The following is a 144179-nucleotide window of genomic DNA, read 5'->3' on the forward strand; positions in this document are numbered from 1 at the left end:
TGGATTCCTCTCCGAGGCGACGGCTTTGAAAAATTAGAAAAGGTAATATACATGTAAAATGTTCTTTATTCAAGTCATTAACCATTATTCAAAACGTTTACTCTTTTTTTTTATTCATTTTAATTTTGGTTACACTGTTGAAAAGGTTGTAAAATATTCTTCTATAATAGTCTTTTTTGTGTGTTTTTTCTCCATATTTTTTTAAATTCCTTTGATCTTACTTTGCATTTTTCAAGTTTGTTAATAGGCTCGGTTTGGATTGAGAGATTACAAATTTTTATGTGAAGTGTTTTTTTGTAGTTTTATTTCAACATACTTTATGATGCTTTGTATATTGACATTTTGGGACCTCTTCTTCGAACATTTGATTTCTTTAACCAGTTCTGGTCTTTTTACATGTTTGTTATACATGGAAATTCAGGGAAAATGAATCTTTAAACCAGTTTACATGGAAACGAATTTCTTAAAAAAAAAAACATGGAAACGAATGCCCCGTCCCGTGCATGCGCATTTACTCATAATTACCCAGACCAGAATTTGCCCAAGTTTTCTGGAGTGCTCAGGGGACATGTATTCTTTTTCTCATCAAAATGTAATGGTTTCAATCCTACTATTCTGCTGGCTTTACCATATTAAGTAAAATCTTGTTTGCCATACGATTCTGTGAAAATTATTTCATTTTGAGGAGAAGGCACCTTGTAAGGCTTGGATTCTTGCTCTTCGTCCCTAGAGATAGTGTTTTAAGTCATCAAATTACTTTCCAGAAGTGAGGAATCAATTCTTCTTTTTATTATTTGGCTTGCATTTAACTGCTTAAATTTCACTTGAGTTTTGTTACTGTTGTTTCTATTTCCTGTTTTGGAGTACAATCTACGGGCAGAATGTTCAATACTGCATCAAAATTCTACTGCTTACTGTGTTGTGTGTTTCTGATCATGATTGTATTCAATTTCAACTGCTTGAGTAGATTGGACAGGGAACATATAGCAGTGTTTTCCGAGCACGCAACACGGAAACTGGGAGGATAGTTGCCCTGAAGAAGGTGCGGTTTGATAATTTTGATCCTGAGAGTGTTAGGTTTATGGCACGAGAAATTATGATTCTACGCAGGTTTGACCATCCAAATATCATAAAACTGGAAGGTTTAATTACTTCCCGTGTATCATGTAGCATATACCTTGTATTCGACTACATGGAACATGATATTACAGGACTGTTATCTTGCCCAGACATCAAGTTCAGTGAGTCACAGGTTTGCGCACCTTCTTCCCTAACAATCAAACAGTCAAATAGTTTTATTATGGGGCTGTTTTGATTCGACACTTACATGAGAAGATTTAATGTCTGTAGTCACTAGAATTCCATAATAAGTTTGAATATGTTAGTAAATCTCATTACTAAAATGATGAGTTGAGTTTGTCATAATGTCAACAAAATCAGGTAAACCCATTTTGAAACTTTGCAAAATCATTATGAAACTAATGGTAAAATTTTTATATCCTCTCGTTTCCAAGTAGTGCTGTAGTGGGTTACCTTTATAATCGAGTACTAAAAGAAATGCGGTTGACTTTATTTTGTAGATTAAATGCTACATGAAGCAGTTGTTATTTGGACTTGACCACTGCCACTCAAGGGGAGTAATGCATCGAGATATTAAAGGATCAAATATTTTGATTAATAATAGGGGAATTTTAAAGGTGGCTGATTTTGGATTGGCAAATTTTCATAGTTCTGGGCATAGTCAACCCCTAACCAGTCGTGTTGTCACCTTATGGTACCGTCCTCCTGAACTTCTGCTGGGTTCGACTGAATATGGAGCATCTGTAGATCTCTGGAGTGTTGGCTGTGTATTTGCAGAACTAATACTAGGAAAAGCTATCCTTCAAGGGAGAACAGAGGTAATACCTTAATGAAGCATGACGATTTCCATTTCTAAAATCTTGTCTTTTAAACCTCTGAGTATAGTTTCAGTAGAAACGACTCAGATTACTAGAACCAGAAATGGGAAAACTGATTTCTCCAAGACAAGGTGATCACAAATAGTGCAATCATTAAATAATGGAGAGGAAAACCAGTACAAGGGTGTGAATGGACTGGAGAAAACTTCAAGGGTGAAGTCTTCCAATGATTAGAAAATTGCTGGAACTTGTCCTTTCAAGCATCTTCTTTTTTTTTTTCAACAAACAAAAATAATTGAAACTAACGAATATAATATCAAATCAGGCACTTTATTTAAACTTCAAGGTCATTATTTTTAGACTTTTCCCTCTAATAATGTATCTTTGAGGATGTTTTTTGGGGTTGAAATCATGAGAGTGCCATATTGTACTAAAGTAAACTTAATACCCACCATGACTTTTTCATGTGGGTCCTAGTTTTCTTTTCAAAGGGCCTGCACGGGGCTTCCACCCCTAGGACTGTACAAATCATTTTTCACAACAGAAACTTCCCCTTTGTGTTTTAGTTGTCTAATTTGATTATAGTAGTTATAAACATGCATATTGGGGGGATTTGATGAATGCCACTCTGTTATACCATTCCCACTCATCCACTAGAGTCAAAGCCTATGGGCAATCCGGATACATATGTAGACTGCTACAAGTATGTTGTACATATAAATTGTACAAACTGGTTGTTCACATTTTCTTTTGAAGTATCCTGTTCAAGTTCTTATAGGTTTGCCTTTCCTCTACAGGTTGAGCAATTGCACAAAATTTTCAAGCTTTGTGGATCCCCAGCTGATGAATACTGGAAAAAAACCAAACTTCCTCATGCAACCCTATTCAAACCACAGCAACCTTATAATAGTTGTCTTCAGGAGGCCTTTAAAAATTTACCAAAAACCACCATAAGCCTGCTAGAAACTCTTCTTTCCGTAGAACCCTGCAAGCGAGGGACAGCCTCCTCTGCTCTTGCATCTGAGGTAATTATGCAAAGTCATGTGATTATTTTGTCTCATATGAATTATTGATGTGGTGGTTGGGAAGACAATCGTTGTTGATACCTGATATGGCTTTCAAGTCCATATTACTGGAAATTCTTATTTGAAAAATACTATATGTGATCATTTTAATTATCATTCCCTGATATGGCATCAAATTATTCTCAAATATGCAGAAGATAAGAAACAGTGTTCCAATCAGTTAAGAGGATGATAAATGGCACCTCAGTTCTTATTTATGAATGAGTTTTTTTCTTATTCCATATTTCCTTTTTCTTTGTGAAATCACCACTTGTCCCAAAGCTTAAGCTAATGGGAAAGAGGTAGATTTTTAATTATTTATATTATATTCTTAATACTCTTATCAAGTATTTTATATTTCCCATATTTGTTGCACTTTCGTGCTTCAAAACCAAATAAACACCGCATGCTTCCCATAATTTCATAATCTTTTTTACATTTTAATCATTTAGGATTCTCATTATGACATTCTTTCCATACTATATTCAGTACTTCACAACAAAGCCTCATGCATGTGATCCATCAAGCTTGCCAGTATACCCTCCTTGCAAAGAGATCGACGCAAAAAGTCGTGAGGAGACAAAGAGGTGAGGATTCTCATTTTCATTATGTTGTTGAAAGTTTTGCGTATTTCCTTTGAGAGATAAGAATTAAGAATAACTGGTATTTTGGACATCACGTCATAACAAATTAAAAATTGTTTGAGCTTAGTTGTCAATTATGGCCAGTATATGAAGTGAAGCTATTAAACTGAAGCATGTTAAAAAAAAAAAAAATTGACCTAGAATGACTTGATTAGTGTTTGAAGATAGCTTATGGTATTGAATGCCCAATGTGAATTGGCCGATCCTTGGGGAGAGACTGAGTCCTTTGTTAAGAATGCTCATTTTGGTCTATGACATCATCACCAGGAAAGAAACATGAGTTAAATTATTAAAATCCTAAATTGTGATCAATTAAATATTAAGAACAGAATCATTTAGTTAGCTACTTTTTAAATTTTATGTAAAAACATAGAAGACCTGTTTTATTTTCTTAGGACAATTATTCCCCTATGGATTGGTATGTCTTCTTAGGTTTGGAAAATGTATTGTGATGCTGAGAAATTAATACTTGGTCATCAATATGTTGATTCCTACAACATTCAGCATCACTTGCTGTTGTAGAATTATGTTATATTAGCTGGTAAAAACTAAAATAAAATTTGCTGAAATTTTCAGGAAAAGGATTGGTGGGAGAGTTCGTGGACCTGAAATTACAAGAAAGCCTTCAAGAAAACTCCACGAATTCTGTAAATTGGCACCAGCAGAGGTCTCTCTCTCTCTCTCTCTCTGGTGTAGTCAAAATGGGGTAGTAAGATCTCACTGCTATACTTGTTCTTATCTTACAGGAAATGGCAAAAGCTCAAGATTCTCATAAGATCAATGGTAGCGATGGACATATTCTAAGAGAAGTAAATTCCACTAAAGATAGGGGGGCACAAAAGCCATCAGTTGATAGTCTTGGAGAGGTTTCCGATGTAAAGAACGCATCTCAAGTCGAAAATCCTTTTTCTAGACCCTTACAAGTTTCTGCATCAAGTAACTTTGCATGGGCAAAAAGGAGAAACGATGATGCATCCTTAAGATCACACAGTACGACTATTTCAAGAGGACAAACTTTTAGTGTTGTAGAACCTGCCGCTGCATTGCATGCAAGGAGCAATGTTGACTACAGAAGGCACAAAAATGAGGATGTTATAACTGGGACCCGCTCAAATTGTAGAGGCCATGATTCACATAAGGTTTTGAAGCTTCTCATGCAGAATAATTGGTGCAAGCTTGAGCATCCAGATTCATTTGATGCTTCTGATGAGTACCACTCTCAGGAACTGTCAATGGCTCAGTATGAAAGAGAGGAAATTGTAGCCAAAAGAAGCAATCTGGTAAGCTTGTAACTTTTGGAACCAGATGTGGTCTGTATTGATTTTATTTTCAACAGTCTCCATCTGAACCTATAAAAAAAAAAAAACTCAAAAAGGAATTATCAGTTGTAATGTAAAAGAAGCAATTTGGGAAAAGAGAGGAAAATACAACTAAAAACGGAGCAATCTGGTAAAGTTTGTAACTTCTAGAACTGGATGTGGTAAAAATTGATTTCAGTTTCAAATAGAAGCAATCTGGTAAGGTTATAACTTTTAGAACTTGATGCGGGATGAAACGATTTCAGTTTCAAAACATATTTCTCATTTTTATTTTATTTATTTATTTTATACGCATCAATACAAAGTCTCCATTTTGACTCCTGTTAAGACAAAAATGAGATAAAAGAAACATCATTTGAACGTAGAACTAGATGTCGCTTTTTACATCAAATAGAATAAAGGTATTGACTGCTAAAAATAATTGATCTGTTATCTGGTAATTGTAACGTTTGGAGCCCAATGTGGTATGACTCAATTTTAGTTTGTATCATTGTCTCTGTTTTGGGTTTTTTTTTTTTTATAAATTAAGCTTTATTTATGATCAAAAGAGAGGTGTTTTTGGAGTTTCAAGGCACATTGTCCATTTAAATTTCCAATCAGTTGTAATGTAAAACCGTTTGTATTGATAAGCCCAAAAGTTATATTTTAGATGGTTTGAAATTGAAAGTGATTCAAGATTTGTTTAAAATAGTTGAAGTTTGAAACCGTGATTAGGTGAAAACTCATTTGCCTGCTTTTTAGTAAAGCTTGAAATGTATCAAGAAATTGCAAGAACGATCCCACGCATCAGTTTTCTCAGTTTTTGAAGTTGATATCTTTTGTTGATTAATCTTGGCTCTGTGACAGGGCTACCAGGATGAAGGGGACAAGGTTGAATTTTCAGGACCCTTATTATCTCAATCAAACAGAGTTGATGAACTTTTGGAGAACCATGAACGCCACATCCGCCGGACCGTGCGAAACTCATGGTTCCAAAGAGGTATAATGATAATGGCAATACAGCTTCGGCAATTGTGGTCCAATTCTCTATATTATGATTGTAACCTGTGTTTTTCTTATTTTGATTTTAATCTTTTTTTCTTTTTTTTATTGCTTCTCATTCCAATTATGTCTTCACATGACTTTCTCAATCCCACTCTTAGCACCCATAGTATAGCTACAAACTTAATTCGGCAATTAATTCAAGTCATACTCCCCCTCCAACAAAGAAAAAAGAAAATGAAAATGAAAAGAAAATAAGTGAAAGGAAACAAGGAATGGATAAATTGGGTGAGAACACTTCTTCCAAAACCCCCTTTTTTCCCCTGAATCTCAGTGCTATTTTCCTCGGTTGTGAGAGTATGGATATATACATATATATATATATATATATATTTTTATGTATGTATATATATATTTCCTGCACAACGAGCGAACGAGGGAGGGGGGAGTCAAACTGCAGCTCTCAAGATGAGAACGGGGGCCTTGGTGCCAGTGTAGCCAAAGGCCACTGGTGACAGTATCGATATTTGATCATATGAAAAGAGAGTTTGATATGCAATCAAAAAGTCATTAAGGCCACTGTGTGTGTGTGGTTGTGTGTGTTTGTGTGGCACGCGTGCTTGTGTTTTGTGTTTTTTGGGGGATTGGTGGCTAACAATGTGATTTTTGAACTGCAGGTAAAAAGCATGGGAAGTAAGTTATCAGATATGTTTCGTTTCAATGATCTGGGAAGAGATTCAGCTACCAAAGACAAAATCTGATTATAACAGACTTCCCCTCATGGATGAACATCTATCTGCACACCATGCCCGATGAAACACCTTTTACCTATAGAAGATCAGGCAAGTGAAAAAATGAGGGTTTGGAGTGTCTGGGCTGTTCTCTTCCAGTCAATATATATATATATTTTTTTTAATTATTTCATTGGGATTTAGCATCTCTTTTTTTCTGATGTGATGAAAACCATCAGGCTATGTATGTATAACTGGTGATATGTTTGAGAAGAGTCTTGTACATGATCATGGTTCATAAAGCTCAAGTTAACAGGTTCACCTCTCTTTCTCATCCTTTGGCATTACTTACTTTTCTAATTCCTTTTTAAGCCTTTTAAGTGGATTAAAAAAAAAAAAAAAAAGGTGGAAGTGTCAGCATGGCAAAAGAAAAGGCGTGTCAGCAAATAATTGAATTAAGTAATCTGACTTCCATGTGGAAGGAAGTCTATCTAACAATCCCTCTAGCATCTATATTTTTTAAAAGAGAAATAATATTTGTAATCGTGAAATGTATAAATGCATACAATTTTTTTGAAAGAAGTGAGTAAAGATGAGACATATATAAAAAAAATTAATTTTTTAATAGTAGACTTCATTCTTTCCAAAAGGATTGCGTGGCGCTTGTGTACTCGCGAGTAATACTATATACAGTCGTGGAATGCATAAAAGGCGTGCAGCCGCTTTGAAAAAAAGTAGCGTCTATTATTAAAAAATTAATTTTTTTTCATGTGAGTTTCGTATTTATTCACTTTTTTCAAAGTGATTACACGACGTTTGCACACTCACGACTGTAACAATCATTTCTCATTAAGTAAATATCAATGTGACTATGACATATATAATAGACGAGCAATGTTAGATTTACAAAAAGATCTTACAAAAGTAAGTATACAAACTGATATTATTTAATGTGATACGTCAAATCTATTGTGCACAAAAAGTTGTTTTATAATCTAATGTATCATATCCAATCACATCAAGATGGAAACATTATCTCTTTTTAGATTCCTTTGTTAGATCAAACGTTTTTTATAACAAACTCCCACCTACACCTGCGAATCACATGTTCGTATTTGTAATCATCGGGCAAAGTAGAAAAATATCAGACTTATGTGTACTAGCTATGAGTAATTCTTCTGCTCTGATTCTCTCTAGCCGTTTTATACATAAATAAAATTTCATGTATGATTTAAAAAATGATAAAGGGTATATATGTCTATGGACGGTGCTACGTCCACCCAACTCCCGTTAGGCATAATTGGTTTTTTTTTTTTTACATGTATTTTTTAACCCATGATCATCTAGATTCCTTCTTATAAATCTAGCCAAGTCCTTCCCAGAAATCATAAGTATACTATGAGCTATCATTGGAACAATGAAGTACTTCAATATTCCTTGGTTTCTACATGGAGAAGAGTCCCTTACCGATTGAGGAGACATTTCTCGAACTTCTATTTCTATGGACATGGAATGTAATATTCAAGCTGGGCCTTGGTCCAGCCCAAACCAGAATATACTAACTCCCTGAGAAAACACTATTAACATCATTTTCTACGGTTGCATTTGTGCACATGGAGTACAACCCTGCAAGGTATATATATATCATACGTAATTCTATATACAATTATGAATTGTGTAAACGTCATATAATCGTTTCGAAAAAGAATGAGGTCTACTATTAAAAAATTAATTTTTTTCATGTGTATCCCATATTTTATTCATTTTTTTCAAAGCGATTACACTACGGTTACATAATTCACGGTTGTAAATATCTTTTCTCTACAAGTAATGCTACTCTTTATTCTATATTTTATCATTCTTAATCACACTTAGTTGATATAGCACATTTTAACTACTTGAATAAATATTACTTCGCAAGCGCCACATAACGGTGCAACTACGTTGATAAGATCAAGAATAAAGAACAGTGTTTATATAAATATATATGTATATATATATATATATATATATATATATATATATATGAGTTGTTCTACACAGAAGCCTCACACTCTGAACACCATTTAAAAAATATATGATTTTACTCTTTTTTCCTTATGTTTCATATTTCATATTTCATTAAATACGAGGATAAAAAAAATAAATTCACATAGTTTTAAGTGGTGTGTAAGAGTGTGAGGTTTATGTATAGAATTTTTTATTTATATATATATATATGTAATGATATGCTTTTGGAGACTAGGTAGGTATTAATCATCCATCCTACAACAATCGAAAGGATTTGCACTACAAGAATAATAACTCAAAAGTTGTGAACTTGTTTTGACAATAATTTCCATTGCAATAATTACCATTGGACCAAGCTCCTGGCATTTTCTAGTGAACTTGTAAAATGCTGTACTAAAAGGAAACTGGATTTTCCCCTCGTGCCTGCTTTCTTGTTCTTGGACCATAAGTATTAATTCTCTCTCCAGCTAAGCTTTTATCGACCTTGAATCGAATAATGTTTGAAAGGAAACCTCTACAAACTTTATGGTGTGAAACTTCTACCAAGCAGAAGGTACTTCACATTTGCTGAACTTCTGCAAACTAGCTTAAGGCTACCCTGTTCAGAGTAATCCTCCAATGAATCCAAAATAACCTAAACCTAACAAGGATATATCCACTCGATGCAATATATCTTTGAAGAGTAATGTTACGTACAGTCATAGAGTGCGTAAGCGTCATGCAGTCACTTTGAAAAAGAGTGAGGTCCACTGTTAAAAAATTAATTTCTTTTCGTGTAGGTCCGCACTCACGACTGAACTATCATTTCTCATATTTGAATGAATCTTTCTGCTGCAACATATTTGAGGGTTGTGAAATACTGTTCTTTATCATAGATTTTGTTATCCTGGTCATACCAGCTGAAATGGCATAATTTTTGAGTGCTTGTCCATTTAAACAGTAGACATATGAAGCCACTTAAAACGTGTCACAACAATATTTGTGACTAAAAATTACATAATATATGACGAAGAGTAACATTATTCAAGCGAGTTCACGAGCAAATTAGTCTACACCTTCAGCTTCTTTCAAACTCTCATCATTTAAGCTTAAGCTGTTCTAAAATCATGCTAAATACACATTGAATTATGTATAACTTTTTAATATTAATCCAAAAATGTAACAACAACTTCTTCCATGTGTATATAATAAGATAAGGACCCCAAACCTAAATCTTTCCTCACTATACAGAACATTGATATGAGTAGAGTATCTTCTGCCACTGATGACAATCAATACCTTGACTAAATCTGAAAGCCAAGATAGATTGCAGTAATTTGTCATGGTCTGCATGGAAGAGTGTCATTGTCGTTCATGATGTTTGAAAATTGCTGTTAGATTAAGAGAATTATGAAAGTTATATACAAAGAGTTAAAGCCAAAGTAAAGTACGTACATCCCAATCCAAAGAACACAGCACAGAATCAATCAGCATCAGCAGGTAGCTAGGAAGCATCAAGAGATGAGAACAGGCACAACAGGACTGTCTAAAGGATGGTACATTGGAGTAATCCAACAAAACACAATATCTGTGCAGTGAATGGTGGGCAATAATAGCATGGGTTATTTTGTAATTTAATATCTGGAAAACTGGCTCCCATCATTGTGATGATACAGTGGGAAAAAGCAAGCAATGGGCCATTGTGTCACTACCACTGAAAATGAATGTGCATTTGGCCCTTATCCTTGCATTCCTTGACAATAGTGTGCTTCCCTCTATGAATGTTCTCAGTTTTTTTTTTTTTTGGTATCGGGTGTCCGAGAACAACATTTCAACTAATCTTAGAGATGCACAGACTCTTGACAAAAAGTTTCCCGCAAGTAGATGGTTCAATGAAAAATCCTCTAACCCAATAGCTCCTAAAAATTGTTTACACCCAAGCGATTTGAACCTTAGACACGAGAACATATCCTCAAGTCCAAGATTTTTACCACTTAAATGTTTTCATTTTATTATTATGATTTAGTTTTTTTAAATATGTGATCCCTACAAACCATTATCCGACTTGTGATCACTCCTCAAATTATCATTTTTTACATTCACGCCCTAAACTTTCAAAGAAACATTGCAACTTATTTGATAGTTTGGATAGCAATCGTCTAATTATAATAATTTAAAGGAGTTATCGGTATTTTTTTTTTTTTTTTTTATATATCTTTCTCGAGAGATTTTTTGTTTTTCGGACGCCCAAAAAACAAAATCTTTGAAGGCAAAAGTTCGTCCAAATGCATCGTACTTGATTGGTTCTCAAAATTTAGTTGGTAGATAAAATGGAAGAGTTTTGTTACAAATCAATAATTGTTCACATCACACACCTCACACATGGTGTGGAAATTTTTTTTTTTTATAAGGTATGGGAGTATTTTTTATAAGGTGTAAAAGTGTTTTTCATAGAATGTAGGGTGTGGAGTGATGAATAGTAGTTGATGAGAAGAATTTTTCAAAATGGAAATAGCCTAATTAAACTAATTAGTTACTCATCATCTCCACACATCACACATCACATTTATTTGAGTTTTTCTTTTCTTTATTCTTCTTAAACTAATTGAATTATTGTACTCATCATCCATACACCATATATTTAAAAAGAGAAAAAAAAATTATATGTGATATATGGTGTGTAAGAATAGCGAGTAAATATTTTCTAATGATAATACCATATATAATAGTCTGATATCGACCTATATATGGTTCGGCCTTATTTCAAAGAGCATTCGCAATTCCCAAATGAATGTGGTAATGATATATATAATTGAGAAAGAGAGATGAAAGAAATAAGTTATATAATATTTATTATTGTATATATGAGTTTGTCAAACACCATTAATTATTCAATTAAATTAACCAACAAGAAACATTAGATTTCGAGCAATGCTACACATCCTCCTCAACATCTACATATTATATATTTTTCAAATTTTTAAATTTTTTAATGTTTTTTTAAATTTTTTTTGTGTTTATTTTTTTTAAACTAATTCAATATTTCTATTTATTATTTATATGTTAAATATTTGATAAAAGATTGATAAAAGAAAAAAATAATAAAAATTAAAAAAAATGTAGCGTGTGAAGGTTGTGTATATTTTTTCTTAGATTTCCAATCCAAATTTCATTCCGTAGTCATTTTAGAGCGTTGAGATGAAGCATGCATTGAAAATAAGTAATTATAGTAGACACTAGACATGACATGCATATCACAGATATTATAAGGGATCAATCCATCTTAACCTCTACAGTTTCAAACATCACTCAAATACAAAAATTTTTTAATTTTTCAAATCTTTAACTTTTCATCTAATCATTATAATTTTTCAAACTTTCAAACAAAACACAAAAAATAATTTAACTTTTTTAAATTCTTGAATAAAAATTATATTAAAAAAAATTATATTCTAATAATATTTTAACTTTATAAATTTGTTATTCAATTTTTTTTCATTTTCCAAATTTTCCAACTTATCTTAATTCAAATAAGTTCATTACTATTTACATATTATTTCATTAGTATTTACAGATTTCTCAAATCTAAGTCAGCCTATGAGCCCCACAGTTCGAATAGGTGACAGGAATTGTGGGGTCCCCAATCACCTCTCCTCCAATTAGCTGCAATCTGAACAAGAAATGGCGTAGATATATATATATGTCTACCAAAATATTTTGGATTTCAAATTCGGGATCTAAAAGGTATCTCGAATGATTTTTTGTTTTACTTAATGATTAAGTAAATATTTTTTAATGATGTTGTGAATTTTTTTTATTTTTTTTAAATATTTATAATAATTAAAAAAATAAATAAATAAATAAAATTAATTATTTAATAAACTGCTTCGAACTAATTTTTCGACAGTCCTAAAAGAACTCATGTGTCTATTACATTGCCATAACAAGTATGCTGTATCCAAAGTTATCACTATTAACTAACTATCATACTCTTATAATAATTGTAAACCTGTACGCCATAATTGCTTCAACAAACACACGATTTTGGAATCCCAGACATCTCTCCGATCATCTTTCCCTCTACAACTGATTTCCTAGATTTCAAAACACTGACCACTCTGCACATGGCACGCACCGAGTGGCCTCAATCATTTCCTTGACCTCACTCAACTCGTTAATAATGAGATAAAGATAAAATAATTTTAAATAAAAATTAAAAATTAAATAAAATATTATTTTTTAATAATATTATTATTTTAAAATTAGAAAAAAATAAATTATTTATTATATTTTATATAAAAATTTTAAAATAATTTAATCATAAAATAAAATGAGATAAAATATTTTTTAAATTTAAATTGAACCTTACTTTTGTCTTACGTGTTGATCAGAGAGATCATATCCCGATGCATGTAAGCCACGTGGATTCATGCGTCCTTTCTGGTCTACCACGCATGTGACTCTGATTTCTTCGACTCTTATGTTTAGGTTTATTTGTTTTTTATAGATGAAATAAAATAAATTAAAATTAAAAAATTAAATAAAATATTATTAAAATATATTTTTTAATATTATTTTTATTTTAAAATTTAAAAAAATTAAAATTTTTATTTTATTTTATATTAAAATTTATAAAAATTATAATAATTAAATAAAATAAGATCAGATAAATTGAATTGAGAAGTTTTATCCGATTTGTCTTTTCTTTTTCTCTTTTTTATTTTCTTTTTCGGATTTCCTTGTTTTGCTGGCTTGCTTGTCACCTAGTGCATGACACGTGATGCACGTGATGTGAATTACTGTTTGTTTCGTGTGAATGTACAATGTATTGGTAATATACAATATAGACCACATGATTAGTAATTATTAGTTGTTTGTGACATTAAATTAAAGAAACAACTTTACCATAATCTGTCACCATAATGAATATAATATATACTCTCGATTAATGTTTAATTTTTAAGATGAATGAAAAATAAATATAGTAACATAATGAATGCATATTAATGAGCTTTTCCTATCACCTGAGCATTTTTTATTGATTTTGGTATCGAAGCTATCCCAAAAGTCACCGGAACCCATTCTTCCTCCTTGTTGCAGGTGGTGTGGGCTTGGCTGCCATGACATTGCTCGGACTGTGAAACACGATATCATTATTTAAAGTAAGAAAGAGAAGTGACTAAAAATTGTTAACAGCAAAGGGATTGAGTGATATTCATTTCTGCAAGTATTTTGCATTTTTTTTTCTGAATATAGAAATGCTATGAAATTAAATTATTATTTGGTGGGGAAACTAGAAAGAGGTGGGACAGAACTACAGAAGGTCTCGCAGTGATTGGCGCCCTAAAGAAATTGACCCCACAATCTAAAGCAAAGGGGACACCCCTACATTTGAGGGATCTCAACCAGATATTCTCAACAAGCTACAAGATTTCCAAAACAAAGGAAATCATTCTCCTTTGATTTTGTCAAGCAAAGAGGATTCAAACCATTAAATATTAATTTCTTTTTTTTACCTTTTGAGCTACTTTAAAGACGGTAATGGGATGCTTAGGATTGATTTGATTATATAAAATTAAATTATTTTATCTTATTTTATATAATTATTATAATTATTTTAAATTTTTACATAGAATATAATAAATAATTTAAAATTTTTAAATTTTTAAATAAAAATTATATTATAATTATATTTTATTCAATTTTTAATAAAATATTTCATTTCATCTCATCTGAACTGTGTAAGTAAATGAGATCTTAGTTGAAACACCCTCTTTGAGAGCACTGGAATAACACTGGGATGTTAATTTCTGATGATGTTTAAAAAATTCTCAACAAGTTTGAGTGCTGATCGGTCAAACTAAAAGAATTATGAACGTAAAGGGTGAGAACTGAGATGTATGGTTCAAACAAAATAAAACAGATAGCTAAAATTGAAATGGATCTTTTTCGTTTAAAATATAAAAAAATACCGTTTTTTAAGCTTGTCCTTAATAAATTATATATATTTGTGTATGTATGATGCACTGTACGGTTGATAAGTAACCAAAGCATACAATACGCAAACGACAAACATAAATGATAAAAGAAAGAGTAGAAGATGGCTAGAAGAAGAAGAAGAAGAAGATTGCGGGAAAAAGGTGACGTTGAAAATTGAAATGGTGAGATGTGACGGTGAATAAGGTGGTGTTTGATTGGTACACTACAAACCGAGGAGACATTTCGCTTCCCAACAATTTTGGATCTTTCGAGACTATGATTCGTTTACCTAAAAGAGCATTTTCAATAGTTCATCTATCTTATTATTTAAAATATATTATTAAAATATATTTATTTTATTTGTTATATATTATAACTTATCTATTTTTTTTAGTATATCATTTAAATATTATTTTTTTAATATTTTTTTATTCATTTTAAATATTTCTTCTAACAATCAATGAATTTGTAAAAGATAAAAAAATATTTTAGAGTTATGAATAGTATTCTCTACATCTAGAAGTCTACTATAACAAAATGTAAAATCAAAATCAAAATATAAAATCCATTGAAATGGTCATTTGATCAACTTTCTTTATATTTTACAAAAAAATATATTTTACATGAGCTATTGTGAATGCTCTTATGCATATGAGAGGGAAATGTTAAAAATTAAATAAAATATTATTAAAATATAAAATTTTAAAAAGTTGAATTATTTTTTATATTATATTTGAAAGTTTAAAAAAATTATAATAATTAGATGAGATAGTTTGTAAAAACAAACAAACTCTTACAAAAAAAATAATATATATGAAAAAGTTTATTTTTAAACCAGTGTGTAGAACAAGTTAGTAAAATGTTTATAAAATTGTTCAGTTACGCGATCAAATCCTTGCAACTTATCAAAGTCTCTCTCAATGCATATAAAGTCTCTCTAGTTTTTCTTTTGGAAAATAATACCACGTCGCATAAGTTTGTCTCCTTAATTCTATCGCTCATGTATTTTTTTTTAAATTTTTTTTTACTTAATGGTTAATAAAGTAACTATTAATGTATTGGTTTTTTTTAAAAAAAAAGTTTAAAGATATTTAAAAAAAATTAAAACTTTTAAAAAAGTGCAATTTAAACTAAGGATATACTAAATAGACAAATTTGAGTGGCATAGTTGCACTACACTTTTCTTATATCTAGCATCAATGATAGTTGAGAGGACGGGCCAACCCTTTAAGTTGATACTCGAAAATAGAAATTTTAATTGAGAAATTAGGTAATTGATTTTACATATGTTGTCTGGCAGAACACAAACTTTTTTGTAAGTGAATATGTAATTTTAATATGCGTAAGTTTCGTACAGTTCTTTAAAAATTAATATATCTTCTATAAATAATTTGGTCTTTTCATGTGAATTTTATAAGTGTGCTTCAATATGAGAGACTTGCATATTTCAAAATTATAAATAATAATGAGTTCCGCTTTACACCAATCCGCCTATTGTTGAGACTTTAACAGCCTCCAATATAATTCCACCATGTCAGCAACTTTACACAAATTAGACGAGGAGCATCGTAGTAGATAAAATAGAAATATTTCTGCAGAACCTCGCATTCGCCTTAAGCCAGTCGAACCTCAGCCTCAACCTCGGCATCACAGAAATCAACTCTTGTCGCCATCGCCCACCGCCACACGTCACTAGTTCCATTACCCTCCAATAATTTCGCCGTCGAGCACCCCATCTTCATCACCCACCATCTCCCCTGGATTATCATGCTAGCTATTTTTTTCCTACTCGATCGTGTTGCTTGCTTCTCTAGAAAAAAAATTCTTCTATAGAAAGGATTGGAACAACTAATTTAGTCCATAAAGCTACAAAAGTTCCACCCATATCTCTATTATTTGTATGTTCATGGTGAGAAAATAAACATGGTGCTTTTTTTTTTGCTTTGTTCCTAACTAATAGATCCAAATCTCCTCGTAATCCCATGTTCCTAACCCTCTCGTGCTCGGTGTCTAGTGTGTAGAGATGATGGGTAGCAAAACTTCTATCGTTTATACACCCTACACTTATATAAATTAGTTTTTAGTTTTAATTATTATTCTATTGTAATAAATTAGGGACATAAGAAAAAGGGTACTGCTAATGTGCCGCCCAATTTTGACCGCTGGGCATGCCCACTAGTATAAATTGCACATTTTAATTTTTTTTCTTTTCTTTTTCACATTTTTTAAATATTTTTTTTTTAAAAAATATTCAAATATACTAAAAGTCACTTCCTTAACCATTAAGTAAAAAAAATTTAAAAAAATAAATACATGAGCGATCAAAATGAGGTGACAAACTCATGAGGTATACTATCATTTTTCTTAGAAAAATGGGTCAAAACCACAACAAGGAAAGGAAAAATGGAGAATGAATCTCACAAGAAAAATGCTAACTTGTCCTATAGTTTTGCCTCCATTTTAATCACTTATGTATTTTATTTTTCTAATTAATAATTAAGGAATTGATTATTAGTAAATTGTCCAATAGTTTTGCCTCCATTTTAATCCTCGAGGGCTCCAAAGGAAACCCTATTCTCTCTAGTTTTTCTCTCTACACAGCCGCCTCCTAAAAAAACTAAGATTAGAGAGGGGGGTTGGAGCTTTGGCTCCTCCCACTCTCATCCCTTCCTCCCTCTTCTCTCTAGTTTTTCTTTTATTTTTCTGGTTTTTTTCGTTAACAATAGGGCGAAATGTAGATTTGTTGTTCTCCGGAGCCAGGCGATGACCACGCACTCCATCGCAAGATTTCTAAGATGCCGATCATTCAGACAGACGAAGAATCTCGTCGATCGAAGCGGCACGTGAGCCACACATGTGGCCCAAAGTGCGCGCGTGACATCCACGCACCACCACAAGGGGAACTCTATCGTCGTCACGCGTGCCTTTTCTAGACCAGGGCCATCGGTTTCTTCAGACTTGACATTCTGCAGTACTTCCAGGGTGGCACGTGTCCCTCACGCGCCACCACAGTCTTGGTGTTTGCATTTTTTATTTCCTCTAAAGTTGAAAATGCAAATCTACAGCTTTTCAAACTGTAATTCGCTATTTTCCCATATATATTTTACGTTTTCTATTATATCTTTTGTTTAAGGTTAAAAAAAAACACAGTCTCTTGAATTTTGTCCATAAAGTGTGTCCTTTACTCCATCTTAGACAGAGTGTGGGGTTGTTTTATTTTGTCTTAGGACAGACTGTAGGGTTGTTAAATCTGTATTAGGATATAGTATTGTCTCTCAGACGGTTTGTCTGTAGAGAGTTATAGTAATGGAGTAGACCATGTTAGTTACAAAGAAATTTGTGTATTAGGAAGCCTTAAAAGCAGTAGTTGGCTTGTATTCTGTATGTTTCAGGTCAAAGTTGCAATGTCCTAATATGAATGAATGGAGTTTGTTCTACCTTAAAAAAAAAACTAGACACACACTTGAAGATTTTCCGAAACTCCAAAAAACTATTATTATTATTATTATTATTATTATTATTTTGTTTTTTCCATTTACGCATGTATATAGTTTATCTTCAATACCGACATTATGATGCACATATAGGAGGAGATTCAGCGGAATTGAATTTTTAAGTGTAGTTTAAAAGAACAGTTCAAATATGGTAAATGGTAAAAGGTTATGATCGAATATTTTGACAATTATGAGAAACAATTATTAGGGAAAATTACTACTTATTGATGATCATAAGTCTTAAGTTGGTAAGAAATGATGAACTTAATTATTTCATTTTCAAAAGTTAGGCTCAAAATAATAATAATAAAATCCGACCACTGAATTTGGGACCATCTTACATCATGGATGATGGACCTTCTATAATTATGGTTTATAAATGATCAACTAGATTGAATTTATTTATCCTCCTGTTTTGAAAATTCTTACACCTTACTTCCAAAACTATAAAATTTGGGAAAGAGAAATAATACTTGCAGTCGTGAATGTACAAGCACCGTCCAGTCATTTTAAAAAAAGTAAATAAATATAGGATCCACATGAAAAGAAATTAATTTTTAAAAGTGAATCCCACTATTTTTCAAAGCGACTGCACAGCGTTTACGCATTATACGACTGTATATAGCATTACTCTTTGGGAAATTGCACCCTCCAACTACTGCTTGTTTTCCCTACATAATACCATTACCATTTCTCTAAATCTACTACAATTAAGATCTGATTTAGTTTTACAAACCTTTTAAATCATCTCATATTATATCAATATCCAAATACCATTCAAATACAAATATTTTTTAATTTCAAATTTTTAAATTTTTATTTAATTATTACCTAATAATTACAATTTTCTCGAACTTTCAAACAATACACAAAAAATAACTCAACTTTTTTAAATTCCAAAATAAAAATAGTAAAAAAATTATATTCTAACACTCTTTTAACTTTATAATTTTTTTTATTCAACATTTTCTCTCTTATTTTTTAAAACTCCATAAAAACCTTAACTCGAACAATTTCTTTACTATTCACAAATTATCTCACTAGTATTCACAGATTTATTATTTCATCTCATATCATATGTGTAATCAAACGAAGCATAAAAAAGAATTGGCATGTAACGTGACAAAATCTCGATCAATTGATAATTGATAGTGTCATGTGTTAATTTTTTATATTTAATGTTAAATATTTGTTAGTTTGAGAATGAAAAATGTATTTCCCCTTAAGATTTTCCTTTTTGTTTATAAACCCTTAAAATTTTCTTAGAGTGGGCTGTCATTAATAATATTACATAAATACTTTTTTTTCAAACTTTGGTGGTAAAATGGCCAAAATAACTTTTAATTTTTTTTTCTTTCCAAGTTTTGGGAGGTCTAGGGCCCCTAATGTTACTGTAATTTCGTCCAAGTATTCATTAAAAAGCTTAAACAAGTGGAGATCCTAATTGAGTAGGTCAAGCCATTCGGAATTTTGGGCGGAATTATTTGTAAATAAGAAATTAGATTTCATCTTGTATTTTAATAGTTTGAATAAATTAGTGAGAAAAGTACAATTTGTTTTTATATCGAGCAAACGTATGAATGGATTTAAAATGATCAAGCATAAGATTTAAGAGTTAATTTCAGGCCTGGTTTGATTACACAGATGAAAAGAGATGAAATGAGATGAGATGACATTTGAGAATTAAATATAATATTGTTAGAATATAATTTTTGTTTTAAAATTTAAAAAATTGAATTGTTAATTATATTTTGAGTGAAAATTTAAAAAAGTTATAATTATTATATGAGATATATCTATCAAACCAAACAAGTATATTTGTTTGAGCAAAATCTTCAAACATGTTCTTTATTGTCTAAACTCGTTTGAAATAATTTCTACCATCTATTTTTTTTTTTTCAAAAAAAGAAATCCAATGATTTTTTGTAATTAGACAGATCCAAATATAACCAAAATATCTTGACCCATTTTCAAATATAACTTATTGAGATGTGCTTATCACTTATTTTTTTTCTTTTTTTCCTAATCAAGCTTGCATATATATATATATATATATATAAAGTTTAAATTATAATACTATCATCGGAGGGCCCTTTCAACTATCAATAAAGACAATACTATAAGGTAAAATAGCTATGGGTATGCGACCAATCACTCCATTGGTTGCGGCCCACTGCGCTACAGAATGCACAAATTGATTTTGAGATTGATCTATTTTTTTAAAGCACCATCCTTTGTGAGAAGCCATGATAAGAGCTATGTTTTCAGAGATGGGAGAAATTTGCCAAATTGAAGATGATCCTTGAATACATGTGATTACAAGAAGAGAGTCTCCCTCAATTGTGACATCCGGAAAGTGGCTTTGCCATATTGACAGCAAGTTTAGCTGCATGCGCTTCTACTACTACTTGGATTGTTGTGCCAATTTCCTCTGTCCATATTTCTATTGCATTCCCTTCTGAATCACAACTTACTGCGGAGGCCAAAGAGGATGATGTCCTGACTGCTGCATCAAAAAAAATGCTTACATTGTTGGGATGTGGATTTTGCCACAGGAGTGCTTGCTTTTGTATCTGCTTCATTTCCTAAGCCTTTAGATATTCTTGATAAGAGAAACCCAATTGTTTTGTTGCTTTTCGTAGGGATAAAACAGTTTGATTATGGACTATATCATTTCTTAGTCTCCAAGTAAAATCCAACATCAAAACTGCAAATAGTTGGAATGGATGCACTTCCTGAGAGCTTAATCCCAATTTCAGCTTTGGGTTGAGAATCAAAGATATCCAATCTTGTATTGTTGCAATTGCCAAGGAAGAGAGATTTAGTGGCCACTTGCTTTGGCTCCACAAGATTCTTGAAATAGGGCATTCAAGAAAGAGATGAAGTATGGACTATATCATTTCTTAGTCTCCAAGTAAAATCCAACATCAAAACTGCAAATAGTTGGAATGGATGCACTTCCTGAGAGCTTAATCCCAATTTCAGCTTTGGGTTGAGAATGAAAGATATCCAATCTTGTATTGTTGCAATTGCCAAGGAAGAGAGATTTAGTGGCCACTTGCTTTGGCTCCACAAGATTCTTGAAATAGGGCATTCAAGAAAGAGATGAAGTAGTGTTTGTTCTTGCTCATTACACAAAGGGCAACTAAATGAAGGCATAAATGGTATGAAGCTCTTTAGTCTTCCTTTAGTGGGGATTATATCCCAAAGAATTTTTCATAGAAGGAGCTTATGGTGATCATGGATTTTAAGTTGTCAAATCTTCTCTACTGCAATGTTAGGGAAGCTTACTTGGAGAGCAATGCCGATTTTTGCTACTAGGTGGTAGGTTGTTTTAACAGTGAACTTCCCACTTTGATTTTTGATCCATATGTGGCAATCTTCTCTGAAGCTTGAACAAGGCAATGGGATTTTTAGAATCTCTCTAATGCTTTCATGTTGGATTAGAGTGAGCATCAGTGGGTTGTTTGGTTGATGAAATCTGAAACTTTAAGGGACGGGGGGATAAATCCGTGACATGGCTAAGTGGTGTTGGTTTGAAGCTTTCTATGGAAGGTATCCACGGATCAAACCAGGCTCTCACTAATGTTCCATTAAAGATCTGAAAACAAATACCTTGTTCTAACAGCTTTTGTGTTTGCAGTGTATTTTTTCAGAAAAAGGAGTTCGTGGCTTTTGAAGTTGCTTGCCAGAATGTGTTTGTTACCAGATTTCTTTTGATAGAAGCTTGTGCCACATATTTGTACTTGGTTGACTCATCTCCCATCCCGTCTTGGCTAGTAGAGTAGCATTCATGTTTTCCATCAGCCTTAATCCCAAACCTCCTTCTTTTTTTGGTTGGCAAATCGATTTCTAGGATTTCAGATAGAGCTTGTGCTTTTGATCCTTCTTTGTTCCCCAACAAAGTTTTTAAAGTTAGTGTTCATCAACTTACACAGATTTTGGTAAAGATGTATCGACATTTGGCATGTGGGAATTGTGCTTGCCACTGTGTGAATTAGCATCGTTCTACCTGCCTGTGATAAGAGTTTTGATTTCCATCCTAATAGCTTATGATTAATCTTTTCTAGTAGCTCACTATAGCTTTCCTTCTTGGATCTTCCGAAAGAGGTTTGGAATCCTAGATATTTCATTCTGGATGTAGTTTTTTTGTACTCCAACTTTCCGAGGATGGCTCTCTTTATTGCTTGGTTTGTATTGCCCGTGTTGAAGATTGATGATTTTGCATTATTGATTCTTTGGCCTGACCATGCCTGATATTTTTCCAGATTCACATTTATGGACCTTGCTGCACTTTCTTTAGCTTTCCCAAATATGATAGATCATCTGCAAAAAATAGATGAGAGATTGGCAGGCAATTTATGCTTAGTTTAATTCCTTCAATGTTGCCGATGGCCTCCGATTTGGCGATTAATCTTGATAGAACCTTAGTGCATAATATAAATGGGAAAGGTGAGATGAAATTACCCTGTCTGAGACCTCTCTCTACTTTGAAAAAACCTCTTGGAGAACCATTTATGAGAACCGAAAAGGATGTCGTCGTTATACATGCTCTGATGAGATTGATCCACTGACTGTTATAGCCTAGAGCCTTCATTACCGCAAACAGGAAATCTCATTCTATAAAATCAAAGGCTTTCTCGATACTAGCTTGATCGCCATTTGACCCCTCCTTTTGATTTCTTGAGATGATGAAATAGCTCATGAGCAATAATAGAGTTCTCCTTGATATTGTGACCTGGAACAAAGGCTGTTTGAAAGGGGGAGATTATGCTTGGCAGTTTTTTTTTCAACCTATTTTCCAGGATCTTTGTGATGGTTTTATAGATAACATTGGTCAAGCTAATTTGTAGGTAATTTTTTGGTGAACTTGGGTTTGGCACTTTTGGGATCAGAACAATATTTGTATGGTTCATTTGTTTCAGTATCTTCCCACTTCTAAAGAAATTTTAGACAGCATCAATGACTTCTTTTTTGATAATATTCCAGTAATGCTTATAGAAGAGAGCCATCGTACCATCTGGACTTGGAGCTTTGTGATTTGGGATTTGTTTTAGCGCTCCATAAATTTCTTCTTCTTCTGGTACTGCCATTAAGAAGACATTCTCTTGATCTGATACTTACTTTTGAAATAAATCTTCGAGCTCTGTTGGGATGATTGCTTTTGTGGTGTGTAGATGGCCTTGAAATGATCTGTAAAAGCTAATTCAATGGTATTTTGATCCATGGTCCAGTTACCTAGACTAAACTTGATGGAGTCGAGTCCATTGGTTCTCCTCCGAATTGTTGTTGAGAGATGATAAAACTTTGTGTTTAGATCCGATGTTGTGAGCCAATTGATTCTGGATTTCTGGCGCCATAGTATTTCTTCTTGTTTCAATTGGTCTTGAAGTTTTATTTGCAATAGGTGTTCTTTTTTAAGACTGCTGGGACTCGGTTAGGCACATTGAAGATGAGTGATTTTTGATTCTAATTGTTGAATATTTTCTTGTATTCTCCCAAAGTGCACTTTATTCCAGTGCTTGAGTGCTTCTTTTGTAACTTTAATTTTGCTGCAGAGAATGAAAGAGGGATTACCACTTACTTGCTTGAACCACGCTTCCTGAATGATTATTCTGCTAAGAGGTTCTTTTGTCCAAAATTCTTCAAATTTAAAGGAAGGTGCTCTCTTTTGTATTCTCACAATGTTTAACAATAGGGGATGATGGTCTGATGCCCCTAATGTTAGATGTTGAATAGTGGCATCAGGGAATAACAACCTATATTGTGCACTTGCTATTCCTCTATCAAGTCATTCTCTGATAAGTGCTCTACCATGTCGATTATTAGTCCAAGTGAAAGTGGGTCCTGAGAAACCAATATCAACTAGTCCATGAGTGGTCATCAAATTTTTTAAACCACCTATAGAAGAAGAAGAAGTTACCGGACGCCCCCTGTTTTTTTTTTATTGGTTCATTAGATCATTGAAATCCCCTCTGCATAACCATGGGCCCGGATAAGAGTCGTGGATGGTGTCCAAAGAGGTCCGGAAATGTGCTTTTTATTGCCATCGTGCAGGGGCATAAACATAAGTGGTTAACCAAGGATAATGAGAAGGGTCAGAGTAAATCAAAATAGAAATTGCATTAGTATTTACATGCACCGGTTCTATATCTACACCCGTTCTCCATAACAACAAAAGTCCTCCATTTTTTTTCGAGGCAGGAAAATTCACAAAAAATTGTAAACCTAAGCTATTTACTATACTAAGGGTGCGTACATCAAGCACCATGGTTTCTGAAAACAAAATAAGAGCCGTATTATATTTTCTGACATTAGCCCTAAGACTTTTGATTACTTTGGGACGAGCCAGTCTCCATCAATTCCAAACGAGTGTCTTCATGGAGTCTTTGAGGGCCTAGAAGCCCCCGCCTCGACTACTGTTTTCTTCTTCTCTAATGAAACCAATTTTGATGTTGCTCGAGTATACGACTTATTTTTTATGTGCTCATTTTTCTTTTGGATTTTCCCTGTGGCTTTTGACTGCATTGAAAGGAGCGTGTGCCATGTCTTTGTCCTCCTTACTAATATTGATCTTTGTAGCATGTTCAACCAGATGGTCCTTTGTTAGTTTCAGCATCTTGCTTTTAACATTATGTTCTTTTGCATATGCCATGAGCATGTTCCTTTTCAATGGGCTAGGGTTGTAAGTTCGGCTCATCTGGGTGCCAAGATTGACTGGGATAGGTGATGGTTGCTAAAAATAGGTGAGAGCATTGGGCTTGCTTGAGAGGCTTGTGTGGCTCGGAAGTCTTGAATCCTCGTAAAGTCTGAGCCGGTTTTGGGCCCATAGGAGTTCCACTCGAATGGGCCGAAACATGGGAATTACGGGGCTCAGTCCATTGAGTTTGGTGAGCTTTAAAGCTCATGACGGTTGCATCAATGTGCTTCTAGTTTTCAGACCATGCTTCAGGGTTTAATGCAGAAGGGTAAGAGAAACTTTGTAGCACCAATTCCATCATGTTATTGTAGAGAAGTTGTTGTTCCGTCAGATGAGAGTGGGTATGACTGCTTAGGTTGACTGATGTGAATAGATTTGGTGGGAAGGTATTAACTTCCAGATTAAAGGGGAACGGGTTGGTTGGTGGATCTTCTTTATGATCTACAGTGATATGATGAGGGATGGTGAACAGTGAACTGGTGGAAGAGCCACTAGTGAGTTTCGCTACCCTCTGATTTTTTACGCCGCTAAGAGGTGTTTGATTTTTTTTTTGTTCATTCCAGGTGATATTTCCCCTTTGTGTCATGATTCCTGCAAATTTCCCTTATCTGGAACTGGTTTTATGCCCTAGAATACTTGTATTACCAGATGAACCTTTGTCTGTCAATAGATCTTCAGAGGATGAAACCCTTGTAGGAATCTAATTAGAGGGTGCATTACTGATTGTGATCGAAGGCCTCATTGATTCTTCAATTAAAATCCCTTTTCCTTTCCCAATCTTTGCTATATCTTAGAGGTATTTTGTTTTGTTTGGCTCTGAGTCTTTGTCGAATACCATAACAACTGCTTTGCTAGTATTTATTACATTGACATAGGCCATTGGTCCTTGGAAGACCACAGAGGAGGGGTAAACCTTCGTGCCTTGTATTTCGATGGCATCAAATGGAATGTGAGTTTTCTATGAAGTTTTCTTCTTCTTATAGTTTTTCCAATTGAGTGGACCTAGGGTAGATAGCTTGGCCAAGCTGTGGGGGAAGAAAGATTCCCGAAGCGTGGTACTCTGCTCTCAGCCATGGACCCATATGGTAGTTGATCAGGGATGGCTTTTAAGAAGTTGCAGAAAATCTGGGAGTGCCCCAATCTACCACAGGCATAGCAAAAATCAGAGAGTCTCTCATATTTGAAAGATACCCATGTGTCAATATTGTCATTCCTAGAGAGCCAGAAACCTTCTTTGAGAGGTTGATTTATATCTAGTTCAGTTTTGATCCGAACAAACTTATTGCAAGATATTCCAAAATTAGGATCAACGTCTATGTCCAATAGTGTTCCTAGTGTTTTCCCAATCTTTGTAGCATTTTGGATAATAGTGTGATCAAGCGTAAGACCATGAATTTGAATATGAAAAACTGATGAGTTAAGGTTTATCTCTTGCCAGGTTGATCCAGCTGGCCAGTCTTTGAGAATCAATAACCTTTGAAATTTCAAGGAGCCTGGTTTAGAATCCTTTGTTTGTCTCGAGCTGATTGGAAAGTGAAAAGGAACTTGTTAACATCCAGATCTTCAATGTGGAACTTCTTGAGAAAACTCCATGCTGCTTTAAAAGTGGCATGTAGTGAGATTTTGTTGAGAGGCCTTGTTGCTACAATTTTTCTTATTAACGCCAACTCAGTTGTTTCTTTTGCGGAGTCTTCTACTGGGATGAGTTTGAGGTCCTCCCAAGATAGTGCTTCAGTTTGTTGTATAAGAGAGTCAATTTCCATGATGCGAGCTGGAAGTTAGCTTACTGATCTCTAAAGGAAGAGAAGTCGAAGTTAACGAAGGTCCAGCCAGAGAGAATTCGAAGTTTACTTGGAATTCGACGAGTTTGTGTCTATTTATTAGTAATAAGTGATCTCTAATTGGAGACTGTTAATAGCTCAGTAGCAGAAGATGTGCTTATCACTTGTGCGTGTGCGCATACATACATATATGAGAAATATTACTTATCATCCATACACTACCAACATGTAATTTGTCATTTTTGTTATTCTATTTAAACACACATTCATACATCAATATGAGTGTGTTTAAATAGAAGGAAAAAATAACAAATCACATGTTGATGTGTGGTGTAAGGGATAAAATATAACAAGCCCATGGTATTTCCTAGGCCCAGTCCAATGAGGGAGACTTATCAGGAGGGAAGAAAGAGAGTGGGAATGAGGAGACAAAATGCTGAGGGAGTGCTGAGTGTTATGAGGGAAAATGAGTGATGTGACATAAAGTAAAGGGAAGTGATATAAAACAAAGGGAAGTGACATGAAACAAATGTGGGACTTTTGGCCAGGCTTCTTGGAGACTTCACATTTTTCAACCTCACCACAAAGACTCCAGCGAGATGATGAAAACCAAATAATAGAACTCAGATCTCCATTGTATAGTGAGGATGAGAGACCATAAGAGATTGCAAACAAGCATATTACAATGGATTCTCCCCTCCCTGAACCCCATGGACTTAGGCCAAGTGCCGAACCACGTAAATCTGTGTGTCTTCCTCTATTTATTTTCTCTGTAGTTATCCACTATTCACCGCCATGGATGTACGCACACACACTGTATAGTCGCACTAGCTCACCACTGAGGGCTCCACCCAACACCAATTGAGGCCCAGAACAACCTCAACGGTCACCACTTAGATCGCCGGTGTCGTCTACCTACTCGTGGGTGGTCACCAACCACCTCCCCCCGCCTGCGGTGGTAGTGCTTACGCGGCCTAGTGGGTGCACGTCCCTGTGCACCCAAGACAGCCTCAGACTCACTCTGTGGGCCTGCTAGAGGGAATGGGCAGCCACCATTAGGGCCTCCGAAATTTTTTTCCACAACCGAGAATGGTCGTGCACGGTGGGCAATGGGTGCACGTTGCTCTGTGCACCCCGAAGGGAGCCCACCTCCCGTGCACATGCTGGCGGGCAGTGAATCGCCACCACCAATGCTACTGGAGATTTCTGTCACCAACGACGTAACTCTCGGCAAGGGAGTGCATTGCCCGACCACCTAGTGGCAGGCACCTTTACTTTAGCCATGAAATGTGTTGCCCAGCCACCCAGTGGCAGGCATCTCCTTGGCCACTAAGTGGCGGGGCAACAACTGCCTCCATGGCCCAAGAGCATGCTTGGCCACTTGCTGGCGGACAATTGCTTCCTTAGCCTAAGATCTTGCTCGACCACCCACTGGCAAGCAACCACCTCCTCGCCCAACACAATGAGCCCCCTCCTCAGCCGCACATGTCTTGGCCACCCCAGTGGCGAGACCTGACTTGGCCAGGCCTCCTCGCCCAACACGGCCAGTCCCCCTCAGCCAACGCTGACTCAGCCACCTTCGCCCAACACGACCAGTCCTTCTCAACCTTGGATCCTTGACCAACCATCTCATGAAGCTCCTTGGTCACGAGCTCCTGGCCCCTGGCCTCCTCGGCCAGTGCCTGTCCTTGCCAAACAACTCCTCGGCCACACACTCTCATGGCCAACTCCTCGACCACAAGCGAGCAACCTTCCCAAGCAACTTGCCTGGCGCATGCACACCTCGAGCAGCCACACTTCATGGACTCCCATTCCCAGCCACTGAGCATCTCGGCCATGGGCTTCTCCCCAACCCTCCATGACTCGACCTAGGACAGCATGACTCGGCCTCTCATGCCTATCCCTCCACGACTCAGTCGGTGTTTATGCATGTGTTGTGCATGTGTAACGTGCCATCGTGCACCATGCATGAGCCATGCACGGTACACGTGATGGAGAACAAGGAACCACCTAATGATCAACTCGCCCACAATACACAACCTGAGAGAAAATGAGTAGATCGGAACGACAAACGACTTCCCTAGCAGTAAGCTAACTTAGTTAAAAAAAGGAGAAAAAGATGGAAAGAAGAAAAGAAGGAACGACAAGCATGCATCTCAAAGGCGCACACCTCAAAAAAAAAAAAAAAAGAGAGAGAAAGAGAGAAGGAAAAAAAAGCATGAAAGAGAAGAAAGTGCAACTAACAAACTACCACCGACAGCGGGTAGTTTTAGTCAAGCAAAAGTCAGCTACAACAATTAAAACACCCTAGTTTGTCTCCCTCAAAACTTGTGTGCAGTTTATTTTGTACTAACATAATTGAGTCTTGTAGCGCGAAATCAGCTGAACAACCCCCCTCGGACACCGTTTGGACGTCTCAATGTCTCCATTGGAATAAACTCCTTGGCATTCACATGCAAGCGAACAAGTGCCTCTCTTACTTATCTCCTCGTGGGATCCAAAGGGGTGGGTTACACCTTAAGGGTGTTTTATCCCTCCCGCAGTGGAGAGTGGGATCAGCACCAGCTTGACCTGACACTTACCTTCCCTGTGGCATCAACAGGCGAGAGCAAGTCCAGTTTCAAACTACCTGGTAACTTACCTCCGGGTGAAGGTCCATAGGTGGATCCAGTACCCCCCTCCTAACGGTCCGACCTCCCTAATGGAAGAGAGCGGGTTCAGCCTCTCGGCTGCCCAGCAACTTACCCCGACCTCCACCTTAGCAAAGAGTTGGTCCAGCTCTAGCCTGACCCGACACTTACCTTCCCTGTGATATCAACGGGTGGGAGCGGGTCTAGTCTCAAACTGCCCGATAACCTACCTCTCAATGAGAGTCAACAGGTGGGTACAACCCCCCTTGGAGGTTTGACCTCCCTCACGGAGGAGAGAAGGTCCAACCTCTCGGTTGCCTGACAACTTACCCCGACCCCATCAAGGCAAAGTGCAGACCGACTTCTAAGCTATCTGACACTTACCTCCCTGTGAGATGCCAAAGGGATGAGTTACTTCTAAAGGCTACTTTATTCCTTTTCGCAGTGGAGAGCGGGCTAGCCTTCAGCTGCCCGACACTTACCTTCCTCATGAGCATCAACAGGCGAGAGCAGGTCCAGTCTCAAACTGCCCGGCAACTTACCTCCTCGCAGGACACAAATGAATGAGTCATGCCTTAAGGCCTATCTATCCCTCCTACGATAGAAAGCGGGTTTAGCCTCTTGGCTGCTTAACAACTTACCTTGACCTCCATCATGGCGAAGAGCGATATCTGCACCATCCTACCTAACACTTACCTTCCCTGTGATGTCAACGGGCGGGAGCGGGTCTAGTCTCAAACTACTTGACACTTCCCTCCCTGTGAGAGTCATGGGTCTAGCCCCTAGTGGCCCAAACTCTTTCACAGAAGAGAGTGGGTCTGATCTCTCGGCTGCCCGGCAACTTACCCAGACCCCCCATCACGATGAAGAGCGGACCAGCTCCTCAACTGTCCGGCAACTTACCTACCTTGGGGGACCAAAGAGGTGGGCTTAGCCAGAGGCATCCAGACCTCTCCTCTGGTGGAGAGCGGGTTTAGTTTTTCGAATACCCGACATTACTCCTGTGACTCCATTTCCTGCAACAGAATGCCAAACAGATAATGCTTCAGACCCTCGCCACACTCCGTCTCCATCAAACGAGACGCCAAATGAGTAATGCATCAGACTTTCTCCCCAGCAAGATAGCTCAGGTTTGCGAATTTCGCACCCATGATTGGAGATTATTTACACTAACCGATTTGACTTTTGTAGCATGATCAAACATCTTGTACTTACCTTCCCATTTAGAGTCAACAGATGGGTCCAGTCTTAAGGCAGCTCGACCTACCTCAGAGCAAAGTGCGGGTTCAGTCTTTCGACTACTGACGTGACTCCATGGATCACATCTCCCCCAACAAACGACGAGCCTCTGATCTTCACCGCACTCCAGGATGATGATTCTGGTTTGTGAATTTTGCACTTGTGATTGAAGAACATTTGCATTGACTGTTTTGGCTTTTGCCGCACAGTGAAACATCTCTTACTTACCTTCCCGTTAAAGGTCAACAGGTCGGTACAATCTTAAGGCGGGTTGGACGGCCTCACGGCGAAGTGTGGGTCCAGTCTTTCGGCTGCCAGACATTACTCTTGAGACAACATCTCCTACAAGAAACACAGAGTGTTTACACTCAAGCTATGACCGCCTCTCCTGGGTTATTTTCAACAACGAGCCAACAAACAAGAAGGGCAAAGGGCTGCTCGGCCCCCCTGGTGCCCAACAGGAGGGCAGGTCACTCGACTGCCCGACCCTCGCACCTTACGCGGTGGAGTACATCTCCCGCCATAGCCGAGCTACGCGCTCGCACCTTACATGGTGGAGTACATCTCCTGTGAAAGCCTTGCTACGCACTCGCACTCTATGCGGTCAAGCCTATTCCCACTCACCTCGCCAAGATGAGCTCTGCTCTCGCACCTTACGCGGTATAGTACATTTCCTACCATAGTCGAGCTACGCGCTCGCACCTTACACTATGGGGTACATCTCCCGCCATTGCCGAGCTACGCATTCGCAACTTACGCATTGGAGTGCATCTCCCGCCATAGCCGAGCTACGCCCTCGCACTTTATGCAGTTGAGCACATCTCTCGCCATAGCCGAGCTGTGCGGTCGCAACTTACGTGGTGGAGTACATCTCTCGCCCTAGTCGAGCTACACGCTTGCAATTTAGGCATTGGAGTGCATCTCCTACCATAGTTGAGCTACGCGCTTGCACCTTACACGGTCGAGTACATCTCTCGCCATAGCCGAGCTACGCGCTCACACCTTATACGGTGGAGTACATCTCCCGCCATAGCCGTGCTACGCGCTCGCACCTTACACAATCGAGCACATCTCCCGCCATAGCCGAGCTACGCCCTTGTACCTTACGTAGTAGAGAACATATCTCGCTAAGCCAAGCCCTGCGCTTGCACTCTACGTGGTTAAGCCTATCTCTCGCTTATCTCGCCAAGTCGTGCCCCATGCTCGCACCCTACATGGTCGAGTTCATCTCCCGCTCACCTCTTCAAGATGAGCCCCGTGCTCGCGCTTTATGAGGTCGAACCTATCTCCCGTTCACCTCGTCAAGACGAGCCCTGCGCTCATACTTCACGCGGTCGAGCCCATCTCCCGCCTAATCTCACGCATGGAAATCTTTATTGCTTAACAAAGTAAAATGGATAAACAGGGACCAACTCCCGTAATTTATTTCTCTATGAACTTGGGCGAATCAGTTCGATTGCATATTTTATCTTTGAAGATTCTCAATGTCTTTTTTTTGGAGTAAAATGTCTTTAAGAATCGCGGTCAACTGTAAAGGATAAAATACAACAGACCCATAGTATTTCCTAAGCCTAGTCCAATGGGGGGACTCATCAGGAGGGAAGAAAGAGATGGAATGATGAGATAAAGGGTTGATGGAGTGCAGTGTCAAGAGGGAAAATATGTGATGTGACATAAAACAAAGAGAAGTGATGCAAAGCAAAGAGGGAATTTTTGGCTAGGCTTCTTGGTGATTTCACCTTCTTCAACCTCACTACAGAGACTCCAGGAAGAGGATGAAAATAAGAGGATAGAACTCAAATTTTCATTGTACAGTGAGGACGAGAGATCATGAGAGATTGTAAACAAGTATATTATAGTGGATTCTCCACTTCTCGAACCCCTGTGGATGTAGGCCTAATGCTGAACTACGTAAATCTGTGTGTTTCTCTCTATTTATTTTCTCTGCATTTATCCACTGTTCACCGCCATGGATGTATGCATGAACACCGTACAGTCGCACCGAATTACTGCCAATTTAGTGACATGACACATTTTGAGTATTTTTTTTTATCAACTATGTAAATGAAAACCACTTAAAATATGCCATATGATAAAATGTGACTGATAATGACAATATCTGAAATGAAGAATAGCATTACTCGAAGAACAATAATAAATAAATAATTATGATATAGCTACTACTAGTCTCCTTCCTCAAAGCAAAATCATTGGCTCAAATTGCATGTTTCTTAGGTTGCGTTTGGATGTTTAGGTGAGTTAAGATTAGTTGAATTCTTTATGAATAGTAGTGAGTTGAAATGATGAAGTAAGTTTTGTGGATCTCATTTAAGATGATTTAAGATGTGTTTGGATGTTAAAATGAGTTTAAATATATTTATGAAAATTTGAAAAATGTTGTGGATTCGCATGTAAAGAGGTGTTGAATTAAAAAATGTTGTGAGTCTTACATGTAAAGAGGTTTTAAGTTGAGATGAGTTTAATGATTTGAAAATTGAGTGTTTGGATGTTAGACTCACCTTAAAATTAGACTGAACTAAGTTAATCTCAATAGAGTTCAACAACCAAACAGAGCCTAAAAGCTCATTATGTGCCCTCGACCGTAGTAACTCATGTTTACACATAAAATTCTCATATTAAATAATAAAAACAGAAAAATAGTTCTTAGTTTTATTGGTACATTTTGTTTTTATTTTATTTTATTATTGGGTTAATTACAAAACTAATATCTAGATTTTAACCTGTTTACAAATCACTCACTTGGTCTCAAAATTTTATAATCCACTCTCATTTTTGTAAAGGGAGTGCTACTCTGACCGAGAGTCGGTACCGATTTAGTGTATTATGTTAACTTTTTTTAAAAGTATTTTTGTGTATTTTTTTTTATACAAATATTGAAAAAATACAATACTAATAAATAAATAAACACATGTTAAAAAAAAAAACACACAATTCGGTACAAATGATAGGTACACTTTCATTTTCCTTTTTGCAATTAAACTTTTCCGTCCATCTCATCTTAATTCATCAAACAACGACGTTGCATTATATGTAGTGTTGTATAATGCAACACTATATTTGACTAATTTTTTAGTTTCATCCTTAAAAACATTTTCATTGTCTTCTTTTTTGTATTTGTATTTGTATTTATTTTTATCCTTTTAAGCGTTTTTTTATTTTTATTTTCTTAATTTTAAATTTTTTAAATTTTTAAATTTTTTAATACTTTTTAAATTTTTACTAACTTCTTCAATTCTTTTTAGGCTTTTAATGGTTTTTAAATTTTTTACTGTTCAGGTTGATGTGGCATACTGTGGATTCTTTAAATTTCTAAATGATGATTGTACATATTATGCCACATGTTGTCTTCTAATTGGTGGTGATGTGGCAGTCAATGACCATGTCAGCATTTTTTGTTAGAAGATTGACAGGGGGACAAATTTAAAACTTGATGATAATATAGACTAGGCTTCGTTTGGATGACAAACATCTCTCAACTCATTTCAACTCATCATTATAACTTTTTTAAATCCCAACATAAAATATAATAAACAATTCAATTTTTTCAAATTCTAAAATAATAATAATATTAAAAAATAATATTCTAACAATATTTTATCATCTCAACTCAACTCACTTTAACATCCAAACGCAACCTAAAGCTTGTTCTAAACCTTTTAAACCAAAGGTACCAATTTTAAACAAGTAAAAACCACGTGGATCTAGTAGTTTCCCAAAACTCAAAATCCCACTTAAACTCTGATAAATATGAAAAACTCGCAGATCCCTCAAAAAATTCAAGCATCTAATAAGAATAAAATTAGAGTTTTTTTTTATTAACTCAAAATTTACTAATTAATTTTTTTAACCTAATATTACAAATGACGTTAAAATTAAAATGAAAGTTGAATATTTAAAATGAACTTTAAAAACTCACTACAACAAATTATGATTTTAAATCAACTCAAAAAAGGTTCAAAATGATTTCGAATTGGATAAAAAAAAAAGTTCCAAAAGAAGGTCCAAAAAGATGATCCAAACCTACAAAATATGTTGAACCGGTCCGACCAGTTTTTCCCCTCTTCATCGACCGGTTTTGACCAATTTTGATTATACAAAACAGTCGGTCTATCGGTTTTGGTTTTGGGCCAAAATTGAACTGACTAGATTGCTTTTTATCCCTAAATTTTTGCATAAATCTTTAATAAAAAGTATATCCTTTAATTCAAAAGTTCGACTCAAAAGAAAAAAAAAATTGTAAATTGCAATTCAAGATCTATTGTAATCCAAATATGCATTGTATCTTAAAATATGTTTTATAGAGTTGTTCAACGTATTATTATGAATAAAATATATGTACTATTTACAAAAAAGCTTGTTTTTTGTCTTTAAGGTTTTTTTGATAAAAAACAAATGTGTAAATTGGAATGACTAGGTCACATTTATATTTAGAAATGAGATGAGATGATTTTAGATACAAAATGAAAGTTAAAAAAATATTGTTAGAATATTATTTTTTTAATATTATTATTATTTTGAGATTTGAAAAAATTGAATTGAGATTTGAAAAAGATGAATTGTTAATTATATTTTGTGTGAAAATTTAAAAAAATTGTAATGATGAGATAAAATGAGATAAGATGAAACACTTTTTGAATCCAAACGTAGCTTAAATTAAATTGTATTAACACGTATCATGTCATCAATGTGTGCATTACAAAAGAGTGAACAAAATTGAAGGCCTTTTTTTATTATTATTTTCTTGCCAAATAATAATAATAACAATAATAATAATAATAATAATTATTATTATTATTATTGTTATTAGCTAAGATCTTTAATCATGTGATATTCAAATACTACAAGCTCTGAGTACGATAGCTAACCCATGCATTCTCATCCCTGAACACAAAAGTAACCCCCAATGCCAGAAGTTCACGTTTCATCAAATAAAAACTTGAAAAAAGAAAAGAAAGTGGAAATATTTCTTGCTTAAGTTTTAAACTCTTTTTTTTTTTTTTCTTTTTATGAAGTGGTTTTTAATTTCTTCAATTTTAAAATTTTCATATCCTTAATATTTTGATATGAATATTAAATCTGCATAGATTACTTTATGCATATATATTAGTTTATTGAGACTTTTAAGTAGGGATGACAATATGTGACATAACTCGTGAATCCAACACGAACAAGATATGAACTTAGTGGGTTTGAGTTTGATATTAACGGGTTCAAGTTAAAACGAGTTGACATGTTAAGATATGATTTATAAACGAGTCAATAAAGGATCAACCTGCTTAACTCGAAATCAACTCACTTTGATCGGTTTAGATTTTATTTCAAAATTATAATTTTATTATTGTTAAGTTGTAATATTGGTGTTTAGAGCCGGTTTGGATTGAGAGATGAGTTGAGATGATTCTCATTAATTTCAACTCACTATTCACAAATTTTAATTCACAAATCTCACTACTATTAACAAACCATTTCATCTCATCTCATCTCATCTCGGAATCTAAACAGGGCCTAAGTATGCTTATATTTTTATTATTAATATTGTAATTCTAGACCTATATTCATATTTGTTATTGTAGGGTTTGTAATATTGGTTTATTATATGTTAAAACTTGAAAAATATTGATATTGATGTCGTGTTTCGTGGCCTGGGCAACTTCACGCTCTAGAGGCTTTGCGATGAGTTGCTACTAAAATGAAGAATGGTGGGCTCAGGGTCCGTGGTACCTCTGACGCCCAAGTCAGTTTTAGTGAAGGAGATGAATGGAGAATATCTTAAGGAAAGTTGTAATAAGAATGCATGTAGATCTCAATCTCTTCACTGATCATGGGAGGTGTCTGTTTATACTTGACTGTCTGAGTTTACTTCACTGTCTGAGTTTCATGGTAGTGGGCATGTCGTTCTGTATGAGATCGGATGTTCATGTCGTCCACCTGCCGCGCTATAGGCCACTTAGGTCTGATGGTGACTGCTTTTAACACAAAGCCTCACATTGAGTGTACCCTGAGCCTCAGGATGCATTGAATGCAGAGTGCCTTCCTCTCATAGCTCTCTCCGTCTCATTAATGCGGTATGGCCTCTGCTAGGTATCCATGGTGACTGCCCCTGACACAAGGCCTCACGTCATGCGTATCGAGCCTCGGGCTGCATTGAATGCGGCATGCTTCCCTTCCATAACTCTTTCCGTCTTATTAATGCGGTGTTGCCTCAGCCAGGCATTCCCACATTCTTGTCATGTCTGGGCGCTGATGTTTAGGGTCAGGGAATGTCGGCCAGTGGGATGTTAGACTGTCCCTCCTGCCACACGTTTGTCATTGTTCCTGGTCTAATCATCCCTTCCATTTGGGGCTCTTGGGTATGCTCGGCCCAGCCCACACCTCTTATCTTGGCTCAAATCTAGGCTCTTCTCTTGGTCTGGCCCTAGGAGCAGGGTCCCTTCTCCTGGTCTGGCCCAGGGGATAACACTCCTCACAATTGATATTTTTTATTACTAAGTAGTTTTTTTTTTAAGATATTGTGGTTAGTAATTAATATAGATTTTAACTTTTATGTGAAATTATGTTAATCAGATCAAATGGATTATGCGTGTTAGTTCAATCCATTTTTATGAAACAGATTTAAATGAGTAATGTCATATTGACCTATTTCTAATTAATTATTAAACGAATCAAAACGAGTGACACGACACAACCTATTATCTAAATGTGTCATATTAGGATTTGAAAGTTTCACAGATTTAACTTGATAGGTTGGATTCGAATTGACTTATATAGTCGAATATTCATGACTTGACACGACACGAAAATACAAATTGCCACCCTACTTTTAAGTTCGTATAAATATTTGGAAGAATCTTAATTTGTTACCATGACTCCAAATGTGGTGACTTATTGCATCAACCTAAAACGATCTATTTCTTACGTTATTTTATTCAACATCCCGATTAAAATCTTAGGTTAATTATAACGTCAGTAATCAGTTTATGAGTTTTAACCTGTTTGCAAATTATTCCCTCGTTTTCAAATTTTTGTAATTAACTCCATTAGTATGCAAAATTTTCCCATTAAACCCTTCTGTCTAATATACTAATGATAAGGTTGTCACTTGGCCTTCAAATGTTAATTATTATTATTTTAAAAATAAGTGAAAAATACTTTGAAAAATAAATCAAATTTTTTAAAAATAAATGATAAAAATAGAAAAAAAAATAGAGTGGTGCTAGTGTGCCACTCAATTTTGACCGCTGGGTGTGTCCACTAGTACAAATTTCACATTTTATTTTATTTTATTTTTCATATTTTTTAAACATCTTTCAATATTTTTAAAAAATAAAAGTAACTTCCTTAATCATTAAGAAAAAAAAAATTAAAAAATTTAAAATATAAGAACAGTCAAAATGAGAGACAAATTCAAGGGACGTACTAGCATTTTTCAAAAACATACGGGAGAGGAGGGCTTTCCCTCCCTAGCTGCGCTAGCGGTGGCCAACGAGCCACACCACAGTGGTGGAGGCATGATCTACAGGCCATTTGGTGGAGGGGGAGAGCCTCCTCGTCACACACAAATTGCTCATGAAATCTTTAAGGCCAACTTTGGGGCCTTAGAGGAGATATAAATTTCTCGTATAATTTCATTTCATCTTATATCATCTTATTTTTAAACATAATTCAAATATAAAATTTTTAAACTAATTATTACAATTTTTTTTAATTTTCAAATAAAAAATAAAAAATAATTCCAACTTTTTCAAATTCTCAAATAAAAATAATATTATAAAACTATATTATTACAATATTTTAATTTTATAATTTTTTTTTATTCAACTTTTTTTTTTCAAAACTTAAAAAATACTCAACTCAAACTATCTCACTACTATTTACAAATTATTCTACTACTATTTATAAAATTTTAATCTCAATTCTTATCTCATTTAACTCTCCAAACAAGCTCGATTCAACGATGTTTGATTAGAGTTGAGAATAAATTTATCTTTTTAATGACATTTGTGCACATAGTTTATTTATTTATTTATTTTTTTGAATCAGCATACATAGTTTATTTATTTGTTCATATTTAGCATCTTTTACTTTATTGTTAATACGTTCATCTTCAACTGTCACGATATTTTAAATTTTTGTATGCCTTCAAGATTTCAACAATATTTTTACTTATATCTTTATAGAGATGGATTTTTTTTTCACAAACTTTAATTTGCCCATAAAAAAAAATTTAGTATTTTTTATTCATCTATTTACGAATAATTTAAAAAATATTATTTATCATCTCTATATCACATATTCATACTTAATTTATTATTTTTATGATTCTATTTAAATATAATTTATCACGTAATGATGTGCAGTACGAGGGATGGTAGGTTGAATTTTTCAATTATATAAATCCGGACCACCGCGCCAAGAAGTTTCCGTTAATTGAAAGACGGCTAACGAGGTCAAATGATGAAAATTCACTGCGACCGGTCTTATTACTTCACCCCAAACTTCGTATGTTTTTCCGTTTCTTTATTTCGTTTGTCTCCCTGTCTGCTACTGTCCTATTTCATTTTTTGTGATCTTTGTTTTTGTTGTTCGCAGGACATGAGAGGAGAGGAGAGAGGAGAAAAAAGTTGTCTAAAATACCAATACAGTCTGCTCCTTTTCAGTTCACACTGTCTAGTTCTCTCTCTCTCTCTCTCTCTCTCTCTCTCTCTCTCTCTCACACACACACACACGAGACATTGCTGAATTCCGCTGGATTTTAACACTTTCCTCATCATCTGCTGAAAAAAACCACATTTTCCCACCTACTATCACTCCCCCAATACACTCTTAAGTCCTTTGAATTCGATTTCAATTCCCCATTTCTTTCTATTTGTTTTTTGGTGCCGAGCTTGTTGTTTATTTTTATCTATCCGTGGTGTTGTTGGACTACTATCGGATTCTGCCTGGACTTAGCTTTCCTTTGTCTGAGTTTCGGAATTGGGTTTGATTGGAGGGGCTGAATTTGGTGAAAAGACAAGCTTTTGAGTGTGTTCACCAATTCGGGAAGTTCGAGATCTGGCTGGTTTTCTTTTGGGATCTCTCTGGTTGTTAGATTGGTTTTGATTCGAATTATCGGTTTGGATCCGATCGAGGGAGAAACAGCGCCATCACATGGCGCTGTTCAGAAGGTTCTTCTACCGCAAGCCTCCGGATCGGCTTCTTGAGATCTCCGAAAGGGTCTACGGTAACTTTTTTTAACCGTTTCAATCATTCCCCATTTTTCCTTTTCTTTTTATTGTCGTGTGTCCACCTTCTGAGTGCCCTAGTAATGGTGTAATTCTCGAGCTTTCGGCCATTTCTGTCGTCTTCGTGAAGTTGAGAAAATGCTCAGTTTTGTAATTCCATGTGCAACTTAGGTTCCAATGAGTCCCGCTTTGGGAGTTCCATTGCATTTTAAGATACTGCAGAATGCATTGTGAATATGGTTCAATTGTGGTGTTTTTTTCTTCCTTCTCTTCTCTTTTTGTTTTGGCGCTCTGTTTCTTAAGTAGTTTCCTCATATGAGAGTGTAGTATGTAGCATAACTTTCTTCCCTCGGTGATTAGACAAATGCTGGTGAAGTAGTTTCCTGCTTGTTTATATCGTGTTCTATTGTTCGGATTCATCGGGTGGGAATATAACTGAGGCAGGGACTAGAAAGCACCAGGAATTGGATTGAGCAGATCAAATTCAACTGTATATCTAGCGGATTATTCTTTTAATGTTGCGTATGCATCTACTCGAGCTTAGGGGTAGAGGCACTAACAGTAATTGATACTTGGGAGGGAACAAAATTTATAGAAGTAGGCCCGAAAATGATGAATAGTTGAAGAGGCTCTGGAAAACAAAGCAACCGTTCGGTAAGGAGCATCAATTTGGGGTCTAAGTTTTTGTGGACAATTTGGACCTCTATAGATCTGACAAATGAGGATGGTTTTGCTCGACATTTTGGGAAACAAATATGCCATTGCTTTTTTTTTTTTTTTTTATTTTTTATTAAATCAATTTCAAGACTATGGGTCTTGTTTTATGGCTAGCAAGAGCTGTAATTTATTGCGTAATTTTGCTAAAGCTTATTTTATGGCATGGACTGATGGTTTCTATATGTTTTAGAACTGTTTCTTTTTTACTTTAGCTATTTGTAGCTGCTTTTTCTTCTTAAAAAAAAAAAAAGCTTTTCTGAACACAAATGTTAAGCAGTATTTGTCCCAGTTTCTTCTATTTTACGTGAGGAGTTTTTTTGGGCTATTTCTATTTATATCATTAATAAAATTCTCGTTTATTGGCAAACAAAAAAAAAAAAAAAACTTTGAGGGTCACTATGCACCATGAGTTTAGTCAGAATTCTTAAGTTTCTTCTTAGCTCCTTATTTGATTTTTGAAGACCATATACCGATTATGGTTGTTGATTGTCTTATTTTGGGTCACTATGCACCATGAGTTTAGTCAGAATTCTTAAGTTTCTTCTTAGCTCCTTATTTGATTTTTGAAGACCATATACCAATTATGGTTGTTGATTGTCTTATTTCTCTTTTCTTCTTTTCTAGTGTTTGATTGTTGCTTCTCCACGGATGTCTTGGAAGAAGATGAGTACAGAGTGTACATGGGTGGCATTGTAGCTCAGTTACAGGACCACTTTCCTGATGCTTCTTTCATGGTGTTTAACTTTAGAGAAGGGGAGAGGCGAAGTCAAATTTCAGATATATTGTCTCAATATGACATGACAGTTATGGATTACCCTCAACACTATGAAGGGTGTCCTCTTCTGCCATTGGAGATGATCCACCACTTCCTTCGATCAAGTGAAAGTTGGTTGTCATTGGAAGGGCAACAAAATGTGCTGTTGATGCACTGTGAAAGAGGAGGATGGCCTGTGCTTGCATTCATGCTAGCAGGTCTTCTGTTATACCGAAAACAGTACAGTGGGGAGCAGAAGACTCTTGACATGGTCTACAAGCAAGCTCCAAACGAACTTCTTCATCTTTTGTCTCCTTTAAACCCACAGCCTTCTCAGCTGAGATATCTTCAGTATATATCTAGAAGAAATATAGGTTCTGATTGGCCTCCATCAGATACACCTTTACTTCTGGATTGCCTGATTCTGAGAGTCCTTCCACTATTTGATGGGGGGAAAGGTTGCAGGCCTGTTATACGTGTTTATGGTCAGGACCCTTCAACACCAGCTAATAGAAGTTCTAAGCTTTTGTTTTCAACTTCAAAGACGAAAAAGAATGTGCGCCACTATCTACAGGTAATTCCTAAGTCACAAATCTGAAAGTGGAAATTAGATTTTACCAAATATGTAAGTGGTCTTATGAACTTTAACAGCAGGGAGAGTGTATGCTAGTGAAAATTGATATCCATTGCCGTGTTCAAGGGGATATTGTTCTTGAGTGCATCCATTTGGATGAAGATCTGGTACATGAGGAGATGATCTTCATAGTTATGTTCCACACAGCATTTGTGAGGTCAAACATTCTGATGCTCAACCGCAATGAAATTGATGTTCCATGGGATGCCAAGGACCAATTCCCGAAGGACTTTAGCGCAGAGGTAAGTTGTTGTGACTTTTCTGTTAGTGTCTTTTCCTAAAGCTGTAGGTGTTGAATACATTCTCATATGTGTATCAGGTACTTTTTTCGGATGCTGATGCTGTTGTGCCTGCTCTTACTACAGTCGTAGCCAGTGAAGGAAATGAGGCAGAAATTGCTTCACCTGAGGAATTTTTTGAGGTGGAAGAGATTTTTAGCAATGTAGTTGATGGGCAGGAAGGGAAGGGGGATTTGGATCCTTACGCATTTCAAGACTGTGCATCAGATGATGGAACCCACAAACGGGATGGAAAGTTGGTTTCTAGTATTGATGCAGTGAAGGACATTGGTGTTGATGATGTGAAATATAAGATGGATGAGAAGGTGGGTTCTGATCATTTGGTGAAGGACATTGGTGTTGATGATGGTGATATCAAGCTAGATTTCATACTAGCTGCTGGTGATATGCAGCCAAGTCTGGAAACCAAGGAAGTGGTGGAAGATTTGTGTGGCAAATTGGATGAGATGGGAGACAAGGGTGATGGAGGAAACAGTTTTGCACAGAAGACTTTAGATTCCAGGGTTCCCCAGAAAAAGTTGACTGCTGATGTCCCCAGACAAAAATCAGAGAAAGTTCTTCCTAATGTGCCTAAGAAACAGCCTACAATCAGCACAAAACCAGCTGCAGATTCAGTTGTTGCCAAACAAAAGACTAAACAGCAAGAGTCTCATGCAAAACTGGCAAAGCCAAATGCAGTATCTAGGTGGATCCCTCCTAACAAAGGCTCTTATACTAATTCAATGCATGTATCATATCCACCATCAAGATATAACAGTGCACCAGCTGCTCTTGGTGTTAATGTTCCTTCAAAGGATTCTAACGCAGTTCCCAAATTAAAAGCTTCTTCTGATACCCCCACCACTGTGGTTTCAACTGATGTGACCAATGGTCTGAAAAGTTGTAAGGTGGATCCTGTGAAGCCTTCAGGTTCTACCCAAGAGGCAGTTGCTTCATGCCCACCATCATTGGTACCATCAATTAAAGATTCATATTCATCCCCACAAACTCAAGCACAACATATTAACCTGCAGCAAGTAGTTCCCCCTCCTCCCCCACCACCTCCACCACCACAACATTATAACACCCCTTCGTTTTCAACCTTTCCATCCATGTATCCTTCATCGCCTTCCCAACCTTTGCAGGTGGGTGTCACACCTCCACCTCCACCTCCACCCCCACCTCTACCTCTTAAAAGGCAGAATAGTGCTACCATGTTCCTTTCACCAACTCCTCCGCCGCCTCCGCCTCCGCCTCCACCTCCCCCTTTTCTGAGCACATATACTGCACCAAACCTTGGAGTAGGAGTGTGCACTCCTCCTCCACCTCCACCTCCACCTCCACCTCCACCTCCACCTCCACCCGTACCTCCTTTATATGGAGCTCCACCAAAACTGCCTCCACCATTTGGATCCCCACCACAACCATTACTTGTGGCAAGAGCCCCACCTCCCCTGCCCCCTCCAGCACATGGAGCCCCACCTCCTCCGCCACCACCTCCAGTTCATGGAGCCCCACCTCCTCCACCACCACCTCCACCTCCACCTCCTTTAATGCGTGGAGCACCACCACCACCACCACCTCCAATCCGTGGAGCACCACCTCCTCCGCCACCTCCTATAGGTCAAGGCCCACCTCCCACATCACTTGGTGCACCACCCCCTCCACCTCTGCCTGGAGTTCATGTGCCTGGCCCTCCGGCTCCACCTAGGCCTCCAGGTGGTGTACCTCCACCTCCGCCATTAGGTGCCAAAGGACCAAATGCTACTGCTGATGCAAGAGGCCTGTCTTTAGGGAGAGGGCGTGGGCTTTCACGTCCTTTAGGGATGGGGGCGACTACTACAGCTCCTCGAAGATCCTCATTGAAGCCTTTGCATTGGAGCAAGGTAACCAGGGCTTTGCAAGGAAGTTTATGGGAAGAATTGCAAAGATATGGAGACTCTCAAATGTATTCTAACTCTTCTTGCTGATCAAATCTTTTACTTAAGATCAAGTGCTGATGTGTTTTCCCCCCCATGAATAGTGGTGCTTCAGTTCCAACAGATCATATGTTTTCCTTCTTTTATATATAAAATTCAGGGTTCTTACTTTCATAGTCGGTGAATTTTTTGTTCTTTTATCTTAGTGCCCCAGGATTTGATGTGTCAGAGTTAGAGAGCCTTTTCTCCGCAACAGTTCCAAAACCTGCTGATGCAGGAGGTAAAGCTGGGGCACGGCGCAAATCTGTTGGATCCAAAACTGACAAAGTCCACCTGGTAATCTGATATTTCTATGGTGTCCTTGAAATCCTTTGTTTTTTCCCTTTGACAGTGTCCTCGAAGTTCAGTTGTTTGAGAGTGCTGATTCTACTGTTCATATTCCCATAATCTTAGATAGAATTAAAAATTCTCCTCTACTATGATTTGTGATGGATTCTTGATTTGAGCCAATTTTAAATTTTCAATCACTTGAATAATTTTTTTTATTGGCACCGGGTGTCCGAAAACAAAGTCCTGACTAATACCAAGGGTGCACAAGCCCTCAACAAAGAGTTTCCCGCAAGTGCACCTCGGGTAATTCAAGGGGAAATTCCTCCAATTTGATGGTCCTTAGAAATTGTTTGCACCCAAGAGGATTCGAACCTTAGACTTGGAGGGAGCATACCACCAAGACCAAGGCTCTCACCGCTTGAACCAACCCCTAGGGTTTATCACTTGATTAATGGCATCAATAAGAGCTAAATTTGTGAGGAGATAGTCATATCAGTCTAGTATTTGGCACAAGAAATTTAAGGAATATCATTTTTTGATAGCTTTCAGATTGTTAGAACAGAGCTAGCACTCCATTCCTCTTAGTTAAAATTCTGATCCTTTATGTTGGTAAAGCTAATTTATGTTAGCATTTGTTCCAAAGACCATCAGATTTAATCTTTATATAATTTTTAATAGATGCTAGTCATAAATTCTTCTCTAGAAGTTTGTTTGCATGTATAAATTGGCATTCATGCACATGACTGAGAAAGATGCATGCCATAGCGTCTTTCTATGTGCAAAAATTTAATATTTGTCATCTTTTCTGCTAAAGAAAAGGAAAACATAAAGGTGTATGTAGGGTGTGTATATTTCACTTAATATGTTCTGAAAAAAAGAGAGGTGTACAGTTGATGGTGGAAATAACTATATAATGATTCAAAGATATCTGTAACCCATTTTCTTACTGTACTTATGGTAGATTTTATTTGGTTGAAATTCAGTGGGTTTATATTGGTGATACTTGTTGACTGTCGATGATTAAAGCTGAATTTAACCCCTGGCACTTCTGCAATATGGTATTCTGATATTATTTCTCTTTAAACTTGTTTGATGGATTGTAGATTGACCTGAGGAGAGCCAACAACACTGAAATTATGCTTACAAAAGTTAAGATGCCGCTTTCTGATATGATGGTGAGCTATATGGTCCTCACTTTCATATGAGTTTGATTACTTTCATAATTTGCGGACGAAGCGACAATTTTCTCCCTAAAATGGATACATGGAGTTAATGCAGTGCATTCTTGCTTTTCTGTCGGATTTCATGTCCTGGTAGAAGAATACTCCTTTTATTTTATTTTATTTTATTTCGTAATATTGAAACATGATTATTCTTTCATTAGTACTAAAGGCAAAAAAGGCTGTTGTTCTTAGCTGCAAGGGTTGTTCCAAGCCTGAAGTTTGTGCAATCATTTTAATGCAAATGTGGACTGGACCATGAAAGAACACAATAAAGCTTTGATTGATAGTTATACACCAACTTGTGGCCTTTGAGAAAACATATAGGGTGGCTTTTATTTGACCCTTGCATATCTTACCAATCTAAATTTGAACCTAATGATTCCAGCAAAATTTTGCATTGCTAATATATCTTAGCTCCATAAAAGTGAGTCTTGGGAAAAAAACTAGACAGGTCTTCATCACTTGGGTTATAAAATTTGGTCACTCGATATATGGGATCCTGCAAATGGTTAAAAGAATAATGCAAAGTGTTTTGGGGAACATTTAGGTATTTAGTGAAACTGGCACTAAATTTTATGAGCTGGAAATATATGGTTATGCATGAATCCTAAAATTTAAATTTTTAGGAAAAAAATAGGTCTGAACATGTTAAACCAAGCATATCTTGTATTGACATTTGTTGACCTGACTTTGACTTCAAAGTTCAAACTATCAAAGCAAGAATTGGTTCAAGACAAATGTGGACTCTGTATAGGGGCTATGCCCTTATTTATTTCAGAGAAAAAATTGTTGTATGCCAACTGCCAGCAAGGTTTGGCGCTAGAAGATAGAAGTGTGATAACTTTTGGTTGAAGAATGTATTGAATACTGCTAGGAGGCAGTATGTGATCTCTTCACGTTAAGGTGCCTAGTTGATCTCACTGAAGTTTTGATTTGTGTTTATAGGAAACTGACTGTCCTAGGTAAATTCATTTTTAAAACTATGGCAAGTGCACATGCATCAAGACCTTTTAAGCTTTGCTCTTAGAAAGTTGCTCTTGAGAACACTTTCTGCAGCATGATAAGAGCATTGCTGCAATTTAATGGTTATACTCTTGATTTGGAAAGAAAAAACAGAAACTCAGAAAACTATTTTAATGGTTGCCGAAAAATTGTATTTGGTAATGGTCTATTGGTTGTGTGCACAATCGTGCATGTGCATGCATGTATTTGTTACTGTCATTTTATTTTATTGTATATTTTGGGCTCTGTTATAGAATAATGTTAGTACAAAACTAAATGGACTTCGATGATTTCAATGGCCAAGAGGCATGGTGTTTTACTCTTATGTCCACCTTAATATTATATTGAATACTTGTCGGTGAACTTTCAATTTCTTGGTGCCAGCTGATCAACATGAGAACAAAATTGAGGATGCTAGTAAAATTCATCTTACCCTTTGTTTTTAATCCTGAATCAGTTTGGAATGTGGTAATTGTGAGGATGGAGTCTATCTAAGATAAGGGTGTATGAAGTTTCATTCTATATTGCATTAGTACCCCAGGATAGCAGTACCTCTCTGTGGAGGAGCGAGGCTCCCTTGAGGTGAGCTTCTTTCTTTGGATGGCTGCATTCAACAAGATCTGTACTTGGAATAATCTATGGAAGAGTCGTATTATAGTTGTAGAATGGTGTTGCATGTGCTAGCGGAATGGAAAAAAAGTCTGTTGATCATCTTTTACTTCACTATTACGTTGCTAGCACATTATGGCAAGTTCGGTTTAGCCTTTATAAGTTAAGTTGGGTAATGCCTAGGCAGTCCTCGAACTTCCATTTCAATCTGTCTTTCTCAGCATCCTAGGGAGGAGTGGTTTGGTAGGCACCAAAATGCAACCTTATGGAAAATGATCCTGATTTGTGTATCATGGAGCATATGGAGGGAGAGAAATGAATGAAGCTTTGAGGACTCATAAGGACCACTGAAGAGCCCGTGGCTTTCTTTTTCAGTGCACTTTATCAATGGATGACAGCCAATATATGTCTCTCTAGCATTAGTTTTCAGGACTAGCTCTCTTCTCTGTCTAACTACGTGTTTCCAATGATATTATTCCTTGTGTACTTTGAATTTGTCTTCTTATCTTTTTGTCATGATTAATAGAACTTATTTTATGTATGAAAAATAATATATTTTTGTTATTCTTAATTTTCCATTTCTGGTTTCTATTATTATTCTTTATACAATTATAATTAGTATTATTTTGAATATCCCTTCTCATTGATGGATTTAAGGATGGTAGGATGCTTTGGGGTTAAATTGAAAGTTTGAGGAAAGATTATACCATGGGGTAATGGGGCTTTTGTTTCTTTTTCACTTAGGTAAACCTTGCCACGCTAAATAACCTTTAATGCTGTTCTGTAGTTCCTTTTTTTTTTTTCCTTGGTGCTTTTAAGCTTGCTAATGCATTCCTGCAACTGAGTAGGTTTCTCATGCGTTATAAGCCATTATGGGTAGATGAGAAGTGAGACTCTGAGGTGGTAATGGCTCCTTTGTGATCTTGTCCTTTAAGTGTCATAGTGGTGCAACTAATTAGGTATAAATTAAATTGAAGCTCTGATTTGATTGGGTTTTATGGTTGAGCTGGTAATATTTTCTTTTTCTTTTTCCTGAACAATGTTCCTAACTTCCCACTAGGTATTTGCTAACAATCTATTATAAGCATATTGTCAGGCTGCAGTTCTTGCAATGGATGAATCAGTATTAGATGTTGACCAGGTGGAAAATCTCATAAAATTTTGTCCCACCAAAGAGGAGATGGAACTTCTAAAGGTGATGGTTTCAAATAAATTATAATTCCTTTTTAATAATATCTTGTCAGCAATTTGTCGATGAATTTTTATATTGAAGAGTCTTTGTGTTATATTCTTCTGCTTATGAGTATATAGTTTGGCACTGTTTTTTTTTGTACTTCTATTTGTTCAATTTTGATTTGTTTTATTGTTTATTTAGGGCTACACTGGTGACAAGGAGAACCTCGGAAAGTGCGAACAGGTCTGCCAAAGTTTCTTTTTTGACCACTTCATGTTTTTTTATATGTTTTCTGGTCACAATCTTGAACATGTGAATTTATTCTACTGGATAAATGATATAATTTGGTGATTTATGCATTAGTGTTTTATTCATGTAGCTTTCTGAATTTTGATCTGGTCTTGTCTTCCTTGATCTTAAAGTTGTTTACATAACTCTCTGTGTGTGTGTGTGTGTATTAGAACAAGTTAATGGTGAATATTTATCTCACTGAATCAGTGAGAAAGTTCTCTGGATACTATGCAGTCTTTTTGCCTTTCTGTTTTAGTGGGTTCTCTCTCTCTCACTTGATGTAAAATCTTGTTGTAGTTATTAACAAGAATGACTAGCTGTCTATGTCAATTATTCAGTTTACTGATCTGTTTAAGTGAGAAATTGTTTGAATAGCCGGGAGGAAAGAAAGGGCGGTGGATGATATATCTTTTGTTTTTTCTCATTTTTCACTTGATATAAAACCTCACTTTTCCTTTTTGGTAGCAAGAAAAAAATCCCCGTCGTCCTCATATTTTATTATTCTTGCTTGCTCCATACCAAAATAGAGGGAGAGAGGAAATAAAACTTTTTAAAATGCCTTCTGATTTTGTTTGTTTGTTTGATTGTTTTTTATACGGCGTTCATTGAAATTCTGGAGCATCACTTGTTTATGGCTGTTTTTGGTTGAATACATGGTTTTAACATATATGTAAAGCTTTGTTATTTTACATGTGTGTGTATATATGTATTTCAGTACTTTTTGGAGCTGATGAAAGTACCTCGGGTTGAGTCGAAATTACGAGTATTTTCTTTCAAGATTCAGTTCAGCTCTCAGGTTTGGTGGTTACTGCCATGCTTGATTTTGGTAAATTTTTAAATCTCATGAATAAGTCTTTTTTGACATAGTCATCTCCTTGTTGAACCCCTTTTCAGATCTCAGAATTTAAAAAGAGTTTGAACACTGTAAATTCTGCTTGCGAAGAGGTATGTCACTAGTGGTTGCAAGTCTTTCCAGTTTCTGTGCTTCTCTTTTCAGCTTAGGTAGTGTTTTGTTGGTTAATTAGGTGAGGAAATCAGTCAAACTGAAGGAAGTTATGAAGATTATTCTTTTTATAGGGAATACATTGAACCAAGGAACTGCAAGGGGTAAGGAGTTTAATTATTGCCTAATTCTTACAGTCATTTATTAGTTCAAGAAATATTGGAAGGTTACGTTCTATCTTGACAAAGGAGGCTTATATGCCATTCCGTCATGAATAATTTGCAAAGACTTTTAAAGACATGTTTTTGAATGCCCATGGACTATTACTATTCTAATACTCTTTGGCATTGGCATGGCTGATTTTAGTGCAGACTAATGACTAACAATAGCTATTTATTACCTATATAATTTATGAAGCATCCTCTTTGTATTCTATTGAACCACCTCATCATTTTATTTTATTTTTTTCATTTTACTTTTTCGACCTATCACAACCCTTCACATACTAAAAAGACCTTTCATTGTATTGCCTTTTTTACCATAATAAATCCACCTGATTTATCGACATTAAAATTAAAAGAGGTTTGAGGACGAAAAGTTTCCTACATTTTATGATTACTAATTCAGTCGAGAGGAAAAAATAACTTCTCATTTATAGTGGCTATTGATTTCTCATTACTTGTCGCTTTGGCTTTCCGACCAGGTAACGCTTCTATTATTTGATTATCACTTTTCCAGCAAAGAAAAAGGATTTCATCTTATTGTAGCTATTGACTATTCGTTATTTACCCTGTTAGCTTCCTCACCTTTTAACTATGTTACTTTAATTATTCCTATGCATCGCACTGGTTGACGACTATTGGTTGTAATTTGGAGAGCATCAAGAGTTTTATGTGTGCTTAAACCATAATGAAGTGTTCCTTGGATTCCCTAATTATATCTGTTGGATGCTATTATTTCTGTGTTCCATTTGATGGCTTATTGACTGGATTTTAGTTGACTTATGTTACTGATATAAGATTCAAAGTACTGGCTTTAGAAAGAAGAGTAAGGATTAGTTGAAAATTCTTCCGATCGTTTGTTTGTTCCCTTTCTGCAATTTACACATTGTGAGCTATTGTGAAGAGAAAAACCTTCTTGGAATTTACTGCCACCTACTAATTGTGGAATGAGTTTTTGTATGGCAGTCTTTGTGCAACTTCCATTCTAGAGGCACATTCTTCGTTGTACTGAATGATTGAACAGTTATGAAATTGAAGTTGAAAAGGAAAAGGAAGAAGCTAAACTTGTCTATGGATTATAGTTCCCTTCTTTTCTTAAATCATTGTTGCACAACCTACATAACTTGGACCATATTCTTTAGATCCTCTGCTTTTTAATTGATGTCATATCTTATAAACCTTCAAGATTAGGGAATTTTTCAGACCTTATTCATCTTAATTCTGTATGATCCCAAATCATACAGGCTCTGCAATTGGATTCAAGTTGGACAGTCTTCTAAAGCTCACTGATACACGTGCTTCTAACAATAAGATGACACTCATGCATTATCTTTGCAAGGTATGGATCCTGTATTTTTCTGTCAATTATACATATCAGTATATCTTCTTTGGCTCAGAGAGGAGACGCTGTTCTGAATTTTAGGGTTGCATCAGGGGTCAGGTTGGGCTGGTCCAGTGCATCTCTTAGCTGAGTTAACCTAATTGATTTTGTGGAACATCAGTCTAGAACTGTAGCAAGGGCTAATGAACTGGCCTAAAATGAATTGAGTATTCAATTCTAGTTGTGTCAGTATGAAAAGTTCATGCATCGTGCTTAGGCTGATACTTTTTTGTCTATAATGTGTTGTTTCTCTGTGTCGCATTTTAAAAAATTCCATTTCCAAGAGGTCAAATCCCAAGAAGCCCATAGAAGCCCAGAAGGTATTGTAAAATTACTTCTAAAAAAATGTTACAGCAGCTTAACTCTCAGGAAGGATACATGAGATAGAATTTTTTAGTACTTTGTTGTTAACAATAGAGCAAAAAGCCTAGGAAGTTTTGGTTAGTTTGTTCTAGTGCTCTACCGGTCTTGGTGCAACCTATTCTGCTGGTCAGATGTGTTTTTCTCACCAAGTTTTGCTGCACATAATTTCACTGCTGGATTGGCGATTAGTCTTTTATACTTAATCTCAAATTTGGTTTTCTTGTTGCTCAGCTTTTGGCGAATAATTCACCAGAACTTCTTGATTTTCACTTGGACTTCGTTAGCCTTGAAGGTGCATCTAAGGTAACCATCTATTTTTTGATGGTATGAATATTGTCTTTAGATGATGCTTATATGGTTTTCTTTCTTCCTTGAAGATACAATTGAAGTCTTTAGCAGAAGAAATGCAAGCTATAATCAAGGGACTAGAAAAGGTTAGGCAGGAGCTGACTGCATCTGAAAATGATGGTCCTGTATCTGAAGTTTTCCATAAGGTTTGTAGTTTTTTTTTTTTTGTAATATTACGTATTCTTAAATAATTTAACATTTAGTTTTCTATTGATGTTCAGTTTTTCAGTTGTTTGCGTCCATTGGCTCGACATTTTTTTTTTTAAAAGTTCAGCTACCTGCTTGACTCATGTTCTCTTAATATTATTTACTTGTCTAAAAAAAGATCGAGAATCAATGAATTGTCAATTATTCAAATGGATATATATAATGACACAAATAAAGAACACTTTTTCCCTTAATTAATAAATAGAAAAAAACATGAGCAGGAAAAAGAATAAGAACATTTCAAGTTATACCTTCTAAACCTCTTCCTTATGGTCACTGATAAAAACAAAAGAAAAACAAAACCTTTTCGTTATGGTCCACTTCCAAAGTGTGGAGTTCGAATACAGGAAATTTATTCATGGCATGAAGTTGGGAAATTAAGAGAAATTGTGAACGAATTGAACTTCAGTTGTCATGGCAGGCATGAAGGAGTTATGTAGAGCTTTTGAGTTACTATTATATTTGTTGTACAGCTATTAATCTGGACGAATTGGCATCCTATGTGGTTTTATATTGGTTTTGCTCTTTTAGGAGGATTAGTGAATATCTGTGCTAGTTGACTAGAGTCTATATCTATGCCCCCATTGCATTTTGTGCATTAAGAATTTAGGGAATTACTATTTGGAGAAATTTATTAAGAGAAGAATTACTTGTCGTCGGTGATGGTACATTGACATTCAGGTAGCACGTCTAATTTGTAGTTGAATAATGAGTAAGTAATTGTTACATGCCTCAGAAGCCTCAAAGGCAAAAATATGACGTTCTAGAGATTTTCATTTTTCTTGAATATTTATTTTGCATGATGCTTGGACTTGACCCAATTTACATCTCCTTTTGGGGATGCAGTACCATGTGGTTAAGAACTGAGTCTGTTCTCATTACAAGTTCTCTTCAAAGTTTTACACATTATACGTACAATTTGTACTTGGAGCCCCACTTGAACATATGTAGACTTTCATTTCAGTGTTCACTATCACAGGTCTAATTAGGTCACCCAACGTGTTACATTAATTGTAATATAAGTTGTTATGCTTTGATTTCCTAAGTACACTTCGGATATGTTTTAATTGATATATTTACTATTCATACATGTCGTATTTTTCCTTAAGAAAGACTTGAGACCTGCTGGCTGCTCAATGATGGGTTGTGAACCTATCATGGGTCCCAAGGTTGTCCAATCATGAAGGGCATCCTTCTCCAAGATTGCGGCTTTTCCTTCATGTTTTCTGTGTTTATATTTTTATTTTTTCTGCTAGGGATCGTGTCTGCATTTCTGCCGACTGTTCAGAGGCACTGCATGTCTATTCTGTTTTTGTGTTTGTATTGAAGATATCTGCACTTCTGCTAGGGACGGATATGCTTCTTTTCCAAGGATTTTCTGTCTGCTGCATTTGTTTACAAATAAAAATGTCTCTTAGGTTAATATAGATAGTTATAATTGAATGAATCTGGACTTTGATGCGCAATGAAGATTTGGATATAAATTTTGTTATATGATTTGGGGGTATTGGTCTTTATTATGAACTGTTTGGCCATAAAGTTATTGCCCTTCAGAATGTCCTTCCAAATCATTGCATTCTGTCCAGGAAAAATATTATCTATTGAGTTTTTAGTTGCCTTGGTATATGCACATCTTTTTGTTTTTGGCTGGATCTTCTTGTGTTTCTGTTTTTCCCTGATTGTTTTTGCTATTTTACTATAGACATTGAAAGAATTCGTTGGCATTGCTGAGACAGAGGTGACATCCGTTACAAATCTCTACTCTGTGGTGGTATGTCGATGATATCTACAACTTCTATTTTACATTATCTAATGGAGTGAAGATCATGCCCTTAATCTTTCTTTGGTGGACAGGGTAGAAATGCAGATGCACTTGCACTTTATTTCGGTGAGGATCCTACCCGTTGCCCATTCGAGCAAGGTAAGTCCTACTTTTTAATAAAGCAATAATAAGTCGCAGGCTTTTTTTTTTTCACAGGATCAAAAAGTCCTCTTAAGATCTTTCTTGGTTTTATTAAATAGAGAAAGTGGTCTAATCCATGTTTATCCTTTATGGACTTGATATATGATTTTTGGCTAGATGTGGTTTTCATTTTTGGCTGGATATAGTTTGGATGCTATTTTCAGCGGAATTGAATGATTGCATCATGTCTTGGATATACCTTGGGAATTAACTTCTTTTCTTTGGTTTTTGATTAGTAAAAATACAGTTTCTTAAGTGTAGAGGGGCGTAACCTAATACACAGGATGCCTTCAAGAGAGAACTTCTTGAATGATTAGAAGAACAAAAATCCATAAAATTCTGAAATAGCAGAAAAATAATATATCCCCAAAGCATCTTGCGTTCAGCTCTCTTCATATGCTCTAGATTAAGAAAAATGGGATCACCCCCCAAGCGACTAAAATTGTGACCTCCCAATTGACCCACTCTAACAATCTATAAAGTCTATCACCTTCAGGAAGGCCCCATTCTATTCTGAAAAGGCTTAAAACCAAATTCCACAACGCACTTGCCACTACACAATAGAGAATAAGTAATCGATAGATTGCCCCCTTCTTTTGCACATGCGGCACCATTTTGTCACTATGACATTTCTCTTACTTAGATTATTGAAAGTCAAAATCTCCTGAAGAGCCGCCTTCCACACAAAGAAACTTTTTTAAAAAAATTTGATAGGTAATCAAGAAGTTTTATTCACCATTTGTGCTGAAATGGATGTCTCAAAACCATTGCGGCACTCATTTTGGTTGGGTGTGCCGGGGCTGGAGCAGAGTCATTTTCAAGAGGTTTTTTATGAGTTGATGCCTTTGTTTTGTGTGCATTGTAAAAAACATGGACACTTAAGAGAACAAATGCTAGAAGAGAGATAGATTACTGGCTAAGGATAAGACAGTGGCTAGTGCTCAGGATGGGAATTTAGTAAAGCCTAAACAGATTTGGAAGCAAGTGGGTCCTCGAGATGACGAGAGGCCGTTGCAGAACCAGGATATGGGAGTGGTGAATCAACCAAACTTGTGTAGAGAGGCTATTCTGTGGGAAGTGCGGAAGAGAAGGGAGGAGTTGCAAGTGGAACCTCATACGGTTCTTTTTGTGGCACCTTCTGGAGAGTTGTATGATAAAGTCTTGGCGCCGTCTGAAGAGGTCCAGTCCGCTGATTTAGCGTTACAAGTAGATAATGGTGCATACCCAGAGAATCAGGTTCAACGGAATTGTGGGCAGGAATGGAGTGGAAGTTGGTTTGAGATTACGGAGGATGATATTGATGAGGAGCCGGTTGTTGTTTCTGCAAAACGATCTCCCCGTAGTTTGTTGAAACTGGTTGATGAAGCTCTTGAATTTGAGCTTGGCTGTTTGGCAGAGAGAAGAGTCTTGGGGGTGGAGGATTATGATGATGAGGGGGCTGTTTGTTAATGGTCAAGCAGTTTCAGATGGGGAGCCGGAGGAAGAATTAAATGAGTTAGCGGCCAAATGTTTTGATTCGGATCCGGATATGAATGTCCCGTTAAAAAAGCTGAGGGGAGTCCGTAAAGAAAAAATCCATTGTTGTTTTGGAGCGGCGTACTCATTCCAAAAAATTTATTTGATTTATGATGCACATACTTACGTGGAATATTAGGGGAATTCTTTCGTCGAAGAGTAGGCTTCGGCGTATTTTAAATAAAAGTCGTCCTTCGGTGGTAGCTCTTTTAGAACCTTTTCTGGGTGCAAATAAATGTAGTAGATGGGCAAGATGGTTGAAGTTGCCTAATTTTTTTAATAATGCTGAGGTTGGGGGGAAAATATGGATTTTTTGGGCAGATGGTTTGGATTTTGAAGTGATAGCAGTGTCGGATCAAGCGATTAGTGGCTGGTTTGTTCATGGGAATTGCCGTGTGTTAGCAACTTTTGTTTATGCTAGTTGCTTCCGTATTAAACGGTTGGAGTTGTGTGAGTTTTTGTGTGGACAGAATGCAAATGGTTTTCTGTGGTTTGTAGGGGGGATTTTAATATTTTTCAGAATGACACGGAAAATGTTGGAGGTATTTTGCAGCCATCAAGGGTGAAGGTGGAGTTTAATGATTGTATTCATGAATGTGGCCTTGTTGATCTTCCTTTTGAGGTCCATCGGCTATCTTGGTGTGATGGTAGATTGGGGGGAGACGTATATGGGCTCGATTGGATAGAGTTTTGGTGAACACAAATTTTCTTAATTTATTTGGCGATGTGCAAGTTGAATATTTGCCAAGAACGACGTTGGATCATTGCCCGATGTTGCTGTCTTTATCGCGAGTTAGAGGAACGGTGGCTAGGCCGTTTCATTTTCAACATATGTGGGGTTCTCATGAAGATTCTCTCTCTCTAGTTCAGGATGTGTGGAATGTTAATGTAGAGGGCTGTTTTATGGTTCGGATAAGCTGAAAATTAAAGCTCTCAAAGGGGCTTTGCAGAAGTGGAATATTGAAGTGTTCGGTAGGGTCGAGGTGGAATTAAAAGCACTTGAAGACCGTATAGTTGGACTAGAACAAGCTGTAAGTGACGAGTTCTCTATTCAAGCTGAAAATGAATTATTATTGTGTAAACAGAAGCATTTGCAATGGTTACATCATGAAGAAGTTTTGAGTTGTCAAAAGTCTCATGGAAAATGGTTAGCGGAAGGGGATATCAATTCAGCTTATTTTGATGCGGTATTGAGAATTAAAAAGGCCAATAAGAGGGTAGATAGCATGGCGCTGGAGGATGGTTGGCTCCTAGGGTCTTCAAAGGAGGTTCATGATGGAGCCGTTACTTTCTTTTAGGAATTACTAACAGCGTCCATAGTGGATTTTGATGAGGAAGCTTTTTCTTTGTTGTCTCCTTCGGTTACTGTACAGGAGAATGATGCTTTATGTGCAAGGCCTTCAATGGAAGAAGTAAAAGCGGCACTTTGGTCTATCCTGGCTGACAGTAGCCCGGGTCTGGATGGTTTCTCGGCTAGTTTCTTTATTCAAGCTGTGGAGGTTGTAAAGTTTGATTTATTGGGTATGGCCATTGAATTCTTTGAGGGACAACTGTTAACAACTTTTTTTGGTGCTACAAATTTGGTTTTAATTCCAAAGGTAGATGAACCGGTGGGTTTTGGTCCTTTTCGTCCGATTAGCCTATGCTCTATTGTTTATAATATCACGTTGAAGATTATGGTTTTTCGGTTGGCTTCTATACTTGATCGTCTCATCTCGCCTGAACAGGTGGCTTTCATTTGAAGTCGAAGTATTTTTGATAATATTTCTCTTGTGCAGGAATTAATTCATGGGATTAATAGGAAGGTTAGGGGTGGTAATGTGATGTTAAAAATTGACATGGCAAAGGCTTATGATATGGTGAATTGGCGGTTCCTATTGGAGGTGTTACGTATGTTGAGTTTTTCAGAAAAATGGAGGAATATTATTTTTAACTCTATTTCCTCTCCTTGTTATTCGATCATGTTGAATGGAGGGTCTAGAGGTTTTTTTAAAGCATCTCAGGGACTTTGGCAAGGTGATCCACTCTCACCTTATTTATTTATTTATCCTGTCAGAGGAAGTGTTGTCTAGGATGTTGAACCAAGAATTTCAGTTGGGAAGGATTAAGCCTTTTAATCCAAATGGGGGTTCTATGATTACTCATTTGTTTTATGCGGATGATCTCTTGTTGTTCGCTAATGGTGGCAAGGTGTCTATGCGGCGTTTAATGGAGGTGGTGCACAAGTATGAGAAAATGTCAGGCCAATTGGTAAGTTCGAATAAGTCTTCAATTTTCTTTTCTTCCAATATTTCACTTTGGGCGGCAAAATGCATTGAAGCAAATTTCTGGTTTTCTAAAGGGAGTATGGCCGTGCATGTATTTGGGAATCCCTTTGTACGTGGGGAGAATGAAAATACAGATGTTTGATTTTTTATTGGCCAAAGTTAAAAAAAAAAAATTAGCCGGTTGGAAGAGCAAGCTTCTCTCATTTGGGGATAAGATTATTTTAATAAAGCATGTTTTGAATAGTATGCCAATTCACATGCTTTCAGTTGTAAATTTGCCGAAAGGAATTCTGTCCTCTTTGAATGGGATCTTTTCAAATTTTTTATGGGGTTCTAGCCTCGATAGAAAGAAAAGGAGATGGATTTCATGGAGAAAAATTTGTTTTCCGGTAGAGGAAGGTGGTCTGGGTATTAGGAATCTAAGTGAGGTTCAAAATTCCCTCCTTATGAAGTTTGGTTGGAAATTAATCTCGGGAGTAACAATGTGGTCCAAATTTTTTGCTGCAAAATATGTGAGGGATACGCCTATTGTATCGGTGATGTCTTCGGGGAGAGGATCTCGGTTTTGGAAAGGTGTTATGCGGTTGTTGCCTATTGTTCTTGCAAATTCACGCTGGGTGCTTCGGAGTGGTAACGTAAGTTTTTGGTTTGATAACTGGTTGGGAGTGGGTTCTTTGGTGGAAAGGAGTTCGGTGGTAGGGGATCCAGGTTTAAAAGTTTATGAAGTGATGAATGAGTCGGGTCCAAATTGTGAATTACTAAGAGATATAGTACCAGAAAATGTTGTTGATCAGATTGTTCAGGCGGGGGTGAGGCTGCGTGCAGGACAGGATGTCTGTGTATGGAAGCTTGCAGTAGACAGAAGGTTTTCTACAAAATTGGTGTGGCAAGTGATTCGGAAACAGGGTACTTCATACTCTTGGAGGCGTTGGCTTTGGCAAGAGTTAGTGCCCAAAAATGTCTTTTTTATGCTGGAGAATTGGAAGAAGAGCTGTACCGGTTGATGATGTTATTCAGCAACTTGGGATTCCAATTGCCTCAAAGTGTCACTGCTGTATGAATGCAAAAGTAGAGGCTATTAATCATATTCTTTGTGAAGGAGATGGACCCTGGCAGGTTTGGAATTATTTTGCTCTTATTTGCAGTATTCGGTTGCCTCATATACGAAGTTGGGATGGTATGATGAATTATTGGTGGTCTCGCTCTTCTGCAGCAACTCAGGTAGGGTGGACTCGTGGCATTCTTCCAATTATTATCTCTTGGGAATTATGGAAAGCTCATTGTGCAGCCCGGATGGAAGGAAAAAAAAATTCAGTCGATGGGCGATCATTCGTGTGGTTTAAGGTAACTTTAATGGACATTACTAGTAATATTCGGAAATTCAAAAAAATGGGTGTTTATGATGATGCAATTCTGAAAGAATTACATTGTCAAATTGTGCCGGTTCATGCGAGGATGCCGAGATTTATTTCCTGGTCACCGCCAATAGAGGGGACTTTTAAGTTAAATGTTGACGGTGCGGCTTGTGGTAACCCGGGGATGTTAGGTGGGGGACGGGTTATATGAGATTCACAAGGAGGAGTTATAGCCAGATTTGCGCATTTTTATGGTCACGCCACAAATACAGTTGCGGAATGTAGAGCATTACTGGAAAGTCTGCGGCTGTGTAGTGCACTTGGGTTGAGAGAATTTATGGAGTCTGATTCTAGTGTGGTTGTGGGATGGCTAAGTTCGGGTAAGTGCCACTATTGGTATTTATGGGGTTTTTGGGAGGAAGTTAAGAGTCTTGTTAGTTTGCTTCAAATTTGTTTTCGGCATATTTATAGAGAAGCCACGGTGGCTGATTTTTTTAGCTAAAGAGGGTTTGAAAGGGAGAATAGTTGATTTTGTTGGTGATGAGTTGGTGCAAGGGAGACTCCAAGGATTAGTTCGCATGGATAAATTAGGCTTATCTTTTATTCGACATTGATGTATTGTTTTTTTCCCGAGTTGGTTTTATTGGTTGTTCCTCCACCTCAATGAGGGCTTATTAATAATATGAGGCTTTGACCTCGCTTTTCTTTTAAAAAAAAAAATTAAATGAAGAAGTTTTATTCATAAGAAGAGAAGGCATATCCCAAGTAACATGAAGTATACATGATAAGTACCTAACTAGGGTTTACAACCGAAATAAGAAAATCATGGAAATGTAGTCCATTAAAATCAATGACCCGCCCATAAGAACAAGGTTTTAAAGAAAGAACTATAAGCTCATCCATTGTCCTCTCGTGATCCTCAAAGCTTCTATCATTTCTCCCGAGCCATATGCCCCAACACATACATATAGGAGCCATTTTCCAGATTGCTGCCACTTGTGGATTACCTTAGAGGCCTCTCCAGCTTGCTAGAAAATCCACTAGCCTATGAGGCATGACCCATGATAATCAAACTCCTGCAAAAAAATCATCCCACAAGGTCCTAGCCGCCTCACAATGTAAAAGCATATAATCTACTGATTCCCTATTCTTCTTACACACGCAACACCAGTCCAAGACAATTACTTGACGTTTCGCCAGATTGTTTGTAGTAAGAATCTTGCCCAAGGAGGCTGTCGAAACAAAAAAAGCTGCTTTTAGAGGAGCTTTGGTCTTCCATATATTCCTCCATGGAAAAGTGGTCATACGCCGTGAAAAGCAGCATCTAAAGTTGGGGCCACTTCCTCTAGAATCTCAATTTTGTAAAATTTCCAGTGGTGATAAGTGAAAGGTGGAGGAAAGTCTTTGAAGACAAGAAAAGGATTTAGTAACTAGGATTTAACCGAGTACAAGGGACTATATACTTTGCTCAACATAAACTCAAAGATTAGTCATAATGGAAAATTAAGGAAAGAAGAAATGGAAAACGGATAAGGAGTGGGGATGGAATCAAATTTTATCCTCCAATTATTCTATCTATTTTAGTCTGTGTTTGTACAAACATATGTAGATTTTCTTTTCGATTTATCATTGTTTTTTCCTTCCTTTTTAAAGGGGGACTGGGGAGGATTCTAAGAAAGTTTGGAGCTTTCTAGTACAGATATACAAGATATGTAAAGACATGCAGAAGTACATTGTGTTGAAGTAACACCTGGTGCAAAATACCTAAATAATGGAAAGTCGATTGAGTGGTGTAAAAATTATGGTATAAGTTCATCCTGATCCATCATTCAGGATTGTCAAATTTATTGCGGGCCCTCGTTATTTGTTATTTCTATGTGAGACACTGAGAATGCATTAAACTGAATGCTACATTTATAAATGCAGTGACAGCAACTCTTCTAAACTTTGTAAGGTTGTTTCGGAAAGCACATGAGGAGAATTGCAAACAGGCTGAACTGGAGAAAAAGAAAGCCGAGAAGGATGCCGAAATCGAGAAGGCAAAGGGCATTAACCTTACGAAGAAGATGGTGAGATAGGTGAAGATTAACGTACATACCCCTGCATAGGAAATTGTGTTCCTGCGAACTGCCGAGCTCAGCCTCAGTGTTGGTGACTAAATGATGGTCAAGGACCAGCTTGTTTGGATGGTCAGAATCCTGGCTTGCTTTTGTATTGGTTCAACAGTAAGCCTTGCTTTAAAGGAGGCAGCAGCGCTATGTGGGCCAGAATTTTGACTGTGCAGAAGTCTTATTGCTGGGATAATCTTCCATAAGATGATCATGGTCCACTTATGAAAAAAAAAAAAAGAAGTTGATCATGGTCCACTGAACAATACATTAGAAATCTTGCAGCTTGACCAAATTTTGACAAACATTGGGGCTGCCATCATTGACTGAGTAGAATGGTACTCCATGAAGCACGAATGCTATGGAGGTGAAGGATCCGGCTCCTCGAGCACCATTTTGAAAGCGAATTCCTTAATCTCGGGTCAGAGTTTCATTACTGAATTGGTTTCCATTTGAACCATTCATTTGGCATTTTTTTTTTCGCCAGAGCGGATGCCATTGGGATTGTAAAGCGCACGGTCCAACCATACCACGAAACCTTGTACAAAGCTCAACCCTTACTTTAGAGGTCATTCTTTTTCCTGTAACATAATAGTCAGTTATTTTTCTTTTCCTTCTAGTTGAGATTTTGATAGGAGCCCGTCCCGAAAGATGTTGTATAGGTTTCAGGTTCAGAAAGAGATGTTAGAAGACGGGCTTTCTCTTAGTACAATTGTAACATATCAAAATATAGGCTGCGAGTAGAAGCTGCTTGTTCCTTTTATTTGATTCTTTATCAAAATCCTTATTCATGAAATGTCAAAGGTTCTTGTTTCCTCTGCAATTAGGCTTGTAAATCGAAAGACTACTTGAAAGCCGAACAGGGATAAATTGGTGGCACTGGGAATTGAATGCTTCATTTTCTAACATGAACTTGCCAACATTCAACCAAACAGGGAGAATATCGTATCTTCTACAAATGTAGCTTCAGTCTGTCCAGAAATGGTATGAATACTATTCTCCATTTTAAGTAAAATGAAGAAGAAAACTCTATTCTCTTGGGTTTTCCTCTTCCAAGGACTTATCCTGGAAACTCGAAGGGAAGTTACATTAAGGAGGGTGAATGAAAAAGTATTTGTGGAGAACTTAGTTCAACATCCTTGAAAGTAGATCATGTTTATTAATCTTATCAAACTCGACTTAGAAGATAACGATCACGATCAATTGTTTTGGACACGAGGATAAAGATCAAAACTTCATTCAAATCATTCTTTGCACTTGGAGATGATAATCCTCCATAAACACACACGGAGATCACAAAACTCCATCAAGATAAATTTCAATGTGGCTGTGTGATGATGATCAGAATATCATCCTTGCCTAGACACATGGAAGCCTGCCAGACAATCTAAGTGCAGGGGAAGCGTCGGCATAAATAATCTTGTCTTAGAAGGCCACTCGCTTGATGTCATCACAGCAACCCATAACACACATGGCATCAAACTAGAGACTTTCTCCCAAGATTCACAGGAGTGTCAATTCCACACGATCTCGCAAAATGGGCTGCCTCCAACTTCATGTGTGGAAGCATTCCCATACCCCATCCCACCCTCCATTTTTCAATCATATGCTACTTCATATCCTACTTTTCTTATATTTCATATAATGGAACAGCTCAAAGGACAGAATTGAATTATCATCCTTCTAGAGACAAAGGTGGCTTTACATGGAGACGACTCTTCAAATGGTGGGCATTGAGTAATATGTAATGACTCAAGAAAAACTCAAGTCATATCAAGATCTATACTCTAAAAGTCAGTTAATATTACAATTGGAGTTCTTTGGAATTATTATAAAGAGAAAATATTTCTTTTTCACATGCACTATGGGATTTCATTCACCACCTGTTCTACTCCATCCGAGGTACTAGAGTGCATTAACTTGTCCATCAAATTTGTTGGTCCTAATATACTACTGCCTTCCTCTGTAAACTCAGTCAAGTAAGGTGTTGTGGGTGTGGATATAAAAGGTGAAAGGGCAGGACAAGGGCAATTTTAGTTGTGTGAAATCTAGCAATCTGTCTTCCGCCATTTGCTTTTGCTTCATTCATATCTGTGGCATGGTTATTGCGGTAATGAAGGCTAATTGGCTTCTGGGTTGCCCGTAAACCAGTCTTTAGTCATTTTTGCCCATACAGGCGCGCAACCACAAACACAAAGGAGATAAATTTCCTTGTAGTTGGCACATAATATTAAATTGCTTGAGTTAGAATCAAAGTACTGGAACTTATATTTCTTGCTCTCTTTTTGATGCAGTAAGGGCGTGTTTCTTAATTGAGTAATGATACATCTACAACTATTTTACAACTCATTTCATAATCAACCAATGCAATTATGCCACTTCATCACCATGTACCCAAAAAAGTTGTAAAAAAGATACAAGTTTATCGGTTTTCTTAGATCAATGTACATGGTAAAATGGGATGAAAGAAAAAAGGAGAGAACATAGACAGCTGAATTGAATTTGAAAATATAACAAGGAAATTAAATAACAGGCTGTTTAAATCCCGATCTTCTTTTTTGTACCTCGTTGAAGCCAACTTGCAATTCTGGTCTCCCTGTGTCCTTTATTTTCCCCCTGGTTTCCATTTAGGCAGCCAAAAACCGATTTCGCATATGCACATTATTTGCTTGAAATCATGTGTAGACAGTTTTCAAAGTGTAATTTATGGAAGTTCTTCAATAGTTCTTAAACTGACATCGACATCATTGTCTTCCTCTTCGTATTCAACTGGCCAGTAAGAATACTGCCTACCTTTCTGATCTATCCAAGAATCCGTTTTACAGTTCTTGAAGAACATGCAATTCAAAATGGTATCAAGAACAATGATAACTGAATACAGGTACACGATGAACATCCCCTCCAAAGCAATGAAAGACCCTATCTTTTCAGCAAAATGGTAAGCTCTCACAACCCTGTAATGGAACAAGGCTTCAACAGCTGCCAGGGCCATATTGAGAGGCAATGCCAGGGACAGCGCCGTTGAAGTTCTTCCTCGAATGAAAATGCAAGCCTTGAGAATTGCCATCCAACCCCCACATTGTTCCATCCCGGACACAACCAATGCCAAGTTGCATACAACGAGTGTGTTGGCAAGAACTATGGAATAGAGCACAGCTCCAACGGCTGACAGTAAGAGGAGGCAGTTGGGAGAAGAGAAGCCGAATCCTTCCACACAAATGAAAGCAAAGAAAAGGAGAGCAAAGACAGTTGCATTGGCGGAGAGGATCAAGAATGAGTTGCATAAATGGGTGAGAAGGAGTGGACTGTAAAGGTTTAGTACTGAAGAAAAGGAAGGTGTCAATGCTGGTTTGTTTTGTTTGAGAGCTTGAATTATAGTCGCTTTTGTGATGAGGAGGAAGGTGAGGGTTAAAGGAAGTGCAAAGATGGAGGAAAAGATTGTTTGAGAAAGCTTAATGTTAAGAAGGCTGAAGAATTCTGAAGAGGGAGGAAAGCCTGCAGCATCAAAGAGAGCTCTCAGGCGGTTGTATATGGTTGGTATGAGGGATGAAGACGACGGGGAAAAAGCTTGCGAGAGGAGAACTGAAGCGGAGAAGGGGAAGGCAAGGAGAGAGCAGCGGTTGAGGTGAAGTATTGGTAGCTTTGGAGGAAGGTGTAGACTGATTTTCTGATAATCTTGCTTGTTTCTGCCATAGGAAATGTTGGTGTATGATATTCCATTGAGAAGGATAGGAGGATGATGAATTGGGTGTGTCTGCAATGGGCTGTATATTAGAGGAATTTGCAAGGCATTGGTGCTTCCTCCTCTTTTCCAATCTTTATTTTAATGGGTTTTTGTTCCCTCTCTTTCTCTGTCTCAATGTTAGGTTAGAAGTTAGGGTTGGTACTTTGGATTAATGGATTAGCCAACAACCAAAAACTAACAACAATTGCAGAGATGGAGCTGTTTGGGCATTGTTTTTACCACTGAGTGTTTGGACTCATTGGGAGTTTGTCTTTGTGATCTTCACATTCCTACATATTAGTTGGCTGAAGGTGCATGAAAAAAGGAAACCTATATTTCAGGGAAGGCTTTGGCTTTAAGGCCTCGTTCGGATAGTGAGATGAAATGAGATGATTTTATATGAAAGTTGAATAAAATATTATTAGAATATTATTTTTTAATATTATTATTATTTTGGGATTTGAAAAAGTTGAATTGCTTATTATATTTTGTGTGAAAATTTGAAAAACTTGTAGTGATGAGATGAGATGAAACCATTTTTATATGGGTCTAAGTCTCCATCTTGCTGATGCAAAGTGTATTTCCTATGGATTGCTTCTGACACACATTATTTTTGTAACCATTTTGCGTGAGGTGCCTTCTTTCCAAGTGTTCATGATATATGCTCAATCATGGGAAATTTCATGTGAGTTCTCTCTCGTCCCTTAAGAAAGAAGCATGATTTTAAAAAGATTTTCAATATTTTGTTTGCCTCAACATCAATATAATCAAGACATTTAGAAAATTCATTTTTTTAATCCTGTTTCCTACCACGAATACAAGGAAATAAATGTTGTTTTCTTCTTGAATTTCTAAGAATTTAGTACCTTGTAATTATCATGTATTATTATTGATTTGTTTGGTACTTGATCCTTTGTCAAGCTTGAAAGAGAATTTATAAAGAAAAAAACAAATAAATGGCACAGATCTTAATTAGTAATTATTGAGAACAATATAGACAAATAAGTCAAATACTTTTTTACCAATGGCTAAGAGATAAGACATAATTCAAATTGTAAAAAATATTTAAATTAAAAAATTATCTACATCAATTGAAAAATCCAAACCGTCAATTTAACATCAAAATCACAATCATTCGAAAGGAGGAACTTCTAAAATTAATGTACCTTTCATATAGACTAAGTAATGCCACCATTCATTTTATTATATCTAGTATTAAATGATTAAAAAATATTTATTATATGTCACATATAGACTAATTATTTAATATAATATTAAGGTTTCGTTTGGATATTGAGCTGAGTTGAGTTCTTTATGAATAACAGTGAGTTGAGATGATGAAGTGAGTTTTGTGAGTCACCTAAGATGAATTTAGATGTATTTATGAAAATTTAAAAAAAAGTTATGGATCCTATGTGTAAAGAGGTGTTGAGTTGAAAAAAATTATAGATTCTACATGTAAAGAAGTTTTGAATTAAGAAGAGTTTAATGATTTGAGAATTAGATATTTAAATATTAGATTCAGTTTAAAATTAGACTGAACTGAATTGATCTCAGTTTAATCTAAATTTCAAATGGGATTAAAGAGATGTTAAAAGGGTGATAATTAAAAAGTTAATAAATATAAATTTTTCTTATCACTAGTTCAACCAATAATCTTTGGTGAAGAGCCGAGCCAAGTTGAGCCAAGCCGATTAAAAACCAGAATGGAGTGGGTTGATGATTAGGAGGTACAACAACAAAGATGATGAGGTATAATGCCAGTCGGTACGAAGACTTCAAAACATGGCATCTCCTCCGTTCTTTGTTTTGGATGGAATCTAAATAATAATAATAATAATAATAATAAAGGATACTCTTATCTGCTTCAATAGGTAAAGTGTCACGTTGTACATTTGGTGACCTCCTAACTGAAAATAAAAAATAAAAAAATAAATCCGAATACAGCAGAAAAATTGAAGAAAAAATCTAGATATTTTTCTTAAAAGGAAGTTGGAGTTACATAGGCTTGATTCCCCACATCTTTGTGAGATATGAAAGTAAATATTATAAGAAAAATGATATTTATAGTCATAAAATACGTAAGCGTCATATATTCTTTTTTTAAAAAAGTAAATAATATAGAATTTATATGAAAAAATTAAATTTTTAATAATAAACTTCACTCTCTTTTAAAATGAATGCACAGTACTTACATAACTTAATTGTATTTAACATTACTCTTCTCTTTGTACTTTCTATTCAACATCTGTAGTTTTTGTTGCTGAGTCGCCCCAAGTAGGCTTCTAACAGTTGCATGAAAGGTAATTTGAGCTTTATACATAATTTGGTTAAGAATAATTTTATTTAAAAGCGTTTACACCATATATCATTCACGTGATATAATTTGATTTAAAAGATAAATTTTAAAATTTAAATCTTATAAATAAAATTATGTCATGTAAATAATGTATAAGATAAAGATCTTCAAATATCACTACTCATTAGGTTGTGTTTGGATGTTGAAATGAGTTAAGTTGAGATGATAAAATATTGTTAGAATATTATTTTTTAATATTATTATTATTTTAGAATTTGAAAAAGTTGAATTATTTATTATATTTTGTATTGAAATTTTAAAAAGTTGTAATGATAAGCTAAGATGAGTTTAGGATCCAAACGAAGCTATAAGAATTCTATTTGTTAATTAACTCTTTTCTTTATCAAACTTGAAGGCAAATATAAAAGATAAATGATAATTATAGTCGTGAGTGAATAAGTATCGTATAATTATTTTGAAATAAATAAATAAATATGGAATCTATATAAAAAATAATAAATTTTATTTTTTTTCAAATAACTGCATAATATTATATTCTATAATTACATGTAATATTACTCAATATAAAATAAGATTCCCATCCAACCCCGACATCGTGAAGATAAATAGACAATTAGGCAAAAAGAGGCTGTGAAGGGCCTATCTGCTGAACAGTAAGAGACAGAGATAGATAGACAGATGATGGAAAATAAAAGAGACAACTAAAGAGAATCATTTATTCATTAATAATGATATTGAAGAATAATAAATTTGAGAAAATGCACTTTCTAAAGTAATAACCCAATTTAAACTAATAAATTTAATATATTACATCGATATCCTTTCTTTTTTGTGTAACATCCAGAGTTTCAATTCTCGACTATTAAATGCTGTATGTATAAAAATAAATAGGTACTTTGTAGTGTATTAAATTGAATATCAGAAGCAAATGATTAAAATCTCACATTATTTGAAAGCGGAACTTTTTATAATGTAATATTGATAATTTAATTTTTAGGTCCCATTAGATTTTATTTTTAAATCCAAAAATAAACGTAATTATGTATGTCGGTGTACCATAAGTCCCATTATATATACCCAACAATTATTGGCCGTTGGATTATGTAATGCTGTATGTAACGCCACTCATTTCACATTATTGATGTAACAAACATGCATTAACTGTAAAAAAAAAAAAAAAAGGAAATTACAAAATAAACCCTAACCATCATACATATCTGCCAATATGTGGAAATCATTCTAATTTGAGCAACCGGAACTTTATAAGATCCTCTATGATTTTCTGAAATGCTATATGTTGGGTGGTGATGGGTGTGACGCCTCTAAATTCTGTTTGGGATCGGATGGATATGTGAAGCGTTAGGATATACAACACAAGGTTACTTGCTCCCATTCATGACAATTAAAAATGTAATACACCTAGCATACAACTAAGAATATGTAATATTCATAATGGATAGACAAGCAACACAAGGGTTGATTAATGATGTCATAAAATGAATTTTAGGGATTAATAGCATGTGAAAGTGATTTAATCAAGAGATTAAATACAATGCTAGAAATCAGATCCAATAGGGTTTTGAAATCAAGTTTGGGGTTTGAGATAACTGTTTAGGATTTCAGTTTCATCCAACTTTTTTGGGATTTCAATTGATTCCAAATGTTTATGGTTTCACTAGGGTTGAAACCCTCTTTCGTTAGTCATAAATTAGATGGTTTGATGGAATAGGGTTTTGGTTAGATGGCATGATCTCACACATTGATTTCTTTCATATTTTCATCTCAAGGTTCATCTTGGTGCCAAGTGTCCAATACTATTCGTCAAGTGTGGCTAAGATCTTACCAAGTATCCAAATAAAACTTTTAACCTAATTTGGATATTTCACTCTGTGATTTTGAAACCACTGCACTTGGTGCTACTATCGAGGTTACTATTCACTCCGGGAAAAGTAAAAATAAACTTTACACTGCAAAATCCTAAATATACACACTAACCAAACTGTGCGATTCATTTATCGAAATTCATCTCCGAAGTGTCTCAAAATAAATAAAACGAATTTTGGAATAAGCGTTTCATCCGAAAACTAAAAATGAGTTTATTGCTCCATAAAATCCTAAATAATCAACTGAGTCTAATAACACAAACCATATCACATTCTGAACTTTTAACTATCTCAAATAACTAAAAATCTCGCTTTTGGCACAAATAGTGAGTTGTAACACTAACTATGCTAACATACTAAAACTTACGCGATTGGTCGATTAGTGAAAAATTACGGAGTTTTCATGAGATTCCTAAAGCGTATAGAAATTCTACCATTGAATTGCTAGTGGGCTGTTACAATGGGCCTTTCTCAACCCCAAAAGTTGGCTCAAGAGGCGAGGCTTTCCCCATGAGGATTGTTGGACTGAGTTTTTGGTAAACTTGGGCTCTGATACTAGTGTTGGGTGGTTATGGACTTCTCTCAACTCCAAAAGCTAGTTCGAAAGGGGAGACTTTTCCTCAAACTTGTAAACTGACCACCAGCCCTTTCCATAACCGATGTGAGACAACTCTAACAATCTTCCCCTCACACATCGGGCCTTGAGTTGTAGCAACGACAACCCATTTCTCATACGGACTGTTGGGCAGAGACTGTTGGAAACGTTGGGCTCTGATGCTAGTGTTGAGTGGTCTTGGGCCTTCTCAACCCCAAAAACTAGCCAGGGGTAAGGCTTTCCCTTATACTTATAAACTGACCACCAACCATTTCCACAATCGATGTGAAACAACCCCAACCATACACACATGTTGCCTTTGATTTTAAATACAATAAAAGTCCACATGTAATAAATGTTTTAGATCGTAAAATTGTAGAGAATTTAGGCCTAGTTTGGTTTCACAATCATTTTAAACTATTTCATTTTATCTCATTTTATTTTAACACCTAAATACCATTCAAACACAAATATTTTTTAATTTTTAATTTTTAATTTTCAACTTTTTCATCTAATCATTATTTAATCATTACAACTTTCTCAAACTTCCAAACAAAACACACAAAAATAATTCAACCTTTCAAATCCCAAAACAAAAATTATATTAAAAAATTATATTCTAACCCTTTTTAAACTTTATAATTTTCTTATTCAAAATTTTCTCTATACTTACCCAAAATCTCATAAAAATCTTAACTCAAACCATTTTACTACTATTAACAAATTATTTTACTACCATCTATAGATTTTTCATCTCATCTCCATAACCAAAGGAGACCTTAATCTATATATTTTCCTTCATATTATGATGAATCAGAATCCGAGCTCTCAATCATTAAGCAAGCAAATATATCTGCTCCAAAATCTGCACAAAGCACATTCACTGTTATGCAGCACAAAGGAATGGGCCTGGTTTTGTAAATCACTTGTAAATATCACATCAACTCGGTAAGAAGACTATAAAACCTTTACATCATTATATAAACAATTGATGGCAATTTCCTAAAAGACAACAACAGGAATAAAAGAAAGATCCTCTGGACATCATCTAACAATCTCGACCACGATCAACTCCTCGTTTACACATAATGACTACAGAAATGCACTATACAGAGAAAATGCGAAGAGGGTTAAAGGATAGTTCAGATCTCAATATTCTTGTCATTTCGACCTCAGATTCTTCAAGAACATACTCTCTTGAGATAAAAAACAACAAAAAAGCCATATTTATTTAATGATATATTCTTCTTCATGTGTCTTCAATCTTGCTCACTTGTAATCCAATGAATATTTGAGGGATGCATTTTTGGTGAAAGACTGAAGCACCGCTTCTCATGCATCCCACATAGTAACAGCTAAAGTTGCCTGGAAATTCTCGAAATTTAACAAACTCAAAAGGGGAACTGCTGCATTGCAGGGCACCACACGATTCATCAACATCCTGAAGAATACTTTTTAAGCATGCATTTTGAGAGTAATCCTATCATGCATCCTTCTCTTCATACTCTCCATCATCATCATCAGAATCAGCAGACGTAGGTTGCCCGTTAAGATCCACATTCACACCATTCACCTTCCTTACAAACTGTCCTCTAACACGAGGCCTTCTATCAGCAAGTTGTTTTCGATTGACATACCTAATCGTCTTATCAAACCATCGCTCCTTCCTTTTCTGCCTAAACTTCATCAATGCTGCTTCTCTTCTATCCACATTATTCAATTTTACTTCTACTGAAGATGAACCTTCAACCAATGGCCAGGAATGAGAAGTAGACATTTGACCAGCTTGTAAATACATATTAACAGGGTAATAAGGGAATGATGTCATTCCGTTAACATCGGGACAGCATTGCGTAAGATGATGGTACTGGGACGTCATAGCTTCAGATGCACGACTTTGCAAGTCATGAAGATTCTTTGGATACAGTTGTGCTGTTGATGGCATCATAACTTGGTTTACTACTCCTGAAATGCAAAATGGAAATGCAGCTTGTGCAGATAAAGCAGAAACATCAAGTTGATGTTCATTTCTTGGGTGTGAAAGCACTTGAGAGAACTTTTCATTCTTGAAATCCCTTTGCTGTGTGAGTCCCATTGATACAGGCGGGTACAAGACATCTCCATTGAAACAGAATTCAGGACACTACTACTGTGTGGACCATCATCTCCATGTATATGGGGATCCTTAACCATTCTTTGATCAAATCCTTGATGTTTCTCTCCCATCCTCAAATTTTGAGCAGCATTGTCATTGACCCCTTGAGAGCTATTTTTGACCGTGCTCGATTTGACATAAGTAAAGAAGGCAGAAGAATTGCCAATCTTTAGCTCACTCTTCTTTGGGCTAGAACAAAATAGTCCTGCAAGACATCGCCATAAGAATTTAAAACAAAAGAGAAAAACCAATGACAAAAAAGGAGAAAAAGAAACCTTTTCTAGTTGGAAGGATGAAAACACCAGGAACAAAGAAAATCAAATCCATTTGCTCTTAAATGATGTTTATTTTTCATTACTATCAATTCTATGGACATTGCAATGACAGACAATCAACGATCTGCCAGACCAAATACAAGAAGAAAAAGTGGGGACAGCATTTTGTATCAAGCATATAAATAAACTAGGGGCAAAAATCTTCCAAACAAAATAGCGTCTATAATATTCACTGCTCCTTATTAATCCCAATAATAAGAGTTTGTCTTTTAAATAAAAAATCCAATTTAAAACCTGAGCTTAAAATTTCTCAGCCCAGCCTTGGAGAGAGAGATAGAGAACAATCCCCATCGAATAAAAGAACGCACATTAAAGCTGGGGTTTTAGTGGTGCTGGGGGAGAGAGAGATTGAGAGAGCAGAGGAAGCTGTGACACACTTATTAATGTGGCTTTGCTGATGCCATCCAGTTTGCAAATTACTGAGTTCCCTTTTGAAATGTATGAAACTGCCATGAAGAAAGCTTAAATAATACAAAAGCAGAGTGATGTTATTATTACTTGGTTTTGCTTAGGAAAAAGTGAATCTAAAAAACCATAGAACATATTAGCAACGGAACAGGCAGCCAGCCCAAATGATTCTCAAAGACTCGCACAATGTCAACTAATGGTACAAATGCATGTTATCTTATAAATTCACGCTGAATGACCTGTTTCAGATAAATTACACAAAATCAATGCTGATATTTAAATTGCTACACAGAAGACTAAAAAGCTTTTCATGGTAAGGTGGCCCACACATGATATTGGTAAAGTAGAATAGAAATGACTCACCTGTTCGTCGGTCACTAATTCCTGGCACATCAGGCCGATATTCCATTAAATCATTTTGTAGAGGCCCTACAGCAGCAGACTGAGAAGGGAATTCAATGTTGACACCATCAATTCACAGTCTTTGTATGACATTGCAACTATCAGCAGTGTTTGTATGGAATTACATGGAAATAAAATAATCTTGGCTTATCGCATGAAATTGCAGCCATATCATGGTAAACCTTCACTCCTAATGACTCCCTCAACCAAAACGTTTTGTCGGCCATTAAAAAAAACCGACTTTTATGGGATATCATTTTATGCATTATCTTTCAAATAAAAAGGTATAAGTTTCTAAGACTACTTGTAACGCCCCAAACCCGGGTGGCTTGGAGAATTACTACTTGTCACTCATAATCATGTCTCCCAACACATTCGAAGAATAATCTCCAAAAACTTCATAAATGAAATCAATCTCAAATCTTCTCAATAATCTCATTACAAACTCCACACAATTTTTAATGCAATAATAATAAATCAAAGGGGTCCATAACCTCCGGGTAGTCATAACAACCCAACCAATAATTTCATAAATCTCACTGAAACCCAAGATATTACTAAAACTCAAAGAGATTAAAACTAAGAACACCAGAAGTCCTTCTTCTATCAACATCTCCTCAGCTTAAACACAAACAGCAATATAATCCAGGTCCTCATTTGGACTCTCCACATCATCTGAAAAATATTATAATGATAGGGGGTGAGTTATCAACAACTCAGTAAGCAGAAATCATATGCTAGCATGCAGACATGAGCATTTACAAAGTAGAACATGCCGAACAAAATATTTTCCAGAGTTAACATGCAGAACAGAACCTATTTTCAAAAGTAACAGAGCGATGGTTTTAAGACAAGTAAAACCCTTAGTGCTTTGGCATAACATAAACTGAGTATCATCATCAGATCAAAACAGAGCATCAAACAGAGCAGAGACCATGTTTCACCCCCGTGGTAGGGTTGTGCTAACCCCGGTTGCCAAACCAGGCAGAGACAGAGGTGAAATATTTCCTTTATTCTTCTCGGAGCCCCGAGTGTGCACACAGGAAAGACCACAATAAAACCACTTTGTTTCCAAAGTGGGTGCACTCAGAGACAGAGAAGTTGGTACCAACCCAAACAGAGCAGAGCATAACAGAGCAGAGCAGAGCAAAGCAGAGACGGAGTCAGATACGAAAACCAGTACACCATGCCAAAGGTTTTCAGATGTTATATCAAAATAATACAGAGTACCAAAACAGAATCAGACAGTTTACACACGCTGGACACAAAAGCCAGAACATCTTTCTAAATAAATGCACAACTTTTCATATTCCCAATATCGCTCTTTTTCTAGATTTCAGAAACCACATGACAAAATTTAGCTCATGTCTACACAATGCATGTCAGAACATATTTTTCTCTTTTTCGTACAGATTTCATGAGTATACAAATAAACGACCGAGGTTGGTTTTGTTTTTTCCAAGTTCTCATTTCACCACAAAAATATGCAAAGTTTTTAGAAAATCAACCTCAATCTCAAATAATTCGTGTAAAGCCTAGCATAGGAACCCCGCTTACCTGACTCCTGCAGCGCATTATCTAAAACTTGAATACGGTCTCTATCCATCTCGTCACCTATTCATAAAAATAATATAAACTAAATATTAAAGTCCAACAACACAAAATTGGTCTTAGACAACTTAAGACCCAATTTCTAGACCATAATTCAACAAGTTTAATTCAACTTAAACAACCAAATAACAATCTGGACAGCCCACCCTTCGACCCAAAATATTCTATACCAATCTCAGTATTGTCCAATACAAGCATCAAGACCAATGCCAATTCAAATTCCAATAACTCACACTTATTCCAACAATTCGCAGTCCCAAACAATTACTAACAGTTTAACCAACAATACTACACAAAGCATACTTCTTCCCATTCACAACTCCATAACAGAAAATATAAACTAATACCTCCAAAAATTAAACTGTACTGGACAAAGAAAATTAAATTCTCTTCTAAATAATTTCTCAACTACCAATCCAAATGACCCCCTCTTACCCCTCGGACTCAGTCCGGCACAACCAACAAAAACACAGTAAATATGAATTAGCGCAGAAATACATTTAAATCTCAAAAGTACTTTGGGAAAAATACTTACAATGCTATAATATAATTTTTGAAAGATCACGGAGGTGCTAGAAGTGGCAACGCAGCAACAAAACAGTGCCAAATGCACTGTGGCTGTGGGTCTCAAAAACTCATTTTTGAACGGGTGCAAACGAAGACCCGAGATTGATAGGGTATGGCTTAGGAATGTCGGTGAAGCTAATGGTGGTGGTGGTTGGCCGTGGGTGGCGGCGCAATAGGCGGTTGAAGTGCAAAAACACCCAAAACGGAAATGTTGATGGTGGGGCTTCACCGGTGACAGATCGAAGGTGGGGTTGGGTCCATTGGGTTGCTAGAAGGTCGAGGATGATGTGGTGAGAAGATGGTGGCCGGAGGTGGCGCGACGGCGGCGCAGCGGCGCAAGGAATGCCGCGGCTTCGTGTGGTGCGTGGAGGCTAACGGCGGCGCGGCTGGGGCTGGAAATCGGAGGGAGAGGTCGCCGGTGGGTGGGGGTGCTGGGAAGCCGGGCGGTGTCGACCACCGCAGGCGCACGGCGGCGGGTCGGGGGCAAACGGCGGACGCACGGGAGAGAGAAAGAGAGAGAGGCGCGGGAGGGAGAAGAAAAAAAAAAAAGAAAAAGAAAGAAGAAAAGAAAAAGAAAAGGAAAAGAAAAATAGAGAGAAAAGAAATGAGGTCCAATCCTCATAACTTGGGTTATGAAAATGATCCAACGGAAAAGATTTTAAAACAGCTAGTGAAATAAAATATTTCAAACACAGTGATTAACATGAAAATAATTAATTAAACCCAATAATAAGTTAATTTGATTTGAGAAGAAATTTAAACGCATAAAAATAATTAATTTACAGAAAGCACTTCAAAAATAATTTTTGTAAACTAAAAAAAAATCATAAAAATAACACAACTAAAAAATCCAACAATTTTAAAACAAGAGAATAAATTTTAAATTAATAACAAAAAATCTTTCAATTAAAAATACACTAAAAATACGGGGTGTTACACTACTTGCCCTATAAAGTCAAGCAAACTTATCAAAATACAATGACTGACTTTTCAACAAAGCAGATGACATAGTGGGAAAATTAATACACTTTGCCTACTGACTTGCAGAAAATGAAAAAGTATATATAAATAACATAAGGGGTCAGTGGTTGATTGTGAAGAATTATGATAATAATCAGGGTAATACTCAAGTTTCTCACTTAATTTCAGATCATAAGGAGTTTTTTTTTTCTTTTTTTTTTTTGGTAATCTACTGTCTAGATCTATTTTTTGCGTGAGACTTTGGAATGTTGAATGTCTACCTCAGAGAGAAGTTATATATAAGATCACTCAAGGGAAAGAGAATAAGTCCTAATTAGTTCATAAAGATATAGTTTAAATGCAATTATTAGCAATCCATTCTCAAGTCACCAACTTGGTACCCAACATTGATAGTAGGTTTTATACGCTCTTGGTCAAATTGTCTAGTGTTAGAAATAGAATGGGAAATTTCTCATACATATATATATATACTAGCAGTGAAGTTACGTGCGAGGCACGTTTGCCCTGTATTAGATTATTCTAAAATATAAACATCTAGTGTAGAAGAAGAGAATTTAATGATAAGGTCTATGAAGATAATATAACTAATTTTAATTAGAAATTACAATCAAATAGCAATAAATTTAAACAAACTATACGTTCAAGCAAGTTTGGAAAGTAAAGGTTTATGTTTCGAATTTATATTACAGTTTGTTTCTGAAACGACTGAATATTACATAATTGTTTCTTTCGTTACTAAAAGTAAAGTTTGCGGGTTATGGATTCAAAGTGGTGTGTTCTCCTCATTCACAGTATTTATGGAGAGAACATTGAAGTTTTTGTGACTTTGGTTTTGGAGTTGATCTAAATCTGCACCCAATTGTATGATCCATTTTTTGGTTGAACATAATTTTGCAATATTTTGGATATACGGTAAATGTTCCTGCATGAAATAAATTTGGAATCTAAGCATGGTTATGAAAGATTTAGAAGCATGTTAATATAGAATAAATAAAGTATGGTGAATAAATATAAATGTAGTGTTCACATCTAATAATAATATTGTTAATTTATAAAATGAGCCAGTTTATAATTTGAAAGAGTACTGGCTTATATAAAAGATATTATTATGAGTATAGAATTTTATATTTCTAATTGACTAAATAAATGAAATATCAAAATCAGATGTATTAATATATTAAAATTAACAACTAAACAAGAAAACCATACGATTTCAGATCTGTTTTAAAAATGTTCTAATGGTAATTTGTAATATTTGTTGAATTTAGGGTATAAAAAAGAAAATTTATGTAACTCCCTATTTGAATATCTAAGATCAAATGTTTTAAAAATACAAATCAGAATATGAATAAGTTGGTTACCTCTCCTGTGTGTTCAATTAGGGAAGGGTAGTATAATGGAGAAGCCCATAATTAAATAAAACAGAATTTCCCAAGCAATAAAAATCTCTACTTACCTAAGTGTTTATAAACAGTAAGTTTTAGTATAGATGTTTATAATATTTGGAATGACAGAGAACAAAATTTGGCAATGGTAAGGTTGTAATTAATCCTAATGGACTAATCAAATGGATTTCATTATTTACATTCTAAAAGCTTGAGAATTATTTTCGGAAAATATTATGTTTGGTATTTGAAAAATTGCAGGAAACCTCACCAATTGAAATATGTTCTCTAAAACTTTAAGATAAAGCAACTATATTTGACACATGTTTGGAAACATCTTACAAAATTTATAGTAATTTTGTAAAAAATTTTTATAGTAATCTTGTAAAAAAAATTTTACAAAATTTTTATAGTAATTTTGTAGGAAAATTACATACATACAGAAATAATTTTGTTGATAAAATTTTATCAGCAATTTTATAGCAATTTTGTAAATTTTTTTTTTTGATAAACATGCATACATAACTAATAAGATATAACACATAATCCAAATATAAATAGCAAAAGAAAAAAAAAATTGCTTAGTAGTAAAACAATAGTAAAAGAGGTATAATTACTAAATTATACTTTAAAAATATTTTAATTTTATAATATTTTTTATTCAACTGTTATGTCTCATTTCTTAAAATCCAATAATTACTTAATCCAAAACTATTTCTCTACTATTCACAAACTTTTTTACTACTATTCACAAAATTTTTATTTCATTTTATTTTTCAAGCATCTTTTAGAGTACAACTTTATGCACAATATTATTTTTATTGAGTATGTACTCTATTTTATCAAATTCTTTAATTCAAATTTCAATTTTTAAAATTTTCAACATTTCAATAATTGGTTACGTATAATTATATGGGTAACACTGTAAGTATTGATGTCATTTTTCAAATGGCAAACCTATTATGTTTATTTTGGAATTATAAAAGAAGTAAAATTATAGTGTAAAATCAACTAAGACAGGTGGAACTAATTAAATAAAATATCGTTAGTGAATGTTTTAAGCAATGGTATTTCATTAATTAAAATATAGTATTATTTTTAGATTAATTCGAAATTATAATTTTAGATGTGGTATCACGTGTATATACATGTAGGTTCAATATAAGTTATAACAAATATCATCTTGCATTTATATGATTTATCTTAGCATATGTTTGGATATAAATGTGAGATGAGATGGTTTTTTTTTTTTTTTTTGAGAAGATAAATGTGGTAGATCCTCTTTTAGAATTCATATTTGAATCCTTTATGAGTTAAAAACAACTCGAAGTCCATGCAAAACAATTATTGAGCTAGTATTCAACTATCTACTATCTCTTCAAGTGTTAACATTAAATAATTGATTTAAAAGATCTTAAAATCAGAGAAGCAAATTAGATTATTTAAGACAAGTAAGAAATGTGTATGATCTTCAAGCATCAACCATTAATATTCCAACAATGATAGTTGATAATTTTGAGTTATTAATTCACTGTACGAAACTAAAAAGTTAAATGATCCATACTTTCAACACTCTCATAAGTAGCTAGTCGTTGGGATATTTTGTTTTCACTTTCAACGTCACGGAGCTCAACCTATGCAAAAAATTCAACAATGTAATATTATAGTAAGGACAAAAGCAAAGTTGTAAAAAAAAAAAAAAGGAATTTACTATTATTTAATCTTTTTCAGATGAGAAATTGTAAAATATAGGAACATATATATATATATATATTTAAGTGATTTTATAGTAATTTTGTAGAAAATTTTTTTTTTTCCTAATTTTTCTCTCTCTTCTAAGCGATTCTTCCACACGGCCGGTTCTCCTCCAGCGCAGCCCAGTGCCGCCGAGCCCCAGCCATCATCACCGCCACTACCAACGTCTTCCCCTCACGCCGACGAGCAACCCTGGCACCATCAATGTCCCCCACGCACAGCCGTCGCTCTCCCCCACAGAAATAGAACCGAAATGGGTTTCCCCCATTTATCTCATATTGCGCCGCCGTACGCGGCCACCAAACCTCACGACCACCACCGACGAGTCCCCCTCAAGCCGGCGACCAACCCAGCCACCATCGAAGTCCCCCACGCGCAACCCTCCCTCTCCCCCGCGGAAACCGAACCGAAATGGGTTTGACCCATTTGTGTGCAGTTCCGCGGCCGTAGGCAGCCACCCAGGCCACCGCACCTCCACCAGTTGACACCGAAGACAACCTCTAGCGGACCCAGCCACCACGAAGATCCATTTCCCTCTCCGTCGCACACTGCGATTTGCACCCAGAAACCCATTTCTCACGGCACTTCTCTCCCCCTCTTTGTCTTCGAATAAGAAAAAAATGAAGAAGAAAAAAAACAGAGATGCGAAAATAAATCGAAAAAACAAAACAAAGATTGAAGAATAAATCTGAAACAAAGAAGCAACCGCATAGGGAAAATCGGAAAGGAAGAAGAAATAGATTTACGTTGTTGAGGTGTAGAAAGAAAAAAACCATGCGAGAAACGGAAAAAGAAAAACAAGATGCAGAAACCAGAGGTGAAATCAGAAGAGAATTGCATACCAACGGCGAGAAGAAATCTCAAACAGCACGGAATTTTCTTCCTCCAGTTGAGTCTGAAAGTTGTTCTGCAGATGGTGGAAAAACAAGAGACGTTGCATTCCATCTCTTGTATGAAGAGGCCAGATATTTTAACTGTCGCACCACGAAAATAGATCAATGATAAGATGTTTCTAACTCAACGAAACTCAACGAAGAAGAGTAAAATCCTGACTAAAAAGAAAGAAATTTCATAGAAGGCAACGAGAAATCAAAAAGAGGACGCTGGATGGAGATGACTATTAAGAACTATTCACTACTGTTGATCTTATACATGCTTTTAAGTATTAGGAGGATATATATACACACACACAAATATACATCTATCCAATTTTGAGATCAGATATGTAAGTTTTTCTCTACTACTGATCCCCTTTTCCTCTGAAGAAAGACTATCTATACCTTCAAATTCTGACAACTATCCAAGCAGACCTAGGAACTCCCTTGGGCACCAAAAGGATACTAATTCATCATTTCTAATACCACCAACAACCTTTTTGATGCATTCAAATGGTTAGTTTATGTGCATATTAGTTTTCTGTTCCAACTTATCTGTCTTCACAAGGCTTGGCTCAAAAATCCAGTCAATGTCACCATGAGCATAAAAGCAACTTACCTCTATTACTGAAAGCCTTTGTGGTGGTGACATATTTCTTAACTTTATAGACAATCAACAAGAAGATGGACAAGTCATCTAAAGATCTACATGTAGGGTTCTCTCCATTGATTGGTCTTTCTACACAGTTGTATACATCTTATACTGGATGCATTTAGGATTTTGTTCCGTATAATGTGTGATTTATTTTAAATAAATATTAATCTCAGAGTACGTTATAAACATATACACAAATTATCATATACGTCCCAAGTGGAACATAACAGAAGAAAGAAAATACACTTCAATCATAAATTTTTATCACCAAGTGACTGCAATATCAAATAATAATATTTTTTTTTATGAGTCGATTAATAATATATTTGAAGAAACTACTTGCCCAAAAAAATACATGCAAGAAACTAATAATTGTTTTTTTGGCACAGATAATTTAGGAGCAGATAAAAGCACCCTAATGTATTTCCACAGAGATTTGCATTTTAGCCTATACAGTGCATGGGTAATCTTATAATTTTGAGCAACCAAATTCCAAGCCTATTACACTTGCCTCATCTTCCTGACAGGTTGAAAATCCCATTTCAGAGTTGGTGCTCCTCCAAGATTTTTCATCTGTGTCATCCGAGAACAAAGTACTGCTTGTATTAGCATCACTAGGGTCTGATGCCACTAGATCAAAGGCATAGTTCAAAATGTTCTTCTCTGCCAGTCCAAACTGCCAACATAATTTTTTTTTTCTATAAGTAATAATGATTTTATATATGAAGCTTCCATCATAAACATATAAATGAACTATAAGAAGGTGGGGCCCGGAGTATAGGGCATGCTTGGACACTTGGAATATCTCAGAATTTTGTGAATAGTAGTGAAATGGTTTGAATGAAGATGTTTTATTGGGTTTCGGGAAAGGAGAGATAAAAAGTTGAATAAAAATATTATAAAGTTAAAAAATTGTTCGAATACAATTTTTGTTTTGAAGTTTGTAAAACTTGTATTGGTTTTTATGTTTTGTTTTGAAGTTGGTAAAAGTTGTATGATTTTTTTGTTTAAATAATGATTAGGTAATGAAAAATTTGAAAATTTGAAATTGAAAAGTGTTTTGTGTTTGAGTGATATTTGGGAATGAAATTATGAGAAGTTTTGAGAATTCTGAGAACTCTCATAGTGTCCAAACATGCCCTAAAAGTGACACATATTTAAGAGCAGGCAGCAAAGCATTCTTCTGAGTTACCAGAAAATACATGATAAGAATAAGAGAAGCTCATATAAAGATGCTAGCAATCGTATCAGTCAATCTTGTTTCCTTGCATTTGCTTTGTATGTAAAAATCCCCAACATTTATCACCAGCAATATTCTAAATTTATGTGGGAACATATCTACAAAGAGAGGTGAGGGGCTTGCATGCAGAAAAGGCTTATTCTTGCATCAACAAAATAATTGCATCATGTTTAACAAACCATGTGCCTTCTTCTCCACATGTGGGTCCACAGGTTTAATAGCTCATTAGTGCGTAAAGGCTTTACAAGATAGTCCGCTGCTCCAAGCCTCAAGCACTTGACAACAACAGAGACCTCATCTTGTGCCGACATCACTATGAGAGAGAGAGATTAAAGAAAAATGATAAGGCTGCAAATTACTGAGAAGAGAGCTTTATTATCAAACAGTGATGAAAACAATAAACTTACTGATCACAGGAATCCGCCGTAAATCTTTATCCCTATTGATGTACTTCAACATCTTCATGCCTTTGCCCAATGGAAGGTCAACTTCAGCAAGTATGATATCTATATTAGCTCCCTCTGCATTCAAGGCATCAATCACCTGTCTAGCTGACCTCACTGGAGTCACTGCAAAGAAAATAAATCCGAAGTTGTTAGTTACCAAATTCCTCCATAAAATATAATAAATAGAAACTGAGAAAAGAAAAATTAAGGAAACCCTGTCATTATTCAGGAATATTGTATACTACAAATGTGACGATTCGCATTGAATTGCTTAAAAACAGGAGCCAGACACTTTAGACATGCACTAATTAGAAAGCAAACCATTTGAGTACTATTACAGCTTAAACTTCAAACAAGAATTTATAATCCTTTTTCTTTAATTAGATGAACTTCAACTGAGGCAATCATAATGCTTATCATCAAGTACAGACTTTCAATGGATTCATACCGAGAGGCATTTGACTTTCAACAGAGTAATGGAGAATATAAGGAATGATGAAGTAATACTGATGAAATGAAAATCATACAATCCTCCTTGCTTGTTTCATCGGAGTCACTTTTGAAACACATCTCTTAACCGTTAAAACTTCAAAGAAGCTGAAGCTTCTAAGTCCAAATGTTTTTATTACTATTATTCTTATTATTTATAAGTGTTTCTAAGTCCAAATGTTGCATGTGACTTTTCTCATAGCGCCATGTTCTGCGTCAAATTTTCTAACTTCATTGGGTTTGATAATACTGCTACTTTCCTTTTAATGTGGGCGAAAGAAAATAAAGAGTTATGGATATCCAAGAAGAGAGGTTAAAGGTAACGAGTAAATCGAGAGGGAAAACAAGAGAGCTCAAACTCTTCATACGATTAACAGTTTCATTCCTTATAAACCAGAAAGGCACAAGATTCGACATCAATGAAGTCTCAAAGTTCCTTGACTTGGTTTAATTTCAGTTTATCATACATGGAAGAAACAATCAAAACAGTATTTAGGCTACTTTATCAGGAACTTTGAGACTTCATTCACCAAAATCACATGTATGATAAACTGAAGCAAAATCACCAGTTTTCTGAATTCATATCGACCACAAAAATTATTCACAAAAACCCTGTAATTTAGCAAAGAATCAGCAAAAGCAAAAGCAAAACAAAATGAATAATTAATTGAAGCAATATATACCCTGATAAGAGCATTTCAGAAGAAGAGTCAGAACCTCTTCCAAACTCTTGGCGTCGTTATCGCACAATAAAATCCTCACTTTGCTCCTATCTATGAACCCATCCCCTCCCTTACTATTATTCCCACCGCCACGGTCTGTGTTCAAATTAAGCTCCATAGACTCCATCGTTGCAAACCAGGATACTCTGAGAGCGCCAAATCCAGCCTCCACTCCAAAAGAGAAACTCTCAGATTTAATTATTCTTCGTTTCTTTTCCCTTACATCAAAATTAGAATTTCTATACAAGTTCCATGGAAATCCAACGTCAAAGAACCTCCATTAGAGATGGAATTAGGGTTAGGGCTTCGGATTCTGGGGTTTCGGTCAGTGCCTCCTCCATAGAGAGACAAGGAACCATGTTGGGGCTCCGGCGTGAGGCTGAGAGCACTGACATTTTCAAAATTTGATGATTTTAGCTTGATATTAGATTTACTATATATTTAAATGTTAAATTTAACTACAGTACATTTTCTTTCATCTTTAAATTTGAAGAGCTCCTGTTCATGGCTATCGGCATTATTTTATTAGAAAAATCATCATCTTTCACATGTGAATTCGTTGCTTTATGCCATTTCTCTTATTCTACCTTTCTTCTTCTCCCAACAGCTTGAAATCTCCAAATCCCTATTGTCTTCCTCTACCCTTATTTTCTCTCAATAGCCCGTGAATTCTCAGATTCCCTTTCTGTCTCCCTTTCTTCCTCTTTGTTTCTTCTCTCCGTTTTCTCTCCATTTTTTTCGCCAAACTATCCAGTTGCTTTGCTTTTTCTTGAAAATCATCTTAAAGCTACCTTTTCTTTATGGGTTCTTAAGATCTCGATTGGATTCAAGCTTCTATCTCAGTTTTATCCAAATGAGTCTTTAATTTAGATCGTTATCAAGAATTTTCTCTGGATGTTTAACATTAACTACGCAAAGTGATGGTTCCAGGACACGCTCAAGGAGGCCAAGGCCGGTGATAGCGCTATGTAGGTCCTCGTCGGCCAGATGTACTGCAGTGGCTATGGTGTGTCCAGAGACCCTCAAAAGGTCTACCTCGACTTCTTATCTCTTGTTTTTGTTTGTTAGTTTTTATTAAATTCTTGCAGCTGTTGCTCAATGCAATTTGAATCCTTTGCAACACGCATTTCTCTTGTATTCTCTCTTTTTTGTTCCCTTTTTTATTTTATGTTTCTGGGTTTCTAATCATTGTTATTGCATTCACTTGGTTGGCTTTCTAAATTATTATATTGTGCTTTACTCTCAATTTAGACTCTTTTGTGGTTGTTGTCGAGGAAAGTAAACGAGAAAAAAATTGACATTTTGAATACTATCCAGCATATTTGGTTGTTTTTTCAGAAAAAGGTCTTTAGTTACTTCAAGTTATAAGTGGTTGTGTCAAGCTCATAGGAATTAGTAGTTGTTTGTTATATTGGTTCTTATTTTACTCTTTTTTTTTTTTTTAATCAAACCATGTTTTGGTCCTTGTTTTGATCCTTGTTAGTAAGTTTATTATTCGATCATTGTTTTGGTTAGATAGTGCTTCCTCTCTTGTTAACAACTTGTTAATTCATCTTGGTTTCCTTACTTGGTTTAGTTTGTGTAACACCCCGTATTTTAGTGTATTTTTATTTATTTATTTAAAGATTATCTGTTATTAATTTAAAATTTATTCTCTTATTTTAAAATTGTTAGATTTTTAGTTGTGTTATTTTTATGATTTTAATTTTTGTGAAAATTATTTTTGAAGTGCTTTCTCTAAATTAATTATTTTTATGCGTTTAAATTTTCTTCTCAAATTAAATTAACTTGTTGTGGGGTTTAATTATTTATTTTCATTTTAATCATTACGTTTGAATTATTTTATTTTACTTGCTGTTTTAAAATCGTTTCCGTTGGATTTTTTTTTTGTGACCCAAGATTTAAGGATTGGACCTTATTTCTTTCTCTACATTTTCTCTTTCCTCTTTTCTTTTTCTTCTTTTCTTTTTTTTTTCCTTTCTTTCTTTTTCTTTTTCTCCCCCCTGCTTCCCGCGCGGACGTCTCTCTCTCTCTCTCTCTCTCTCTCTCACGCCGTGCAACCGTTCCTCACCCAACCCGCCGCCGTCGCACCGTCGTGCGACACCGCCCACCCCATCGTGCTCCCCACCGGCCGGCGACCACCCTCTCCGATTTCCAGCCTCAGCCGCGCTACCGTTAGCCTCCACGCACCACACGAAGTCGTGGCATTCCTTGCGCCGCTGCGCCGCCGTCGCGCCACCTCCGGCCACCATCTCTTCACCACATCATCCTCGACCTCCCAGCTACTCAATGGACCCAACCCCGGCTCCGATCCATCACCGGTGAAGCCCGACCATGTCCATTTCCGATTTGTGCATTTTTGGGCCTAAAACACCCCTTGCGCTGCCACCCACGGCAAACCACCACCACCATTGGCTTCACCGACCTCTCTAGGCCCTACCCTATCAATTTTGGGTCTTGGTTTGTCCCCGTTGAAAAGTGGGTTTTTGAGACCCACGGCCACAGTGTATTTTACACTGTTACGTTGCTGAGCCGCCACTTCTTGCAGTTTCGTGATCCTTCGGAAATCATTATATAGCAATGTAAGTATTTTTTTCAAAGAATTCTCGTGAATTTAATGTATTTTTGCACTAGCACATTACACTGTATTTAATTGCTGATTGGTTTTGCCGGACTGAGTCCGAGGAGTAACGGGGTCGGATGGATTTGTGATTGGAGTTGTTGGTTTGATTGGATTGGGTGATGAAGTTGTTAGTATGATTGGTTTAGACTATGAGATTTGTTGGCTGTTCGGGTTTAAATATTGGTGTTTTGTGTATGACGTGGGTTGTGGTGGATGTTGGTGATTTTATGAAGTAATGATATACTTTGGGATTATGAGGATTTTTAAGTTTTGAGAAATTAAGATAGATTATTTTAGAAGCTTAGGCCTAAATATGGAAATCCGTAATTGGTTGAAAACTTACGGAAATTGTGTGATTATTTTTTTTATAGGTGACGATTATTAGTCGACTCAACATTTTTTTGAAGAAATTTCTGAAAAGCTAAGAAGTCCAGGTAAGCGGGGTTCATATACTAGTTTTGCATAAAAGAAATAAAATGAGGTTGACTTTGAGAATAAACGTGTTTGTTTTTGAAAAGAAATGATCTGAAAACAACCTCAGATGTTCTTTTTTCTGCATATGCATAAATTTAATATATGAGAAAGTATTTTCTGTCATGACTGGTGTAGACATGAGCTAGTTTTGTGCACTTTGTTTCTGAACTATGTAAAAGAGCGAATAAGGAATTCTAAAAGTTTTGTTATGAACAAATGAGAATATTTTGTTTATGTTTATCTCGAACATGTGAAATGATCTGAAGCCTTTCAGTGTTTTGTTTTGATATGATGTGTCATCTGAAAACCTTGGCATGAAGTTCTGGTTCTGTATATGATTGTAATCGGATTTTCGATGAAATCCGTTCTGTTTCTGTTAAGGCCCAGCCACGGGTATAATGGTGGTTTATAACCCTACCACGGGGGTGAAACATGGAAAATGGCCCAGCCACGGGTATAATGGTGGTTTATAACCCTACCACGGGGGTGAAACATGGAAAATGGCCCAGCCACGGGTATAATGGTGGTTTATAACCCTACCACGGGGGTGAAACATGGAATATGGCCCAGCCACGGGTATAATGGTGGTTTATAACCCTACCACGGGGGTTAAACATGGTATTGTCCCGATGTGATATTAAATGAAGATAAGATTATAATGTTTCAGTTTAGAAATGTCAACGGATTCTATTTTTGGAATAAGTTTATTTTTCTGAAAATTTCGCTCTAATGTTTTTGTACAAATTTTGTTTCTACATTCTGAAAGTAAATGTTTTGTTCGGCTTATCAAATGTTATAAATGCTCATGTTTACATGCTAGTATATGCTCTCTGCTTACTGAGTTGTTGATAACTCACCCCGTTAATCTTCATAATATTTCAGATGACATCGATGGCTCAGCTGAAGATCAAGTATTAGAGTCTATGGAGAAGATTAGCATTGATTTGTTGTTGGGTATCTCATGATATTAGTGTTGGTGTTGGAGGTTAATTATCTTTCTTAAGTTTGCTTCAATGGATTTAGACGGTTTATGGATACTTATGTTAATGTTATATCATTTCTAGTTATTATTTGAGACATGAAGAAGAGTTGATTTTATTTGGGTTGTTGGATTGAATATTGGATAGATGAGTTTATTTGATTTATTTAATTGAAATATATACGTTCGATTTGAGGTTTGGAAAAATGGATAAATTCTTGAATTTGGAAGTACTCTAGCCTTGTTAGAGTTGATTATCAGGTTTTATGGGTTAACTCTCCGGACCCTCGGGGTCTGGGTGTTACAGATGGTATCAGAGCCAGGTTAGAGATTCTGCATACTATAAACCTTGGAGGTTTAGATATCTGTGGGTTTAAGAAGAAACTTCAGATTTGAGGTGTAGAATTTTAAAGAATAAGAGATGATTATGTGGATATTGGAGGTTTAGATTTTACAGACTTTATGATTGAGTTTCGAGATTTTGAGGTTTAGGGATTTTAGATTCGACAAGCTTACTTGGTGGACTGTAGGAGATAATCTTTATAAGATTAATTTAAGGTTTAGATTTTTGAGGTTAGATTTCTAAAGACGAAAGAGAGTTTAGAGCGATGTCGGATTTACAATATTAGATGGTAGGAATGACTATATGTGCTGATTAATGATATGACTAAGATTGGGTAAAACCATGTGTGCAGTACCAGAAAAGTTTAAAGATTTAATTGGAAATTATTATTTTTATTTAATTTGAATTTATTTGGTTTTGTTTGATTTTATTTTATTTGAATTGAAATTATATTATTATATTTATTAAGTTTATTTTGTTTTGTTCGTTTCGTTCGAAGCTGAAAAGCAGGTTAAGGATTAAGTTATGGCAGGATGATGGTATGACTGAGAACGCTTCTGTTATATTTTTAGCAGAGTAAACTTGAACTTTTATCAACTTGGTGTGCATTTATAATATCAAGGTTTGAAAGGAACGGCATAGTCTGGGTGATCTATTTGGAGAGTAAGATATTTGAGATTTTCGATTTCATGGATGTATGACACGAGGCTTTAGAATAGAAGATTGTAAGTTCAACAAACTTTAAAGATAGGCTTACGGAAATTTCACCAAAAGTTTAAGGTTTTGCAGATTTTAGGAAATGATTGTTATCATTTAATGTTTAGATTTTGAAAGTTTTGGGAGTCAATTGTTTTATTATTAGATATAAGTTCATCGATCTTACAGATTTCGGAAATTGATTCTTATATAATTTAAGATCTTAGAATTGCAATTTGAAGGACTGATTTATAATGAGATTGAAATTTTTAATTCTGCAAGCTTGGAGTGTTAGCTTGATTTATTTTGGAGACTGATTAATCTGTGACCATTAATGAGGTTGATCGAAGTTGAGTTATTAATATAGGAAATTTTAACGGGATTATTTCTTTGAGGATTGAAGGTATTGGTCCAGTTTGGATAATAATTGTTATTAATTCGAGGTTTTAGTGGTAGGTTTTGGAATTAGATCCATATCAGATTTAAGGATAATAGTTGGTGCAGATCCAGGAATTAATTCTTGGTGAGTTTGAGGAAAGTGTGTAATAGTTCATGGTTTTGGAGATAAAGAATTTTCTACCAAGTGTGGTGAGAGTTTTTTTTGGTTAGTAGACGTTGAGCTACCTCGTACTCAATGGTATTATGTTGTGTTATATTTAAGGATTCAAACTTTATGCTGATCTTAAGGAATTAGAGATTAAACTTTTGATGGTGCGGAATTAGGATATAATTCTTGTTAATTTTGAGATAATAGGTCTGGATGATGGAAATGTTTATTGATGGTTAACTTTGGAAGTGGCTAATAGGTTACCAACTTGTGGAATTCAATTAAGGTTTGTGAGTTTTAACATAGGAGTCGATTGAGGTTAGCGCAGATCGTGTTACGAAAATAGTAATAATCATTGGGATTCCTTGGATGTTGTGTAAAGGCTCTTGTGGAAAGATGAGATTTTGGATAGTATTGCCACCCTAAGAATACTGGACGTGTTGTGCCACTGGGGGACTAATACGAGTATGATGGAATTGCCTATGAAAATAGACTTGAGAGAACATTACTCATGCTTGTTGGGAGTTGTTGTTGGTATGGTCTTTTCGAGCGTGTTTTGAGTTGTATCTGGCATCCTGCTTTAGCGTGATGTTTGACCTTACAAATTTCGAGGACGAAATTTTTTTAAGGGGGGAAGGATATAACACCCCGTATTTTAGTGTATTTTTTTTATTTATTTAAAGATTATCTGTTATTAATTTAAAATTTATTCTCTTATTTTAAAATTGTTGGATTTTTAGTTGTGTTATTTTTATGATTTTAATTTTTGTGAAAATTATTTTTGAAGTGCTTTCTCTAAATTAATTATTTTTATGCGTTTAAATTTTCTTCTCAAATTAAATTAACTTGTTGTGGGGTTTAATTATTTATTTTCATTTTAATCATTACGTTTGAATTATTTTATTTTACTTGTTTTAAAATCGTTTCCGTTGGATTTTTTTTTTGTGACCCAAGATTTAAGGATTGGACCTTATTTCTTTCTCTACATTTTCTCTTTCCTCTTTTCTTTTTTTTTTTTTTTCTTTCTTTTTCTTTTTCTCCCCCCTGCTTCCCGCGCGGACGTCTCTCTCTCTCTCTCTCTCTCTCTCTCACGCCGTGCAACCGTTCCTCACCCAACCCGCCGCCGTCGCACCGTCGTGCGACACCGCCCACCCCATCGTGCTCCCCACCGGCCGGCGACCACCCTCTCCGATTTCCAGCCTCAGCCGCGCTACCGTTAGCCTCCACGCACCACACGAAGTCGTGGCATTCCTTGCGCCGCTGCGCCGCCGTCGCGCCACCTCCGGCCACCATCTCTTCACCACATCATCCTCGACCTCCCAGCTACTCAATGGACCCAACCCCGGCTCCGATCCATCACCGGTGAAGCCCGACCATGTCCATTTCCGATTTGTGCATTTTTGGGCCTAAAACACCCCTTGCGCTGCCACCCACGGCAAACCACCACCACCATTGGCTTCACCGACCTCTCTAGGCCCTACCCTATCAATTTTGGGTCTTGGTTTGTCCCCGTTGAAAAGTGGGTTTTTGAGACCCACGGCCACAGTGTATTTTACACTGTTACGTTGCTGAGCCGCCACTTCTTGCAGTTTCGTGATCCTTCGGAAATCATTATATAGCAATGTAAGTATTTTTTTCAAAGAATTCTCGTGAATTTAATGTATTTTTGCACTAGCACATTACACTGTATTTAATTGCTGATTGGTTTTGCCGGACTGAGTCCGAGGAGTAACGGGGTCGATTGGATTGGGTGATGAAGTTGTTAGTATGATTGGTTTAGACTATGAGATTTGTTGGCTGTTCGGGTTTAAATATTGGTGTTTTGTGTATGACGTGGGTTGTGGTGGATGTTGGTGATTTTATGAAGTAATGATATACTTTGGGATTATGAGGATTTTTAAGTTTTGAGAAATTAAGATAGATTATTTTAGAAGCTTAGGCCTAAATATGGAAATCCGTAATTGGTTGAAAACTTACGGAAATTGTGTGATTATTTTTTTTATAGGTGACGATTATTAGTCGACTCAACATTTTTTTGAAGAAATTTCTGAAAAGCTAAGAAGTCCAGGTAAGCGGGGTTCATATACTAGTTTTGCATAAAAGAAATAAAATGAGGTTGACTTTGAGAATAAACGTGTTTGTTTTTGAAAAGAAATGATCTGAAAACAACCTCAGATGTTCTTTTTTCTGCATATGCATAAATTTAATATATGAGAAAGTATTTTCTGTCATGACTGGTGTAGACATGAGCTAGTTTTGTGCACTTTGTTTCTGAACTATGTAAAAGAGCGAATAAGGAATTCTAAAAGTTTTGTTATGAACAAATGAAAATATTTTGTTTATGTTTATCTCGAACATGTGAAATGATCTGAAGCCTTTCAGTGTTTTGTTTTGATATGATGTGTCATCTGAAAACCTTGGCATGAAGTTCTGATTCTGTATATGTTTGTAATCGGATTTTCGATGAAATCCGTTCTGTTTCTGTTAAGGCCCAGCCACGGGTTTAATGGTGGTTTATAACCCTACCATGGGGGTGAAACATGGTATACGGCCCAGCCACGGGTATAATGGTGGTTTATAACCCTACCACGGGGGTGAAACATGGAAAATGGCCCAGCCACGGGTATAATGGTGGTTTATAACCCTACCACGGGGGTGAAACATGGAAAATGGCCCAGCCACGGGTATAATAGTGGTTTATAACCCTACCACGGTGGTGAAACATGGAATATGGCCCAGCCACGGGTATAATGGTGGTTTATAACCCTACCACGGGGGTTAAACATAGTATTGTCCCGATGTGATATTAAATGAAGATAAGATTATAATGTTTCAGTTTAGAAATGTCAACGGATTCTATTTTTGGAATAAGTTTATTTTTCTGAAAATTTCGCTCTAATGTTTTTGTACAAATTTTGTTTCTACATTCTGAAAGTAAATGTTTTGTTCGGCTTATCAAATGTTATAAATGCTCATGTTTACATGCTAGTATATGCTCTCTGCTTGCTGAGTTGTTGATAACTCACCCCGTTAATCTTCATAATATTTCAGATGACATCGATGGCTTAGCTGAAGATCAGTATTAAAATCTATGGAGAAGATTAGCATTGATTTGTTGTTGGGTATCTCATGATATTAGTGTTGGTGTTGGAGGTTATTTATCTTTCTTAAGTTTGCTTCAATGGATTTAGACGGTTTATGGATACTTATGTTAATGTTATATTATTTCTAGTTGTTATTTGAGACATGAAGAAGAGTTGATTTTATTTGGGTTGTTGGATTGAATATTGGATAGATGAGTTTATTTGATTTATTTAATTGAAGTATATACGTTCGATTTGAGGTTTGGAAAAATGGATAAATTCTTGAATTTGGAAGTACTCTAGCTTTGTTAGAGTTGATTATCAGGTTTTATGGGTTAACTCTCCGGACCCTCGGGGTCGGGGTGTTACAGTTTGTCTAGAGATCACGTTTTCTTCTTAGAATTTGCATTTTGAGATCGTGGGCTATAACAGTTGTGGTTATTTTGTTTATTATCTGCAAAGTTCTCACTTATGTGACTAATGAGACTTGTTTCTCAATTGAATTTTCATGTTTGCTTTGGTTGCCATGATTACAAAAGTTTGGCACTTTGCATCTTTTCATTATCCGTGGTGCTGCAAAACTAAGACCGTAGTTCAATAAATGAGAGAATACCTTTGGAATTTGTTTGTCAATTAGAACATGTTCCATGTAGCCCAAGCTAATTTTCTTGTCTAAATATGAAAGATAACCCATTCCTCAACTGCACAAAAAAAGTCAATTATGGCAATGGTACTAGCTGGATCTTTGAATATCTAATATCTTCTTGTTTATTTGTTGATGTCTACTAGAAAAAAGTGATTCACAAGCTCTGCCGTCAGCATAAACACATTCATTATTACTTTTATTGTTCTGCATAAAAAATATTCCTACTAGTTACAACAATATTTTCCAATTGCTTTTTCTTATTCAAATTGGTCTTTCATGGTGGTGTTGAAATAGGATGTTATAAGAGCATAACTATGAGGAATTAAAAGAGGAAGATGACGATGACCCAGTTTTTGTTTGACTAATGAATGGAGGGAGTTATTTGTTTCATTTGTTATCTATGCTGGAGGCAACTGCTGCTCATGAATGAATGAAAATACTGCAAATTTGTATTGATTTACTATTCCAACTTTAGTAACTAATATTTATATATTTGAGCAACTTCTGTGATTGATACACTCAAAAGTAGAATCCAGTTTGCTAGAATCAGTTAGTGACAATGTGTCTGATACTTGCTTCACTAATATTTATTTTGGTTACAATGTTTCTTGCTATATGGTAAATGTTGTCTCAAAAGAAAAAAAAATGAATAGCTTATCCTCTCTTTTGGAGAAAACTTAACATCACAAATGCATGTTTTTCTATACCTGTTAGTAAAATATTATTGTGGTTTGCTTTAGATTTATAAACATACATCTAAAACTTTATGAGACTTATTTATTATGTTCTATACAGTATTCTTGGCTATTACAAGGCATTCTAGAAGGAAGTTGATTATGTGAAGCATTTATGGAAGAACAGGCAAGTGCTGAAGGTTGAAGATGCTGGTATTGCAGCTTTATTTGGGCTGGAATGTCTTGCATGGTTTTGTTCTGGGGAGATTGTGGGAAGGGGAAATTGTTTTTCTTCATTTCATTTTTTTTTCTGCAATTCTCCTATAATCAATTTTTCATCTATCTAGACTTCTATGATTTAATGTTTTGCTTGTTGCAGGATCCGGTAAGTTAGCGAAAAAGGTTGCCCCACCAGTTGAAAACCGGAACCAAGAGTAATTGAATATATTGGTGCTTATGTAGACATAGAAGGTTATCTAGTTTACTGCAACACTCAGGTCTTTTAGATCAAGTGGTTTTCCATCAGCTTTATGTGTCTGACCCTGCCAGCATTACTTCTTTCGCAGTTTTCATCAAAACCCAGTTCGGGAAACTGGATATCTTGGTATATATGATTCAAAACTGATTTCTTTATCTACTTTTTCATTCTTACTGAACATCACCAAATTTGTTATGTATCCTTCATGACAAGGTTGGACAGGTGGTTGAATTTTTTATTTCTTGTAGGAACTCGTTGGCTTCTTTTTCTTAGTTATTATTGTCATTATTATTATTATTTTGCATTTTTCTTCCAGTTTGAACCTTTTTCTTGGGGTGAGATTTTGTATTTTGCACTTGAATGATCTCTGGTTTTTCAATTTGTATTCCAAATGATAAAGCTTGATAACTGACGGCCTAAACAACCAACTTCTAGTAATTTGTTATTACAGGTGAGATTGATATGTACGAAGGGTGTAGGTACAAGGACAATTCTGCTGTTAATGAAATTCATATGATCTTGATACATTAATGGTAGAACTAACAAATGTGGCTAATCAAAATTATTATAATTAAAAGCTAATTATGCATTGCAGATTCTTGATAAAATTAGGTAAATCTTGTAATTAAGTCGGTTATAAATCTTTTAGATAACCAGAGGGATTTAATATATTTTCCTGCTTAAAATATCTAATATGGTCAGTGTAACATGTTAATTAACATATGATTAGTGTATTTATAAAATATGAAAAAAATAAATTAAAAATATTATTATTAAAAAAATAATATTATATTATTATTTTGATAAATCCAATAGCTAATCCAATGTGAGGTTACGGCTATGGAGGTTTTGGACTTATGAAAAATATGTATTTTTCATCAAATTTTGAAGATGGCTTTGATGAAATCAATGCTAATGCTCTGAGAAAAGAAACGAGAAATGAAGAAGGAGTTCACGTAGGTTCTGTCGAAGTGAAGAGTTGAGAAGCTGAAGAAGTTTGAAGAAATTGGAAATGACGTCATGGAGTCAATGTTTGTGTGAAGTCTGAGGCGCACTGTTTTGACTTGGATGTTTACAATTTCATTAAGGTCTACTGTAGGTGCTACGCACCGTTTTAGTTTGTTGAGTCAGTGAGTCTGTAACAAGCAAGGGCGTTAGTCTGTCATGCTTTTCTATTTTACTGTCAGGTCAAGTTAGTTATATCTCAATTATGTTAGAGGCACTGCATTAAGGCAAGGATGGAAAACATTGTAAGGCATCTGGAATCTTATTGAGAAAATTCTGTAAGGAGGTTTGGGAGCCCTCGAAGCACTCCTGTAGCAATATATTTTCTTCTAGCAATTTTAGCAAACAGTTTGTGTGCACTCTGTTCTTCAACTTGCAGCAACCATCTTCCTCCATTCATTCATCTTTCCTTACTACAACAGCACCACAAGCAGGTTTCTAACAAAACCTTCGTTCATACCAAATAAAGAAAGCCGTCATGAATTTATTCTATACATTACAGGGGATAGAAAAAGCCTAGTGGAATTCAAGACTTTAGTGAGTCGATGGTGGAGAGTGGAGACAGAGGCGGGGCCATGGAGAATCGACGGCGAGATTCGGATTATTGGAGACCGGTGAAATTTAGCTAAACGCAGAAGTTAAGGGGACCAAACTCTGTTCGCCTTTTCTTTTTGTCATCCTTTTCTTTTTTCTTTTTTTCTCACTTTGTAATTAAAGATTTTCTTTTTTTTTGAAAGGAAAGATTTCCTTCCTTTATTTACAACCCATTGGGGTGGGCAATTGCGGCCCGCCCAGCCCCCTCATGGTGGGGCGGGCCCACAAGGCGAAACACCAACGGGATGGTATGGCTTCAGTGGGACCTTGCCTCGTTCCCTGCCCCGCATATTTAATTTTTTTATATAAATATATATTTATACATATTCATTATTTTTACTATATATATAAATATAGTAATAATAATATGTATTAAGTAGAATTTTTACTTAATACTTTGTGTAAGTTGTAGTGTAGTAGGGTGATTTTTTTATAGATTGTTTTGTCAATACAAGTCTTACAATTGAGTAATGTGAAACTCTTGTATTGCCTTGGCAGGGATATGCCAAGGGCACCCTTCGTCCAGGTGCAGGTAGCAACCCTAGCTATTACAGCCCAAATTGGCCTAAAACACCATTTTGCACGATTTCAGCATTGTGTTTTGTATGCTCTTAGAAAATGAAAGAAAAAAAGCAAGAATAAGAAGAATAAATCTTGAGCTTTATTGAATCAAGAATGAGGATATATTTGGAAGAAAATGCAAGCCTCCAATGTACAAGTTCTATCGACTTCACAGATGCCTTCCTCATCAACAGCCATCCCTTTTATGCTAACAGAGAAATTACAAGTAAACAAGAATTAAACGCTCTGTTTCAAAACGTTTCAATTATAGTTAAACGCACCGTTTGCTAAACACAATACAAGAGTTAAACGCATAGTTTCATTAATCCTAAATGATGTGCTCTCTTCTTCTTCTTCCTTTACAAAGCTTCCTTCTATTGTTCTTCTGCATCCATAACAATCACTACGGGTGACAATATGTGATACAACTCGTTAACTCAACACGAATACAACACAAAATTAGCGAATTTGGATTTGATGCTAATGGGTTCAGGTCAAAACGGATTGACCCGTTAAGACACGACTTATAAACAGGTCACTAACAAATCAACCCGCTTAACCAGTTAGTGACCCTTTAAGATATTTACTGAAAATTACATTTATATCCCCTTTAAAAACTAAAATATAAAATACCATAACCCTAACTGTAATATTGGATTTTAATTAGGATTTGTGTTTTTATTGTTTGAATTGTAATATTGATTTTATTGTATTTTAAAATCTGAAAATATTGATATTTTTCATTATTAGTTAGTTTTATATTATTGTGAGATATTGAGATTTTAACTTCTATATAAAATTATATTAATCAGGTCAAATGAGTTATTTGAGTCAATTCAACCTATTTACATAAAACAGGTTGAGTTGTGTCGACCCGATTTTAAGTAATTAATAACGGGTCAGAATGGGTCGTGTTGTGTCAACCTGTTATTTTAATGAGTCATGTTAGGATTTGAAAGTCTGACCCGTTTGGCTTAATGGGTCGTGTTTGGGTTGACCCATATAGTATAATATATGACACAACACAAACATGACCCATTAACACAATTTTTCACACCTCACAATCATCTCTGCTTGAAAAAGCCTTGACCACAAGGTTGCATGAAACTCCTTCCATCTCAATAAAAGTCTTGATCACAAGATTGCAAGAAAAGCCCCTCCTCCTCAAAGAACCTTGCCCGCAAGGTGACGGTAAAGGCCACCTAATTTCCACAAAGCTTCCCATGAACTATGCTCTAGAAGTGTACTAGCCCATCTAATAAAAACCTTAGTTACAACTTGATTACCAACCTTCTTGATTTGCTTGTCCAATATGGCTTTAGGTTCTAGTTGTGTGGTTTCATTTCGATCAACTAGCGGTAAGTTTGGAAGTAGTGAAATTTGTTCGTGTGGCGCCCCATTCCTTGGTAAAGGACCTGGCGAGGATCCGTGGTGTTAAGAATGCTAACCATACAGCAACACCCAAGGTTTAAGTTGGGATAAACGTGCAACGTTTGTTAGGAGGAGCACATGTAAGGAAAAGTTAAATGATTAATAGTAGAAAAATAAGTGTTTAGTCTAACGGCTAACTGATATAGTACCAGAAATCTAAAAGAAACAACCATAATAGCATTTTCACAATATCCACAATGTCACATCATTCCTTAAATATTTGCACACATAACCAATTGTTTAATTTGTATCCCTAAAATAGGGCCGTTTGAACACATATTGTCGCCTACCTAGTAGTTACAAATACAATTACCACAACCGACAAATCCTACAATAGGAAACGGACCTACTCGCCTACTACTCAGGTTGGGTTGGGTCTTCGTCCTCGAGTATTATTCTTGGATTGACCTCTGCATCAAAATCTATGATTCCAATACCAAAATCATAGGCATATTAGATAGCTATGACAAGACCACTAATAATAAACAATGCTTGTGAATTTGCAATGAACAATTTTATGCAGTAAAAACAAGGGTGAATGCATGTATTAGTGTGTGGCGAGGAATCACCCTCTCAGACAATAGCGCATGTATTCGAAAACACGATGAGGAATCACCTTCTTGATAAATTATGTTTATATAAGTATGGCGAGAAATCACTCTCTAAGAAATTACCCTATGTGTAAAACTCAATGCAATATATACATAGTTATGCATGTTGCCGAGGCGAGGAAAAACCATCTTCTCAAGCATGTAATTCTTGTAACACCAATCACACAGTAGTTCATAGTCCCACCTGACCAACATGGTGCAAGTCAACTTGCCTATTCCTGACACAGGCCAACTCACACATAGAGATATACATGTTGCACCGGAGAATGTCTACTCGGCAAACCAACTCGAAGACACCAACACATGATACGCCTGAGGGATTCTTCATCCCGTTTATTAGGTGAGGCCGACACGATACCGCCCAAACCCAATCATTCATGAAAACTCTCTCTATCCATATGAAGCTCGTGGTGACGTCTCAAAGGAATGGTTCAGAAAATTCTCTGCCTCGTCCCATGATGATTGACATGGATAGAGATATCACTGAAAACAAATTAATTCAAATCTCAAAAAACACGAAGTAAAGATATTCATAAGCATAATGGAAACATATTTATTATTTTATGATTAGAAAGCGAGAGATTACAGAGTATGGATGAACCAAGATTCCATAACATCCTCACAACAACATTTATCCCTCATTCCTTGGTACTGTCTTAGAAGCTAACCTACCTTTACAATTTTTGAGTTACGGCGGTTTTGTGCTGCTCCTATCTTTTTCTCCTCTGAAGTCACTTGCTCCTTCAAAGAATTTGACTCCAAGGGCTCTCAGGTGCTTACGATTTCAAATGTGAGATTTTTACTTTTGCCTTAAGCCTTTTATAGCATAGGTGCGTCAGGTGCCCTTTTGACGTCCCTTTGACTCCAGACGTGACTGAATAGGAGTCCTTTAGTCTCGATCATTCCACTGTAGGGTGACAGATAGACTGGTAGGGCATAATCTACACATCCTTACGGCCTGCCTTAATGGTGTTAGACCATTCCTTTGGGTCAGGCGATTCAGTCTGCTGAGTCCTAATCCTTTCAACAAACCCACTTTGAATGTGACTCTTCAAATAGTGTGGGCTACCGCGTATGTCTTCGTCACCTTTGAGCATTTCTATGTAGTCCTGGAAAGCTCGTACATGTCAGCAAGGGTCTTTTCCACAGCCATTGGTCGCGTTGTGCTTGTGCTTCGCCCTTGAGGAAATCAAAATCCCAAATTGGTTTCCAAATCCTAAAGTGACCATTTGCAACTAAGTGATTTCTCACTTGGTTAAATCACTTTCACATGATATTAAGCACTCAAGTACACAATTTTACACCCTTACCCACTCTCTTACATCTTGTTAATTGCATTTAACCAAGAAAAAAATGTATTTGAACAAAATCCTAACCAAAACCCTTTGAAACCCCAAATGAAACCCCATTCGGTTAGCCCCACTTTGGCCCAACCGAAACCCCCTTTTGGCCCAAGTTTCTTCAACAAGCATCTACACTCTTACATGCCTTGGCTGCCATGCCACATCATTTACTATCGCAAATAGTGTCATTTATGGCCACTTACACACTCAAAATTTGACTCAACCCCTTGGCAGCATATCAGCAGATTTCTAGCTGCACTTCAACCTTTTTTCCTCCTCCTTTTCACAAGTCAAACTTACATCACTTAGTCATTCATTCACCCACTCAAGTTGGCCTTCATCTATACCCCACACCCGTTGCATTGCTTGCCACACTTGGCAACTTCTCATTTGTTTTCCAGAGAGAGAGAGAGAGAGAGAGAGAGAGAGATCTTGATAGAAATCTAGGCAGTTTTTGTGTTCCTCACTCCAAGCTTTGTAAGTTATTTACTTTAGATAAAATCTAGTGCATTTTGTTAAGTAATAAGTCTAGTTTACTTAGAAGTGTATTGGTTAATTCTTTTTGGTGTCTTGTTGGATTAAAGTTAGCATTGATGGTGGAAAGGTTCGGTTATAATGATTTTTGGATGAACCTTAGGAGGTTTGTGAGATTTTGATGAAATATTAGGTAGATCTTGATTTGATGAAGTGCTAGCTTGATTAGATGTAAGTTTATGGTTTGATTGAAAGTATGTTAGTATTTTTAGAAAATAGTTTTGCATAATTTTATAGTGTTAGAAACCGATTGGTTCAAAATAGATTTTTGTTTGGCTTAGTTTCAAATTTTAGCTCTAGGATCTTGATTTTATGGCTTTAATGTTTATAAATGTTGTTCTTGAGGCTTTGATCTATGGATTTAGAATGAATTTTTGAAGAGTTATGGTTTAGATCTTTATTCGAATGATGATGAACATGCAAGAGTTTGTTTTAAACTTAATCTAGAGACTTCCGAGTTTGATACTTTGTTTTGATGAAAGTTTTGCTATAACATGCTAGTTTTAATGCTTAGATCAAGTTAGAGGTTGAATGTGAGGTATATGGTTATGTTATTTGAAGATTTATTTAATGAAAATCAAGGATCTAGCCACTTTGTTTCAAGTCCATAAGCATGCTTACTCGATTTCTTAGTTTTCATGCCAACCGATTGTGTTAGATTGTGTTTTGTGAATTTTGGTTGATTATTCAAGCACGCTATCACCTAGGTTTGAATGGTGAATATGTTAGGAGAGTTATTTATGGACTTTTGGAGTCATTGGAGTTGATATGAAGGTAACACCCCACCAAAGTCTACCAAGAGGCCCTATGGATAATGACCTTGTTATAGGAATTACTATCTTTAGGGACTTTAGTTAAAGCCCAAAACCCTTTGAGGACTGTGGTTAATGGGCTAAAAGCATAGAGAGATCAAGAAACCAACCTACTTAGGATAAAACATAGAGTAGGCCCAAAGACCAAACAAGAATCCTAAGACATAATGGGCCCAAGACCAAAGTAGGAGGCCCAAAACCTAATGGGCCCACGGCCCAATTAGAAGGCCCAACCCAAATGGGCCAAGGCTCAAACTAGATGGTCCAAATCAAATAGGTCCAAGCCCAATCCTAGCCCAATAACACCAAACTTAGGGCCAAAGTTTGCCCAACTTAGAGACCAAGTTCGGGAAGACTTTCCCACAACTCCAAGCTTAGAAAAGTTTTTAGAAGGTGCCCAAGAAAAGTCCTTGTCTTACTCCAGCAACATCCTAAAAACGCAAAATTTGAAAATTTATGCCAATATCATGAGTCATAAGACAATCGGTCATCAAGACTTCTTTAAGGAACACTCTCAGAATTTAACTTAGACTTCCTACCTTTAGTTAAGTTAAGATAAAATTAATTAAGCCAAATCATAGTCACATGAAGCAAACCATGCCGAAAACATCATGACCCATAGATCCGAATAGTTCGAATTTACACCTCTACGCCCTTTGTCCAAATTAATTTAAAAATATGTGCCCCAAACATGACCCTACCATCTGTTTATTTGGGAACTTGAAATAAGTAAAAGATAATAGAGAGTCACACATGAAGGACACGCTTATCTGACATACACACCACAAGGCTCAGTCGGACCAACACAACAATCGATAGATAAATGAAGACACTTCCCTAAGCTATAGTCTTTGTCCCCAAGCAAATAGAAGGAAGCTTCCAAATATTCAGATTTCCCTTGGCCCCCACAGAGTCATAAATCAAGAATTGAAGATACAAAGACAAAAAGACACCAAGGACTTCATACGGCTAGATTGATACCTTTAACATCAAATTAGATTTTGTCTACCTTTTACTTGTCACCAACGCCTCATCTTCTCGAAATAGACTCTTGACATGTTGCCCTAAGTGTATGAGAAAAGCCAACTCAAGTCAAACCTCCTAGTCTTATGTCAAACAACTTGCACTCCACACAAAGCCTAAATAGTGTAATCAGGTACCCCTAAGATAGAACCAATGATTTGAGTCAAAATTTTGTAAAATGTTTTGAAGCCTCATAGCTCTAATACAGAGCATTGATGGAGGAACCAAATATGCAATAAGGAATCATAGGAAACATCCCTAAGATCCAATCAAGGGAGGAACTATAACATAGCCCTAGCCAATGCATATTGATGAGCTTCCATCCAAACCACTCACTATTCTTACACTATCTACGTGATCCCCAAACATGGATGAATTAACCATGATGTTCTTCCATCCCATGAAACCTATTCTTCATTTTGACTTCATGGAATTGGAGGATTAATGAATTACATAATTTAGTATATTTTATTACTTCTTAACTTTAAACTTTAGTCTAATTTTATTTATTTTTGTCGATGTTAGGCTTCCTTGTCATCATTTAAATTTTATTTCAGATTCGAAGAAAAGGAAGACTAAAATTTTAGAAGCCTATCATATAGGGACTCTCTCTCATTTAAATGAAGATTTATCTGAATATAAGGGTTGGTCATCGAGGTTGTTTTGGAGATAATGATCAAGTTGAATTTTGAAAGGTTGAAGATTTAATAAATTTGAAGAGGATAACAACATAAATTCTAATGGAGAGAAAGGCCGATGTTCAAAATGATTTTCAGGATACTAGATAATGGTAAAATCTGGAGGAACTAAAAAAAATACAGAACTGAAAACTGAAGACGAGTAAAAGAAAAAGAAGCGGAACGAAAAATCCTGAAGATGTGATGGAAGTTGACGCATGAAGGAAATAAAAAAAAAGGGAGAGGCTGAATGGCAAACGAAAAAAAAAAGATGAAAAAGAGGAAACGAAACATGCGGAAGTGGTTGGAAAGGTTGAAATTCAAAATAGGAAAAAGAAAAGAAAAGAAAGGGACGTTGGAGGATTTGAAAAGATGGGAAAGAAGCAAAACGAAAAAATGAAAAAGAAAAGAAGAGGATAAGGCTGAACAATGGAAGGCTAACAAAGAAAAGTTTTGAAGAAAAATTGAAGAGGATGGCTACGAAAAAAAAGTTGATGAGGACAACGCAATGGATTGCGATGAGGATTTTTTAGTGTTGATTTTCTTATATTCCTCTCAGAAAAATTATGGTGAATTCGTTGATGTTGAATTTAATTTTTAGCATGAACTAAATTTTCTTTGTTTTAGGAAAACGATGTAATCTAGTTTCAAATTATGCTTGCTTTTCTATGTTAATTTGAAGTAATTGTCTTCTATGTTTGTCTAATGTATTTAAAACTTATTGTTTCTAATTGATTGGCCATTAATTAGATGATTTTGATCTCGTGATTCGCTTTTGAAAGAGGGAATTATAGGATAGACCTTGAATATTTCAGCATAGGTAAATATAGAAATTGAAAGACTTATTGAACCTAGGTAATATTAAAATTGTTGGCCTTAATGCATTCATGTCCATTAATTTGCATACTCTTGTGTAAAATGACGATCAAGAATAAATTCAACTGACTATCGAAAGAAGCTTTTGGATGACTTTGAAGAATTTGCTAATAAACAGAAAGAATTAATTTCAATTAGTTAGATGAGAAAAACATAGTGAGAGATTATGTGAAATCGATTTCCTAGAAGTTTTTTTTCTCATTGATTCAATCATCAAACAATAGCTTTCCTTCGAATATTTTTTTTGAATTGATTTTATTTCAAATTGTAACTTACAAAAATCTTAGTAGCTTTTCTAAATAAAGTCAAGGTTAGTATAATTTCGGTACTTGTCAAAGTGAGATACCAATCCTTAAGGACAACACAAAAAACTTGACTCACTAAAAAATGAGCAGCACAAAAGCTATCCCAAGTGCAGGAGGATGTCGCGTAATAATTAGGAATAAATTTCTAAATCGTCTCCTCAGGGAAAGTTACTTAAAATCCAACTCGTTTAAAATAATGAAAATATTTACAAAGAGAAAATAAAAATGATGGTATGTGCAATGAATGGAAGAGTGCAACACGAATGAAAATTGCACTAGTCATGGACTAGATTCATATTTTTGAATTTTTGTGTGTTGAAATGAAATGTAAAAAAAAAAAAAACTAACAGATTGAAATTAACAATAAAGAAAATTAACTAAACTAAACAATCTTAATTAATCTAAAAATGAAACAATAAAACAGAAATTATTTAAATCCTAATTAAGCTTTAATCGATCTAATATGCGATGGAACTGAGAGATTAATAAAACTAATCTAAGAATTAAACTAGATTAGAAAATAATTGATAAAATATGAACTGCAAATTGAAAAGTCCCAAAATCAAGATTCTAGGATTCATCCTTGTATTCAAATCACAAATTCTCAAAATTAATCCATAGCAATTGTAATCACTGTTAAATAAAAACTTAAAGAAGCGAGCAAAATAAATAACACGAAATAAATAAGCAGCAAATAAAATGCCCAAAAGTCTAAGCCAAATATCTCAAAAATATTCCATAAACTTTAAACTGAAATTAAATAAAAAGTAAGGAATGAAAAGAACAAGCCAAATAAATGGAGATGGAGGTGGTAGGCAATGGATGAGGCTGCTAGAGCGGCAATTGGACCCTATAATAGTTCTTCAAATGTGCGGTACTGCTTTGCAAAAGTCTCCAATTTCGTGCTAATGATATGCTTAAATAGGGTAGGAAAAAAATCCTAATGTCTTCATACTCCCGCATACAAAATCGCTTAAATGTTAGGATTCAACTTGGCAGCCACGTACGTACTTTAGGCGTTCAAATTTGGAAATTCTTATTAGATACAACTTTGTATCCCTTTAAGATTTCTTTCCAACGCATCAAGAATCGTATCAATCCGATATTTGAGCAGAAAGTTATGATTAAAATACTAAAGTGTGTCCATTCTGTGTCCTAACGCATTTTGAACTTTGATCTGAATTACTCTCAAATCCCATCATTATCCTTATTTGAAGAGTCCTACACTAGTTAAAAGTTTCTAGGTTGTTCCAACATCTTGCCCACTTGAAAGTCCTTTGAATTTGAAATTATAAATAAAATAATAAAAATTAGTAATAAAATAAAATAAGAATAATAGAATATCAAAAATATATTGTGCATGTGAATGAACATAGTCCAATTAAATCACAAGTTATAAAATTAAGTATAAATCATGCTATTAACTAATTTAAATCACAACTCGGATTTATTCATCTTAACTATTTTTTTCATCTAAAACCAATAATAATGTAATGAAATAAATAAAATATATTGGTTCTAAATGTATAAAATATGCAATAATTTAGCTCAATCAACGACACTCTTATCATCAGTTTATTGTAAAACTATGATACTGTGCACTTATAGTTTTGCACCGATCAAGGATTGAGTAGATCATTGATGAAGCCAAGTGGTTCATCTCGGCAAACACCAACTCAACCCTTCCTCTTCCACCTCTTTTATCTTCGAGACAAGTGTCGCTCACCCTCTTCTCTTTTTTACTCCATGGAGAGATTAGTTCTTCATCCTTGGACCCTAGAAACCAAACTAAGTTGAAGAGATGTAGTCGATTACAATCTAACCAAGCCATAGGAAATTGATCTTCTGGAACTTTTCGTGCACCCCACGCCCCAAAAGATAAAAAATCATAGATAGAAGCTTCATGTTAACTTGGCCGAACCCACCATGGTAGCAGCTAAGGTGAGTAGTCGGGTGAACCATGGTAAAGGTTGTCTTTTGAGTAATCATCCACCCCTTAGGAAGCTTATAAATATAGCCCTTCCTCCCTCACTTCACCTCATATCTTTTGCAAGAGAAATTAGTAAGATATAGGGAGAGTTTCAAAGAAAGAGTAAGGAAGATCCCTAGCTGAGTGCTTGTAAGAAAGCTCCAACGTTGGTGAGTAGTCTTCCCTCAGGTTTTGATGAATTCATGAGTAAAGTGTCAAGAATAGAAGTGATTCTTGTCAATATGAAAATTGAGATTCAAAGAATGCATGTTCGGGTATAGGATTCAATAATAGTTATCATGAAATATCAAGGCTTAGTTACAACATGCACTATCTTGGGTCGATCATCATTCATATCTTGAAATTATTTGTGGTTTTAATGCATTGAGTTAAAACGCATGAAGTGGTTAGTATCATGTTCTATGAGGTTTTGATTTAATCATTTATGAGATTCATTCAAAGAGTTGGTTCATACCTAGATTTTAATGTAAGGATGATATCATGAAGGGGTAAGCATGATCAATAGTATTGAATTATTTAAGATTTAATGTGAAGCATATGCCATGGCTAAGCCTAAGAAATATCCTAATTCAAGGTGCTTATCATTAATATAGGCCACAGCCTAAGCTAAGAAATGTGACGCCCCCCAAGTCATCGCTTGGAATGTAACTGAGACTTAGAGTGTCGGGACATGCAATACATGATTACATACCACATTCATGAAAGTTCATGTGCAATAAATCCTAATATGCAACTAACAGTATACAATAATCGCAATGAAAAATAGGGTGACTTGTATAAATTTATGCCAGAATGAACTAAACCTCTCAAATATATTAATGAAGGCAATGGTTCAAACATGAGGATAGAATTTCTTAGTACAAAATACAAAACCCAAGTTTCATAGTTATATCAACTCTCTCATATGCTCTATAGTATGTAGAGTCAATGATATAAACATTAGAATTAAATCTAGTCTTCACTCGAGATCTAACTCCTCTTCAACCATCTGTATCCAATGGTCCATAATGTTTGTTCTCTACCGGTCCTGTCACAACTTCTTCCATTCCTGGGGGAATGGTAGTGGGTCCTCAAGGGTGAGATTTACTTGAAATATGAGTAAGTTAAACAACCAACTTACATAGAGATAAAATATGCATGATTAATAAAAACATGAGATGCATGCTATGCAGATAAGATCTTCGTATTTGTCTCCCATCAAGATTCCTCAACATTGTTTAGAAAAACTTTAATATAAATTTTCTTACATAGAACATTTCTCACATCATCTTTTCAAAACATAACATTTCAATATTATTAGAGCCATTAGAACTAGCATGTCATGGCAACAAATTCATCTAAACAAATCATCATATCCAAGAGCCTCTAGATTGAGTTAAACCAAACTCTTGCATGTTCATCAACACTCCATCAAAGATCTAAACCATAACTCTTTAAAAATAAAATCTTAACACAAAGATAAAATCCTCGAGAACAACAAATACGAAAACCAAGTCCATTGGATCAAGTTTTTAGAACCAAAATCACAACCTAAGCCAAAACATAAACTGTTTTGAGCCATACGGTTTCTGCCACTTTGAAATCATGCAAAACCCTTTTATAAAATTAATAACATGCTTTGAATCCAATCCTAAATTGCACATAAACATCTTAACACTTTACCATACCAATTTCTACCCATCATTTCACCAAAAAGTTCTCAAAACTTTCAAAGTTTCACACAAACACCAAAATTGTCACCTCTAAGACATTTGCATCATCATACTTAACTTTCACCAATCAAAACTCCATGAAAAATTTCTCAACATATATCCAAGTAAACTAGACCCAAAATATAACAAAAGATAAGAATATTGAGGCATATAAAATATACACAAAGGGGATGGAATGGAGAACACAAAAGCTATAAAAAACTTTTCTCTCAACACCCTCTCAGTTTGCTCTTGGGAAAGGAGGAAAATGAGCTAAGTGTGGAGGCAAAAAGGCAAGGAACGTGGGGTATAGATGGAGGCTGACATGGTGGGTGGATGAATGACCAAGTGATGGGAGGTTAACTTGTGAAAGTGGAGGAGAAAGGGGTTGCAAAGTGTAGCTACAAATCTGTTGCAGTCTGGCCGAGTGATGGGGGCTGATGGGGGGTGGTTTTGGCTTGCCATCAAGCCACTATTTGTGGTCAAAAGGGGTGGTTTCAGTGGGACTAAGTGGGGCTAATCGAATGGAGTCTAGTTTAGGGTTTAGTTCAAGTTTCGATCCAAACTTGGTTCAAATCAAACTTTTCTTGGTTAAATATATTACCAAGACGTAAGGGAGTGGTTTAGGGTATATGAGTGTATAATTGCATGAAGAAGTGATTTAAGCAACTTAATCAAGATCGAGTGGTTTAGGGTTTGGAAACCAAATTTAGGATTTCAGCCATCACATGGGATTTAGGGTTTCGGTTGGATTTCAATGGTTTGGAATTTCATTAGGGTTGAAACTCTCTATTGGTTGACCAAATAATGTTTAGTTGGGTGGAATAGTGTTTTGGTGCAAGAGGCATGTCATCACACTTGTCCTCCATTTGACATGTGTCCTAGAGTTTCCAATTGGATGGCTAGGATTGTGCCATTTTTCCAAATAAAAAGTAATCCTAGTGATCCTTAATGAATTTGGACATTCTACATGGCGATTTGATAGTTGTTTCAACCAATTGCCATATGATGCTTTCCTAGGTGTTACTATTCACCCAAAAAATATTCAAAACTTTTTATTGGATCATAAAATCCTAAATACTCATACGAGTCTAATGGTGTAATTTGTTTTGCAAAATTATACTCCTAAGTGCCTTAATTAAATAGAAAGACACTCTTGTCTACTATTCATCTGAGAAATTTGAAACTTTTTATTGCACTGTAAAATTCTAAATATATTCATCTGAATTTAATGGTGCAGTTTGTTTCGCAAACTTATACCTCTAAGTGCCTTAATTAAATAAAAAGGCAACTCTATAATCATAGTGGATCAGTATCTGACTACACTAACACACTAAAACCTAATTGATCGCTTGATTCGTGAAATCCTTTCGGAGTTTCATGATGTTTCTAAGGTCTAAAGAAATTCACCTATTGCATTTCTTTCGGGTCATTATAGTGAATGTGCTTCTAAGATTTGTTGAGTGATGTTTCAGCTATGATTGTTTGTTTATGCCTGATTGGCTCTAAATGCATGTTAGTGATTCAAGGTTGCGATTTTGATCTATATTTTTTTATGAGAAGTGTGAATGTCAAATTCTTGAGGTTAGAGATGAGATTAGCATAGAAGTCTCATAATGTTTGTTAAGTTTCATAAGTTTTGGGATCGGTTTGCAAATATTGGAAGTTAGGAGCCTTTTTGTAATTTCTGATAGTTAAAGGGCCGATTTGTAATTTTTGGAATTTGATGTTTCTTTATGTGACAAGTGAAGTAGTCATAACATTAAGTATTGTTTTTTGTAGCATGACAACTTTACTTTTAGGCAAAAGGTTTGTAAGTTAGCCTCTAACTTACTCTTAGATAATATATTTATGCTTATGTGTAAATGTTTCATGTTCATTGCATATGTTCTAGTTATTTCAAGCTATTCACATGCTGTGCTTATTGTATATGATCCGATTATTTCAATTTCACTCACATGTCATGACATGATTAAATGTCATCATAGCATATCTAACAATGTAATGCATAAATGAAAAGAGAGAGAAAGGAATGTTTGTGAAGAACAATTACGACTTCGAATGGAGTCGCAAGGGTCCCGAAGCAAAACTATGAGCACTCTCACTGGTGGATGTGCTAGAGTACTCACAGTGAAGGACATTTCGTGAAGCCTGAGTGTCTCTTGAGTCAAAGCCATAGGCGGCATCAATCGCTATGTGATGAAGATAAGCAATAGATACACGCGATTTATGGGTGTCGTGAGGTAACTAAATGTATGATTAAAGATGCAAGATATTTCGTGTATGTTATAATGTTATAAAGCTCTACGAATGATGAAAAGAAATTTGGATGAGAGAAAAATAGATTTTATGAAATGCATGTTCATATCCATGTATACATGTTTATGTTTTCCTTAATTATGTTTATGTTATCTTTGTGTATATTTGTAGTATAATTTACTGAAATTTCAAGGAATCTCATTGTGATAGTCTCACTACCATTGTCATCCTGTAATAGTAAAAGTTGTGACAAGACAGGAAGAAAATAGATAGGATGGAGAAGCGCAAACCCACTTGGTCGAAGATAATTGAAGACAAACTCACTTTTGATAACAGAATATAACTAATCACTTTCTACATAGAACTTGTTTTGCTACTAATGGTGGACATTAGGGAAATAATTGACTAATGTTGTTTCTTCTCTTATAATCATTTGAAGTATGATACATTGAAATGGGTTTAGTTATGAATTTCGGATGACGGATTAAGTTGAAACCCGAATGTTATAAATGTATTTTGGAAGACATGTGAAATCTGGAATAATTAGTTTCTTTTGGTACCAATAGTTACTTAGTCATTTTTCATTGCGATTTACTCATATTGTTAGAAACATACCAAGTGCATTGCATGTTATAACTATCATGGACGAGGGTATATAACCTAATTTTGCATGTTCTGACGATTCAATCACTGCCAAATCCCAAGCGGAGGTTAGGGCATCACACATAATGATGCTAAGCCACCACCGCCATGAGAACTGCCTCTCCCTTCATCACTTCTACATAGGCTGAATTTTCATACTTCGCGTTCAGCTTCCACAAACGAGTCGACTTCTAAAACAAGTTTGATAGAAACATGCGAATGAAACCATGGGCTACCAAAACCAGTGACTAAGGGCTAGTTTGGTTACACAAAACTAAATTATCTTATCACATTTCATATAATTATTATAACTTTTTAAAATTCTTACACAAAATATAATAAACAATTCAATTTTTTCAAATCCTAAAATAAAGATTATATTAAAAAATTATATTATAATAATATTTGATTTAATTTTAAATAAAATATTTCATCTCATCTACATTGCGTAATCGAGACCTAAAAGTAATACTAAAAGTAATATCTATCTCTAAAAAAATAGAAAGGAACAACTAGAAAGTAATACTAAAAGTGAGCCATTGATCCACCTGTAGCACAGGTTCTAGCCAAAGCAATGTCAGGAAGGCAGTGTACAAAAACCAAACATATTGTTCGGAGTTTTGCTATGTACAAGCAAATTTGAGTACTAATCTGCGTAATAATGTTGTTGCCTTCATATTCTAAATTCAAATTAGCACTGTTTTTAATAAAATCTACTTTCTTACCAATCATATTGAATGAATGCGCGTATTAGTGTGTAGAATCGCTTACAATTAGATTTTTCTTATTATTTGTAGATGAGATGGAGTTTGAGAGAGGCATACGTACGAGCCATCTGTCCGAAGTTGCTACGGATAAATCAGTTGGATTTTCCACAAAAGAGGTCGTCAGAGCTAGCCGGGAACACGATGTAGGAAGTTGGCAGGGTTAAAAGTTAAACGATACTAATCTTTTCGGGAAATTTTTTATTATTAAGAAAGTATTTTTTTATAATATTATATATATTTTTTATTTTTTAAAAATATTTAAAAGTGTTAAAAATATATATATAAAAAAGAGAAAAAAAAACACATAAAATATACTAATGGGAGTCCGTAAAGGTGACTCTAGTGTTACTCTTAAAATGTTCATTTAGAGAGTGAGATGAGATGGGAATTTTATAAATAATAATAAGATAGTTTTATAAATAATAATGAGATCATTTAAATTGAGTATTTTTTAAGTTTTGAGAAATGAAAGAAAAAAATTGAATAAAAAATATTATAAAATTAAAGTATTATTAGAATATAGTTTTATAATATAATTTTTATTTAATAATTTTAAAAAATTGATTTTTTATTTTATTTTATTTTTTGTTTGAAAATTTAGAAAAATTATAATAATTAATTTTAAAATATTTATATTTAAATTATATTTTAAAAAATAAAATAAGATAAAAATTTTAAAATAAAATCTATTTCCAAACAGCCTCATAATTTTTAAGATGAAAGTCGAGTACAGGTGTCCCGGTCTGTGTTTAACTACAATTTTTATTTTTCATTGTTTTCTTTAAACAGTTCAACATCACAGCCTCGTAATAGGGTATGCTGGTGTATTAAAATAGTGCACTACGTGTATAAATGCTGATCTTGTTATATATCGTTACTATTCAAAATAATGTACTGAACTTTCAAGGCGGCAGAAACCTCACATATGAACAAGGCGCTGTTTGGATTGAAAATTGATAACAACTTATTTTATTTTATCTCATTATTATAATTTTTTTAAATCTTCACACAAAATATAATAAATAATTTAATTTTTTTAAATCATAAATTAATAATAATATTAAAAAATAATATTTTAACAATATTTCATTCAACTCATATCATATCATATTATAATACTATATCTTGGTATAAGTCTGACACATTATTCTACATAAAAAAATATTGATATAACCATTTTACGCCCATAATGAGTCCCAACAATATATAGTATGGTACACAACAAGTAAGTGAAAGAAATAAAAAGAAAAAGAAAATAAAAGAACCTACTACACCCGTGTATCAAATTAAAATTCTAAAAAATATATAGCAATTACATTTCAAAGTCAATTAACAATAGCCCATCCTAACCTTATTCAGTTATTTGCATGAAAATCTCTGTATATGTTAGTGTGCATTAGTGCAATTCTGTTTATATACTCTTGACACTTGATCCTCCTGAAAATATCGGAGATTCTTTTTTTATCCAATCAACTGGAATGAATGATCAATTTCTTGGCGACCAAGCGAATGCCAGCATTTTGCAGATAATCATATGCATCCAAGGAAAAGAATGCATCCACAAAGGTCCCGGAAGTGAACATAGTATCAAGCTCTTCCGCATCAAATTTACTGAACACAAGCCTTTGAACCGCACCGGATGATTCTTTTTGAAACATCTCAGTCCCATAAACGGCAGTATCCCCACATTCAGCAGTTGGTATGCTATTGTTACAAAGGAAATACACACCAATTAAGATGACTCTTCAATTAAAAACTTGACAACACTCTTTTTTTTGGTCAAAAGTAAGAAAATTTTTAAAAAATGCAGAGAATGCACAAACCAAGTACACAAGGTCATAGAAGAGACAAGGAAGTAAAGGGAAGAACTTGACAACACTAAAGTTAATACTTTATGTGCTAGCAAGTTATAAGACAAACACAAGAAAGAGAAATCTGAAAGACAATGACTGCAATTATATAACTCATATGGTTGCAACTGCTAAATTCATTCTTGCCTTCTTGTCTTGAATCATATCTATAAAAATCACTATACTTTGATATATGATTTAGTTTCCTTTTCATCCCCTTAGAGAAACTAAGACAAACTTAACTATAAGCTGACATGTTAAAAATCATGTATGAAAGAGCATGCAGATTTCTTTGGGTAAGTGTTAAATTAACATATGTTGTGTCTTTTACTGTGTGCTTTTTACATGCTAAATAGATATTCACAAGTAAAACGAAATCTAATCTTGATGATACTGATTAATAAGGTTCCTTTGTTTTACCTTCTAAGAGAGAAGAGAGAGAGAGAGAGAGAGGAGTACTTACTGCAATCTCACTGTAGGGTGGTTAACGAAGCCATTTTTCCTGTTCACGACTGGCTTCCATTCAGAGCTGCTACCAGAATCCAAGGAGAGCTTCTGTGCTATTGCATCACATGCATCAAGAACCTTACATAAACTTTGTGATGCATTAACCACAAAGTTCAAACGCGGTCGGCCAGCATGATCAACAAACTTCGTACTTAAACCAAACCGCACTTTCAACCGAGTACAACAAAGTTGCAAAATGGCACCTTCGTGCAGCAATTGTATCTTTTGACTCCCACGATGAAATGGAACAAAACATGCGCCTATAGCAGAAATAGAAACTTCATCAGGCTCTAAAAAGCCCCCTGAGTTGCAGCAAACATTGGAGATGGGAGCTGTGGAAGTAATCTCAGAAGACTCCAGCATTTCTTCCATGGTGGTGTTGGTTTGAAGGGATTCAGATTCAGTCCTTAGCAGGCCCATGTCAAAAGGATCTTGTCGAGACGTATTCGAGATGCTGTCAGTCATAGGTGATAATATCGGACGAGTTTCCACCTTTTGTTGATTTGTTCGAGACAGCATCAGATCATTTTTTAACGTGGAACTTGATGAGGGCATATTCTTGCATAGGCTCACGGCATCTGGAGATGAATTTGCATTTCTGTGACTTCTTGCAGTAGCATTTGGAGAAACCCAACTGTTTGCCGTGAATGTATCTGGCAGGCTTGACTCCTGCATTTTTACAGATTTTTGTCAATTATACCATAAACAACCTTCTAAAACATGCAATGCGACCAGCAACTCTACTTAGTCTCATTCAATGTCACCAGGATGGACATAACGATTGTCCTGCCAAGTAATCACAGATGTGTCATCTGAGCTCACAACATACAGTAAGGAAAACTGGTAAAACTTTGAAAGACAGTCAGACCCATATTAAAGGATAAAAGAATGATTACGTCAAAAGATTGCATTGAAATACAAAATAATAAAAGAAAAATTATTACATTAGACTCCATTGATTCTTCCCAGTGGTGCCTCTGTATTTCAGGTTTTAGGCAATCTGAGTGCAATTTTGAGAAAGAAGATGGATGCCAAAGTAAGCCCATTATATATATATATATATATATATGAGAGATGATATTTGGTAGCGATTAAATGAGAACCAAATCAACCCATGGAACAAATATGTCAGGAGAATAAGCACAAGCAAAGTGGAATCGATTAATTATCTGCTTCTACTGAGCTTTATACAGGATTTTTGCCTACCACCCAATTTTATGGCATGATGTATGATAGCATTGCCAAAAAGTTTTGAGTAATATTGTCAAATTCATGGTGGGCAAACAGAACTGGTGCTATATTTATTTAATTTACAAAATAATCTGTTATGATATCAAGAGTAGTGGCGTGCACTCAAGAATAGGTTCTATAACTTTCAAATTTATAGAATTACCAAGAATAAAACTGTCGCACAATACTTGAGAACTTCAAGATTCATCCGAACGTCATCCAAGCTCCTGAAGAACCATAAATAGTTTTGAGGAAACACAAATTTGGGCAAGTCTAGAAGCATAGTGTGAGTAAAATAGTTCCTTGCAGGTTTGTAGAACACCTGTGTGTTTGCCGTCCAAGCCCAAAATAACTGGCAAGAGTGGCCATCTGAAACAAAAAATACAGTATATCAATACTTCGAAGTTTTACGTCAATTGCACTCAAAATACAACTAGCCTCAAACTTCAACATGACTCGATTTCTCTGACCATGTATAGACAGATATAATAAATATGTTAAGGAAACCATTAATAAATTGATAAAGTTAAGAAAATTCACAGGATTGCTAATACACATGACCGGGTGCAGAGACTCCAAAGATATGAAAAATCTTTTATACAATTTGCTAACTGCAGTCATGTCTAACTAAGTTTTCGTCAATAACCTAACACAGATAGCACAAATCGTATGCTGATGCAGAGATTAAGCAACATAGAATTATGATAATAATATAATACCCAGTATCTAAAAACATAAATAAACAGGTGTAGAGAAGGCTATAGCCTTGTATGCCTCGTACATATAATTGACTTCTGCCACTTTAAAGTGAATAAAATTAGATGACAGAAGATATGAGAATCTTTTCTTTTAAATAATAAATATTCAACTCACAAGGTGATCTCCAAATTGGAAATTTAAACATAATTCTTAGCAGCATAAAAAATAATGTAAGAACCAAGGATGGCCAAGGTACATATGGATTTATATCCCAAAAGGACTAATCATTTTGGAGAATAAGCCCAGATGTGGCTTGAATTTTGCTTGGGTCATTACAGATGGTATCAAAGTCAATCTCAGCCATAAGTATGGGATTTACCCCATACAAATTTAAAATGGGAGAGATTGTGATGCCCAAGATTGTGCTAGGAGGCTAGTAAACGAGATTCCACATTTGCCTGGTAGGGCATCGTTCTTACATCATATAGCTCAAGCCTCGCAAATATATGCATACAGTTCATATAGCTGAAAAGTGCACATCCAAACTGCTTTTAAGCTTGCAATTGAACTTCTTTTGTCATGAATCCAAACTCATCCCAATTGCTCAACTTATCCACAGTTTTTTAATCCTTTTTATGGTAATGGACGTGGCTTCTAGCTCATAAACGACTCCAAGCTTATTTTTAAATCCAAATAAGTAAAAATATTTTCATTTCTTGGGCATAGAATTTTTATTTTACTTTTGTATTGATCTATTCAAAAACTATCTTCTGGGAGTCTGTAACAATTATCATTCAATAAGGTGCTCTGAGTTTCATCAAGAACATAAAGTTTTATACCTTCATGTCACCAGCTCTCCTTCCAAACTTCTGAGTCAACAAAGGCAATGAATCAATTGTGCCCTTTGGCTCTGGTGCTGGCCTACCAATCTCTGCAAATGCCTCCTGTATTCGTCTACAATCAAACTTCAGTATATTGTGACCTGCCCAAATCCGTCCTATACACAAAATAAAAACAAGATTTTCATTTATAAAAAAATATAAGATGTAACCAAAAATAAGACCTAAAACCATAATGTTAATCTGTCTTTCTTATGTGGCAACTTCAAAAATGGGCAAGTCAGAAGAGGAAGATGATAAATGTGATTATGAAAATGTTAACCATTGTCTTTATTTTTCCACTTTTAAAATGTGATAGAATGACAATTAGGATAATAGAAATTTTATATCCATAGAGTTCTCCTCCAACTGGATAAGAGGAAATTCTTCCAGCAAATTTTATTGAACTGTCGTCTTAAAAAGATTAATTGTTAATCCCTGTGTCCCTGCGTCCCTGAGCATGATCGCATAAAATTTAATACAGTGAGTGAGAAGAATTCCTAGTTTGGAGGACCTCTGTCAGTTTTAATTAGTCATAAGCGATAAATGATAGGCATACCAACCACTGAATTTGGAAATAACATGTAGTATTCAAAGAAATGAACTAGACTCAGAATTTAACATCTTAATCCTGGCTGACAGTCCAGGATCACATAGTAAAAGAGAAGACATGCCTCCAACAAGCAAGCGTAATAATAATCGTTGGCCATAACGGAGCTGAGAAAATGCAGAGGGTAAAAACGTTTGCAAGAATAATTTTTTTATTCTTTTTAATTATTTGGTCTGTGGCCGAGAAGAGGTGATTCTCACTTTAACAGACCCTAATTCAAGTGCTTAGCATGGTTAGTGTCTTTCATTTTTCCTAAGATTCGTAGTAACCAAATAGACGGTAAGCTCTAACTTAGTCTAGGAATTTTTTTTTTTTTTGATAAGTAAAGATTAAGGTCTTAATCTAGCAATTGACATAACCGTAGCCTTAAAAGCAAAGTTATTGTTCATTCAACCAGTTTCTCAGCAGCCAAAACGGAGAGTGTGAGTGACTGACCGTGGAGAATGTCGTAGACCCGATCGGCGACCTCTCGGAAGGTCGGGCAGGAAACAACGGCCTCCCGGGTGATGCCGTTGCAGCGTATGGAAAAGGAGGAGATGAGAGAGAGGTCGGAGGGTCGGAGCAAGGTGGAGTAGCTGTGCAGCTCCTCCAGTTTCCTGGGGCATACAAGGATGGCTCCGAACTCCAGGATGGCAAATCCCTGTCCTGGTCGGGTCGGCACAGTCGTCTCCACATCGAAGAAGGCTATTTCGGATCTTTCTTCACTTCTCCGCGTACCCATTTCCATTTTGGCCTAAAGATCGGTCGTCCAACTGCAATTGAAACAATGAAAGATAAAACAGTAAACTCATCTGTACTTAAACGTGTGTGTATATATATATATATATCGAAAATATATATAGAAGCACAGCTGCTTAAGGAGGCAGCAAAGTTAGTTGGGTTTCTTCTCCTGTGGGGGCTTTGAGATCGAACTCCACGTAACGAATATTCTTCTACTGTTGTTCGTGCTAAGCATCCCTTCAAAATCTTTTAATAAAAAAAAATCTTATTTGAAGTTCGGTTTGTAAAGTACATTTTATTTTTATTGATATAATAATAAATACTTGATTTATTAAAAAAATTAAAATTAAAAATAAAATTTTATATAAATTAAATTTTGTCATACCAATAAAATAGGAAAAATGTTACTTACTGTTCATTTCTACCGCTTTTTTCTACTGCTATGATTTTTTATTTTTTATTTTTTTACTTAATGATTAAGAAAATATTTTTTAATAATATTATAATTTTTTTATTTTTTTTAAAATATTTAAAAATGTTAAAAAATACATATAAAAAAAGTAGAAAAAAAAAAAAAAATTTTGTCTAACGTTAATTCCAAGCGGGAGCTGGGAGTGGTGGACGTAGCACGACTCATAAAATAGAGAGTATATTTTGTACGCCACTTTCCAAATAGTAAAACTTAATAAATATGCAAAAAAAAAAAAATATTTTAACAAATAAATATATAAAACATTTATCGAACCGTCTTCTTTCTCATAAGCTCCTACAATAAGGAGATATTATTTCTCCAAAAGAGAGAAATTACACAACTCTAACTGAATATAAAAATTTTATATGTAGTCACTTTTGAATAATTTTTATGTATTTTATTGATGTGATTGGATACGTCACTTTTTTTAATATCAAATAAATATTGAGTTATGCCACATTAATGAAGTGCATAAAAAATATATAAAAATGATTATATATAACAGAATTCAATTTAATAACTTTGACTGAAATTATTAAAAAAAAAAAAAAAAACAGCCAAGAGTGGCTAAGAACTTAAATATTGGTAAAGATAAAATGATAACAAGTCTCATCTCCTTCCAAAGTCTTACTACATATTCGATATGAATAAAAGTGGGTAAGTAGATAAAAAAAGGCCTACGAATTGGAGAAGCTCAGCCAACGTATGACTTGGGAAAGTTCAGCCAAAAAAGTTAAACTACTGGATGAACACTAGCTAGGTATCTAATTCCCTCTCCTTTGTGTACAACCAAAGCTTTGATAAAAGACCAAATTACAAGCAATACCGAAGGTACTGGATGGCCTTGCCCTAATCTCCACGTCTCCTTTTTTTTTTTCACCTCAAATCCAAATGTTTGAATGGATTCCCGATTAAATCATCAACAAGCTAAAGATTACTGTCTTTTGGTGATATTAGACCCCGGTCTTGAGATAATTTCTTCTAGCTTGGATTTGGATAAGGAAAATGTTATTCTTACTGCTGGGAGCTACCGCTCACATTTATTTTTATTTTTTTGTTTTTGTTTTTGTTTTTATTTTTTATTTTGTGATTAAGGAATTATTTTTTTAATAATGTTGTGAATTTAAAAAAAATAATATTTAAAAGTGTTAAAAAAATACATATAAAAAAAAAAGCCAAAACAAAACACACCAAAATAACTAGCGGTAGCTCCCAAGGAGCTACCAGCGGTAGCTGTAGTGCCTTGTTTTTCTGTAATCTTTTAGAGAAAATGGTACTCTCACCATTGGTTTTTACCGTTCGGTGTTATCGTTGGAATTATTTATTTATTTTTTAAAATTTTCTTTTTACTTAGTGATTAAGGAAGTATTTTTTAATCATATTATATTTTTTTATTTTTTTTAAAAAATTGTGCAAGTGTTAAAAAATACATGTAAAAAAAAGACCATTATGCCTAACGGTAGCTCCCAGTGGGAATTGTGAGCGGTGGGCGTAGCATCGTCCTTTGGATAAACGAGTTTGAATTTGGATTTGGATTTTCAATCAAGAGATTTAAAATGTAACCTATTTCTTAGAATGATTTGAAATTTGGATGAATTTGGATTTTCAATCAAGAGACTTGTTTGGATGGATTTTTTAAATAAAAGGATATTCGTTGTAATCTATTTGTTAGAATGATTTAAAATTCATTTTCATTAGATATAATTTGATTCAAATTCAAATCTAATTTTTAGCTTTTATGTTGATACGATCACACAAGAAGCAACTCTACGTAGGAGCATGAGGGCTACCAGACCAAACGTGCAGTTGACCGACTATGTAGCTTGAATTGGCAAGATGCACCTCCAATATTTTATTTCCATGTTGGTGTATATTTTATTTCCTTGTTAGTTGTTTCTTTCCCTTATGCTAGATCATTTTATTTCCTTGCTGGTATTCTTTCTCTATTCAACCATTATTTCCTTTGATGTAAACGGTATATAACAAACCATGGAACTTGTTGAAAGTTTTTATGCAAATTATTATCAATAAAACCTTGGTCTTCTCAATACCGTGAATTGAGAGAGGGTCCCTCTACACCGTGAGTAGAGGATATTGGCACTTGTACCTATCAATTGGTATCCAGAGTCGTACGATTTCACTTCTCGCTGCCCATGGCTAATCCCGCAAAGACAAATAAGGTTTGCTTTGAGCAACTCGAAGGAGCTATTTCGGAATTGCGTCGAGGTATGCAAGCTATGCAGGAGACGAGCGTGACCACCTAAACTCTTCTTCAAGAGTTTGCCTCCCACTCCTCTGTTCGGACTTCAGCTCGTCGCAATAAGGTTTTGAATCGCCACTCACCCAAGGCTAGTCCACCATCATCACCACATTCCACTCGTTCCCGGAGTTCTGCCACGGGCGAGTCTGATGAAGACGAGAGCGATGGCTCCTGTTCCTCGCAAGCATCAGATACGGGAACCGAAGATGGTCGTACCGCAGCTACAGACAAGACTTTGCGCATGCATTCTCGCGTGAAGCTTGATTTTCCTCGTTTTGCAGGTGAAGATCCCACGGTTTGGCTTGACCGTGCTAAGCAATATTTTGCTACTCAGGAAATTCAGGGCAAGAAAAAGGTGATGCTCGCTTCCTACCATCTGGAGGGTGAAGCCAACCAATGGTGGCAATGGTATAACCGTTCTCATGACGGGAAAACCATCTCGTGGCACAAATTTGAGAAGGGCATTTTGCGTCGCTTTGGACCTACGGACTTCGAAGACTATGATGAGGCGCTTAGCAAAATTAAACAGAAGGGCACTTTTCGTGAATATCAACAAGAATTCGAACGACTGGCTAACAGGGTGACTGGCTGGACAAAGAAAGCATTGTTAGGCACTTTTATGGGCGGTTTAAAGGAAGACATCGTAGTTGAGGTTCGTATGTTTCGGCCTAAGGGACTGAAGAGTGCTATCGATCTGGCCAAATGCCAGGATGAGAAACTACAGTTGATCCGCAAATCGTCTGGCAGTGTTCCCTTCAACACTCGTCGTGTGGGCGTTACGGGCCCCACCAACTACACTACTCTATTGCCCACTGCTAAGCCTTTACCTGTTAATGCAGTGAAACGTTTAACATTCGACGAGATGCGAATTCGACGCGAGAAAAATCTCTATTTTAACTGTGATTAGAAATTTATTCCTGGACATCGCTGTCAAGCTCAGTCATGCTTCATCGAGGTTGATAACCCCCTTGTCGTGGAAGAGATTCATGAGGAAGAACCGTCGCCTACTGATACCCCACCAGACCCCCTTATTTCTCTCCATGCATTATCAGGAAGTCTCGGCAATCGTACTATGGTTAACCGACAGGAAATTCATGCATTGATCGACGGAGGATCTAGCCATAACTTTATTAATCAAGCAGTGGTTAATCGTCTAAACCTCGCCGTTACACCGAGTTGCTAGTGGGGAAAAACTAGCCTGTCAAGCCAAGTATGAGAAGGTACCCATTTGCATTCAAGGGTTTTCTTTCGAGACTACGTTATTTGCCTTACCTATTCAGGGTTTGGATCTCGTTCTGGGCTATCAATGGTTGGAAGGTTTGGGATGTGTGGTTCATGATTATGCCTGTTGCTCTATGGAATTTACTATTGGCACTCGCAAATTTGTTATTCAGGCCGAACCAATGGGTCCTTCCTTGGCCGTTGACGTTAATTCTTTGTTGCAGGAATGGAAGCATGGTGCTGAACTATTTTGCTTGGTTGCGATTGAGAGTGATTCCGCACCCCACGTGGATTTCCCTCCAAATCTAGCCCCCGAAATTCAAGCTATTTTATTAGAACACCAGCAGGTGTTAATGACTCCACATGAATTACCGCCTTCACGTATGTTTGACCATCGCATTTTACTGAAGAATGAATCCGCTCCTATCAATGTAGCGCCTTATCGCTATGCTCACTTCCAAAAAAATGAAATTGAACGCCAAGTGGAGGAGATGTTGTCTACAGGATTGATCCGCCCCAGTACTAGCCCTTTCTTGTCGCCAATTTTGTTGGTTAAAAAAAAAGATGGTACTTGGCTCTTTTGTACTGATTATTGCGCCTTGAATGAGGCAACTATTAAGGACAATTTTCCAATTCCTACTATCGAGGATATGCTCGATGAATTATTTGGCGCAACGTATTTTTCTAAATTGGATCTCAGGGCGGGCTACCATCAAATTCGGGTTCATCCGGATGATATCCATAAGACGGCATTCCACACGCACCATGGACACTTTGAGTATTTGGTGATGCCCTTTGGGCTATGCAATGCGCCGTCCACATTTCAGGCTGCCATGAATTCAATTTTTAAGATGCCTTTACGTCACTTTATTCTTGTTTTTTTTATGATATTTTGATTTTTAGTAAATCTTGGCCGGATCATCTATTGCATCTTCAGACTACTCTTGGGATATTGGTCGAGCATTCCTTTTACATCAAACTGTCCAAGTGTATTTTTGGCCAATAGGAGGTGGAATACCTCGGCCACATTATTACTCCGACAGGCGTGCATGTGGATTCTCGTACAATTGATGGCTTTGTTGGCCTCAACCCCAAAAATATCACTGCACTACGGGGGTTTCTCGGTCTCACGGGATACTACCGCAAATTCGTGCGAAATTATGGCCTCATTGCACGGCCATTGACCCAGTTATTACGGAAAGGGCAATTCGCGTGGAGTGACGACGCTGAACGAGCTTTTGTTTCCTTGAAGTCCGCAATGACGACTACCCCTGTTTTGGCCCTTCCTGATTTCTCTGAAGACTTTCTGATTGAAACGGATGCTTCCGGTTTAGGTGTGGGTGCAGTGCTCTCCCAAAACGGTCGACCGATTGCTTTCCTTAGCAAAGCTATTGGCCCCGCAAAGAAGTCTTGGTCCACCTATGAGAAGGAGATGCTCGCGGTTTTGGAGGCTGTCAAATCTTGGCGACCATACCTACTGGGAAGAAGATTCAAAATCTACACCGACCAAAAGAGCCTCCGTTTTCTCTTGGAACAATGCATCACCACCCCAGAGCAACAAAAGTGGGTTGCTAAGCTCTTGGGCTTTGATTATGAGATCATCTACAAATCGGGGAGGGAAAATGGCGTGGCCGATGCACTTTCACGTAGCGGCTTAGACCAATAAGTCGTTGCCATCTCTGGACCGATATGGGAGATATGGGATGAATTACGCGAAGCTACGAAAAAGGATGTCGTTTTGGGTCCTCTGGAACGTCAACTGCATGCAGACCCACTATCCGTTGTTGGGTACAGTTTGAAAAATGGGTGCATCATGCGAGAGGGTCGGGTCTTAGTTCCAGAGGTTCCGACCATCAAAATGGCCCTTTTACGTGAATTTCATGATAGTGCCGTTAGTGGGCATTCAGGCGTTCTGCGCACATACAAGCGGCTTTCCTTGCTCTTCCATTGGAGAGGCATGAAAAAAGATGTTCAGCTCCACATCCAGCAGTGCGATTCTTGCCAACGGAACAAATATGACACACGCCAGCCAGCCGGTCTGCTCGAGCCATTGCCGATTCCATCCAGGGTATGGACTGATGTATCCATGGATTTTATCAGTTGCCTCCCTAAATCCGCCGGTAAGAATTCCATTTTCGTGGTCGTTGATCGGCTCACTAAATTTTCCCATTTTATTGCACTGGCCCATCCTTATACGGCTTAAGATGTTGCTGATGCATTCATCCGGAAGGTGGTCAAACTCCATAGTCTTCCATCTTCCATTGTCAGTGACCGTGATCGCATCTTCAATAGTCAATTTTGGCGCGAGCTCTTCTGTTTACAGGGCACAATGATGTGCACTAGCTCCGCCTATCATCCGGAAACGGACGATCAAACAGAAGTTGTAAACCGTTGCTTAGAGCAGTATCTTCGCTGCTTTGTACATGCGACGCTGAAACGGTGGGAAGCTTTTCTAGCATGGGCCTAATTCTCCTATAATACCTCCTTCCATAGTTCTATACTGATGACCCCATTTGAAGCACTGTATGGCCGCCCACCTCCCATTCGGAATGCTTACGTACCAGGTTCCACTGTCGTAGTGGAAGTTGATAGTACTCTAATTGCTCGTGATGGCATTCTCCGTCAACTCAAGACTAATTTGGCTATGGCTCGCAACTGGATGAAACAACAAGCTGATAAAGGCCGTCGGGATGAAGTATTTAAAGTGGGGGATTGGGTCTATTTGAAATTGCAGCCTTACCGTCAACACTCTGTCCTTAAGCGTCCATACCAGAAGCTCGCAAGTTTTTTGGGCCCTATCAAGTTCTGGAGCGTATCGGCACCGTAGCTTACCGCCTCTAATTGCCTCCGGATGCTAAGATCCATTCTGTCTTTCATGATCCCTCTTGAAGCGTCGTCTTGGGGACACCACCATTGTACAACCCACTCTGCCCCCTTACGCTGAGGATGGGTTACCCTTGATACAGCCTGAAGCAGTCTTGGGCTCACGCTGGGTCCAGAGTGCTAGTGGGCGAGTGTAGGAAGTATTGGTTTGCTGGAATAATTTACCAGCCGAGGATGCCACCTGGGAACCGCTCTCGACTGTTAAGGAGCAATTTCCCACATTTAACCTTGAGGACAAGGTTAATCTCACAGGGGGGACAAATGATACGATCACACAAGAAGCAACTCTACGTAGGAGCATGAGGGCTACCAGACCAAACGTGCAGTTGACCGACTATGTAGCTTGAATTGGCAAGATGCACCTCCAATATTTTATTTCCATGTTGGCATATATTTTATTTCCTTGTTAGTTGTTTCTTTCCCTTACGCTAGATCATTTTATTTCCTTGCTGGTATTCCTTTTCTATTCAACCATTATTTCCTTTGATGTAAACGGTATACAACAAACCGTGGAACTTGTTGAAAGTTTTTTATGCAAATTATTATCAATAAAACCTTGGTCTTCTCAATACCGTGAATTGAGAGAGGGTCCCTCTGCACCGTGAGCAGAGGATATTGGCGCTTGTACCTATCATATGTTCCAAACAAAAGATTTGTATTTTAAAGTACTGTTAGGAATCTAATGGAAATTGTAATAGGAAAATTGTAACTAACAAAACCTTCTGAGTTTTCGAGAAAATCAGCACCTCCAATATGGAGTAAGCCTTGTATTTCTTCTCTGTAAATTCTTCTCAGAACATTCTACTGCACTTATAAATGAAAGCAAAACAAATTAAAGTAGAAATTACTATAGTGCCCTTAATAGGATAACGGGCCCATCTAATCACGTAATGCTATCTACTACAATTTCTAAATCAAGTCCAGAGTTTATTACAAAAGCCTAACGCAGAGGCCCTTGACCCGGCCCATTAGACTAACTCTTACTTTTGTCTCTATCTTCAACTCAAAGACACAACCAGTTCCTTCTAGAAGTCTCTAAAGCTACCCCCCTTTTCAGAAGACCTTACCCACAAGGTCGGGGTAGTGTCGTCGTAGCTGCTCCACGGAAACACATGAAGAGTCTTCTTCTAGTGCACCACTCCATTTGACCAAAAGCTCAATCAAGGGGCGGTGCTGAAACCCTCTCATACGCCGGTCCAAGATCCTCTCGAGTTCAACACGAAAAGCTCCATGAGAATCCAGAGGAGGCAAATCTGGTGAAGTCACGATCGTGGAACACCGGATGGACCACCAAACCTGGGGGTAACTCCACCTTGTATGCTATGTTGCTAATCCATTGTACTATCGTGATGGGACCAAAGTAATGGGGGCATAGTTTGGAACGTTGGCATGTAGAGCCGTCTTTGTGGTGTGATTTTAAAAAATGAGGCTAGCTTAACTTTTTTAAAGCTTTTTCTTTTCCTTCTCAAGATATAAAAGATTCTATGTTTAAAATTAAAATCTACTTTACAAATTAAAAGAGAGTTTACAGTGAAAATCATTAAATTAAATTACAAATTCCTTTTACAAAATATTATTTTATACATTACATAAACATTGTATAGACTTCTGTCACATTTCCCTTGAGTCATGTTTGTCTTGACTCTTCATCCTCATTTTGTTCTTGGGAGAGAGAGGGACATCATAAAAATAAAATAAGTCGAATATTCAGTAAGCATTACTTCATACTATAAAAATATATTAACATAGGATTTCATTCGTGCATTTATCATTCATCTACATACTTTACATAAAATATTTATTTCCTTGGAAAATATTTGAAGGTGTGGTTTAAAACATTTTCCACACATTGTACATTCCTTCATAAAGAGTTAAACGATTACACAATATTCAATTTAATTGTTATTACTTTTCATTGGTCGGTACACTGATACTGTTACGCCCCGTGTGTTGGGATTAGTGGTCTTTTGGATCCGGATTCTGCCCGTGGCCACAAGTTGGGAATTCTTTTCAGTCAGGAGCAGCATTGGGTGCACTACTAATACTACTTACCTGGCATTACAATTTGTCCAGTCCATTGGTACCATCATTCATTTCAGTCATGGCCATTACATAGAGCTTCATACATTAAAAGATTCATTCCTTTCCTTTCCTTTCCTTTCAGTCATTTCCTTTTGATTTCTTTCATTCATCAGTCCATTTCATTTTATAAACATCATTTCATAGCACAAACATAAACATCATCAATAAACATCATTTCATAGCATAATTTAAAACCTCATTTCATAGCCTTATCTAAACATCATTTCATAGCCACATTTAGGAGTCATTTGGATTGAGAAACACTCTCAACCCATCTCACCTCATCTCATCTCATCATTACAACTTTTCCAAATTTTCACACAAAATATAATAAACAATTCAATTTTTTCAAATCCCAAAACAATAATAATATTAAAAAATAATATTCTAACAATATTTTATTCAACTCATCTAAAATTATCTTCTCTTATCTCATATCATAGCATCAAGCATAAACCTCAACAATTCACTTCATAAAAAATAAAGACAACAACTACTACATATTGCATCCATTTCACGTGCATACAACTACTCTTGAGGTGTATAAATAGGGGTTGCCAAAGAAGGTCATAACATACATATACCTTAAAACATTATTACTTTAGTGTAACATCCCATTTCTTTACCCCATTAGGGTAACTCTTAGGTTAACCCTAGATTTTATAAGGTTAGCTCATTTACTTAGAGGAATACTGACTTTCGCTAGGCAAATTTAGTTCAACTTCTTTCCTCGAGCTTTGATTCGAATTTTCCTTCTTTGATCATCCATTTCTAGCGTTCATTAGCCATACTAGCATTTTTATTGAGCCTTAGTACATGTCATTTTGTGTGGTGACATGTCAAACCCTAAAACCATTTTGTTTGGCAATGATACTCACCAAATGATGCTTCCAAGTATAAAAGCAGATTTAAAATGCAAAGGGAGCTTCCAAGGTCATTTCCACAGGGACAACTATATCCACATAATCAATCAAGCAAAAGTTCGAATGCAGAGTAACTGAAAAAGAATATGGACAAATAGATTTTCCTTTGTTGAGTGAGTTTGGTGTAATTTACTGAGAAAATAGAATGGACTATGTGAACTGAGTTTATACAAAATGTAGGGTGAATTTGTGATTTGTCATCAGAAGTGAGGGGTCGTAATTACTCTAGAAACATTAATTCCTGTTAACATGAAAAACCTAGATCTGCAACTTTAATTCTCGAAAAGTGGGTTGATAGAAAAGCACGTAACACAAAAACATTTTTAAAGCTTTAGAACCAAGACTGAAATTGGTAAGAAAGTAAACACTAGGGTTATACAGTGTTAGGGTTTCCTCGACCATCGAGTTGTTGGTCACTGGGTGCATCTGCTCGTGTTAAACCAATCAAGACATTAACATGTAAATCCAAATAGACATTCATACTCAGATTAAAGCACCAAAAGAAATAAACCCCTCACGATATTGACATCCTCTTTCATTTCAAGACTCTTAGGCTGATGGATCATTAATTATTTCAAGGTCTTGTTGTGCCGTGAGTCTACAACAGGTCAAGAACAAGAGATCATTTCAAAACCAACAGTGAATAGTGAATGTTAATATAGAAATAGATATAAGCGCATCAACCAACAACATTCAAAAAGAGTGAAGAAAACCCCGTTCCCTGCAACCCTAGTTGCAGAAATTTGCCTTGAATCATCCTATAAAAGGTGATTCCAAGGCCCTATCAAAACCCCAACAAAATAATATTTTTGATGAAAACAGATAACAATGAAAAACCCTAAAACTGATACGAAGTAGATTCCCTTCACCCTTGTGCCTCGACCCCTTTTATTCCCTCTTCCCTTCATCTCTCTATCTCTCTCTTCTAACTATCATATTTCCCTATCTTGATTCTACCATTTGGAAGAACACTCCTCTTTCTCGAAAGTTCCTTTGTAACCCTTCGGCTTCTCCCCTTCGGCTTCTCCCCTTCGGCTTCTCCCCTTCGACATATGCAGCGTAGGTTTAAGCAAGATAGTGGAATGGACTTTCAATAAGGCTTGGCCGAGTGGTTGGTTTGAGCTTCAAGGTAAGGTTGGGCTTAAGTGTAGAGCTGGGCCTTAGTACTTACATGTTAAACAAAACTGTTAGCCATGAAAAGGTAGGTAAATATCAAATATATCTTCTAAACTTATAGTCCATGAGACAAGGCCCATTTCCTCAAAATATAACATTTAATCTCACTTATAAAACTATCCAGCCTCAAATTAACTCACTTTAAACAAGTATTTTAATCAAAATATCTTCACAATCACACCCCCAAGTTACATTTTGCTGGTCTCTTAGCAAATGAAGTGTTTAGTTACAAACCATAATGTCCCCAATTTTCTCAACTAAACCCCTTTCATTCCCTTCCCTTCATAAGTAGGATCCACCAATCAGACAAGGTTTAATGATACACAAGATAAGTTCACTAGACATTTTGTTCCAAAAGGAGGTTTATGCACTAAATTTGTCCAGTAACCAATTTGAGTGAGTATCAACAAAATGAGTGCTGCTGCCTATTGGGTGTTATAACAGTGGGTATAGATTCCAAGGTTGACCACCAGAAGTCATTAATTGTCTCATCCATAGCTAGGGGTGTAAATTAAAACCGAAAAACTGAAAAACCGGACCAGACCGGACCAAACTAGACCAGTTTTACCGGTTTTGAACCGGTCCGGTCCGGAACCGGTTTTTAAAATGTAAAAACCGGCCGGTTCCGATTTCGGGATTTTTTGGACCGGTTGATTAAAAATAATAAAAAATAATATTTTTATATATAAGTTTTATACAAAATATTTTATATATATTAAATATTAATATATATAAGTTTTATATATAATATATAATTATAAATTTTTATGTGAATTTTTATATATAACATATATATTCATATATGAAATAATATGCTTCACTTGAATGACTTGACCCCAAGAATGGCTCCAAGAACGCTCCAAGAATGGCTTTCTCCTTGAAAGTTTTTTTCTTGCTTCGTTTGACGCACGTAATGGCTGCTGCTGCTATCAACGGAGGTCGGCGTCCCTTCGTGGATCTAGTATCGGTGGTTCCTCAACCTCTTCCAGATATGTCTGTGGCTTTTCGTCTGCCGAAGTCTAAGGATGGAGAAATTTTTTTCCAGTTCTCTAAGGAAGAAGTCCAACGTTCTGCCGAACCTTTTCGGTATTCCATCGTATTGAAGTTTCTGAGAAACAGACCATCATTGGATGCCATTCGGGCCTTCATTCATAAGCGATGGAATCTTGATGGAGTTCCAGTCGTCTCCAACATGCGGCATCCTCGGAATGTTTTTATTCGAATGATTTCAGAAGAGGATTGCAATAAGGCTCTGTCTCGTGAAGTCAATGATATCGATGGAATTCCTTACCGTCCATTCCACTGGACTCCAGAATTTAAAGAAGAAGAAGAACCTTCGCTTGTTCCGGTGTGGATTGTACTTCCAGGTTTGCCTCCAAATTACTATCATGAATCTTTCCTTAAAATTCTTACTGCACCTATTGGTAGATTTATTAGAAGTGATAACTCTACTCGTTGTGTTACTCGGACTGATGGTGCTCGCATCTGTGTTGAAATGGATGTTGCTAAGACACCGTTACTTTCTTTTTGGATTGGAATGCCTGGTTTGGGAACTAGCAGAAAGCAAGAAATTGTTTATGAAACGTTGCCAGCGTTCTGTTCTAAATGCCATATACAGGGACATAATTTAAAGACTTGCCGTGCTGGGAAAAAAAATGTAGGAAGTAATGTGTGGGTTCGGCAAAAAGATCCGATCGTGGAGGAGCCGACGGATAAGAATAATATTCCAGTTCTTGAAACTACTAATATTCCAGTTCTTGAACATACAGAGGTTGAGTCAAAAGAACCAGCTGAGGAGGATCGGGTGTTAGTTGTTCAAACGGATAATCTTGATCATTTGGAGTTGGAACCGGAAAAGGATCAAGAGGATAATCTTGAGATTCCGGAAATTGCGGAAGAGATGATTCCAAGAATTATGAACGGACATTTGGCTTGTGCAAACCGTTTGACGGAAACAGAATTAGAAACAGATATGAGGGAGGGAGAAGTTATTCCTAGTTCTGCAGAAAAAGAAGTATATGATGGACCTGCGGAAGAGGTATGTCTGGAAGATGGCTCGATGTCTGATCCGGAGCCTGAGAAATGTGCGGAAGTTTTTTTGCAGGAGAAGGAATATCACTCGGCTGCTGAAGATGAAGTTGTTAAGCGTAAATATCAAAAGAGGCAGTTTGAGAAGATCCGTAGTTCTAGGCGGGTGATCACTAGAACACAAAAGTTTTCTCAATGATTGGATCAATTTTAGTTTGGAATGTAAGAGGTTTAGGTACCTCTAAGAGACGATTACAAAAAATGCTGTCTAAATATAAGCCAAAATTGATAGTGTTGCTGGAACCTTTTCAGAGTGTGGTTAAAATCCATAGTTTCATGCGGTTATTGAAATTTGATGAGGCGATATCAAATGAGACTGATGGTGGTAAAATCTGGGTGTTTTGGAAAAATGAATTGGATGTGCAGGTGGTTCGCATGAGTTCGCAGTTTGTGTCATTATGCATTACCGAAGGAAGTAATCATTTCTTGGGTAATTTTATTTATGCAAAGTGTAATAGGCTTGAACGACAGCTGCTTTGGGAGGAGTTGAATTCGGATAGAATGGGTGGGGAGCCGTGTTTCTTTGCTGGGGATTTCAATGTAATTCGGTCGGATATTGAGAGGTGTGGTGGGCGTCCGAGGAATAGAGTTGCAATTGATGAGTTTAATAAATGGATTCATCAGGGTGGGTTGTTGGAAATGAATTCACAAGGTGGTAAGTTTACATGGTGTAATGGTCAGCAAGGTTTATCTAGAGCTTGGGCAAAGCTGGATAGAGTTTTACTTGATGCAAATTTTCTATCTCTTTTTCCGACTGCTCATTGTTTGTATCTTCCTAGGACTACATCGGACCATTGTCCTATGGTTATAGAATTTTTAAGTGATCCTTTCTCTTATGGTCCAACTCCATTTCGTTTTCAGCAAATGTGGGTTGAGCATCCGGATTTTATGACTCTTGTTCAAAAGGTTTGGTATGAATCGGTTATTGGTTCGGGGCTGTTTAAATTAGCCACTAAACTTAAAAAACTTAAGGTGGCGTTGCGTGTATGGAACAAGAGTGTATTTGGGAGAACTAATACTCAGATTGCTATTCTTGAAGATAAGATTGAGAATCTGGAAAATTTGTTGCAGAGAGGTTGGGATGATGATATTGAAAGGGAATTAGTAAGGACTTCTAATGAGTTGTCTTCTTGGAGGATTAGGGAGGATATTAGATTGGCACAAATGGCTAAAATTAAGTGGAGAATGGGTGGTGATAGGAATACAAAATTTTTTCATGTGTGGTTATCTAATAAAAAGCATAGGAAAATTCATCAGTTAAGAACCTTCGAATGGGTTGGAGTTTAATTCTCCGGAAGCAATTCATCTTGGAGCTGTTGATTATTTTTCTGATTTTCTTCAAAGATCTAATCCGGTTAGGGAGGTGCCTGATTTATCTAGTTTAATTTCATCGGTTATTAATGATGAGGATTGTGTCCGGCTTTGTGGGATCCCTTCGTTGGTTGAAGTGAAAGAGGCTCTATCAACTATTCCTATTAATAGTTCTCCGGGTCCAGATGGTTTTGGCGCGGGTTTTTTTATGAGTTGCTGGGAGGTGGTTAAAGTGGATGTTTTAGAAGCCATTTCAGAATTTTTTCTATCAAAACGCCTTCCGAGATTTTATTCGGCTTCTTATATTGTGCTTATCCCGAAGGTAGATGTGCCGTCGGGGTTTGATAAATTTAGGCCAATTAGCCTTTGTTCAGTTTTCTATAAAATTTGTTCAAAAATTATTGTGAATCGCATGACAGGTTTCCTTCCCAAAATGATTTCTCTTGAACAAGGTGCGTTTATACCTGGGCGAAGTATTTTTGAGAATATCAGTCTTACCCAGGAAATGGTTCACTCTCTGAAGAGGACGTCACATGGTAGTAATATTATGATTAAAGTTGATATGGCTAAAGCATATGATCGGGTGGAGTGGCAATTTTTGCTTGAGGTTTTGAGGTGTTTTGGCTTTCCTTCTTCCTTTTGTGCTCTGATTAGTGCTTGTATTTCGAATGTGTGGTATTCTGTGATGCTTAATGGTACGACGAAAGGTTTCTTTCAAGGGAGGCGGGGTTTGCGCCAAGGGGATCCTCTCTCGCCTTACCTTTTTATTATTCTTCAAGAAGTACTTTCTAGACTTTTGAAACAAAGCTTTGATGGGAACAAGATTGGAAAATTTTCCCAAGCTAGAGGTACTCCTCATATTTCTCATCTTATGTATGCTGATGATATTGTTATTTTTCTGAATGGGGGTAAGAAATCGGTTAAGGAACTTTTGGTGGTTTTTGAAAAATATGAAAAATGGACAGGTCAGCAAATTAGTAAAGAAAAGACGGCTATATTTTATTCTCCTAAAATTTCGTTAGCAAGAAAGAGAGATCTTAAAAGGCTGACAGGATTCTCTGAAGGTTTGTTTCCTTTTAAATACCTTGGGGTTCCGATTGTTTTAGGGCGTCTTAAGCATGAGCATCTAGAGGAGATGATTAACAAAGTCTGGAATAAAATCAGTGGTTGGAAAATGAAATTATTATCTGCGGGTGGGCGCTTAATTTTACTTCGTCATGTGCTGTCTAGTATGGCTTTACATATTTTTGCAGTTTTACAGGTTCCTCATTCTATTATTAAAATTTTAAATCGACTGTTGAGCACATTTTTTTTGGGTGAGATTAATGGTAAAGGAAAAAAAGTGGGTGGCTTGGGAGAATATTTGTAAGCCAATAGAGGAGGGTGGTCTTGGTTTGCGGAATTTGGGAGATATTCAAAGAGCGTTGCATATGAGGTTTGCTTGGAATCTTTTGAAAGGAGAATCTTTGTGGGCTAGTTTCTTTAAAGGAAAATATGTGGGAAATTCGAGTTGGTGTCTTATTGATATGAGAAAAGGTACGAGGTTTTGGAAAATGATTGTCAAAAGTATGCCGAGTGTTTTTAATAATTCTAAATGGAGAGTTCGAGATGGTAATATTTTATTTTGGTATGATAAATGGAGAGATGAGGGTCCTCTAATTGATGAGTTACAGATAGTGGGTAATCCGATGTTGCAAGTTAAAGAGTGTAAGTTGTCCAATAGTTGGGATGTGGAGTTTTTGAGTACGTTAGTTGGTCAGGATAAGGTGGAGAGTATTATTGAGGCTTTGGCTGGGTGTAAGGGAGGATCTGATGTATTGATCTGGATGAAGAATGACAATGGGAATTTTTCGACTAAATCCGCTTGGGATTATATTCGGGTTCAAGGTTCTAGTATGGAGTGGCATCCTTGGGTATGGCATAAATTACTTCCACTTAAAGTTTCGGTTTTAATGTGGAAGGTGTGGTTCATGGCATTAAGTGTTGATGATCGTCTTCGGCGCATTGGGATCCAGATTGTTTCTCGTTGTGATTGTTGTGATGAAGGTAATTATGAAGATCAAGATCATGTGTTACTTACAGGGGAATTTGCATCAGCTATATGGCACTTCTATGGATCTATTTTTGGTATTCCTATTGGTCGTACTTGGAGGGAGACGGTTCAAATTTGGTTTCGAAGGGCATCTTTTAATTCTCAACTGGGATTAATAGTGGGGATTTTACCGTCTATTATTACTTGGCACCTTTGGACTAGACGTTGTGCTGCACGTATGGAGGGAAGGTTCCAGTCTATTTTTTCGGTTCGGCTTTCTATTAGTAGATGGATGGGAGTTGTAGTTCGAGATATGAAAAAGGTTAGTAATTGTTCCAGACATGATTTACAGGTTTTACAGTCATTGAATATTCCTGTTTTGGTTCCTATTAGAAAGCATGTACAACCAGTGGCTTGGCAAAAGCCAGCTCATGGGTGGTTTAAATTGAATACAGATGGGAGTAGTATGGGTAATCCTGGTTGTTCAGGGGTGGGCGGTATCATTAGGAATGATCGTGGTCTTATGGTTTATGCTTTTAATTCTTCTATTGGGATCGGTACAAGTAATAGAGCGGAGTTGTTAGCTGTTCTTCAGGGGCTCAAAGCATGTAAGGAGTTGGGGATTAATTTTGTGGAAATTGAATTAGATTCGCAAGTGGTGATTTCGTGGTGGCATAGGAGAAGGTGTGGTGTGTGGTATTTAGAAGATTTTTGGGAAGATACGTTGTCCCTCATGGATTCTATGGTGTGCGTTGTTCGTCATGTTTATAGAGAGGGAAATAAAGTTGCGGATTGGTTGGCTCGGAATGGTGCATTGGGTCTTAATTCAGAGTGGAGATTTGTTAGGGAGGTGCCTAGGGTGTTTCGTGATTTAATCCGTTTGGATAATTTGGGTTTGCCTTCTTTACGTTATCGTTAGTGTCTTGTTCTTGTGTAATGTTTGTCCGTTTTTAGTAGGTTTGTAATTTTGTTTTGTAATTTTGACATCTGGTAATATTGTTTGTAATACTAGGTGTCGGTCTGTAACCACGGTATTCCTCCGCCACAAGTGAGGGTTATTAATAAAATTTGGGACGGGGTCACTCATGGACAGGTGGCTTCGGCTCTTCTATAAAAAAAAAAAAATATATGAAATAATTTCTTATTATAATTTATAAATTATTACATAAAATGTTAATTCTAAATCACTAAAAGTTTATAACTAATACTAATATATAACTTATAACTATACCAATAGTCTAATATTAATACTATTATATAGTCTAATATATAAATAAAAGTATAAAACAGTTTTTTTTAAATCAAAACTTTTTTTTATAAACAATTTTTAATGACAAATTGTGAAATTTACATTTTAAAAAAATCAGAAAACCAGACCGGACCAGACCAGAAACCGGTAAAACCAGAAGTACCGGTTTAGGAGGGTAACCGGTGCGTAATCGGTTTTGAAAAATACAAAACCGGTACATACCAGTTCGGTCCTAGATTTTATCCAAAACCAAACCGGACCGGACCGGACCGGTTACACCCCTATCCACAGCAACTGTTTAAGTGGGACCCATAGATCTTACTCTAATTCAAAACCATTATAATAGTGGTTTTCACATTACTACTCTTTAAAAGATCCTTTTGTTTGTTCAAGAGATCCTGGAAGCATGAAGCCTTTTCTATGACACTAAGTTTATTATATACTGATTTTTTTTTTTAGATCCTAGGCTTGTCCCTTTTCTCAAGTAGCATCAAATACTCAATTAGCATTCTTCCTAAGCCATTAGGATATGGTACATTAGAGTTTTAAACAACTGCTTAGTCTGATTAGGTTAATGACTAACAAAGTGTTGTTCCAAGTAGTCTAAGAGTAGGTGGTAGTAGTACTCAGCATAACCCCTTAAGTGAAATACAAACTTTTCTTGGTTTAAAAGACATGCTAAAGTAAATAAATCCCTATCTTGACCCAAATTTCTTAAGTGAACAAACTGCAAGCTTCCCAATTTCATCAAGTCTGGTCAGAGCATCCAAACAGGAAAGGAAGGAGCCATTGCTGCTATTTGTATATCAATCATTGACAATGCTTCTAGTGGTTCATTATGGTATGCAACATTAAGATTAACTGCATGTAGACTAATTAAATCCCCACCCCCCAACTTAAAACTAACATTATCCTCAATGATATAGAAGAATTAGGAGAGTCAAAGTAAGAAATAATATCATTAGGAGGGTGTAAAAGGAGTAATACTTGAGTGAAGGTGAAGGACTAAAGAAAAATGCACAGAAAAAAAGAACTACAACCAGAAAACAACAATATTAACAAAAGCAGGTAATGGAGAACACTAATTAACCAAAAGTGCAATGGGGTCAAGAAAATGCAAAGTGGTTTCTTTAGGTGAAAAAGTTAAAAGAAATGGTTTAAGTCTGTGACCATTAACTTTAAAAGTGTTACCATTCTGAGGGTTTAGAAGTTCCACATCTTCATGTGGGAAAACGGATTTTACCAAGTAAGGGTCACTCCATCGAGATTTCAAATTTTCAGGAAACAAATGGAGTTGAGAGTTGTATAACAGAACTTGCTGGTCTGGGTGGAAGGACTTCCTTTGAATGTGATTGTCATGGAAATGTTTCATACGCTCCTTGGACAATTTAGAATTTTCATAAGCATCCCTTCTGAGTTCTTCCAGCTTAGCCATCTACAATTTCCTTGTTAAACCAGCTTAATTAGTATCAAAATTGAACTGCTTAATAGCCTAGTAAGCTCTATGTTCTAAATCAACAGGTAGATGACATGCCCATAATATTTTTTATAAGCAGTCCTATAGGTCCAAAGAGCATCATACAACCTCAAAGACCAATCTTTTTTTATTAGGGTTGACAGTTTTTTTAGGAATATGTTTGATCTCCCTATTAGCTAATTCAACCTGGCCATTTGTCTGGGGGTGATAAGGTGTGGAGACCTTATGCTGAATCCCATATGTTTTCATTAAAACAGAGAAGAGTTTGTTACAAAATGGGTTCTATTACCACTAATTATGGCTTTGGGGGTACCAAACCTTGCAAAAATGTTCTCCTTTAAAAATTTCAAAACAACTTGATGATCATCATTTCTACAAGGAATCGCTTCTACCTATTTAGAGACATAATCAACAACAAGCAAAATGTTTAGGTACCCAAAAGATGAAGGAAATGGTCCCATAAAATCCATTCCCCAGCAATCAAAGATTTCTAGCACTAAAATGGGTTGCATTGGTATAATGTTTCTTCTAGTTATTCCCCCAAGTTTTTGACAAGGTTCACAAGATTTGCAAAAAATATAAGTGGTTTTGAACATGATTGGCCAATAAAACCCACTTTGTAAAATTTTGGCTACAGTTTTATGGGCTGAGAAATATCCCCCACATGCCTCAGAATGGCGAAAAGACAGGATGGCAGAAAACTCATCATTAGGAATACATTTCCTAATTATTTGGTCAAAACAATATTTAAAAAGATAAGGATCATCATAAAAGAGAAACTTAGCCTCAGCTTTCATTTTTCTGATATCTTGGGTTGTCCAGTGGATTGGGGTTTGTCCTGTCACCAAGAAAATAACCAAGTCAGTATACTAAGGTAAAACTTGAACTGAAAATAGTTGTTCATCAGGAAAAGACTCAGAGATTAAAGGAGTTTGAATAGTGGATTCTAGTGTAAGCCGAGATAGGTGGTCTGCGACTACATTCTCTACCCTTTCTTATCCTTTAGTGTGCCGTTGAACTCTTGTAACAAAAGGATCCATCTTATGAGTTTTGGTTTTGCATCTTTTTTGGTCAACAAGAACTTAAGTGCTGCATTGTTAGTGAATATGACAACAGGTGAACCAAGCAGATAAGCCCTAAACTTCTCTAATGCAAATACTAGCTAGTAATTCTTTCTCTGTGGTAGAGTAATTTCTCTGAGCACTATTCAAAGTTTTACTAGCATAGTATATTACATAGGGCAATTTATTTTTTCTCTGGCCAAGTGTAGCACCCATAGCAAAATCACTGGCATCACACAATAGTTCAAAGGGAAGTGTCCAATCTGGGGGTTGGAGTATAGGAGCAGTAGTGAGAAAATATTTTAACTGGTCAAAAGAATTTTGACAGTCCTTAGTCCATTCATAATTAACATCATGCATTAACAGATGGCATAAGGGTTTTGAGGTTGAATTGAAATTTCTAATGAATCTTCTGTAAAACCCAATATGGAATAAAAAAGATCTAACATCTTCACATTCCTAGGCACATGCAGTTTTGAAATAAGTTCCACTAAAGATTTATCGACCTCAATACCTCTCTCAGAGACAATATGACCAAGAACTATTCCTTTTTGTACCATAAAATATCACTTTTCCCAGTTTAATAACAACTGCTTCTCTTCACACCTGGCCAAAACAATTTTCAGATTAGTTAAACAAGGATCAAAAGTTTTCCCAAATACTGAGAAATCATCCATAAAAATTTCAATTATGTCATCAATTAAGTCACTGAAAATGCTCAACATACACCTTTGAAAAGTGGCTGGGGCATTACATAGACTAAAGGGCATTCTTTTCAAAGCAAATGTCCCTAAGGGGCAAGTGAATGTAGTGTTCTCTTGATCCTCAGGGGCAATTTCTATCTGATAGTACACATAATAGCCACCTAAAAAAAAATAATACTCATGTCCAGCCACCTTTTCTAGAATCTGGGCAAGGAAGTGTAAAGGGAAATGGTCTTTCCTAGAAGCTGCATTCAGCTTCCTATAGTCTATACACATCCTCCATCTAGTTGTCATTTTTGTGGGTATTAACTCTCCCTTGTCATTTTTCACAACAGTGATTCCAAATTTCTTTGGTACCACTTGAATGAGACTTACCCATTGACTATCTGCTATAGGGTAAATAATACCTATATCTAACAATTTCAGGACTTCTTTCTTAACTACTCCCTTTAGTGTAGGATTTAATCACCTTTGCATCTCCCTAGAAAGTTTAGCCCATTCCTCTAAATAAATTCTATGAGAACAAGTCAGGGGGTTTATACCTTTCATGTCAGCAATGGTCCACCCAATGGCAGACTTGTGCTGCACTAGCACCTCAGGTAGCTTACCTCCACCCAATGGCAGACTTGTGCTACACTAGCACCTTAGGTAGCTTACCCTCTTGCTCAGCAGTGAGCTGAGATGAAATTATAATTGGAAGAGTTCTCAGGCCCTAGATAAGCATACTTCAACTCTACTGGCAGGGTTTTTAATTCCAGTGTCGGAATTTCTTCACTTGAGGGCCTAGTGGCTCTGAAATGGAGGGGCAGAGATTCAAATTTAGGCCTCCACTAGGTATCACTTGGACTTCCTATAGCAAAAACAATAGATACATCATTAGCATCATTTATCAGAAAATTCTCAAAAGAATCATTATTAAACAAAAAATCTTCAGAAAGAATTGCTTCCAAAGCATTGACTTTCTGCACCTCCTCCAGTTTTTGAGGTTGCCTTCACAAGTTAAAGATGTTCACAGGTAGTACGTAAACCAGTGCAAGTTGTATGGTTAAAACCACCTGTGGGCTGGTGGAAATTGAATGTGGATGGCAGTTGCCGTGGCAACCCAGGGAATTGTGGTGGGGGTGGAGTTTTGCGGGATCATAGGGGTCAGATGAAGGCGGGTTTTTCTGCTCACTATGGGTTCGAAACCAACAATGAGGCTGAATTAAGAGCTTTACTTCAAGGGGTTCGACTATGTAAAGAAATGGATTGTCGAAATATTATTTTGGAGTGCGATTCTAAGGTAGTGGTGGATTGGGTGAAGAAGCGAGGTTGCAATTTATGGTATCTTTGGGATTATTGGGACTCTCTCCTTCAGGAACTAGATGGAGTTCAATTCCAAGTGGTGCATCAATTTAGAGAAGGTAACAAAGCTGCAAATTATTTGGCAAGGAAAGGCGAAGAAGGTTTAAATAGGAATTTTTTTCCTAGTGATTGCATACCGAGGTTATTGAGGGGTATTATTAGATTAGATGCCTTGGGACTTCCATCCATAAGGAAGTAATGGATTCTGAGTTTTCTATAGTTTTGTTTTCCTGGTTTTGGTTTTGGGTTTTTGTTGGATATTTGGTTTTTGGGTTATATTTAGTTTTTTTCCACGGTATTCCTCCGCCATAAGTGAGGTTTTTTTTCAATAAATTTGGGACGGGGCTGCTATGTGGGTGGCTACCGGCTCTTTAAAAAAAAAAGAAAAAAGTTAAAGATGTTCAATTCCAAAGTCATGTTGCCAAAACTCAATTTTAAAACCCCACTCGTACAATTTATAATGGCATTAGAAGTTGCTAAAAAGGCTCTTCCTAAAATCACTGGTGAAGAAGAAACATTAGTTTGAGCAGTCAATTTCATATCCAGTACCCCAAAGTCTACAGGATAGTAAAATCTGTCTAATTGCACTAATACATCCTCTACAACTCCCTTAGGAATTTTTATGGACTTGCTAGCCAACTGCAAAATTATGGAGGTATGTTTTAACTCACCCAATCCTAGCTGTTCATATACATTAAAGGGTAGCAGATGTACCCCTGAACCTAAATCTAGCAAAACCTAACCAATTTTTGAATTTCCTATAGTGCAAGAAATAAGGGGTGAGCCAGGATATTTGTATTTAGGGGCTGTGTGATTTTGAATGATGACACTAACTTGTTTAGTGAGAAAAACGTTTTTTTTTTTAACATTTAGTTTTCTTTTGATAGTGCACAGATCTTTCAAAAACTTTGCATAAGCTGGGATTTGTTTGATGGCATCCAAAAGAGGAATGTTTATTCTAACTTGTTTGAAAATTTTCAAAATCTTAGAACTTTGTCTTTCTTTATGCTAGGAAATCAATTTTTGAGGAAATGGAGCAAGTATAGTACAAACAGGAGTTTCAGGGTTCTTAGCACTTAACTCACCATCTTCTGGTTGTGAGTTAATGTCCTTACCTGAGTTACTAGTGCTAGTGTCAGGTTTATTCAAAATCTTACCACTCCTCAAGATTGTGATGACTTTAACAGCCTTCACATTAGCTCCCTCTACCATGCTTTGAGGCTGCTGTCCTTGAGGGTTAGGTTGTGGTTGGGCTGGAAACTTTCCTTTCTCCTAGGCACTCAAAGAAGTGGTCACTTTGGTGAGTGTCCCTCTTATGTCATTTATGACTTGGGAGTTTTGGCTGTTAATGGTAGCTTGTCCTTGCATGAATTGTTGGAGGTTAAGAGTGAGCTACTACTATATGGATTCCTCCAAGTTCATTTTTTGAATGAAATGGGGTTGGTTGGGGTATTGGGTAGGTCCTTGAGGTGGTGCTGTATAAGGCCTGTAAGGAGTTGGTGCTATATAAGGCCTGTAAGGAGTTGGTGCTGTGGAGGAAGAGGTCTGCTGGTGATTCCTCCAACTGAAGTTAGGGTGGTTTTTCCAACCTACATTGTAAGTGTTAGAAAATGGCCCTGAATAATTCTTAGCAATCATGTTAATAGTATTAGGTTGATCTCGTAATACCTCCTTAAAAGCAGGTATGTGGGGCATGCATTGGTATTATGCCCCTGCTCCTCACAGATTCAACACTTATCAGAGCTATCTTAGCATGCAAATCATCAACTTCCTTAAGTTATATTTCCCACCCCAGTTATGCTCAAATTTTCAGACCTATCCCCAAAATCAGAGACATCCCATGACTGGGCATTCTCAGCTAAATAATCAAAATATTCAAAAGCTTCTTCCAGTTCCTTGTTAAAGAACTCACCATTGCACATGGTTTCAACAAACTGTCTCATTTTGGGTTGCAACCCTTCATAGAAAAAGCTAATAACTCTCCAATGTTCATAACTATGATGAGGACAAGCATTCAACATGTCTTTAAACCTTTTCCAACACTGATAAAATGTTTCACTATCTTTTTGCCCAAAATTCATAATCTACCTTTTCAGGGCTTTTGTTCTATGCATGGGAATTTTTTTTAAGAAAATCAGTCTACCTTTCTTGCCAAGTTCTAATGGACCGAGGCCTTAAAGAATTCAACCATGTTTTAGCTTTATCCTTGAGAGAAAAGGGAAACAGTTTCAACCTTATCACTTCCTCAGTACATGTTCTATCCATAAATGTAGAGCACACCTCTTCAAACTCGTTAATATGCAAATAGGGATATTTAGATTCCATTCCATGAGAATAAGGGATCAAGGGAATCATCATAGGTTTAAAATTAAAGTTGTTTGCATTTAAAGGTTGAGTGATGCAAGAAGGGGCACTTGTCCTAACAGGCTGCAGGTACTCTCTCAATGTCTTGTTTTGATTCAAGATTTCCTGCTGCTCATTTTCCTCCATGTTACTCAAATTCTCAGATGATGACTCAAAAGAAATGGATGCAGTCTCAGTAGATGAAAGTGATTCAGACCTAACTAATCGTGATGCTTGATCTCTAGTCCAAACAGACATGCCTACTTACAGTCTAAGAAGAAGTATACAAGCTGAAAGAAAAGATAACAAGCACTCGGAAGATTAATCAGCAAAGGGTGAGGACTGTTACCTAATCTGTGAAGAGGTTCACAAATTCCTTTGTACAACTTCCATTATTATTATTATTATTTTCTTTCTTTTGCAAGAAAAGAATTATGTTTCACCAGTTGTCCCCGACAACGATGCCAAAGACTTGATACTCACCAAATGATGCTTCCAAGTATAAAAGCAGATTTAAAATGAAAAGGGAGCTTCCAAGGTCATTTCCACAGGGACAACTATATCAACATAATCAATCAAGCAAAAGTTTGAATACAGAGTAAGAGAAAAAGAATATAGACAAATAGATTTTCCTTTGTTGAGTGAGTTTGGTGTAATTTACTAAGAAAAGAGAATGGAATATGTGCATTGAGTTTATACAAAATGTAGGGTGAATTTGTGATTTGTCATCAGAAGTGAGGGGTCGTAATCACTCTAGAAACATTAATTCCTATTAACATGAAAAACCTAGATCTGCAACTTTAATTCTAGAAAAGTGGGTTGATAGAAAAGCAAGTAACACAAAAACAGTTTTAAAGCTTTAGAACCAAGACTGAAATTGTTAAGAAAGTACACACTAGGGGTATAGGGTTAGGGTTTCCTCGACCATCGAGTTGTTGGTCACTGGGTGCATCTGCTCGTGTTAAATCAATCAAGACATTAACACTTAAATCCAAACAGACATTCATACTCAGATTAAAGCACCAAAAGAAATAAACCCCTCACTATATTGACATCCTCTTTCATTTCAAGACTCTTAGGTGGATGGATCCTTAATTATTTCAAGGTCTCGTTGTGCCGTGAGTCTACAACAGGTCAAGAGCAAGAGATCCTTTCAAAACCAATAATGAATAGTGAATGATAATATAGAAATAGATATAAGCTAAGTGTCGTAGCAACCAACAACATTAAAAAAGAGTGAAGAAAACCCCGTTCCGTGCAACCCTAGTTGCAGAATTTAGCCTTGAATCATCCTGTAAAAGGTGATTCCAAGGCCTTATCAAAACCCTAACAGAACATTATTTTTGACGAAAATAGATAACAATGAAAAACCCTAAAACTGATACAAAGCAGATTCCCTTCACCCTTGTGCCTCGACCCCTTTTATTCCCTCTTCCCTTCATCTCTCTTTCTCTCTCTTCAAACCATTGTCTTTCCCTATCTCGATTCTACACTCTAGAAGGACACTCCTCTTTCTTGAAATTTCCTTTGTAAACCCTTCGGGTTCTCCCCTTC

At 36.0% G+C, this 144179-nt stretch overlaps 4 protein-coding genes, 1 long non-coding RNA gene and 1 pseudogene across 10 annotated transcripts in view; 3 read left to right on the forward strand and 3 right to left on the reverse strand.

Annotated features, from left to right (window-relative positions):
• The window catches only part of LOC108997408 (protein IMPAIRED IN BABA-INDUCED STERILITY 1-like), a 7641-nt gene extending 683 nt beyond the window's left edge, over positions 1 to 6958 (forward strand). The window contains exons 1-9 of one of the 2 annotated variants that reach the window (XM_018973680.2): positions 1 to 42; positions 968 to 1042; positions 1581 to 1898; positions 2696 to 2923; positions 3452 to 3549; positions 4183 to 4273; positions 4353 to 4886; positions 5772 to 5904; positions 6584 to 6958. The exon at positions 1 to 42 is cut by the window's left edge and continues 683 nt beyond it. In XM_018973680.2, the coding sequence (XP_018829225.2) occupies positions 1 to 42; positions 968 to 1042; positions 1581 to 1898; positions 2696 to 2923; positions 3452 to 3549; positions 4183 to 4273; positions 4353 to 4886; positions 5772 to 5904; positions 6584 to 6603 (1539 nt within the window). In that variant the 3' untranslated portion in view covers positions 6604 to 6958. Of the gene's footprint in view, positions 43 to 967; positions 1253 to 1580; positions 1899 to 2695; positions 2924 to 3451; positions 3550 to 4182; positions 4274 to 4352; positions 4887 to 5771; positions 5905 to 6583 lie in introns of both variants that reach the window. The other variant, XM_018973671.2, reaches the window with a different exon arrangement.
• Positions 6959 to 38889: 31931 nt separating this feature from the next.
• LOC108997422 (formin-like protein 20) lies at positions 38890 to 62112 on the forward strand. 5 transcript variants are annotated; one of them, XM_018973730.2, is made up of 18 exons: positions 38895 to 38969; positions 39060 to 39690; positions 41033 to 41736; positions 41814 to 42038; positions 42116 to 44022; positions 44200 to 44329; positions 45427 to 45498; positions 48254 to 48352; positions 48533 to 48574; positions 49338 to 49418; positions 49517 to 49567; positions 49648 to 49729; positions 51031 to 51125; positions 51762 to 51833; positions 51908 to 52024; positions 53788 to 53856; positions 53945 to 54006; positions 61112 to 61221. In XM_018973730.2, the coding sequence occupies exons 2-17, from the start codon at positions 39618 to 39620 to the stop codon at positions 53975 to 53977; spliced, it is 3852 nt and encodes a 1283-aa protein (XP_018829275.2). In that variant the 5' UTR covers positions 38895 to 38969; positions 39060 to 39617; the 3' UTR covers positions 53978 to 54006; positions 61112 to 61221. The 5 variants fall into 5 exon arrangements, with proteins under 5 accessions (XP_018829306.2, XP_018829275.2, XP_035549688.1 ...); XM_035693795.1 differs by having other exon boundaries at positions 38900 to 38969; positions 53940 to 54006; positions 61112 to 62112; XM_018973700.2 differs by having other exon boundaries at positions 38900 to 38969; positions 41817 to 42038; positions 53940 to 54006; positions 61112 to 62112.
• Positions 62113 to 63997: 1885 nt separating this feature from the next.
• Positions 63998 to 66212, reverse strand: LOC108997374. Its single transcript, XM_018973607.2, has 2 exons — positions 66184 to 66212; positions 63998 to 64979 (listed from the first exon to the last, which is right to left on the reverse strand). Exons 1-2 carry the CDS (start codon positions 66210 to 66212, stop codon positions 63998 to 64000), a joined length of 1011 nt encoding a protein of 336 aa, XP_018829152.2.
• A 4469-nt stretch (positions 66213 to 70681) lies between these two features.
• On the reverse strand, positions 70682 to 83995 carry LOC108997463 (annotated as a pseudogene).
• Positions 83996 to 84785: 790 nt separating this feature from the next.
• Positions 84786 to 94681, forward strand: LOC118349396. The gene is made up of 2 exons (XR_004802384.1): positions 84786 to 84870; positions 94028 to 94681. It is a non-coding gene; the product is annotated as an uncharacterized LOC118349396 (long non-coding RNA).
• Positions 94682 to 112655: 17974 nt separating this feature from the next.
• Positions 112656 to 118188, reverse strand: LOC108997470 (protein NEN1-like). The gene is made up of 6 exons (XM_018973784.2): positions 117715 to 118188; positions 116631 to 116788; positions 115415 to 115461; positions 115256 to 115319; positions 113819 to 114531; positions 112656 to 113209 (listed from the first exon to the last, which is right to left on the reverse strand). The coding sequence occupies exons 1-6, from the start codon at positions 118004 to 118006 to the stop codon at positions 112975 to 112977; spliced, it is 1509 nt and encodes a 502-aa protein (XP_018829329.1). The 5' UTR covers positions 118007 to 118188; the 3' UTR covers positions 112656 to 112974.
• Positions 118189 to 144179: the final 25991 nt, after the last annotated feature.

Source organism: Juglans regia, chromosome 9, assembly GCF_001411555.2.
Source record: "Juglans regia cultivar Chandler chromosome 9, Walnut 2.0, whole genome shotgun sequence".
NCBI classification, from domain to species: Eukaryota; Viridiplantae; Streptophyta; class Magnoliopsida; order Fagales; family Juglandaceae; genus Juglans; species Juglans regia.

Bases quoted from the DNA above. Each gene is read 5' to 3' on its own strand.
- LOC108997422 (XM_035693795.1), top strand. From the start codon at position 39,618: ATGGCGCTGTTCAGAAGGTTCTTCTACCGCAAGCCTCCGGATCGGCTT. The intron at 44,330-45,426 runs GTAATCTGATAT...GATGGATTGTAG, and splicing joins AAACTGACAAAGTCCACCTG to ATTGACCTGAGGAGAGCCAA. The intron at 49,419-49,516 runs GTTTGGTGGTTA...ACCCCTTTTCAG, and splicing joins AGATTCAGTTCAGCTCTCAG to ATCTCAGAATTTAAAAAGAG.
- LOC108997374 (XM_018973607.2), bottom strand. From the start codon at position 66,212: ATGGTGGCATTACTTAGTCTATATGAAAG. The intron at 64,980-66,183 runs GTACATTAATTT...TTCCTATGGCAG, and splicing joins TTACTTAGTCTATATGAAAG to AAACAAGCAAGATTATCAGA.
- LOC108997470 (XM_018973784.2), bottom strand. From the start codon at position 118,006: ATGGAAATGGGTACGCGGAGAAGTGAAGAAAGATCCGAAATAGCCTTC. The intron at 115,320-115,414 runs GTGTTCTACAAA...ATGGTTCTTCAG, and splicing joins CTTGGACGGCAAACACACAG to GAGCTTGGATGACGTTCGGA. The intron at 113,210-113,818 runs GTAAGTACTCCT...TTGTAACAATAG, and splicing joins CACCCTACAGTGAGATTGCA to CATACCAACTGCTGAATGTG.